Raw genomic sequence first — 144,179 nt, 5'->3', positions numbered from 1 at the left:
GGCTCGTGTTCAGTAAAGCGTTCAGTCACTGCAGCCCTTTTCCACATTGGAAGCCTGCCCAGGCGAGTGTGAAGAGTTTATAAGTATAAGGGTATATAAGTCTTAATAATCCTCGCCTCGCTGTAAAAACGTTTTCTTACATGTCGAGATGTTGAGCCTCTCTGCAGTCTGTGTGTTGCAGCAGCTCAACAACCTCTTGATCTATATTTTCCATTTCTATTCAGCCTGAGTCTTTACTCACCCTCTCCAAATATAGATTTTTACTTACATATCTTTTATGAATCAGACATGTGCTGCGGTTCTAAGGATTGTATTTTCAGTCAGTCCACCACTTTGGTCCAGACTAAAATATCTCAACAACTGTTACGGCCGCGGCCAATGCCAATGCCAAGCGACACCTCCTCCTCCCACCTGATGAGGACTGCCTAGCCAGCTCTACAGTCGGGGCTGCTGGTGTTGACAGCCATATGTATTTCTGATACAGGGTATTGAACGTAACATATTGTACATGCCATTTCGTGTTCCGTGCAAACTGCCCGTCTTGTTTAGTTGGGACAGTTTGACCGTCAGCCTGTGGGACAAACAGTTTGGAGAGATTTGTTAAAAGCAATTGCCAATTGTCCACATTATATGAATAAATACATCTTATTTAACCATAAACATCTGGTGTATGTTACTCCCTTTTCCCTCGCCGAGCCGGTGATCGATTGCCGTTAAATTTCACGCAGACGTTCATGTGTCTTCGAGACTTTAGTGATTCCTGACTTTTTGTGTAACGCCAGAACAAGGTTGACATTTGAGGTTTTGAGTGAAATATCTCGTCAACCATTGGATGAATTTGTCCCGTTTCCATGGCATTTCAGCTTCTGACACAAAAACACAGTAGGGAGGAAAGGTAACAATGGTTCAAGGCTGGATACAAACTCAAGATTGTTGCATTTTCCTTGTCAGGATTTTATCTCAGCAAGACAACGTGACGGCTCCGAAATTACCCTTCACATTTCACCACTGCCTCCCACTGAGTGTGTCCTCAGGCCTGACTCATAAACACGTTTTATCAAAGGTACGCCAGGCTACACATATAATATCACTCGTATTTTATATTTCCATATGACATCAGATGGACGTGGTATGATATCGATTTAGATATAAATGAGGAAAGAAGCAGCAGCGTGTTTTTTTTTACAGTATAAGTGATTTGTGACTCTGCTGCTGCCAAAAATCTCAATTTCTGATTTACATTGCAGCTGTATAGATATACATATACATTATTGAACTATTATGCAATAAAAAGACCAGATTGCTGCCAGTTCGCAGTAACTGAGGGTCGGCCTCAGCAGAGGTCTGTGCTCCCCCGGTGCCCTTGTAGTTACAGTATGTGGGATGATGATGGGCTGTATAACTGCTTCATTTATACTCCCTCACACACAGAGGGAGCGTGAAAGGATCATTATAGGTGTGAAGCTTGTAAAGAAGCACATTTTAATTATGCTCTATTTTTAATTTTTGTTCACTTATGTGTGCTCTATAAGTAAAATGATATATCCTGCCGACGATGTATAGAGTATGTTGCACAAGAAGAATATCATCTACAACCTTTCTCTCCCTTCAGTCCTGCTCCTTTTATTAAATAAACTTTCTGTGTTGTTCAATGCAAAACTATGAAGCTGCAGAAAGGACGGCCTGACGGTGTTCGGTGGAGACACAGCATGCAACCCCAGTGGGAACAAAGCTTTGTTATGATGCTTAAACTGAACTAAACATTTTATGACACTAATGTTCAAACGACACAGTGGAGCAGATGGTTAATGATATAATCAGGAAAGAACTTGCAGAGCTTTATCCAAACTATGAAGAATTATTATGTTTTAAAGCCACAGTCTTGTCAAAGTGAGTGTGGGGGCACATCGTCACAGTCCAGCCCACAGGTGAATTAGTTTTAATCCAAGAGGTACTGAGGCAGAAGACAGTTTCCACCCAACTTGCTTTATCCTTTAAACAACCTAAAGGATAATTTGAACTTTCCACGTTGTAGAGATTAGGGGAAACAAGGAGGGAGTAACACCAAACACCCTCCCCGACACTAACAAACACTAATATAGAGATCCCTTCAACTTCACAATCAGCTAATAAATATAAATATATTGCACCATACAAGTATTCCACCCTGACCAAAATACTATAAATCCTGGGTTTGATCCCGTCTAACTCATTTAACAGTCTATTTGCTGAAGCAACAAAAGACTTGCCAAAGCTGGCTGTTCTTATTTTACTTTGCAGGAAGCTTTGTTTGTCTGATGGCGTAGTTGGAACCTGTTGTGGAAAGGTTGAGCAGGGTCACTGAGGATGCGCTCAGAATGAGAATGACATCTTTACACAATTTAGTAGCTGACATCTGGTCACACCCAGTGACCCTCCTCGCCTGTTTCATTGGTGCAACCTGTCCTATCTTGACCCTATCCTATCTCGGAGGCTGACAGACATGCACATCAGCCCAAACGTGAGGACGATCTGCAGTGATCCACATTAAAACTGAACAATTTCCGGAGGAAGAACATTCACCCCTTTGTTGACCTTTACAGTGGCACAGTTATGGCTACAGATATACACACACACACACACACACACACACACACACACACACACACACAGAGTCTGTGTAAATATTCACCAGCATTTTCCAAGTCAACGAGGCTTTCCATGTGCTCACGGCTGATTACACAATAATCAGTAATGGAAACATTTGGCATCATTTTGTGAAATACAACTATTTTGCCAAGAGTTAGAAAAGAAGATTGATACCTCTGTCATGTCTGTCCATTTAATACTGTTTGAAGCTACAGAATACAACAGTCGGAAAGCCGATAGCTTAGTTTAGCATAAAGACGGGAAACAGGGGGGAGCAGCTAGTGACATTTGTGATTTTGGGCTTCAGTATATAAATACAATATTCAATTGATTATGTCTTTGGAATCTGAGAAAGTTGCTTTAACCACTGCAGCTCTTTTGCAATCCCTCGATTCCTGCAGCATACTATAAACTGCAAACGCAGAGATTTTTTGTCACGTTTCATATTTGGATTGGACAATTCATCTCGCTCCCTGCTGCTCTCCTGCTGCTCTCCTGCCGGAATTAGTCCTACCATATTTCATGTTCAGGGGTGTATTCTCCTGGAGGAATACAGATACACAGAAGGAGAACATAACGTTGCAGGAAAAAAACGATGATCTTGTGAATATACTTTTGTTTAAGCAAGTCATTTTCTGCATGTACACAGAGCTTTGGAGATGTCATTTACAGTTTCCTTAAACTAATTCAGAAACAAAAAAGGTTTAGGAGAACATGGAGAAGTGTAGTCGTGTGTTGACATTACTTAGATAGCGTCGTAAATGGTACAACATATTAGATTAACACAACAAACACACTAGTTGACATCATACAGCTCTTCTTGGATGCATGTTAAAAATGATCTTAATATATAAACTCTCCAGGCACCACTTAATGTTAATATTTTAGAACAATATATGCAACATGCTCAAATTGAGATTTAAGGGAAAAACAAACAATAACATAGAAAAGAGATAATGATAATTACATGTTACTGAGGCTGGACCCGAATGCAGATGCTGGGACAGGCAGGAGGGTGAAAGGTAAATCTTTTATTAGGTAGGAAACCAACCCAGCGGCCTGGTGTAGGCTGAGGGGGGGAAAAGGTTCTCCTGGAGAGTTGAGAGCGGGTATAAGTGGAAGTAAGCAGGCATGCAAAAAGGCAAACAGACTACCAGGCAACACACCAGGCAACACACCAGGCAACACACCAGGCAACACACCAGGCAACACACCAGGCAACACACCAAGCACACACCAAGCACACACCAAGCACACACCAAGCACACACCAAACACACACCAAGCACACACCAAGCACACACCAAGCACACACCAGGCAACACACCAAGCACACACCAAGCACACACCAAACACACACCAAGCACACACCAGGCAACACACCAAGCACACACCAAGCACACACCAAGCACACACCAAACACACACCAAGCACACACCAGGCAACACACCAAGCACACACCAAGCACACACCAAGCACACACCAAACACACACCAAGCACACACCAAGCACACACCAGGCAACACACCAAGCACACACCAAGCACACACCAAACACACACCAAACACACACATACTAAAAGGCATAAAAATAATATGAAGCACACTCACAGCAGGCAGGCATGTGTCAGGGAGGAGGAACCGTGACAGAATGACTTAAGTTCTGAGTTGGTGAAGCTGCTTAAGGCCCTTAAGTTTTCTGATGTTTTCTATAAATAGATCATTCCATATAAATAATACCTAAAAACAGATCTGCATGAGTGTGAGAGGGAGCGGGGAGCCTGCCAGCACATTACCAGCATTTGTAGCAGCTGTGACACCAGCTTGCAATATATTTTTCCTGGGATCGTTGTTCAGAATTAATAATTTGGGGCTAAGCGGTATGACTTTGAGAATGTTACTCATAACAGAAAACAGTAAATATTTCCTGCTATGTGCTATGCATGAAGGTCTCTCGTGAACAAAGTGTTATAAAACTCCAGTAAATCCAAATCAACTTTGTGGTATGTAATGCTGAGACCAGTCACAGCTACAGTATACAGCGCCTAAACATTACATTCACTCAACTCAGCTTTTAACAAACACAAAGAACAATATATTTAATTAGATCTATAGTTGAACATATTTGATAAGAGAATCAAAAGAGCTGAACAGTTGGGAAATAAATCCTGTGCTGGTGAACTACAAAAATGTAAATCTGACTCATTTTAATAATAATAATTTGAGCCTCTTTATTCTATTACACCCCCCCCCCCCCACCCTAATGTTGCATCCCATGAATCATACACTTGTTGGTTTCCATAGCTACTCTCGTGTCTATCTCACCATCTGCAGGGGACAACATATCAATAAACTAATGGATGTCCTATTGTCTTTGCACCTCCTCTCATTCTTCGTCTCCCAGGGTCCTCCAGTCCTCCAGTCCTCCAGTCCTCACCTGAAACCTCCGACACTAATGAGCTCCTCTTGGCAGGTTGACATGAACAAAAGGTCGAATAAAATAAAAAACTGGAGGTGCTGCGTTGGATTCGTGTCCTGCAGATGAAATTATGCAGCTGAGCTACCCCACCCCCCCCCACCCCCACCCCCCCTCTCTGAATATGGTCCGAATTAATTGTTGTCTGAAGATAGCATCAAGGATTCAAGGATCATTTACAGTCATTCTGCAACACAGGGCTGCACAACACAATGTTGAAGCCTGGTCCATCGATGCTACACATGACAACACAAAACAATAACAGGAGAAGAATCTGTCGTCAAGAATCTGTATATATATATATATATATATATATATATATATATATATATATATATATACATATATATATTGCATTTAAATAATTGCATGATGTCTCTTATTTCAATGAAAAGTTCATTCTTAGTGCATTTAAAGTTTCCACAAGTTATTGAACATTGGTTTCAAACATCCTGGTTGTACAGACTGAATGTCTCTTTGTGTTAAACTCTATGTTTTGCAGCCAAGATATATTTTTTTGTTATTGTTTATCGTCACTGCAGCCCTTGTTGTTGCTGCGTCCAAAGTTTCTGCCAGTCTTATTTTGTCTTTTCCAGGAATAAGGTTTCTTCTTTAATGGCGTAGAGAATAAATACACATGTAATACAAAAGCTCGGTGGTATTCACATCTAAATGTGACATTGTGTTTGAGTTTCTTTCACGATAATGTGTATTTGTTATTGGCACAACATCCACCTCTGACTCATCTACTTCACCACACACTCTTCCATATTCTCCTCTTTTCTCTGTTTGCTTTTTCCGTCTTGCCCTTTTCCTCAACCCTCTCGTTCCTCATCTCCTCTATCCCCACACCCCTCAGGGCAGCTTTTACAGCCTCCTTTTTTTGAAACTAACCATAGTTTCTCCTTTTCGCTCCTCAGCACAGCCAAGACACAGTTTGATGTATTAAAAATGGTCGAAATGTGAAAGCCAGGCAGAGAGCCAGAAAAGCAGTTGGTGAACAAACAACAGGTGGGAAGAGGGGACAGTTGTAAGTCTCGTCATATGGTCGAAACACCTAAACATACTGCAGAGTATTACAACATGAAAATCTCACATATACACAAGAGTCTTTCACTGGCTGACATTTATGATAAAAACACGACAAGCCATATTAAATCACGGCCCACAAATTGAAAACCGAAGCATCGAGAAGGCGTCAGTAAAGGGCTTCAAACCAAGTGTTAGTGAAAACGTCTCACATGAATGCCTTTGAGGAGAGACTGTCAAAACGTATGTATGTTGTTACGCTGTTAGACTACAACCGCGCTGCAGCCTCACAGACCTGCTGGCACGGCTGTGAACTCTTGTTGTACCTGCACCACAGAGGAGCGGGCACAGGAGTTTGCATTGAGCCCCTAAACGCTCCGCTGTGTAGTTATCAGGCTACTCGTACAATTACTACTGTATCACGTCAACTGTCACATTTACCCTGAGTAATGGTTAAACACTGAGCATACGTCAAACTAAGTGAAGAAAATAGATTGAAAGAGGAAATTGGTCAATTCTACAATGTCAGCAACTCCTCCATGCATAATTGCTTCAATTTGTGATCTGTGGAAACTAAGGGATCTGGAGTGTGATTAAAACAAATTACATTTCCAGGTAGGACTCATGATTGACTTTTCTTTACTTGAATATTCATTCTGAAACAAGCAGCGTAGAGATTACGTAAAATAATAACCTCTTTACCTTCCTGTTAGCTGTGAGGGGTCATAACTCATCCTAGACTTGCCATGAATTCATTGTTCTATCTTAAAAAGGAAATATTATAATTCAGCTTTGCAGATCTTGAACACTTTGACACGGTTACACTCCCTTTGCTGTATCGCCTCTGCTCAACTGTTACCTCAGCGCAAGTCCCCATGAATATCTTCTCCACTCTGTAATTAAAAAGCCTAATTAAAATCAGAGGGATGATCTTCCTCTGAGTCCTGTCTGCCCATGGGGGCCGAGGGAGGGAGGGGAGGTGTAGCCGGGAGAAATCTGTCATCGCAGGGCTGTCGGCAGCAAAACAGACTGTTCCACCGGGAGTCTCAGTCTTCATGGTCGATCGCTGGCAGCGCGACTGCCTTTGTATTCACTGTAACAACCTCTTTAAATCCTAACAAACTAATTAACTACTTCATGTGGGAAACATTTCCTGCAAAAGAATGAGTAAATCATGCCCAGCAGCCGGCGGCGGCCCCTCATCACAGACAGCATCCCAAAGGCCCAATCAGTCAAACCTACGTTCCCCGATCAGACCCTTCACACTCCTCACACTCCTCACACTGAGCTGCTGTGTGTGTGTCGTCCACACACTTCACAATCTGCTCAAAGAACAAGCGTCGGCCTGTCTGTGAAGGCCACAAATTAAAATGGAGTTATGTTCTTTTAACAGTAGTAGTAGGTGGATGTAGTTTCTATAGACTGTAACAGAAACCTGCAGCAGTCTGAGGAGGAGCACACACTAACACGGTGTAAACAGAGGAGGATGGGGTGTGGGGGGGGGGGGGGGGGGGGGGGCAGTGTTAACCAGCATTTCTACAGCTCACTAATTAACATGTTGTGCTTTGATTAATATGTATGGAAGCAACACTGTCATTTGGTTTTACAGGGAATAACAATGTGCAAGGTATTACAGCACAGTTTATCCATCTGACCAGCTGTGCAGCTTCTCTGCTGGTTGCCTGGCAACCTCGATGTGACGAGAAGAACAGACAGGAAATACTTTCTTTCTACTTTTCCTATTACTCATCGCCGTCTCTGGAAGAAACGGAACAAGCATACTTCCTTTGACGTTCACATTTCACACAACTGGACAAACTTTATTATTATTATTTAGAAGATTCTTTAATTATAGAAAATGAAATGTGTACCTTCTTCTTCTTCTTCTTCTTCTTCTTCTTCTTCTTCTTCTTCTTCTTCTTCTTCTTCTTCTTCTTCTTCTTCTTCTTCTTCTTCTTCTTCTTCTTGTTTTTCTTGATCTTCTTCTTCATCTTCTTCTTCTTCTTTTTCTTGATCATCTTCTTCTTCATCTTCTTCTTCTTGTTCTTCTTTTTTTCTTTGTCTTTTTCTTCGTCTTCATCTTCGTCTTCTTCTTCTTCTTCTTTTTCTTTTTCTTTTTCTTCTTTTTTTCTTTCAGCTTTACTGAGGATGACGAGGACTGTGGAGCGTCTTCATTCGCAGAGGAAGAGAACGTACTGAACATCCTCATGTAAAATATTGATGCCGGATCTTTCTGAACTGTGTTTCTTGATGTTTGTCTCCAGTAGTTCAACACAGCATGTTTTCCCATGGTGTACGTATACACACAAACAAACACAGCAGTGTATTTTCCTCTAGCTTTTTAAATGATATCGTATTGTTTCAGTTGACATTCAGATTCTCTGATAGTCTCGTCTGAATCTTTATATTGTTTTGTATCTCTATAAAGCTCAACTTGAACCCAATCATTTCCCCCTCTTGTCAACTCTACGACAACAAATCAGAGAGATAGTTTCAGGAATCCTAGACCTTAATTGAATATTCGGATCTGTTGGTTTCCCTTCAGTTTCCTGTGACTCAAGATCAGTCAAGTTTAACTGCGTTCACTGTGGGGGAAGAAACAGCGTGCATCTTGAGATGACATAACAACATAACAATGACCTCCATACATAAGGTAACAAACTAATTCAGTACTTGAGCTGAATGACTCACGTGTTGATGTTTAGTAAGTATAATGTTTACAATGTTCGCGCTCTCAGTTTAGTGTGTTAATGCTCACGTTTGCTCATCAGCACTAAACACAGGCTAACGTTATTAGTTTTACTGCCAGCTGGTCATAAAGTGAAGTATTTAACTAATTAAAAGCATGACATGACGACCAGGCCAGATGGAAGGTTAAGAGTCCTGACTCATCCTGAGGGGGACATGAATGTGTTTTACTAAATGACACGGCAAATCATGGAATAAATGACGAGACATTTTCTAAAGCACGAGGCCTGAGAGAAAATGTCAGCGGATTACATTCAACGAGTGAATATCTACACTAATTGTGATGGCAATCCATCCAATAGTTGCTGATAAAGTTAAAATTATAAAAGAAATGTTACTGGGAACTCCTCTTTTTACAGACAAATGCATTTTTAATCTCCTAAATGCAGATGAAGTACCTCTTACAATGTCACGTGAAGCAGCAGATCTAGAAGACGGGCCGAAAAGGAAATCAATGTGAGAAAATAGATTTATTGGAGCAGCACATAAAGCCAATCACAGAGAACAATACTGAGGAAATAAGGGCGTCTGCCACGACTGGCGGAGCAGATCCTCACATGAAATCTACAATTAACTGAATATTAGAATTATGAAGGTGAAGTGCGATACACTAACTGCACATTCACGCTGTAAAATTAATATTCTGTTCACGTAATCGATATCTTTGTCTTGTATAGGGGAGCTTTCATTAATATCTGGGTCCCATTGATGCAGTGAATGACAGTTGTGAAGCGTGAAATACAGGATTATTATTAATCTGATCAAAGCTGGTTCATTTGTCAGATGGATTTAGATTCAGTTGTTCTGCATTTTTTATTTGTCTCATAGAAAGTCTTTCTGAAGTTATTATTTTTAATGCAAGACAGAGATCAGAGAAGCGGCTGGAAACTCTTTAAATGTATGAAAAGCTCTCAGATAAAAGAAGAAAACTAGAAATGTCTCCTAGCAAAGGGTTATTGTTAGGTAGGTTACAGTAATCCCGCATAATCCTAACATGTACGAACCATCTCTCTGTCATACCTGACTTCTTATTTAATACAAAGCTAATTACATAAGCAGTTAAATGGGTCCCCTGGTATCTCACCTGGTAGAGAGGCGGCCCTGTGCTGCACGTCTTCTCTCTCCCCCCTTTCTTATCAAAGATCTGTCATTTATAAGAAAGTGAAAGAGCCCAGAGAATAATCTTAAAAAACAAAAGCAAAATCACTTCAAACATCTTATTTTTGTGCACAGAATCATTTACTTCACCCAACTCACATTGTATTCCTACACCTCTCTGAAAATATAACTACTGGTGCTGCAGAGATTCAATGTCACAGATCCTTTTTGATCACCTCTGATTTATTTACAAATAAAATGTTATTACCATGAAAGTTATTAAATGTAGAAAGTCTATTTGAATATTCATAAAACATTCCTGGCACAAAGCCGGTTATTACCAGGATGTCATTGTTGCCGTTTGTTTCAGGAATGAGAAAGTTGTTGCTGGAAGTGTCGTGTACAAATACGTCTGCAGGGAAAGCAATGAGAAGACGTCGACTGCACCAGTTTGGATGAGCGGGCAAAACCGCTTTGATTAAAGATCCGCAGGAGCAGAAGACACGAGCGATTATTGTTATTCGTGTGCATGTGTGTTTGTGTGTGTGTGCATACTTATCAATAAACTGAGTCAGCATCCTTTGGGGTTTATTACCCTCATTTTAGCGGCTGTGTTGGTGATTAGGAGAGTGTCTTGCTGGAACACATTTTGTGTGTGTGTGTGTGTGTGTGTGTGTGGATGCATATCTACTGTAAAAGATTGTTGTGTCCATATAGGGACGACATTGTTGTACGTGCCAGGAAAACACGATTGAAACAGTGAAACATCCTCCCACGCTTCTTGTTTTGTACAATTTACTGCACTCCTGACTTGAAGCTGATGACTTCAACTGACACAAATACCACAGTGGTGAAGAGGCTCTTCCTCTCAGCACAAACCCTGCATCACTTACAGCCAACAGATTACATCGGTGAAGGGAAAAGAAGATGACCCTTACTTTCCACTGTTTCTCTTTGTTTTATCTCTAAATTGTATTACTTTCATGACATACGTCTGTTTGTGTGTGTGTGTGTGTGTGTATCTGAGTTCAATTATCTCTCAAATGTTCCATCATCATCAATCCTCATTGACATTTTCTAAATTTTGGAAATTAAGGGAACATTCAGTTTGGCACAGATGTTCTCATAAACCTTATGAATACATGCAAATATGAGTCAGTGTGCCCTTGTTCATTTATCCTGTGTTTCCTTTTAAAAAAACGAACAAAGGGTCATTTGTAAATTGACCTTTAAGCAGGGACGTGCGGTCAGAGCCTCCCCCGTCATCATGAAAACTAAAAAAATAAATAACAATAAAATAAGTATAAATGTATATCTGTCCACTGGTTTGTGCTATAACTGCAAAATCGCTGAATTTGCGTATCCTCTGTTCAGATACAGGAAAGGTGCGAGCTGAGGCAGCGACAAGCTGAGCCTCCCCTCTGATTGCGCAATCCCTCGCAAACTAGGTTGAGCGCATGCATTTGGCGCGTGCCTGTTGCTATCTCTCTGTATATTTTATTATGCATCCTGGCTTTGCATAGTCCAGTTAATGTATGTAATAAATGTGTGTAACATATTTAGTCTTGCTGATGACATAAAACCACAGTGAAAGACACCAGGTGAGGCAGACAGTACTCTGCCGCACTGAAGAGGGCGCACGTGAGCCCACAGGTTCGTGTTGCTGCTGTTCTTCTACGCAGAGACGGTAACAGCAAGCTACTGCTAGCTAACGTCAGAGTCACGTGCATTGTAGCACCAACAAGCTACTGCTAGCTAACATCAGAGTCAGGTGCACTGTAGCACCAACAAGCTACTGCTAGCTAACATCAGAGTCAGGTGCACTGTAGCACCAACAAGCTACTGCTAGCTAACATCAGAGTCAGGTGCACTGTAGCACCAACAAGCTACTGCTAGCTAACATTAGTCAGGTGCACTGTAGCACCAACAAGCTACTGCTAGCTAACATCAGTCAGGTGCACTGTAGCACCAACATGCTACTGCTAGCTAACATCAGAGTCAGGTGCACTGTAGCACCAACAAGTTACTGCTAGCTAACATCAGTCAGGTGCACTGTAGCACCAACAAGCTACTGCTAGCTAACATCAGTCAGGTGCACTGTAGCACCAACATGCTACTGCTAGCTAACATCAGAGTCAGGTGCACTGTAGCACCAACAAGTTACTGCTAGCTAACATCAGTCAGGTGCACTGTAGCACCAACAAGCTACTGCTAGCTAACATCAGTCAGGTGCACTGTAGCACCAACATGCTACTGCTAGCTAACATCAGAGTCAGGTGCACTGTAGCACCGTTTAGTTTAGTTTCTTTCTCCGACTGACGGACAAAAATGGAAGATTTTAGTAAAGGTAAGACCACAATTATATTGAAAATGGGATCTGACTAAGAGAAAATAATCCAATATTTAATTTAAAAACAAAATTTTGACCTTTTAAATAAAATATTATTATTTTTCTTAATAGTGCAGTCTGTATTATAATTCAATCATAATCAAAGCATCAGACTAAAAACGCTATGAAGGGTGCAGAGCAAATACCTCTGAGCCGCTATAAATTTATTTTTTTGCCAAATATGTACCTTACCTGTGTGTGTGTGTGTGTGTGTGTGTGTGTGTGTGTGTGTGTGTGTGTGTGTGTGTGTGTGTGTGTGTGTGTGTGTGTGTGTGTGTGTGTGTGTGTGTGTGTGTGTGTGTGTGTGTGTGTGTGTGTGTGTGTGTGTGTATAAAGAATGCTGATATGAAATATGAAAAATAACCAGTAGTCAATGTTCATGCTGCCAAGAAAATGGATGAATAAGCTACTCAGTTGGGCTCATATATTTGTAAATCTGACTCCCCAGCCATGAACCTCACCGCAAGTCACTGCCTTTAAGACCCTACTATATAAACAATTATCAGAATACCCAAAGTAAATATGATAGTTTTTACAAAAGTAAAATGTAACTCCCAACAGTTTTATTGTTATTTTTGTTCAAAAGCTAAATCAACAAGTCAAAGCAAGTGTTTTTATAAATATACAATGTACATTTTGTGCAAAAAAAACCTTCCTGGGGGCAGGCAGTGTTGTATTCAGAGAGAATGACTGCACATATCATCCGCAGATTGAGCCTCTCTTAATGCTGTGCTAGATGTCATGCTCCCACAGTATATGTTCAGGAAGTGAAGGCACACACTGAAGAAAGAAAAAGTGATGAAATTAACATTACTACCTGGTGGAAATATAACCCGGGGTTGGTGTGTTTAAAACAAAAACAAAACAACATAAAGGTGGCCAAAAGTGACCTAATGTTAGTTTAAAAAAAGTGTGTGAGCTCGGGAGATTGCAGAGTGTTGTTTTCATGGATACACAAATATAAAACTGGGATGTTGTTAGAGCAGATGACCCGTGTTGGTACGTCTCATTATCTGGAGGGTTTCGAGTTCACAGAGCAGTAAACATTATTATCATGAGACAACACAAAGGGCTATTAAGCCACGTCATTTAGTGTTGCTTTGGTCCAGGGAATGCAGAAGTGCAATGAACAACATGTGTCTGCAGCCTTATTTACAACTTGTATTCTTCTGGATTGTTTTACTTACTTTAATCCTCTACTGTTGCTAAACTAACTATTACAAATATGTACATTAAGCAACTGACAATGGGAAAGGGGCTCGTAGTGATGAACCTACGGAGAATTATCACCTGATTCCTCGGTTCGTTTCACCACTGCCCTCCAGTCTGCGACGAATTGTATAAACACGGAAGAAATATGTACAAAATGAGTCTTTTTAGACACTTTTATTTCTTGGTTCCTGCTCTCTGCTGCAGCATTGATTTAAGCACTCATTATCTGAAAACGGTTCTTGCATAGCCAAAGGTAAAAGCACTATGTGAGTTCAATTAGTTTGAAAAGAAAAGAAGCTAAATTTGGCACAGCTGAATAGTTAATTGCCGGTGTGACCTTGTTGCTCTCAGAAAAATACATAATTATTTCCAGAGAGGGGAAACGGTTCAGTCTGCTTCCCGCTTTACTTTTCTGAAATGAATATGTAAGTGATGAGAAAGCTGAGATAAAGTATAAAAAAAAAATGCACATTTCTCGCTCATGCCATGTTTGCTGCTGCAAAAATAATTATATTATTGAAGTGTTAAGTGTTGATCTGTTGTGTATTGCTCTGTGAGAGTGTGTGTGTGGAGGACGGCTCCATCTACTGCAGTGGTTCCCAAACATTTTGTGGCCACGGCACACCAAAGACCAAGCCAAAATCTCAAGGCACACTTGTGTTCATATCTCGGCAAAATCCCCTCTATAACACATCGTATCACTGTTATCACTCTGTGAACATTTATTTAGTCCTTGTAATGAAGCTATTCTCCTTCACACTAGCAGAGAGCCTTTGATGTGTCACACTCTAATATTTCCCACCATGCGCAAATGACTAAAACGGCTTCGCTTTGACAGATTTTTTTTTTTTTAATGATTGTTTTATTTATATTTAGGCCAAAGCATATAAGAACTATTGTTTCTATATTGTGAAATAAGTATGTAGGACAACGTACCGATATAGTACAGTGTTTCCCTGCGCTGTTTCACCATTTGGGAACCACTGATCTACTGTATCCTTTACGCACCTTGCAGGACTGAGTTTGTTTTATTTACATGCAATGACCATGAGAGGGGGCTGGAATCAGCAGTCAATTAGATCCTGGTTATTTAACCAACCAACCGAGACATACTGCAGGAAACGGCAGAGAACAACCTACATTTGTGTTCTTCTCACACTTTATTCCACTTGATATATGCGTGAGACACCATCATATTGTAAGCTTTATATCTAAACAGCGTACTTCATGAAGCTTTACTCATGGTGAACATAAAATTACAAGCAAAAATATAACCTGACATTAAAACTCAGCAAAGTCTTAACACTGAAATGTATTGGTTAACCCTGTGCTGACTTACTTTTTGACTCTTTCTTCTTGTCTTTTTTATACTTTTAGCAATAGCATGTGTACAAACACAGTAAGCACTGTGGTTCATGGATATTCAATACAGTCTTTGGTTTGATGTTTAGCTGAAGCTTTTCTCTCTGGCGTATTCTAGAAGCTGTCAGGAAACAATTCTGATGCTGCCTTCACAGCCTGACATTTGTCTTTGTCTATATAATCAGGATGATTCATATGCACAACAGCACTTTACAGTTGTGGGTATAGCAAGACTGCACCAATAACAGAAATGAAATTCATTCAGGAGGCATTTTTGCAGCATAATTGGAGAGAAATACATGGTTGTGAAGTGAAGGAAAAAAGCAGATGCCTCATTACAACCTCTCTATGGGACTGCAAATTAAGTTTGAAGCACACAGGAAACAATCTGCATTAACTAAAAGAGAACCTTGTCATACTGGTTTAAATAGACATATTGCAAGAGAAATTAATGTATCCGTACCTTAATGCAAAGTCTGAAGACTGATATGTTACTCAAACTGGACTTCCTGGATCGTATTGATTGTTTCACTTGTACCTTAAACCAAAAATGTAGTTTTTATATATCCACAATGTAAACACTATATTAAAAAGCATTTAGGGGCTTTATTAGTGTGGCCTTTTCCCGGAATTAAAAAAATGAAAGAATTATGTGGTGGGTGGAGGCAATTAATATGTCTAGAAACATACAATCATTTTCTCATCACCAAATTCTTCCATTTTTCTCTATTCTATCTTATGGTCTTTATAACTTTAGTTTCATTTTTGATGTGTGTAGCTTTGCATTGTGTGTTTTGCAGTGTGTTTTTTACTCTGCACTGATGTTATTCTGCTTTCTTTGTGTTGCCTACTACAGATAAGAATAGCTTGAAGGTCTAAGTTGGTGTAGTGCATTAAATGGTGACATTTATGTTTTAAACTCTAAAGTGTCCCTTTTACATAAATGTACAGTTTAACAAAGTTTAAACCTGAGCAGCAGCAGAGGTGGTAATTTAAAGTGCAGTTAGATTTTAATGAAATGCTCACATTTTGAGGGTGATAGGAGAGTGACATTGCCAGACCTTTCTCCACATTATCTGATATGATTTTGTACGCCTTTTGTTCTCTTCCACTCAGAGTAATTCACGGTAAAGGTTACCTGTTTTCAGCTCAACAAAGCGTTGCTGTTGAATACCTGAAAGACAATATGAATATGAAATGATCAACATACGTGCACCAGAGTGGCTTCAGAGGAGACATTTAAACGCATAAAGAAAAGGATGACTGATTATCATTCTTTAACCTTGGCAAAAGAAAGGAGGAAGATGGCCTGATTCAGAAGGAAATTGAATTTGCAGATGCAGAGAGGAAGAACGTGCCAACTGAAGGACATTAAGTGACCATGAAAATTGAAAGCACGGCAATGAAAATACAAGACATAATGCAGCTAAATGTGTGTTTACTGCAAGCTATTCAATATTAAAGGACATTTTTTCATGCCGGTTTCTATAAAATGTGGTTGGAATTACTGATATGAATGAATTACTGATGCAGTATTTAATTTAATTTATTTAGAATAAACGTACATATGGCAGTGCACTCATTTGTCTGTGATGACAAGGCAAGCATACACTCTGCACACTGGTGTGCCGTGAGACACATCCCTGTGTGCCGTGGGATTTTGAAACAATTAGGCCTATACACAAGGTTTGTAATTTACTTCAGTGTTTCCCCTAGGTTTACTGCTCTTCGGGGGGCTGCCTGGGCAGGATGAGGTCTGTGCGTGGCGCAGATTGTTTAAGTTCTCTCCTTACCTTTCCTCCGCTCTGTCTCTGACTGTAGGTGTGTGCGCACGCGTGTTTGTGTGTGTGTGTGTGTGGGTTCGGAAGCAGCGCAGGGAAACACTGTACTTTATCGGTACTTTGTCCTACACACTTATTTCACTATATAGAAACAAAAGGTCTTACATTAGGGGTGGGCAATTAATTTTTACAAGGGGCCACATGAGAAACCCGAGCTGTGTTGGAGGGCCGAATCTTCTGAGCATGTCTCCTCATGTGTGGAAAGTGCTCCTCTTTCAGGGAAGAGTAAAACTCAGGCAGTGAGACTGACCTAAAGTGCTCTGACAGAAGTGTATCAGACTGCAGGTCAATGCGTTCAAGCTGAACATCACTGGGTGCATCATCCACATTGCATGTAAATGGGAGAAAAATCCTGTGCATTTCATTCTCAACTGTTTTAAAGTCTTGAAATCGTCTCCAGAACTCACCATGCAGTGCTCCTAACATGGATGAGTACCTGTGGAGGTGATCAGCTGATGGTGTGGCTTCCTTCAGTGTTGGCAAGTGGGTGAGAATGTTGTCCTCCATTTGGCTTGAGAGAAGCTGCAACTTTCTCATGAAAGCCTTCACTGCGCTGCACATTTCATGCACAAAAAGGCCCTTGCATTGCAGTTTGACATTAGTTCATTCATTAGTGCAGTCACGTCAACAGCAAAACCAGGGTCTGCCATCCAGTCTGCATCTGAAAGCTGTGGGACGTCTTTTCCTTTCTTCACACAGAAGTCTTGAATCTCAGCTCCCATACTGAGGCTGAGCTGTCTGTGATTTAATGCTCTTGCCCTGATGAAGTTAACTATTTTAGTTACAACATCAACAACATGGTTAATTTTTAGAACTGACTTACACAACACTTCCTGATGTATAATACAATGCAAAAATATCCATTTCTGTTCAGGGTTCATTTCTGTCACTTCTCTTCTAAAGTCCAACATTTGTCCCCGTCAGATTTGAACAACCATCCGTTGTCACGCCTGCCAGCTTGTCCCATTTCAGTCCCAACTTGTCCACATTTACCTCCGTGAACAAATCACTCCCTGTCGTCCCTTTCATTGACTGCATGGCTGCCAGCTCCTCCGTGATTTGGAAGTCCTTAGTTATCCCACTTAGGAAGAGGAGTAGCTGGGCAGTGTCACTCACGTACATCGCAGCTCTCATCCAAAACCAAGGGAAGCTCCAGATTTCTCAATCCTCCTCGTTACAGTGCGTCAGGGGCCATTCTCAAATGCCTCCTTTTTCTCCGGGCATACGAGTGCTGCAGAATCCACCAAACACTCCTTGATAAACTCTCCGTCAGAAAACGGTTTACTTCTTCTAGCGATTTTGTGGGATAAGACTTGACTTGTCTTGACAGCTGCATCTCTGGATGTGCAATGTTTTGTAAAAAGTCCTTGTTGGTTTTGCAGTTTAGCTAGCAAAGCACTCGACTCCTTTTCCCGCTCTTCATCAGACAAGTTCTTGAACGACGACTCAAATTGTAATCCTTGAAGGGTGGGAATATAATAATAATAATATCCTTGGTGGGAAATATTAGAGTGTGACACATCAAAGGCTCTCTGCTAGTGTGAAGGAGAATAGCTAGTTTACAAGGCTAAATAAATGTTCACAGAGTGATAACAGTGATACTATGTGTTATAGAAGGTATTCTGCCCGGATATGAATAGCCTACAGGTGTGCCTTGATAATTTGGCTCGGTCTTTGGTGTGCCTTTGCCACAGAAAGTTTGGGAACCTCGGCTCTATACAATACGTGTTAATTTGACATTTTTACATTAGGCTACACCCATATGTGAGTGTTAAACATTCCAAAATTGGCTTTGTGCACGGGGGCATTGTCCTGTTGAAACAGGAAAGATCAATCCCTAAACTGTTGCCACAAAGTTGGAAGGACATTGTGATCAAAACATCATTGTGTACTGCAGAAAATAGTCTCATGTCTAGTATAAAGCTACAGCCAGCAGCCGTTAGCTTAGCTTAGTATACAGACAGGAAAACAGTTGAAACAGCTTGCTTGGGTCAGTCCAAAGGCAGCAAAAGATGTACCTTCCCTCTACAATAGTACACAACATCTCTAAAGCTAACTAATTAAAATGCTAAATCTTGTGTGGTTCATTTGTACAAAACCGAAGCGTAAAATCAACAAGTTGTGGTTTTACTGAGGGTTATGAACCTGGCTATTCCTTGGTGTGGCAAGTGACTTCCTGGAGTCTCTGCTGATTGCCTAGCATCCTCGTAGGGATAACAAGACTTTATGTTAAGCTAAGCAAACCGGATGCTGACTGTAGCTTCATATTTAGCTGCCAAGTTAGCTTAAAACTCTCTTAATCACAATCTTATACTGTAGTTACTTTGTCCATATGCTAATAATGCTAAAAACGTTAGCATTGGCTATCAATAGATAGCGGTACAAGCATGACATTGGTTGTTCAGTTACACTTGGGGAAGCATGTCTGCCGGCTATGGACGCCTTCTGCTTAGGCTTTATTAGGAAGGATTATTTAAAAATCACCACCAGACACCTGATTGTTGTTGTGGAAAATAATCAGATTACTCTGTGTACGGAAATGGCTGCCAAGCTGCCTGCCTGCCACTCAGTCCCATTATCTTATTGGCACAGATGGATATGCCAGTTATCTATTGACAAATTGCCTCAAACAGTCCCATCAGAGGCTTTTTTTTGTCCGTGGCTTTGTCCTTTAACTGTCATGATTTATTTATTTATTTTGAAATCTGCAGAATTTCGGCAGAACATCTTTGTGAAAGCTGTTGTGGACCAGAATATTAATAAAGGAGTCAGGACTCATCTGGGATTCCAGTTCTCTAAAACTATTTTGAAAAGTATTTTTCAAATGTAAACCTGTTGGAAGCTGTGTGGTCATTGTCCACCAATGCTTGTTGACAACCTCAACATTAAGCTGATCTATATAATTAACACTAATGAAATTTTGAGTTCATAATAAATTGATATTAATTAACAGCGTCCTTCCTGCTCTGCCGACAGCGAGCGTCTGGGAGGACAACACAGAATCTCTTAAAGGTTATTAATTAAAACTCATCAAGTGGCATTAAACTGTAAACACGGATGAGATACAGGATGTGTGTGTGTGTGTGTGTGTGTGTGTGTGTGTGTGTGTGTGTGTGTGTGTGTGTGTGTGTGTGTGGAGTGAAGGAAAAGTCAGACGGGATACTAAGAACTGTCAAGTTGTAAGTGTGACAAAATGAACAAGGAAGCCAAATGTGTCAGTAACTGATGCGAAACAGAGATTTTCCATTTTAAAGAATAAAAAAAGGTGTCAATCACAGATTTGAATAACAGTGAAGTAACAATAACAGCACGTATGTATGGAGACTAATGAAACACTGGATGAAGGTCTGGATGCGTACGTGCAAAGTGTTTACATGTGAGTGTATCATCAGTTGTCGGGCAGCTGGCCTGCACTGCAAAACACATATTTCCAGGCCTGCTTGTGCAAAGTGATTGGTTGCTGTTGTATTGATTCAGTATATCCGTCGAATAACACGGCAATTTATTAAGTCCTTCCGTGTGTTATCACTACGCTACTGGATTATTAGACCATAAAAGTGCCGTGTTATTTAACGCCTTCCAATGAGATCACGTTCGTTCTGGACACGGTGGTTACAGCACTGGGCTGAGAAGGTCACAGTTGAATTTCAGGTCATCAATATACATTTTTGTTGAGCTTCACAATCAGAAAGTTACGAAAAAAACCACAAGTTGCATTCAACAGAATTAAAAATATTCAAAGATCCAAACTATTATTTTCAATTTTGAGAATGAAGTTGAAATCATTTGAGTAAAAGTTGTACTAATATTAGGAGAGCTGTGTGTTGTTTCAATTCTATTCTGAGGTTCTGTGGACATTTTAGACATTTTAGTAATAGAAGCAGGGACTTCCTTCAAACTATTATTAGTTTTCAGAGAAGTTTATGATGCTTTCAAATGTGTCCCATTGAGGGAAGCACAATGCATTGTGGTCATCCAGTGAGAGGGTTAATTTTTATCTCCTCAAAGCGCCATCTAGTGAGTGGTAGAGGTACTGACGAATAGTTGGAATAAATAAATGAAAAGGTTTATTTACAAAGCTAGTTATTTCCACATTAAAATGTGCTCAAGAAAGAACATAAGTTAAAAAAAAAGTCAAATAAAAATGAATAATTCCATAATCAGTTACGTTTGAATATCACTACGCTGATCACGACAAACGTGCTTTGCTGTTAGCCAGCCCTCGGATAAAGTGACACAAAATGGATAATTATTTATTATGAAAAAGGGATGCGGGAGACAACCCTCCGCCAGTAAAAGCTTCAAAGTGTTTGGTGAGGAAATATGACCCTGAATACATCACATTTGGATTCATAATGGCAGGCAGTGATGAGTACAATATTTATTTTGGTCATTACCGCTGACAGTAGCAGAACATATATTCACAGCTTCACAGGTTGTTTCCCTCCTTTTCTGTCATGTTGTTGTTGTTGTTCTGGAACTTTTGTTTTTACCAATCAGGAGTGGGCCTTAAGTTACAAAAGGTTGAAAAGCTCTGCTCTAACAGGGAGTGATGTCTCCTCGCATTTGACCTTTTGCCTCGATCTTTTACCTACAATATTAATGGGATTATTACTCATCCTTCCTTTTCTTTTTTATCCTTGTGGCTCCATGGAGTGTCTGGACATAAAACAACGAGAGGTACTCCTCAACGTAGAGATAGCATGAATACAGAGGACGATCGACGTATCTTACAACGCAGTTTTGTTGTGTGGGAACATCGTTTCTTTAGGCTGGGGAGAGACATCGGCAGGTTTGTGACCGGACAGGATGATGTAAAAGAGAGAATAGCAGATGATGTGGTGATGTGGAGATGGATGGATGAAGGCACAGATGGTGTAATACTGCGCAAAAGTGTCTCGCTTGTTCCTCTCTAATTGGCAGTTCTCCAACGCTACTGCCCTCTATCTCTCTCTGTCTTTCTTTGCATTTGATATATTGATTTTGATCTTGATATATTCAGTCTGGATACAAGTGAAACAGTCAATCAACCTGAACATATTCAGCTTCTAACGTTGAGAACACACCACACCAGTGTCAGCTTCAATGCAAGTCCATCAAATTAAAATACGTCACACAGCCCTCGTCCAGGACACCATGCTTCATTCAACTTCTTTTTTTTTTTGACCTTGATCAATTGTATCACCATATATACCAAGCAGCCTATACAAAACAACATTTTCATCACGCAAAATATCGTATTAACTCTTAGTGCATTCGTTTATTTTCAAGAAAATATAAATAATAAAAAAAGCTGACTCAAATCTTTCCCATCTCTTAATTTTCATAACTATTTTCAAAGTAAATATGAGGCTGACCTTAACACACACAAAATGTCCAATTGTTCTCAAACAAATCCAGAATGTTCTCTAAGAACAAAAACAATCCAGTAGATTCTACATATGTTCCACATATAATACATTAGTTGATGTAAATAATCTTTATATATCTGCGCTCCAAAAATGTGTCTATAAAATATTCCAAAGTACTACTGTCAATCCTCATATTCCTAACACACAATGTGCACGCTAAACCAAGACATAGCGGGTTGTGGTGTGTACTGGGATGATTTATTTGCCTCTTATCTGTGGACACAGGGGAGGATTTCCTGTTGGAAAAGAGCTGAACCAAGAAATGATTGCTTGGTTGTTACACAGAGGAGGATAAATTGGACGGAGGGACAGATGTGGGACACCAGCCAACAGCAGAGCTGGTGATGCTCGTCCAGTGCTTAAAACTCTTTAAAGGGTTGAAGCACCTCAAATATTTAAAATTGAACAATCCCCTGCAGCAACTGTTGAAATCCTCACCTGTTATTGAGAAAGACTCCCTCTGTCGTATGTGAAGCTTCAAAACCACCCTGATAATTCTGAAAAAAATGAAACACAACACAAGGTCACAAGGTTCCTGCACTCACAACGCCATAGGGACTCACAAGATGAGTCATTCTGATCTTGTCACCCAGTTGTCTACCCTTCAGGCCACTGTGCAGCCGACTTGCTGGTGAAAATGATTTGGATAGATTCTCTTGCAACAAAGGACACATCTGTGGAATAAAACAGTGTGCACATTCTTTCTGATCTAGTGTTTCACACCCCAGCCTCCTCCATGTGTCTCAATCTCGCACGAAGAATAACACAGAAACAGCCGTTGATTAATTTCCTTTATTTGAGTGCAAAAGGTAATCATAGTGTCCTTACGACTGTGTTTGATTGCTTCATTGTTGGTCTAATTTAGGTTACCACTGGCATCTTCCTTCTTTATGTGCTGCCTACTGGCTCGAAGTGTAATCAAACACATTTTCCCAATCTGAGTTCACATAAAATGTTTGTTTTACTGCTTGTGTTTGATCTCCATGACGCATGTTGATACAGACTTATATTGTGTTTTCTGGTTCTCGGGAGGAAGCAGTAGTAAGATATGCTGCTCTGGCTTCTTTTACTGCTTTGTTTTTCTCATTTTTGTTGCAAATACAAACTAAAAAACTGAAGGTTGTGGCAGTTTCACACACTGAAATTCAATACATTTATCAAGGGCCCCATTACTTCAGAGAGGGAGAGCTGCAGCACAATGACCCCTACAGTATGTGCGGTTTGATGAGAAACTGAACCATACGTCACAACAAGGTGACCACTTGTCCCTGGAGTATTGTTTTTGTAGAGAGTAATTTAGAGAAGCTCTAAATCACATTCTTGTGTCAAAACACATTTCTGCGCTTCGTAATCTCTGTGTTACGTTCATGCGTCTTCATTTGTTTTGAGACGGGAAGAATCCAGTGGGATCTGATGCAAAAATATGCAACGTAAAACATGGAGAGTGAATAGTATCATTAGATTACAATACATTCATTTTGACAGACACCTTTTTATCACCGCCATGAGATTATGCAATTAGTGTGTGTGCGTGCGTATGTGTGCATTTCTGTGTTTGTCCGCGGCTAAAACTCGCATACTACAGGACCAATCAGCCTAATATTTGTTGTGCTCATTTGTGACTATGTTCAAGAAACTCTCACGGTTGTGGTGATGCAAGTTTTGAAAAACAGTATTTTATTGACAGTGTTGTACCGTCATTGACTGACCGACTCCTCAGTGCTCTTAATCGGCCGGTAGGTCCGGCTGAAAGTTGTTTTCTTGGCCGATTTTTGCCTTTAACTGTGGTAAACTGAACTATAACATAATATAATTGTATTAAAGTGAATAGAGTCTTATTGACTTGAGTTGAACTGTATTAAATGAATATTATGAGGGAGGAATAAAGAAGTGAAGAATGCTTCATTTTACTGGAAGCGCTGCACTGATGGAAAGAGGAGGAAGAGCAACATGTGGCCCCTTCGGCAATCCTCGCTTTGTTTGACAATATTTACACCACGGAAAGACAAAGACTGTATATGGGCTGATGTAGGCGGCTTCCTCTGGGTAAGAAGTAAGTAGCTGCGAGTGACTTGTTTACACTTGCTGGAAGCCTTGCAGAGGTACTATTCCCACATGAGACATAATCCATGACCACAGGAAATGCAGGAGCATCACTTTATGTTTACACGTGGTACGGGGAACTGTCCGAGGCTGTTCTTGGGAGTGGTTGGGGTACATACTGGAGGTATTGAGTTAAATCGAACATATTACAATTTGTTACTACTTAGCAATGCTGGCAGCATAGCTTCAGGGATGGCAAAGTCAATCTGTTGGTCCACTTTGGTTGAGTCTGAAAAGCCAAAACAACTGTTGGATGAGTTGCCATGAAACTTTGTACAGAGGTTCACGGTGCCGATAGGACGAATCCTAATGACTGCAGTGATACCCTGACTTTCCCTCTTGTGCCACTAGCTGGTCAAAGTTTTCACTAATCCAGTGAAATGTCTCAACATCAAGTTCCCAAAGGATTAAATATAACGTTTGATGATCTCTAGGTTTATGACAAAATACCTGCAAAACTAATCAGCCTTAGATGTTCATGTTAGCGCTGTTATTGTGAGCACGTTAGCATGTTGACATTAGCATTTAGCACAAAGCACCACTGTGCCTAATATAGCTGCTAGCATGACTGTAGTCTCCTTTAAAAAAAAAAAGTTTTTAATTTAATAACTATTTCATTTTAAGTGTTGTTTCTACAGAACTAACTGCCTAGTTTGATCTTTTTTTATTTAAAGCTTTAAGCAATATACTGTAGATTGCACATTGGAAAATACATTTTACAGCCAAAGTACTGCATTTCATACAATTCTTTATTTCTAGAAGCCATTTAGATGAAATATAATATCCTTTTAATTTATTACATACCTTTAGAATTCAACATTACTTCTAACATTTACATTGTTTAATTAAAGCCTTGCTCATAATCTGCTCGTCACATATTTTATCATTAATTCACTTCGCGTCACTTTGAAGAGTGTAAAATATCCCATCAAAGTGATGATCCATAAATCTGTTGAAGCAGAAGAAGCAAGAGTTGCCTGAAGCAAAGAGGCAGACAGACTTTCAAAGCGACTTGGAAACAATACTACAATACTGCACTACAGTACTAACTGTTATGACTTTGAACAAAGAAATACACGTGACAATAAATAGACAATTTGCAGCTCAGGGGAAATAACAAAATCATGAAACCACTAAAATCCTTCATCTCTTGCTCTCATCTGACGACGTGGCCAATGCATTACTAACTATAGTTATAAAGAACATGAAACATGTTCTTTTAAAGGTTGCTGCTTCAATTATAGCGGTGATTTAAAACCAGTAAAAACACTGAATAAAGCATTTCCCCATTAAAGATCAGTGTTTCCCCGGTGGACACGATGTTGGTTGCCACCAATGTTGTGCCAGGTGAGTGGACAACAGAGCTGGGATCAGCTGCCCCCGAGGGCCCGTAAGTAATATTAGCTGGCTTGCTATGACTTGTGTTGCTGCACTTAATTAGCAAGTCTTAAACCCTAAAGCAACCCTGAAGAGGGAAAATGCACCGAGCTGCTCTCAATTTTATAAAAATTTTTGTTTCATTAGGCTGTGTTACATATTCAAATGTATAAGATTGTGCTTACAGTTTTGCAAAAATGTGATTTAGAATTTCTATTAAATGAGTAATAGCATGCATGCTCATGTTTTAATGAGTAAAAACAATGTGATTGTGCTTAGAGTTTAGCAGTGTGGAGTCTTGATGTCGAGACGTGAGCTTCAAGTTTTCAGGCGCTGATAAAAATGCAAATACTCTGGATTGCCTTCAGTTTTTACTCTGCACTCACAGCAATAATGTTCATGAGCAGCAGTAAGTGCTTTGCGACTTTTATATCCTGGGTTTTGCATACAAGTTGACTCTGACTGGGGGAGATTGTACGCAGCCTGAGGGGGATGTCTGCAGACACTACTCCGGTTTAAAAAATGGCAACCATTACCTCTGCCAGCCCAGTTGACCATATTGTATCTGCTATTAACATGATTTCACTAATGGTCCTGTCACACAGTTCAATAAGGCAGAAACGTATGCTGGCGTTTACGAAATATCGACAATACGCTGGTGTACGTTGATATTAGTTAGGGGTAAGTTGGGCATAAGTAGTATTCGTTAAGAGCCCGCTGTGTTACGGTGGGGTACGTTGTTGAACGCTGAGGCCGTAAATTTCTTTTGAGCATGTTCAAAATGTTCGGACTGACCCAACGTGTGCTTCATAGGTTATGCATACACTACACATGAGTTCAGGTACGTTAGACATACGGTGAACACTACCGCCAACTTATTGATAACGAGTGGATAACCTATTCGTAACCTATGCTTACTGTCTGACGTATATGCAACGAGTCTTGACTTAGTCAGACGTATTAAACTCTAGCGTTCAGCTAGCGTTTTGGGAGCTTATTGGGGTTTGAATATAGTATATAGGGTCCCTGTGAGTAGCTCATCCTCACTTCTTCACAGCACGTCTTGATGAATACATGAACCCAGCATCAGAGAGCATGGAGGAATGCGGAGAGGCTGCGACAAGTGAACATTCTAGCCGTTCTCCAGCATCAGCATGACGTGAACCAAATGGCACTTTTCCAGCTCCGTGCCAATAGGAGAAGGAGGAGAAGAGGGCAACAGAGGAGGATCTGGACCAGAGCATGGATCGGTAGGCGACGGCAGTTTGGCTTATACGACCAGCTTTTTTGGTGGAACTCCGGATCGAGGACAACGCCTCCTTCATCAATTTCATGCGGATGCCCCCCGAGATGTTCGACGAGTTGCTAGCCAGAGTTAGTCCCAGGATAACAAAGCAACATACTGATGATGATGTTTCTGTGAGATCGGCTTCGTATTTATAGGCATAAGTCACGTGACACAGACAATACACCGAACACGCCAGACATACGCTAGGAATACGTTATGCATCCGTCGAATACGTTGGCCATACACTCTGATACGTTTTGTATAAGTGAGCGATACGCTATCAATAGGTTAGACATACGCTCTGTACACGTTCAATTCGTTATGTAGACGTCAGCTACAACACCGAGGTGGACTTTTACGATCCGATCCGATGAAAAGTATTTGGACATACGCTCCGCAAAACGTTTCTGCCATACAGAACTGTGTGACGGCCGTAACCAAGCACAGATACATCGGTGTAAAATAAGGCAGTGAAGACAGTCGCTCGTTGTAGTAACGATATAAATGCAACATATCAGTTGTGTCAGATGACATTAACAATACAGCAGTTGAAGCAGCATCTCATCATTCTGTTAGAGACTTCAGGTAGATTTATAAATGAACCACAGAGGAATTCACATATCAGTTTGTTCCCTTCTGGTTGATTCATTCCTGGTATTTGGGTTGACTTGCGTCGAATGTCCCTTTGTATCAGTGATGGTTGTCTGGGTTTGTTAGAGCAATAATGATTTTTGACTGTTTCTATTGACCTTTTAAATAAATCAGCAGTTTTGTGTCTATTACACCCACAGTTTGGCCACAGATAAGGGCTCCGTTGGCTTCAGATATCAAGTGCTTTGCTGATTTCCAGGCTTTTATATTATAGCTGTCACAAGCTGCCAAATGGCATTTGGAGCTGCAGTTAAGTGTTTCTGTATTGTTTTGCTTTGTCTTCTGCACCTAAAATGCGTGCATCCCGCTGTTTCATATCCTGTTCCTGAGATAGAAGAAAGTTTACTACGGTCTAAATATCAATTGTGATGCTTTTACTCGCTTACAACCAACACGCTTCAATTTGAGTCTTTGTTCTGAATACAAAAACTTGAAAATATTACAATAACCATGCAGTCTGCAGATTCACATGCCTAATGCATTAGACAGTTGCATAAACTTCCCCAGATGAAACATACTTAATTAAATTCAATGCTACAAATACGTGTAGCCAACTAGAAGATATTTCCTCTATAAATAAATATGAATATGAGTATTGCAACCAGCTCGCTGACGAGGCAGCGAGAGGCTGCTGGGAGAAAGATGCTGGCAAACCTTCGATGGATGTTTGGTAACAGACACCAGTGACAGGAAGACCGTGTCTTGCTGAATATTTTTCCAGTACTGTTGCCAGTTTTAGTTGTTTGTTGCTTGATTCTGTAAAGCGTCACAATTTAGACTACAATTCAAGAGTTTCCCAGCACTTATCCTTGAGTCACACACACCTGTAAATGTGAGGCGAAACAGCACAAGTAGTTCCTAATAAATGAACATCATGCTCAGACTTTGAGCGATTGAGATCATAAACTCATCAGGAACATGTTACTGAGGAAATACATGAAGTGAGAAGCTGTGTCATTTTCTCATTGTCTTCTATACAAGATGACTTCCCTGCTGGATGTTAGAAATAATGGCACTAATGCAAAAGCTTCACTTTACAGACCCTGAGGAAGCCGCTTTAGTTTACACTGAAACTCTAAAATCTTTATTTACACAAACAGCACTGACAGCCCAGAGGTTTGCTCTAGTAAGCTGACACCAGTTTACTGCATGTGTGTGTGTGTGTGTGTGTGTGTATATTGTTTTTCCTTGGATGATTTCAAACCCCACACCCTTTACTTTACAGAACAGAGATGACAGACGAGAGACATGTCATGTCGTGCGCCAAAAGTCATAATGGCCAGATGTGATTCGCGGTCGTCACCCCGTCTCTGTACCTTCTTGAAGAGCGGAATCTGACACCTCGGGGACATTTTGTGAATGTTCAGTTCAAAAAGGTGTTAAACTTGTGAGGGGGAAACATCCAATAGAGTTCTGCAGGATGTGAATCCAAAAACACAACTAACTAATGAGACCACTAAATGTCATTCTGGTCGAACGCTGTTACGCCTTCAGCTTAGTGGTGGCGACGTGAGTTATGTGACCGTGGTATGGTAAGCTTAGAGCCTTCTGGCACTTACGCTTCTGCTTTATAAAACTGGATTATCTTGCTGAACAAAACGTGTGAATATGATAAACATGTGTTATGTCTTGTTATTCTGCTATAATCCAAATTCCAATGTAAAAATTGGAACCAGTGTTGTGCAAACTTCTGGGCATGGCACACAAAAACGTATAATCCCTGCAGCACAGATACACACACAAACATGCTCTCACAGCTCACCTATAGAGCCTGTGAAGGGGCTGCTTCTGGGAAATGTAATGTCTCACCATGGCAACAGGACAAAGCCCCTGTACCTCCAAATGCTTCACATGAAATACAAGAATGTGGTGGCAGAGCTTCAGAGGGATAACAATGATATTTACTTTAAAGCATCAACAGCTTCTCTCTTCAACTTGCTCCGTCAAGTATCTCTGTAGGAATTACTGATTGTGTAAAAGCTGTTTTTTCATAAGACTTTGCAGCATAGAAGGAATTCATTTCTGTAAAGTGTGCCCCTTATTTTAGAAAATGTGTACTCACATTCCCATATGAACATTAACAGACTTGTTGGTTGCTGTAATCATTCCTCCTCTTGTGCTCGTGCTGTGATTATTTGTGATTTTTCATATTAAGCTGTTAAATTACTTTCTGCAAGTTTTGTTTTAATGCAACAGCTCCTCTAAAATAAGAAAATAAATATGCAATGCAAATTGTATCTTTCATATAATTGTTTTCTTTTATTGTCATTGTTATTATAATATCCTTTTAGACCATTTCACTTCACAAATATAAGTATGTGACAAATACATCTTTAAAAAAGTCCCACTGTTTGTGTTTTCATCTAATTAGTACTCGATTACATATTTTTCTTCCAAGATCCTTCAGATATTAGTGATTTGTAAGTGTTCCCATTCATTTACCAACATGATGAAGGTCTAAATTCTGTTTCAAGGCCCTCTCCACACTGCCAGGGATTACATTTGAGTGGAGAAATAATGAGTCTTTTTGCAAATTTCCCCTGTAGGATGTAAACTCCCCCAGGTTGCTAAAACCCCACAAACATTACTGAAGAGCAGCCCTGCTATTAGTGTGCTGATACGAGCCCTGAGCAGACACAGTCAGACAAATGAAGTGTTTTCCAAAGTGTTCTTGGTATGAAATTCCCCATTGTATTAAGAAAAACTTGAAAATGTTGATCCTATCCTTGAAATTTAACGACCATCTGTGCCCTGTTCGTCTGAATAGGGATTGTAGCGCCTCTTGCATCTCACAGAAATGAATCATATACCTCTCAGCACAAAGCACAGTGCAGAAAGTTGACCTTTTTCAAAAGCGTGCTCAGGCATAGGCCACACAAGTAAATCTACTCAAGCTTTGAGCCTTAAAGATGATATTTCTTTATGTGAAAACAGTGGGGCAGCAGTGGCAAAGTAATGTCACATGCAAACTGATATAAACTCTGGTTTTGTGTATTTGAAAACATCTCTTTGCATCTGAAGTGATACGATTCTTTCTCCTTAAAGCTCCCTTAAACTCTGCTGCTCCTCAGGTTTTATCTGCTAACTCACTAACACAATCAGCAAACAAGGTTTTTGTGTGTGTGGAATTTGTTGATTAAAGTGACTGTAAAAACAAATGTATAATAACGGCTTTGAGTACTAGTTATGTTGAACAGTTTTACTCCAAACAGGCCTCCAGCACGTTTAGAAAATGATCTTTGCCCATTCCGTGCCTCTCTAAAACGATAATGAGACAAGCAGGGACATTATCTTGATTAAAATCAATCCCTATTGGATTACACTGTGCTACATTCCCTCGCTTAGCTTCGCTGATTAGAATACAGCACAGGAAACCAAAATCAGGAGTGAGGAGACTCCTCAAATCGCTACATGCACGGATAAGTTGACAGATAATCCCTCGACTCCTTGTCACCGTCCATTACTGTCCTTATTCCGGGTACTTGCAGCTGTCATTATGTTTTATTATCCAACATGGTTTATGTTCTCTTGTACTCTTACTGTATTGTTGGTTGTTTCGCTGAATAGAATCGGTAGTTATTGGTACAGTGTTCCTCAAATACGTCACTTAATTGAGAAGCTGATGCTACGATTTATCTGATGTTCAAATGCATTTTTTCCGCATTTAAAAAGGTTTTGGGTAAAGATGGTGTGTGTGTGTGTGTGTGTGTGTGTGTGTGTGTGTGTGTGTGTGTGTGTGTGTGTGTGTGTGTGTGTGTGTGACAAGTGTTGTTAATGCAAAGCACTTTGTAAAACTGTCAATGCAACAAACACACAAAAACACAACAATCAACACCTAAGAATCATGAATGCAAGGAAGTAAGGAAAGGAATAAGGAAGGATGGATGAAGGAAAAGAATGAGAAAAGGAAGGAAACAAAGATGGGATGACCGAAGTGACGGATGGAAGTGTAGATTAGAAGGCAGACGGGAGGAAAAGAAGGAAAGGAACAAGAAAGAAATGAATGAGATGGAAGGAAGGAAGGAGAAAAAGGAGTGAACAAAGATAAGTGATTGGAAGAAACAAGGGAGGAAGGAAGGAAGGGATGAATATTATATCTATATTATAGATGAGATAAAGGGGGTAGAAGGAATGAAGGTAAACAAATGGAAGATTGGGAGCAAGGAAGGGAAGAGAATAGGAAGGAGGAAGAAAAGGAACAAGGAAGGGGAAGAGAAAAGGAATGAAGGGATGAACAAAGATGAGCAAAAGGGGGTAGGCCTATAGGAAAGAAGGAATATAAGGAGAGTAAAAAGGAAGGAAGAAAGGAGTGATGGAATGGATGATGGTAGGAAGGGGAAGAGAAAAGGGAAGGAAATAAGAAAGGAAGGAACCGAGGGAGGAACGAAGAAAGGGAGCGAACTAACTAATTTTCACGTTGTCGCTTCTGCTCCGTGTGCGTCTGAGGCTGCTGCGCCGCGCGAGGGTGGTTAGTAAACAGAGTCTCGCTCAGGCTGGTGTTCACCCTCATCACACGCGACCACATTCTTCAACACGGTGAGATTTAACGTTACCGGGCAGTCCGTCCCGCGCCAGAAACGCAGCGCTTTCCCCCAAACAAACAACAGACAAGCACCCAGCGGGGCATCACAGGCACCGAGACCGCCGAAGGTGGAGGCGAAAGACGCGTGCAGCACCTACCGTACATACCAAACGAGGACCATGGAGAGCGCAAGCAACAGCTCGGACGCGATTCACCGGAGCCAGATCCCCATGCTTTACAACAGCAGCTTCTGTGGGAACTTGACTGGCGACAACAACACCGGGACCTTCGCGGAGGCGCGATGCGACGGGGACCGCAGCCAGGGCGACGACACCAACCCGGTTATCATTGCGATTGTTATCACCGCTCTCTACTCCATAGTGTGCGTGGTGGGGCTAGTTGGAAACGTGCTGGTCATGTATATCATCGTCAGGTAAGACAGTAAAGTTCTTACAAAAACACTGATGTGCGTGGATGTGTTTTCTCAGCTGTGTTGCGCATAATCAGGCCTTTTTTCATATTTTAAAACAGATCGTTCACCAACATGACTGTAAGTGAGAAAGGACTCTACGGCAACCTGTTGCTGTATTAACCATATTGTAAATAAAGGTGTAAGCGTGTGTGTGTGATTGTGTTAATGAGGCCATGTGAGACCATGTGAATGCGCTGTCGACATTGCTGCCAGCTCAACTGCCGTTAGTGCGTAAAATATCTCCAACCTCACAGCAAGTTTCCCCAGCGCGCAAAAAGCGAGCGGGATGGATGGGTAAGACTTTTACACACACACAAAAAAAACAATATATCATAACAACAGAGGAATTATACATGTTGTATGTACAGACACAGCACACACTTGCTCTCTCTTTCATCCACAATACCAAAATAAAGAAATCGCTCTGATGTGACAAGCTCCTGCATATCATGGAGCACTAAACACAAACATTATGCATGCAGCATACGTCCAGTCAGATGCTGCTGTCTTCATATGCACTGTGGCAGTGTCCTCTGTTTCCTTGTACATGGCTGAGCTTAAACTTGCATGTAAATTAGATGAGAGGCCTTAAAACAAGCAGCACAACTGGTGTGCTGAAAGTCAGCCCAACGTGTGGCTTTAGACCCAACTCCAGCATTACTGGTTTTAAACAACGAGTATATTGGTGAGTATAACTTGGTCTCTTACACTTATCATTACAACTTAGACTACATGTTCCAAATTGTCTCCGCCTGCTTCCACTTCTTAAATCTAGGCCACTGTAATGCTGAATGTCTTCGCTCAGTGTCGACATCTCATTAACTGATATTTAAAACATCTTTCAAACAAATGTCATACTAATGAGATGTTGAGCTTTTATCCTCTTTAATAACCTGTCACAAGAAGTAAGAGATAATATTACATGGTGAGTGATGCACACTGGCCACTTGGTCTTTTCTTTCTTCTGGCCTCACTACATTAACTTCTCTTTATTACTTAGAGAAACCAGTTGGCTAAGGACCCTTGCAGGGAGAAAACAACTCAGTATTAGTACGGTCTATAAATTTAAATGTCAATTAACAGTTGAAGAACTAACTTGGAATATAAATACACTTTTGTGTTAACTTAAGTCAGATCGAAAACTGTAGCTTCACAGGTAGCGCCTTTAATTACACATGAAGGTTTGACATTTATGTTGGTTAAATGCTCCCCAGCTGATGCTTCTGTCCGGTAATAAAAGTCAGTACATAGTTGAAGCAGTTGGAGGAGGAGAATTGGAATCAAACAGGTGAGAGATAAACTGGACAGTGGAAGGAAGCTTGTGCGGAGAAAGATAGATGGTGAGCAATCAGAAAGCTGAGGAGGATGGGGGATAAAGGTGAGAGTGATCTACCTTTGTTCGTCGGTCTGATAGAATCACTGAGGAGTGACCGAGTGGAATATTGCTCAGCTGAACTTGTCAGCTGCTTAAATGGCTTTGAAATTGAAACAACACCACTTCATTAGACACATTAGAGTATTAAAAGAAGAGGAGACGTCTTTACTTTTGATTGAATTCTCTATCACTGCTGTAATATATTATCATTACCTTGTTAAGCATATATTTCTTCTCACTCCTCCAGTATGTCGAGGGCAGATGCAGCATCAAGTTAATGCTCATTTGCCAGAGTGCACACATCATCCCTTTCAGTCTGAGAGCTTCTCCAAATAGTTTTGCTAAAATATGCACACGCACACATCTATACCGGATGTTTTTCTACCCCAAATTACTTGCGCCAGAGCTGCTTAATGGGCCACGGATGGAAAGAGAACTAGAAGTAAAAGCCCTGTCATTTTAAAGAAATTTCACATCAAGTAAAAGGTATATTGCTTGTGTTAAAATGTATTCAGATAAAAGTAAAAAGTAGGTCTTTTGAAATCCAGAGCAAACTTTACTGTGTTAGATTTGTATAAGACAGGGTATATGATGATGTTATATGATAGGACATAAATTAAACGCTTTTAGGCTACAAAATGAAGTGTGTTAACGTGTCAAAGTATACAAACTACTGGGACAACATCACGCAGCACCACAGAGCCCTAATGTCCAAATCTGCAATACATTCTTTCTCTGTAGACGGACATTTGCAGCCTGTGCATACACCTGATTATAAATATACAACCACCGTCCTCTGTGTAGCCTCACTGGAATGAACCAGAAGTGACGACAAAGTTCAAAAAGATTTTAATTAAACAAAAAGAACCCACAATAAATAGAAAAGGACACCACAATGTTGTTTTTTGGAACACGAGAGAAGTACAACTGAACAAATAAGAAATGTTAGTTAACTTTCATAAACTAAAAACACACAGTGAAGTGTAAGTTGACAACATCGGGTGGAAGCCCGCAACGCCTTTAAGCATACCCTGATTTATTGTGTATTTTACTCTAAATGAGACCATAATTTACTAAATCAACATCATGCTGCATTGAAGAAGACTTGAAACTAGTGATTAAGAACATAAACTCATTAGGAACATGTTTACTGACATGAGAAAATCAAGTGAGAAGCATGGTCATTTTCTCATTGACTTCTATACAATCGGACTAGTGGAGTCGCCCCCCGCTGGTCATTACAAAGAATGCAGGTGTAAGGCAAACTACCTCTTTTCGGACCCGGTGGTTGGAGCCTTAGTTATGCACCAGCCTCATTTTAAGGACAGGATCTATGTCTGCGGCTGTCTGGGTGGTTACGAGAGTGTTTATGATGTACGAGTTGGTGTACAAGCTGGCATTATGTATTCCAAAGTAGTTTATCTACAAAGCTGATGATAGATGTGAAGGCCATTACTTGAGCTTTAGCTCTCTCATCCTTGACTGTTTTGTGGGAACAGATTTAGGACAGAATGCCCTGCCTTTCCTCGACGGTAATCAAATAGTACTGACTCAACCGGCAGTGTGTGTGTGTGTGTGTGTGTGTGTGTGTCTGTGTGTGTGTGCTCAATCGTGAGTGTGTTTGTGAATGAGAAAAGTTTTGTGGATTTCAATTGAATGAGACTTTAATGGAATTAGGAGGAAGGTAAATGATGTGCTTCATTCCTCTGAAAACCACAATCCATCACAACTATTAACATTCATCAACCTTCGTCTTGCTCTCTTGTTTTCTGTCTGTCTTTGAGTTCTTTTCTTTTTTATCTTTGTCGGCAGATCAAGAGTGAACAACCATTTAGCTAATGACACACAACAGATATTTACTGTTAAATGGAAATGTAGTCCACAACTCTTCTCCACTTTACAGTGATGGCCTTGAATGCGTTTTCTTTGCTAGATTACACAGAGACAGCGGTGGATGAGAGACGTTTTCCCTCTCACTGTCTGAGCACTGATAACCTTAAAGCCATAAAACATTTCTCCCTCTCTCTTTATCTCGCTGTCCCTTCGCTGTCTGTCTATCGCACGTCTGTTCGCTCCACACCTACATCCGCAAACTTCTTGTGAGCAAACAAACACGACCAGAGATCTGCACGCTCAAACGGAAAAATCAATTGGGGTTGAGCAGCAAACCGCTGAGTTCCTCGAGGAATATGCTGCCAGCGCAGAGTGCTTCCTGTTACCATGGAAACACAGGGAGGCGTTTTGAGCATGATGAGTGCAAAATGACTCCACCACCTCTCCAAACCCCTGCCTCCGTCCAACATCAAGCTGCATGAGTACGCACGCAACATCTCTATAAGATTGGAACATCTGCCCCACTGACCAGAATGCAGTAAACGTCTGTAGCAGCACAACAAACGTGACCGTGTATAACTCTATTACTTCTTCAAAAATGTCCTCACGACTCTCCTCAGATTCATTTCTAAACATCTGTGTCCCTGCTCTTCATGAGAGTTTGAGAACCAGTCACATGACAGATGATGTTATGATGAAAGTAAACACAATCTGCTTCACAAAGACACGTAGATGCTCGCTAATGTTTCTCTGTAGTGGGAGACAAATAGTCTCATGCTGAGTTTCAAACAACTAACCTGCAGTCTTTTGATTATGCTCGGCAAGACATCTTAAAACCTCTTTTATGCATTGAAAGGGTTTTGGTTGCTGTAAGTGTTTCTCCCGTTCATACCAGCCACTTCCTAAAGCAATTCCAATGCAAATAATGGGGAGACTACATCATTTTGTGCATAAATTACTTCTAAAGTGCAGCTGAAGTTAACAGTCGGAGTTAGAAAATCAGTCTTTCTTTGCTGTATCAATTTCCTTTCAGCCACTTCTCAGTCCAGAGAAGCACAAAGAGGGAAACGCACAGTGAAGACACTGTAACTTTGGAAGATAGCCACTTGATTTCTCCAACTCAGTCTGCAGAAGCCTCTTACTAACTTCAGCTGAACTTCACGATGCATTTTTACACAGAACAGACAGCAGATTTAGTTGCTTTAGTTTTTCTTTAGAGGTACTTTCCACACTAATTATCAACTGCAATAACAGTAAGTGTGGGATTAAAGAGAATGGCTTCCTCTTCATTAACACACATTAGTCACTGGGTATTTCTTTTACAAAGACAAAGGGAAAGAATTCAACCCTTTGGGGTCACTGACTTCATTTTAAAGGCACTCTTTGATGACACAGGCTTGTCACAGATCCTGGTTGCTTGATGTGTGGATTCATGAAGATCATCATGCATGATAATGAGTTCTGCTCATGCGACTCATCCAGTTTATGGATGTCTTTCAGGTATACACAGAAGAGCTGTGACGGCAGAACCTCCTTCCAACGTCTGTCTTTCATAGTCGAATTCCTTTGTGTGCGTTTGTGCGTAGTGCACAGTACTTGGCACCTCCTTCCATAACCTCTTCACAAGCTGTAAACATCTGAGTCTGCTGTACACTGCTGAACATACGATGTCCAATGATAAGTGGACAGCTTGATAATTGCCGCTCGTCTGTGGATTCATGCTGCAATTACTTTGTCTGCTTTAGAGTCCTGACGAAGAAGAAGAAGAAATGTATTCAGGGTTTAACCTCTGCCACCGGCAACAATACAACTATCAGCTGCTACTGAAGATACAAGTGCGTTTACCAAAAAGCTGCCTGAATTTCAATGATCTTTATTATTATCAGTGCGGAAGAGTTTGACAGCACTTAGTGAGACTCGGAGAGAAGGGAATTCTGCATGCTGAGTCAAACTTCTTGTTAGGAAGACATTTATGAGTAGACAGTGCAGAGAGGTAATTAGGCTGTCCCTTCCTGTGTGTGTGTTTGTGTGAGTAATGAGCTTCTTAACACCACTGGACGCTGCTGGAGAATTAGAGCGCTGTCGGTCGGGACTCTACAGGAGGTGTTCCGTTGAACTCGGGAAAAGGACAATAAGAGCGAAAGACAAGGAAAGAGAAGATCGCTCGTTCGCGACCAGGTACACAATGTTGTAAAACATTCATAATTAGACATACCTTTACTGTGACGCAAGACTGAAGAGATCTAAATAAAAAAGTTATTTATTCTATGAATGTAGTCCGTGTTCTGCAGGGAGGAAGAGAGACAGAATAAAGGAACAATGAGGAACTGAAGAGGAGGGAACAAAAGACAGATTCTTTGATGGGAGCTCTCGGCTCTTTTGTCCGTCTTTCAATTACAAAGTGACTCACTCATTTACCCCAAATCTGCTCTTTATACTCTCTGACGTGTGCGATTAAACATGTCTTTATTCATCAAGGCTGGCATTTCAAAGCACCGCAGGGTATTGTAGATCTGTTCTAAGAAATCAATTTGACTATGTTGTTACACCCACCCTACTTGTAACTTCCTGAAGACTGGCGTACCATTGCAAAGTGCCATAGATGAGCAAACTAAACAAAGCAAAGAGGTCAACAGATGACCTCACCTGATGGAAAAGTTGTGGAATATGGATTTAAGACCAGGGACAAGTGCACAGAGAGACCCTTTGTAGAAGATCTCCAGTACATTAACAATAGTGTTCCTAAGCAACGAGCTGATAAACTCATCTTGCGGTCTCCGATTCCATTACCAGCATCACAGAGGGGTTTGGTCTAAATTGTTTCTCTAGTTTTTTTAAAATCATATTTCCAGTGATGGAAAACCATTACAGGAGTGAAACAGCATGCAAAGAAGGGGGTAGCGATGTGAACCCCCCCCCCCCCCCTGAGAGGAACACAATGCCACAGTCGTTGAATACATGTGGGTTGTTTCTTTTATGTCTTGTTTGTGAAATATATTATGCATCAGTACTGGAAACCAAAGAAGCTGAAGGTTTATTAGACTCTTGTATTGAAGGAGAACAGATGATAAAACACCGTCACATTTATCCTAAACATCTAAATGCCTATCTAAAGATGGATCCCCTCGATGGCTCCTCTAATCCCAGTCCACACATTCTTAGTAAGTCAGTCAGAGATAGCATCGATAGTAGGATTTAGAGCAAAGGCCTCTGTCTTCACCTCCTGCCTACTCTCAGGAGCCAGACCTGTCAACGTAACCTTGTCTCCTTTGCAACACTTGACCAGCCTCCTTCTTATCCTGCAGCTGTGCCTTGTCAGGTCCGGGGAGATAACTAGGATGAGTTATAGATTGTTGTGCAACAACAACCTGCCCTGAGAATGGCTTAGAAGAGCTTTGCATTTGACCTAAAGACTATTTGGATATCTTCAGCCATAAGAAATAATGTATGACAACCTTTAATATAGCCTTCTTTGGGTCAGATATCGGAAATATATATATATATGAAATCGCGAGCAGCTTCTTTTCACTGGTGCGGAGGCTCATTCTCCAACCTCCCCCTCCACTCAGGCATCCTCACCAACCTGTAGCCTCCCACTGCATGTACTGACAAGTGTGGTTAATGTAGCCAAGCCAGAAACACCATATAGAGTCATTGGTACACACTTACTGCGTGCTGAAAGATGAACCTTTTGGTACATAGATGCTTTACTTCTGCAGTGGATGAAAGGAATACAAGTGGAATAATAATAATAATAATAATGAAATGTAGTAAATAAATCTGTGTTAGTTCTTGTTTGTGTGTGTGCATGCAGTTTGACTATATAGATTACATGCATATATGTATGAGTCTGTGTGTAACTCTTGACAACAATGTGTATTGATGTCTTTATGAATGCATCACTTTGATCCTCTGAGTCCGTTCGTCTCCGTCTGACAGCCTGAAACTCGCTCAGCCAAGCTGTTCGTCTCTCTCTTTGACGTACAGCTACATTTACTATTTATTTGGAGGCTTGTGTGTGTTCACACGTCTGCTTCTTGGTGTGCATGCGAGTCACAGTTGAGGAAATGTGCTGCGTTGACCAGGCACCTTCAGTTTATTCCAGCAGATATACTGACACTGATACACACAGTTGTCACACACATGGATGCACACAGTTATGCAAAACACACTCCTCTGTTCTTTTTGTCCGTCTGTAAAATAGCAGCAGTGCTCAGTTACGCTGAGCTCACACACACACACACACACACACACACACACACACACACACACACACACACACACATACGTGCTTGTCTTTGTGATACAGTGCTCAATCATTAAATACTGTCTTTTTCCCTTCCTGACACCCTAAAAAACACTTTTCAAACCGAAGGATTGAGGGTAATAACGTTTTTATCACCCATTGAGAGTTTCAATGACAACACACAGTTTGTGTAATGAAGAAAATGTGACAGTGTTTAATGAGGAGGCCGGCTCAGACGTGGAAGTGCTGCTTGATGACTGAAAAGCCATTAATCTCTCTATGTTTGTGTTGAATCATTTCCCTAAAAACGGGATTCCAGACTGATGAGAAGCCATTACCAGTCACTCAACATGCTGCCGCAGATATCCCAGTTCTATTCCACCCCAATGCTTCATGGTGTGCTTTTATTCTTTGCTTTCTTTATTTATCTTCATTCCTTTTATCAGCATAACTTTTAATAAGAAAAATCCATGTCTAAGAGCCTTTTATAAAAGTGCTATATCTCAATAGGACCACTAACAATGTGTGTGTAGGGACATTTACCAACATTAACGCTGCATTGGGATCTGTAGCCACTTCATCATATTCCCAGCAGCACCTGTCTAATGACTTCAATTTAGGATTTTCAAGAGAGTTAAAAACAATAATTCAGCTTTACCCATAAGGGAAATCTGGTTTGCAGACATTAACACTAATAAAGCAATGTATCCACCTTCATGTAGACAGAAGATAGAAGTCATTCATTGTCTCTAATGGCGAACGCCTGGTAATCCTGGTTTTACTGCTCTTTGGTGGCCCAAGGCCGGGGACATAGTCCTGAAAATAAATACAGATTTGGATTTTCACAGCTACATCAATCTGAGGATCTTCTCTACACCCAAGGCTGCATTCACACCACATCGGGCCATGCAGCAAAACCGCCAGTCCTCCCAATCATCTGAATGAGCGTAGTGCATTTAGCCTGCGGCGGTGGGAACCCTGTCATAAGGAAGTACACAGACGTTAAACGTTGTGCGTTGTGACACTCACTGCCTCGCAGCCTCATCGCCGCAACACACGATTTATTATGAATGCAGCCTAATGCATCAAAAAACTTAATAAACGTAATGTCTGACCTGAACGTCTTCACGTTCTGTGTGGCTCTGAAGCTCCTTCTACAATAAGTGTTTAACTGTCAAGAGAAGTATTTTATTACATCAAGTGTCAAATAAAACATAAAGTACTTTAGTTTAAATGATGTGCCCTGTACGTCATGTACCTTTTTACACACATTAAATTAAACTTGAATGATTCTCTTGAGAGCCATATTTAAAGGAATACTAATTGAAAACTAATGGTGCATGTTTCTAACCTCGTCTGTCTGTCTGTCTGTCTGTCTGTCTGTCGTCTGTCTGTCTGTCTGTCTGTCTGTCTGTCTGAGTATTACAGCCTCACAGACTCACTTGTGTGGCATAGACTCTTAACTCTTGTTAAAAAAAGATATATGACAGTTGCTACTACTGCTACCCCTCATGTATGTATTATAATTACACATAATTATACATTAGGGGGGAGCGATATGACAATATAAACATTGAGACAATATAAACTTGCCAACCGTCTTGACATTTTGCCCTACTGTTTATATCTCGGGGACTATCCCTTTAATATCTCTGGGAGGACATGACAATCAATGGGATGAAGTACCTTTTCAATTAAAATCAGGATCATTATCCTGATATTATCTTGATATGTAATTCCCCATATCATGATTAAGAATTGTATTCATATCGCACACTCCTCACATAAATACTACATACATGCAGTAAACGCAAATCTGAGAAACACATGCCCAGCAGTCAGACATGCAGACAGCCCGTGCTCCCTAATCCATTACGCTCCCCACAGCGTGCATGGACAGTGTTATTGGTCGGGGCCAGAGGCGTACAGATGTCTGTTCACATGAGCAGCTCTGTTTCTGCAACCAGGCCTTAATGGTTTATCTGCACCCAGCAGCAGCCCATGAATTATACAGGGCTACGGATACACCACAGCCAACATTGCAGAGTAATGATAAATTATGTTTATCTTGCTGTGTAACAAAAGCCATGAAAATTAATCAGCTTCTGCTCCAAACTGTTGACCACAAGTGTGTGGGTTTCATTTTGACATTTGTTGAAATATGGTGACAAGACTGTTGATCCACTCCAGGCTTGTTCCAAATATAGAAACACAAAGCTCCCACTGGTGTTTATCGGCTCGCTTTAAATGTCCAGGCAAGTTATTAATCTCTTATTATCTGTTGGCGTTCATAAATCATCAATTTGACACGTTAAACACGGCGCCTTGCAACAAAACCCAGAGGAAATGTTTATTTAAAACCAAATAACAATGAGCAGGTCACGAGCTAGAAGCTGTGTTTTCTATCTCACTTGACGCACATTAATCGCCTCAGCTCGTATTTTTCCTAATCTTTTGTTTAATTAGTCCTTAACTAAAGCAAACTGAGTCTCTAAAGATCCTATTTAAGGGCTGTGGCACCTGAATTATAGAAGAGTAGAGGTAATACTCAGACAGAATCAAGCTGGTGCGAGTAAAGAAACTTCTGAGCTGAGACAAAACATCCAAATGTTGGAGCAAACCCACAACACACACATGCCACGTGTATGTTCTTGCTGCTGCCTAATGAAATGAGCTTTTTTATTTTTTTAAATGTTCTATTGCTGTTATTTTAATCACGTCTCCACTTCTGCCTGGTCACTGTTGTTGCCATGGTGAAGCACGAGTTATGAACCTATTACCATTGGCACAACAGGCTCAATGCGGCGTCCCACGTGTGTCCGCGTCAGTCAGTGCTTCTGTGATCGGACTCGAGGCTCGGACATTATTACCGCTCGAGCAGCGCTGAAATATCTCAGCAACTATTTTTGTACAGACATTCAGACAGACAATACTTTTAAATAACTGTTGTGTGGATTGCTCTAATTCCCTTAAATCTAATTGCCATTGAAATTTACATTCTGATAAACATCACGAGGGCCGAAAACCGGAAATAAATTCTCATTCACGAGAATAATGAGCCACTAAACAGCTGCTTCTGGGGCTCATAAGAATGCCAGGCTAGAGGTTTCTGTTATTTTACTTTCAATAACGTGTCTAACAGCGTACGTGAGAATATTTGGGGCCTTTACTCAGAGTAAAGTATTTTATCTTAATTATAATTTAGCCAAAATGGCCACATTATGCTCTGTTGGTGGACATTAAAACAAGCAATGATGAACTCCCCTACTCTGTATGTAAAAGTATTCAAATGAGGACGTTCACAAGGTTTTAATGATACAACTGTGTATCTGTTAATGTGTCAGATCATTTGGATATTTGAATAATGCATCAGCCTGTGAGATCACGCTGAAGTGTCTCTCTCTTTTCACGTGGAGCACTTGTGACTTTGTAAAATCAGAATCGCCTCAGGGATAATTTACCGTCAGTTTTTTTCCTCATTTAAGGAGAAATAAAGGCGTCTCAATCCTCCAGGTGGGAACCACAGCCAGTGGCTTGATTGAAGATGGAAGATATAAATAAAACATGATTTTTCTGAAAGGACTTGCTTCGGGTGATTTTAAGGTCCATTACGTCACATTTATCTGCCGCCTCTGGGGTTCAGTGGTCCAGGAAAACACCGAGTCAAGCTAGATTAGAGGCAGATTGAGCAATTTCTGTTGTCAAGTGTTGTTTCCACACGGAAGCAGCGTAATGAAGATTTACTCTTTGCAGATGGTTACTTCTGTCTGGTCTCTCTGTCACGTGACAGGCTGAATATTGGCTGTAAACATTTTTTAATTGTGGTCCGTTTACTGAAATATAATAAGTATGTTCTTATCTTCTGTTTATGTGGAACGAACAGTTTCATTTTCTTCTTGAAACCCTCCGTGGGAGATATGCATCCTCTTTATGAATGATGCTTATCAAATGATTGCGGCTGGCATGGAAACATAGAAGTAGTATCGTCTTACATTTCCTCAGTTCGATGTTGCCAATTTTGATGAAATACCTGCTGGTAGGTAACTTCCTTCCCTTCACCTGGCCCTTAGAAACGATAATGAGCAACAACAAATATGATTGAAATGTCACCTGACATAATGATAATGATAATGAGGAAACATTTTTAATAAACGTATCTACCAACATTGTTTTCCATGTTTCGTTGTTTATGTTTAGACTCTCACAGCTCTTATTTAAAAAAGATAGTTTGAAGTGAGGATGTACGAGGTTCTTATCCATAGTCAGTGTATTACCCACAATAGATGACGGTCGGCATGACCGAAGTTAGAAACAATTTGTGTATTGCTGGAAAAATCAGCTGTATTAAAATACTACTATTTAATGCTATTTTTAATGCTATTTTTAATGCTATTTACTATTTCTATTCTGCTATTATACTATTTAATGCTATTACTATTTATTCTGCTATTTAATACTATTTTTATTCTGCTATTTAATACTATTTTTAATGCTATTTTTAATGCTATTTACTATTTTTATTCTGCTATTTAATGCTATTTTTATTCTGCTATTTAATACTATTTTTAATGCTATTTTTAATGCTATTTACTATTTTTATTCTGCTATTTACTATTTTTATTCTGCTATTTTTAATGCTATTTCACGTTTACATAAACATTGTGATTATTGTGCTGTAAATGCTCTGTATAATTCTGTACTCATTTTTATGTTTTTTTATTATTGTACATTTAGAAATACATCAGGTTTGAGAAATCTAAATGATAAAGACGCCAAAGAAAATGTGTCATATTAAATAATTAGAGCATGCTGACAATAAATGGGTGATCAGTGTGACAAAACCTCAAGGGTGAAGAATGTATTAAAGCTGAAAACTCATTAATAAAACATCTCATTCAGTTCATTTAGACGAGATGAGGCGATTCAAATATGGACGTGCATAAACCTCAGACACACAACACACAGGAGAAACACAAACCGTAATCTGCAGCCATGTTAACAACACTCTCAAAGTCAATAAGGGGATGTTGGAAATGAGCACCGGCTCCAGCTCTGCTCGGCGTAGTGTAGCAGCTCTTACTGTACCTCCAGGCGTCTCGTCGGTCCCCGCTCAAATAAAGCCTGAAGCTGTCAGTGTTAAAGTTAATCATAATGTAATGAACTAACTGTCATCTCTGGTTGTTAAGAGGATTTGGGATTATTGAGGAGAGTGCTGCAACAAAACAGAAGTAAATTACCTCACAGGTGTAAAGCACAGCTGGGGTTTAATAAAGCGAAGGCGACGGAGTGTAATGTATCATTGTCACTTTATTAATTCAATAAAATGATGGCTGGGCTGTGTATAAGAAGTGTTTACAAGGCATAGTGCAGCAACAATACAATCACTGTTGTGCCTTGGAAATTAAATTAAAGGAATAGTTAGACATTTTGGGCGTGCACACAGTCTACAGTTTAGTGCCGTCGCTCTCTGTGGAGCTCTTTAATAGCTTGAGGGCATTTTGACCTCATTGGAGGATCCACCAGTGGAAATCCTTCTCGCGTTTTAACCTTATGAAAAACAAAAGCAGCTTGAGTTAAATGTCGTACTTCACTCGGACGTGTCAAACATTCAGGTGTGGTGTCGAACTGCAGGCTTTTCACTCCGTTTCAACCCAACAATACAGATTTACTACATTTCTCTGGATTATGGTTCCTGTTTGTTACATTTCTGATTTGGTCTACAGGCTGTGGCGTACAAGATAAGATCCTTTTAGATCTTTTTGACGAGATCCAGCTTCACCCTTGCAGCGCTGCAAAGTGGACCGCAAAACACTAAACATACATTTCTTTGCTGACAAGAGTTGTAAACAGTCGAGCCATTTCCATCCTTCCTCCTGCTTCCTATAAACACCGCACCATCCTCTGCACTCTTTGAACTACGTCTCTTCTTTGCACAATGTTCCACCGTAATGATTGAAAGGAGGTTTTTGTGATATATATAAAAAGGGACCGTCTCTGAAACCCTTTAATCGCCTTTCATTAAGACTGTAACTAAGAGCAACTGCAGACCGAGCAGCAGGTTAAGTAGAGGTTGGACATGTTTGTCCTTTCAGTCGATATTGTGAAAACTGGATTCAACCCTTTATTCCCGTTTATTTAAACTTATAAAACTTCAAGGAGTCTGGGGATTTACTCATGTTGACAGCTTCTTTTTAGGGTCATTATAACTGATTAAAATGGAAGTTTGCTATTATAAGATGAGCTGGTAGGTAGTGCGAGGGGCCGGAGTTATAAACAAAACATCCCGAGATGCTCTGCCCGGCTCATAATGGACCTTCTGCTGATATACCTCGAGTATTGTTATTCCTGTTCAAATCGCTCCATGGAAGAGTGCCTGAATACTTGTCAGACATGCTCTGACTGTAGATCTCTCCTGACACTGGGCTGATTATTCCCAGGGTGAGAACTAAGACATACGCGGAGGCTGCATTTAGCGTCTATGGTCCTCGCCTCTGGAATTGCCTGGCAGAAGAGCTGACGGCAGCACAATCTGTTAACAAATCTTTTTACCTCCTAACCCTAACCCTTTCACTATGCTATGTTCATTGTATTGTTGTATTTTGTATTGTGTTGTTTAATGGGGAAAGAATTTCGGCTGTGAATTCAAATTCTGCAAATGCTCTAAAGGCTCAATGATTGAGGCTCTCTGTGCACAAACAAACACATTTAAATAATTTCTTGGCACTCTACTCGTGTCCTTGTTGTGCCGTCTTCTTTATGCATGTCTCCAAAGGTTACATCTTTATAATGGATCATTGCCACAAATGTTGTAAGTGCTGTTCCATTAAGTAACGCTGTACTTGTGTTTACAAATAAGATGATTTATTAGTATTTGCAGAGCTGTGCGTATTATTGGCGGTGTGTTGGAGGTTAAGTCGGAGAGGCGGCCTTCACCTACAACACCGTGGTCGTAATGAACATTTTAAAAAGACTTGTTTTGACTCTGTGCCATAACACATACGTACATAACTTAATAGTAACACTATATATGCAATGTAATTGTACTTTTCACAATGCATTTATTCAGTGTTCCTTACATCCACTGAAAGATTGACAGCAACAATATCAAAATCCCATTTAATGAGCCGCACAGAACAACTGCACATGATGCAGTCACACGTCTGTCTGAGCAGGAGGGGATGTTTTACGTGTCTGTGCAGAGGGGCCCGTTGTCTCATAATCAATCCATGGTTTGTGTGCAGATACACTAAAATGAAAACCGCCACCAACATCTACATCTTCAACCTCGCTCTGGCCGACGCCTTGGTCACCAGCACGCTACCATTCCAGAGCGTCAACTACCTGATGGGGACCTGGCCGTTTGGAGACATTCTGTGCAAGATAGTGATGTCCATCGACTACTACAACATGTTCACTTCTATCTTCACGCTCACCACCATGAGCATTGACCGCTACGTCGCTGTGTGCCACCCAGTCAAAGCGCTAGACTTCAGGACACCGCGTAACGCCAAGATTGTCAACGTCTGCAACTGGATCCTGTCCTCGGCCATCGGGCTGCCTGTAATGTTCTTGGCCTCCACTGCCGTCACTAGTAAGCACGTGCACACACACGAGCACCATTGTTCTCTACACTGCGGGAGGAATTGTGTTTATGCATTAAAGACCTCTAAACATCCAGTATGTGATGCATGAGTAGACATACTGTATATCCGTTATGACACCCACAAGAAATAGATGAAATTAGCTCTCGTTGAAATTTCCCAAAAGCTAATCACAACATATTTATGGCACAATTTATGACATCGCTGGTTTCTTTCTTAGTCCTTGGTAGACGATTAGTTCAACAAGGTCTTGCAAAGAAATACAAGCAGACAACAGGAAGAAAACACTTTCAACTCAGTTCTGCATTTCAGCTTTAAAGAGCAATTATGAAGGCCTACTGCAGCAGGCTCTATAAATACAAGGACACAACTCCTCGCTATGCCTGCCTGGGGATTCATACATTTCTGCATAGTTATGAGGCTACCTGCAAAGTCAGGCCTCTCTGACGGTGTCTCTGTGTAATTGCAGAGGTAATGGAGAAGAAAATTGCCTCTGAACTAGATGAAGTGTGTTTGGATGAAAGAGGCTAATGAGAGATTTATTGACTTTGCACCGTGCTTAAATATGTTGTTACTTAAGCACCACAAAACATAGTTTTCAGACATGACATGGCTATTTTTATGCCTTTTTTGGACAGTAGAGAGATGTTTTGCTTCATGGTCAAAGCATTAACCTCCAGGGTAACCAGGGGACAATACTCAGTTGTAATTGAAATGACCAGAAAAAGAAAGATATATATATATATATATATATATATATATATATATATATATATACACACATGTGTGTCTCCTTACCCTGCACAGCCTCCAGCGATGTTGACTGCAAGATGATATTCCCCCATCCCTCGTGGTATTGGGACACTCTGCTGAAGATCTGCGTGTTCATCTTTGCCTTCATCATGCCCGTCCTCATCATCACCGTCTGCTACGGCCTCATGATCCTCCGGCTGAAGAGTGTGCGCATGCTGTCGGGCTCCAAGGTTAAGAACAATCTGTTTTTCTTTTACATCATGAGCCAAAATTTGTGCATTTAGTGAGCAGTTTGTACATTTCGTGCCGAAGGCTTTTAATTAGATGCAAATGGGAGTTTTAGAGCTTGGGTCCATCTACTACATTTACCCGATAACTAATTGATTTTATCTTACAGAAGAATGAAGCCTAGAACAAGTCTGCACAGAGCTTGCATGCAAATACGATGCACTCTCAAGAGAAAGTAATTAGAGAAAACAACTTAAGCCTGAGGTTGTGGCTCACTTTTAATTCATTGCAGTAGAAGACAGATGAAATTACACAACAACAGCAATTTTGAGAAAAGGTTCCAAACGCTGGCTGCAAAACATCTGTACAGTCTAATGATGATGTATTCACAGTAGAAGCAAATGGGAAATCAAAGTGGTAGATATGATTTGTTCCTACTCTAAACTCTTCAACCACCGGTGCACTTTTCAAAACCACTTTTATTCATTCATTCCTTTGTGCTTTTTCTTTTTCCTCTCTCTTTTTGATCCTCTCCCCTTCACCACTCTTCTCATTCATCCCCTACTTTCCTCTGTCCTTCCTCCATCATTATCTCTACTACCTGGTCTTTTCTCCTGCTTTCACTTTGTGTCCTTCTTCCTCTTTTTTTTCTCCATCACTCCTCTTGTACTCCCACTTATCCCCTCAACACAAAACCACACACACACACACACACACACACACACACACACACACACACACACACACACACACACACAGGAGAAGGACAGGAACCTGCGTCGGATTACCCGCATGGTCCTGGTGGTGGTCGCTGTCTTCATTGTATGCTGGACGCCTATCCACATCTTCATCATCATCACAGCTCTGATCAATATCCCCAACTCCACGCTGCAGAGTATCACCTGGCACTTCTGCATCGCCCTGGGCTACACCAACAGGTACGCACCTCGCATTAGCCTTAGACAAATATTGTAACCATTAGTCATAGAAATGCAGGCAAGTGGAGATAAATCATTAAAGCCTGGTAGAGAACAGGATGCTCATTATAAGCTAAATACGTGTTTTATAGATATGAGCAAACAGCATTGACCGTTTAATATTGAACCTTTGTTGGTACTACATGGTTTTATACAATGACGATGAATTCCCCCCCCCCCCCCCTGTGTCAGACTGCATACAATGATGTTGGTGAGTTTTCTAGTGTTGAACTGTGTTTTTGTCCCCTGCAGTAGTCTGAACCCAGTTCTTTACGGCTACCTGGATGAGAACTTCAAGCGTTGTTTCCGTGAGTTCTGCACCCCAAGTCCCTCGGTGTTGGAGATGCAGAACTCGTCCCGGACTGGATTAACTAGCCGCAAGCTCCCACAGCGCGAACACAACAGTGCCAACACTGGAGAAAGGTCCAATCAACAGGTAGACAATGTCTGTGTGTATACATACCAGCGCATGTATCTGGGAATGAATAGTGCAACACTTTGGGAATTACGCTTATTTGTTTTTGTGAGAAGATCGATACTACTCTTGTGTCTCTCCTAGCTTAGCATAAGACTTGTTGTCACCATGAAGCTGCCAGGTAACCAGCAGGGACTGCACAGAAGTTACTTACTTACTTAGTCTGGCACATAAAACCACAAACTGTTTTTTTGTGAGCTGGCAGGCAGACTTCTTTTACATTCGGACAGAGCAAAGCTAGTTGTTTCCCCGTCAGCTCAGTCTATATGCTATATGCAAAATGGCCGTACAAACATGTGAGTGGTATCTTCAATTGAGACTTCTGGCTGTGAACAGACATTGATGTCAGGGTACATAAATATACTGTATACAACATACATACATACTTTCTCTTCTTTGAACTCCTCTCTGCAGGTATGACTAGCCTTGGAGGGGTCGTCGGTGGACTCTCACTGTTGTGGCGGCGTTGCCAACGACGATCTCAACTCAGAGGTCACGCAGGTCACCACAGGGCTCTGACCACACAAACACATATGACACGTACATACAAACAAGGACATGACAGAGACTCGATAGCACGGACCCTTTTCGGCGATGCGTTCTAAGCTTCACTGCAGCGCTGCATCAGGTCAGACCATTTACCTGCCGAGCAGCCTAACTCTTACTGCATGGCTGTGCAAGGCTATTTCTCTGTTATCATTACAGTACTCCCCCTTACTCACGAAGCTGTTGCACTAAATCATGCATCAACGCTATTGCAACCTTTAATTCTCATTATTATTATTATTACTGACAGCGTAAACAAAGACCAGATCTATAAAAGTCACTCCCACGAGAAGCGTGTGGGATGTTCTTTTGTTCTGTATGGTCCAGACAAAGCTGCCTCATTGATCTAATTCATCTAGGTTGTAAAAAAAAGAATCAACTAATTATCTTGTTTGCGGAATCGCAAATGACTTCCCTCCAATCTCTCACGTTGTTTTCTCTTTGAATTGTTTGCACGTGTGAGAGGACAGGGTGAGATGTCAGGAAATGTGGATTCATGGAGGTCACTGGACGGTAAAAGATCTTATCTGATTTTGGACTTGTGCTACCGAATGCTCTGTGGCTCTCTCGCCACATGAACACGTCACCAGACAGGAGGTGTTGTGGGAAATGGACTGCATTTATATAGCGCTTTTCCAATCTTTGGGACCAGAGTCAGAGGCTACCATACAAGGTGCCACCTGCTCCTCTGTAGTGATAAACATTCACACACACCATTGGCCGTGTCATCGGGCAGTAATTTGGGGTTCAGTGTTATGCCCAAAGACACTTGTTGGCCCGCAGGGGCCGGGGATCGAACCGCCGTCCGACTGGTGGACGACCGCTCTACTTCCTGAGCCACAGCCGCCACGTTATTCAACTGTGCTTTTCATCCATTCTGTATGGATTCCACCCACCTAACCCTTTGCTGTAGTTAATGCCCAGTCTTATATTGCCTGACTTATCATTAGGTAGACATACAGTACAGCTCTCTCTGCTGAACTAGACACACTTCTGAATGTACAGAAGGAAACGCTGCTGTCTTCTGGATCCTTGTGCTGAACTGTGGATGCTCTAAGCCAGCAAAGACGATGCATCTGCCTGTTTGCACAGCCCACGGAGCGTGCATATAGTTCGAACATATGGTACTGCCAGTGTATGATTAACTACAGCCATTACACCAGGTATGGGTTGTAATGGAGTCACCTCTCATCTGAACAAGTAAACTAGTGAGCCAAGCAGGATTGTACATCTGTTGTAATCTTTAGCATTGCTTGTGCTTACGTGTTGTGCTGTATGCTATACTTGCCTGTTGCCTGGACAGTAGCTTTACTCGTTTTTCTGTGTACCAGTATTTTTTAACGATCTGTAAAGATGAACATGATTGTATTAAAGTAATCTCCCATGTAAAAAAAAAAACTAAGTATTCTGTAGCTTTTTTATAAATATGATATCATGAGATTATGAGAGTTATTGTGCTTCTAAATATAACTTTTGTCATATTGAATCTGCCTTGTTAACTGAAGAGATGTATGTCCATCAGAAAAACAATGTGTGTAAAACTTGTTAAATTTGAAAATGTATGAAGAGTTTTACTTTATAGACGGTATACAAGAGGACGTCTCGCTGTACATACAGGTAGTTATATTTGGTATCGCTGCTTTCAGTGAATTTCGAAGAATTTCGTAGACTGTTATTATTTTTAGTCTCTCAGGCCACCAGCTGTCACGACAGAAAACATGTGGTCAAATTGTTAAAGATTGACATTTTTTACAAAAACAGCAGCTGAGTTTGGGCCGTCGAGTGTCTCCTGCTGTATTTCCAGAGTTTGTTGTGCGACAAAATGTAAAAAAAAAGATTTTTCTTTTATTTCATGGATCAGTGAGCATGCAGCAGACACATTAAACAAGTGAAGAGAGAGTGTTTTCATCTCACAGAGCTAACATTAGCATAATTAGCTAGCTAACTACAGCAGATAAGTGAAATGTAAAAACAACATTACGCCTACATCTGTTTGAAATCGAGCACGAGCTTGACAGGTGTAGCAACAGTAACTAATCATGAGCAAATTGCTATTTATTCATCATGAGATGAAGAAAATGAACATACGTGTTCTGGAACAAAAACACATTTGGCATTAAGACACATTTTGCAACACAGAATAAACTCTTAAAAGGTCCATTTAAATCAAATGTATCTGATGCTGTCCATGATCTGTACACACTCCACCATTAAACTCTTTTCTTTAATCATTTGCTTGACTTGTATTCTAGTCTTGAAATGCCATTTCTTGTAATCTAATGTACAGATGATAATATCTTCATGGACATGTAAAACAATACATATGATTTTACTGTTGATCAGTGCATTGTCTATGGAATAAATGTAATTCTGAATCTCACTGAATGCCTTTTTTCTTGCATCTGAATAAAGTATCATCTGCATTGTTGTGCGTTCTTTCTTCATCTACAAGTACAAGTGCATCTTCCAGCTTTTCTTCTCTGCACACTCAGAGATGAGAAGTAAAAATAACAAACAATAAAAATGAATGATGAGGATATCATCCCACAATATACACCGTAGGGTAGAAATACAGCAGGTCCGTTTGAGGCTGGAGCTTATTCCCCCATCAATCACTTGTTACCTCCTAGAAGTAGAATTTACCCTCAAATGATGGTTGTAATGTTAAGAATCAGTGTGTGTGTGTGTGTGTGTGTGTGTGTGTGTGTGTGTGTGTGTGTGTGTGTGTGTGACGTTGACTTGCCTTTGCAGTAAAAGCGCAGGTGTAACCAATTACATACCGGCTCAACTTCAGTTTAACTGTCGCAGTATGGAATAACCAAAGAAAACTCAAGTGGAATTCTGTAAGATTCAATTGTGTAAATTCAAAAAGGAATATTTATAATCATTCATATTTCTTTCTGCACAATGCTTGGTGGAATAGGAGGTAATATACTGTATAATAATGAGCAATTCTGCATTTCATTCTAGAAACTGTTATGCCGTTTAATGTTTCAACACTTGTATATGAAAGTGAGTCTGCCATATCTTATTCCTCTCTGCTCTAAGTATTAAAACAAGTATTGTAATTATTATTTATTATTATTAGGCCCAGCAGCGTGTCATTGTCCGCTGCTCCTCTCTGCCCCCTCACTCTGCAAGTGGCCACTCCCTTGACATATGGTGCGACGCATTACCCGGTGTCGAGGGGAAAAGAGAGAGCGCATGAAACAGACTAAAAATGTTATCAACCCAGACTACCTGCGCGGTCACCGTGGATGTGTGCATGAGATGCTTCCACTGTGTGTGTGTGTGTGTGTGTGTATGTGTGTGTGTGTGTGAGAGAGAGACAAAACGTCACGAGAAGAGCGTGAGGGCGTTATCGGCAGAATGTCTGCGTCATGCCTTTCACTCTGCTCTGTTGTGTGTGCGGCTGTTGGGAAACCAGGCATTATGTTATTGGAGTTGGCACCATGATTATTCCTGTCAAAGCGATTAGTATCAAGTGGCTTTGAATGCACCCTCTTCCTGCAGAGACGGTGCTCTCATTCAGACGTGATGTTGTGAGCGTGCCCTTTGTCTGAAAGGAAAGCCAATCAGCCAAACATAAATTGAATAACCTCATGTTTCGAAGCATTTGTAATTAGCAGAAGATAAAATAACATTTTATATATTTGAAATAATCCTACAGAAATGCGATACTGCGGTTCATTTCTTTCTACTGTATGGAACTATAGCATGCCGTTTGAGGAACGGCTGACAATCTATGCAAATGTCCCCATTCTGTTAATATTTTCTTTACATCAGACACATTTGATGGGGTTAATCATCTCATTACGATGCATGTAAACACAGTTATTCTGCACATGTTTACTACCTATATATATATTTATAATGTGATATATATAAATGTGATTCCTCTTCAATTGAGAAAGTCCCGCAGTGCTCCGTACCTTGTGGCTCAACAAGGTTCATACTGTACATTTCTGTTTCGCTCTGAAGGCAAAGGCCAGAGTCTGGTTTTATCTTTGCCACTGCTTGTGGATGATTTGCACAGGCTGATCGAAGCATGTGACCAATGGAAGAAATAATGAGTTTTTAACAGCAAATAGACCTAAAGCCTTTATGAAACAGATGAATTACTAACTGGCTGCCACCATCTGAAAGAGAGGAACATTGCTTTTTGCTGGTGTGCTTCACGGCACGTCGAGAGGATGAGAAGTTGGCGCTGTAGAGACCATCTCAGGTGTGGTGGGGAAATTAAAGTCACGGATTGTCCAGAGAAAAATAGACAGGAAGTAAGCCAGAAAAATAAACCATGCAAGTTGGTTGTGTTGATGTACCAGTAAGATAATGACCACCGAGTCCTGTGAAGCTGCCATCCACCTCATTACTTTGTCCGCCAATGAACCAGCCACTCAGCAAACACTGACAGCTGACCAATGAGCCGCCTCGGTTTGTCCGTCGACTAACCAGCCGTCGCTGTAACAAGCCTACAGGGTGTCGTTTGTTTTAACTTCTTCTCCCTGACACCTGGTGCTTGAGAATGGGACTCCATCTTAGGCAGTTGGTTTAAATCACTGGAAGTATCGCTGACTCCATTTTTTTTTACTAGGCTATCACTCAGCAGGACCTGTGGGGCACAGGAGCCATCCAGTCAGGCAATACTCCAATCCATCCACCTGATTTCATTACCCTTTCCTCCTGCTAGTGCTTTGCAGTTCCTCGTTCTGCAGAAAGCTATCGGCTATCAACATTTTATTATTATGCCCCTGTGACTATTATTTTAACATAGATGTAGCTCCCCCAAAATGAAATAAAACTACATATCTGGCAGAGTGTAAAAACAAAAGAGTAAAGGAAAAGAAATGACATCTATACTCGTCTGTCTCACACATACATGCACATAGAGGACACACACACACAAGCGATCCTTCAACGTACTACATAAGGGCCAGAGCATCTTCAGACTTTGGAGCAGTTGCACGCTTGAGTACCTTTCTAAAGAGCTCTTAATAAAGTGCATTATAAAGAGAAGCTATGATATAATACCATCTACCAAGACCACACTCTTCAGCACTCTTCCAGTGTTGTGCTTCACGGTTCTGTATAGTGGAGCTGAACTGATATCCAAAAGAGATTTTGGTCGACTCCCCGCCTGACTTTCTGTTGCTGCCGTTGCACAGGTTGGACCCAGCGGACCGTACAGCCCCCAGTGCCACAGTAAACACACAGAAACCTGAGCTCCACGTGAGGATTATAAGACAGCAGTGATATTAAAACCGGCTCTCAGAGTTTCTGCAGTCTGGTGTAATGAACTGACTGACTTACACAGGAGTAAAGAAATACACAGTAAATATATGAACACTATAAGAGAGAGATATAGCTGTAGAATTCAATACACAATATAAATAATACATTAGAACTCTCTAAAACAATTAATATGACAAACTACTACAACTAAAATGCAAACAGGTAATAAATCATTGTTGTTTTAATGATGGTTTTGATGAATGTGTTACCCAGTAGAAGAGGTGAAGAGATGCTTTTTTATCTGTTTCATGTTAAGCTGATTTGCGGTGCACTGACTAACCCTTCCTACTTATTTAGGCTTCCAGGAAATGGAACCCAGAACATGTTTCTGTAATGTTTGAATAAAATCCACTTAAAACACTATATGGTTTTGTTCAGCAATGTCTCCACAGTGTCCACTAGTGCTCCGAGGCAATGTGAAATATTGAGGTACGGACTGCTACAGACTGAAGTGAAATCTGCTAATGATGATCACGACCAAACACACACACATGGAGTTGATGGCAAAGGAGTAACATAATGTAACAGGATGTATTAAGAGCACATCCCATTCTTGCCCCCTTATACCTCAGGCCTCTTCCTTCAAGTAGATGTCAGAGGTCTAATGACATATAATGTTATCTTTATTCTCATTCTGATGCAAATCCAACATCCATTCCCACCACAGTGTCCATGTCTTTGACCTCACTCCCAGCGGCTTCTGCCAGAATTGTAATCTCCATCCCTTCAGATGTTTATGGTGCGGCAGTGTGATGAATGGAGCTTCCTCTCTTATTACTGTTATCCTTCATATCAAGATATTCTCCTCAGGTATTTTTCTAAAGAGCAGGTGAGATAGAGTGTATCAATAGTCATACGCAGCAGTCCTCATGGGACTTAATTGAAAAGGTATGCTGTCTAGTTTAACCATATATGAAGGTGAACCATGGATGCTTTTTCTATATACCTAGACTTCTCACAACGTCTTGAACGTGTAGCTTTCAGCATGTCAGGGCAAATTAGGCTGGACACATAAAAAACAGTAACTGTATCATCCACATCTATGCGCGATCAACCCCTTTCCCACATGTACAATAACTAGTAAATGCTCAGGCAATTTCCTCTTTGTCTGTCTTGAGGGAACAGAAGCCGAAGTCAATTTTCCATGAACACAATGCCACAATAACACGAAAAATAGCAGTAAAGCTTTCACCGTGGCTCATGTGGGAGCAAACGCAGTTACATTCCTGGATAAAAGGTGGCAAAAAGTTACAACGTTCTTATGTATGAGGTTTATGTACCATATCTGTGTTGTTAAGTTAGTCGGACCCAGTGGATGTTATCTGCTGAAGACAGCACTACCGCTTTCTATTCCTAGGACTATTGTATAATACTTCCTCCTACTCTCTCTCCACTGCTGTTTCTAATAAGAAAAGGGAGTGGACACAGCACAACAAGCAACATACTAATAATGAAAAAACTTAAAAATAAAAGAACCTGGTCAACAGTCAGGTAAATAATTATCCAAAGTACAAAATGTTCCCATCATGAGAAAATAAATAAATAATAAGATCTCACTGATGAAAAATTACAGAGCTTTGGGGATGGATGGACTCTATGAGTTAGATGAACAACAACTATACCAAAACACCGATAGAAACATTATAATAATGTACAAATTCACTTAATAATTAAAAGAAGAAGAACAAAAAGCAGTTTATGCTATTAGATCAAATGAGGAAACAGCTTGTCTTTGGTATTTTTCAGCGGAAATGTTGTTGTGCCCAAACATTTAATCATTCCAGTCAGCCAGTAAACATACAGTATGTGAGATCAACATGTCACCTTTGCAGCTGCTTGACAGCAGGAGGTAAGACATCATGTTTACGGTTTGAGCCATACTATCCGTGCGGCTCTAGGGATGGTAATGTTGATCCGTCAGTCCTCCACTTTGTTCCAGACTGAAATATTCCCGATATGTTATCATTGCTAATTTGGAAACATTAGCATGCCAACAAGTTATAGATTAATAGCTTGTAGCTATTAATGGTAGCTTAGTCAGCATTAAACTTATTGCCAAAAATGTAGCATCTCAATTACAAACAACAGTTGCACAATAGCCACAATAAATGGAGTACCTGAAGATAATGGTCCAAGGGCATCAGATACAAGCAGTTTGCAGCCTGTATACATATAGAAGACTCCTTCTTCTTTAAATAAGTTTGTTACCAAAATAACTTAATTACCAATAATTTGACACACTAACAGGCCAAAACAAAATGCTGTACTTACATGTGGGGGGAAACGAATATTGCCATAAAAACAACATGTCAGCCTTAGCCGAAAAACTGATGAAAGTTTCATCATGAAACTGTAGGCAACATGAGCTCCTTCAAAATATTGTATTTTTAGGTTGGCTTTTTTCTTCTATGGCTCACACGATGACCATTTCTCTACCTCTTATATTGTATTAATTGTTAAACTTTGTAACACCTGCATGGTTCATCATGGTCATGCCAATACAGCACATTTGAATCTGAATTTTGAAAGAGGAACAAAAAGTTACCGCCTTTGTTTCTCCCCGGTTCATTTTACAGGGAAAACCTACCGGAAGCCATCTTTCCATTGCTACGAAGTGCGGACGGATCAAAACATTATTTGTATCTTTTGCCTTCGTTCTCAAACTCTTTACATTTATATCGAGTAAGTATATTTTGCATTTTAAAGTCATATGATAACCAAGAAATATATATTTGTATAAAAGAGCAGTTTAAGATACGGTTCGAAGAGACTTTTATTGGGCTAACATCAGCTAGCTAACTTACTCGCGTTACTGTTAGCTAGAAAGCTATTGAAAGCAACGTTAGCATGCTAACTGCTTCTTTGTAAAAGCAAATGAAAGCTATTCGAAGCAAAAACGATTTTATTTCGTACGCTTATATTGAACACGAAACTGGCTTAAGCACAGATAAAGTAATTGATTTTACATTGACTGAACCCAGCAAGCTGTTTTTAGTAGATAGTGTTATAATTGCTTATATGGCTGAAAGCAAAGAAGCTATTTACTTAACTTTTTCAGTAGTATTGAGCACGTAACGTAAAGAGGTTGGGGCAAGACGATGAAAACTTAGAAGTTCTTTTAATAAATGTTTTAGAGAATAAGCATATTTCTCAAAATGTTGATCTATTACATTTTCTACAGTAGTTAAACATTTTTCAACATGTGAGTGATCAACATCACTGGGTTAATTTTACAATGAGCCAGATATGTAAATGCTTATTTTAACTACAGTAAAAAGTACAGTAAAAGTCTTATGTGCAGAAAAATCTGTATGAACACATGCTTATATTACATTCTGACTTTTGTCTAGAGCCTCTGGGACTCTCATCTCAGCAAGAATGACAGACCGATACAACATCCACAGTCAACTGGAGCATCTTCAGTCTAAGTACATCGGCACAGGACACGCCGACACCAGCAAGTGGGAATGGCTGGTCAACCAGCACAGAGACTCTTACTGCTCCTACATGGGACATTTTGACCTGCTCAACTACTTCTCTGTTGCTGAAAACGAGAGCAAAGCGCGTGTCCGCTTCAACCTGATGGAGAAGATGCTTCAACCATGTGGACCTCCAGTAGATAAACCTGATGATGCCTAGATTACACTGGAGTGAGCTGTGAATGTTTTTTTTACACATTTTTTAGCGGGGTGGACATGCAACTTTAATTTTCTGCTAAACATATTTAAAGTTGTGCTCTTCTGAAATTTCTGACCATAAAATAAACCTTGTATGGCCTTGCCAACACTGAATGGATTGTCCATTTACACAACTGCAGATAACTGGACACAGATCTTTACATTGTTTACATCTGGACTACCCCATACAGCTCTGCAGCTGTCAGGGAAATTAGCTACAAAGGTGAAAGAAATAGAAAGGGCTTGAAGATCTAGACATTGTTTAAAGAAGATAACAAAAAGTGGTGTTCTATCGAGTGTTTGTATTACCTGATGCAAAGTTCTGTTTTGATTTAATAAAAATTGATGTTATCATTTAAAATCTGGTAATTTCTTATCACAAAGTCACTACCCAGACTACATACTGATGGGGGACAAAGTATCATGTCTCATCTGTGTGTAAATGTCATCAGTGCCATTTAAGAGAAAATAATTGGCAAATTCTCTGGCATGTTTACGATATATTGGATTGGTTTTATTTTATCGCTTCAGTTTTAATTTTCAAATATAGAGGAGTGCCACCTTCAACCCAAACATTAACACAAAAAACATTAACTGAACAATGGAGAAAAGAAAACGATATATCAAATATATACATGAATAAGAAACATTTACAGTAGTTCAGCTGTAATGTGCAGAGTAATCAAAGTAAATTCAGAATAAGGCTTAAAAGTCTCAGTCTTTCTTATTTTAAGCTAAAGAGCTAACCCTAACAAGTTATTGGGCTTGTTAACACATCAACTAACAGTTAGACAGTGGTAATATATGTTTTAACTGGCCTATAATGGGAACAGCGTTGCACTCAGTGGGAGCAGTGATGCTTTGGACTGAAGGATGCTGCAGGTCAGGAGTAAGTTTGGTGGTTGAGATACGAAGGACATCACAGAGATGCTGTCGCTCATTTTGGTTCTCAACCTGCTTTTGTTCAGAGTTAACAAATGTTTGCTCACATGTTGACCCGAACAGACTCATCATTCTTTGTGCGTGGCGTCTCATCAGAGGAAACTTTTCCAAGCTCCGGTAGAAGTCGGGGAGGGAGAGAAGCTGATGTTGATTCTTCAGGGAATTATCGTATTTAATTATTATTATATAAGTTCTAGTTGCAGACTCTCTTAAACTTATTCTGCATTAATCAGCTCGATTTCTTTCTCAATGATAGAAAACTCTTGGAAGTGCTGACTGAATTCTGTGATGAGACGTGACATGAGATGAGAGACGTGATCACAGACACATATTTCCCCTTGTTCTCAGAAAGCTTGGCCTTTGGAAAAGCACATTGGATTTCGGACAGCGTGGGGAAGTGCGCAACATTGAAGTTGCGTAGTTGTGTCTCAAAGAGTCGGAGCTTCACACAGAATGCTTTCATGTGCGCAGTCGGCTCTTGTTCAGCGTTGAGATGACCAGTAAGATCAACTAAACAGGTCTGCCAAACATGGAGGGTCACTGAGCTCATGAAGAGGTCGCTCCTTCTCTTTCAAAAACAGATCGATGTCTGATCTCAGGGAATAAACCCGCTGCAGCACGAAGCCAGTGACTCAGCCAGCGCACATCAGAACTGTGGAGCACGTCCCCGTATTCAGCATCGACATCAGACAGGGAAGCTTTAAATTCTCTGGGGTAAAGTCCTCGTGCTCGACTTATGTTGTTCCCTTTAGACTCCTTAGACCAAGCAGCTCTAACACAAAAGTTATCATCAACTCCCCGCAAAAACAATGAACAGCTGTGCGGTGTCCGTCGCATCTGTGCTCTCATCACACGCAATCAGTAAAAGTCTAAAGCACAAGCTTTATCTGACACGTGATGTTTTAAGTTAGATGACAAGTCAAAACTGTGTTTCTGTGTTAGAACTAAGACGTACAAAACATTCAAGCGCAAGTTTCTATCTGGGACATATTCCATTAGACTCTTAGAAATTGCTGCGGGCCAATTAAAAATGGACCAAGGGCCGTAGTTTGGACAACCCTGGTCTACAGATTCAACAAACTGTTGTCCACCTACACAGTCTCTCACACATGCACCACATTCAGGCACACATGCACACACACATTTTCTGTACCCAATCCTCCACCCACACAGATCAGCTGTGCATGACTTAAACACACATCCTGACATGCTGCGTCTCTTCATGTCTGATTGTAAATGATTACGTTACGTACTTTATATTTTTCTAGAGAACTGTATGTCACTAAATTCAAAGGACATTCTTATATATATATTCATATATATGATGTGAATGGTTGCTAGAGCTACACAATGCCTGTTCTCAGACTCTGCATTTCCATATCTGAAAAGCAATTAGATTCAAAAGTGCAAATTAATTTCTTGAGCAGTGGCACCGGTTTAGAAACTTCCATGAAGCACGGCTCGCGGCAGACACAAGAAAATTGTTCTAGTGTTGAATTAACATCAGTGGCTTTGATCAGGAGTGTCACTTTAATATGCTACCAGCCATGAGAAAAGGCTTTTCTTTAAAGCAAAATTGCCTCAGGGTTGTCGAAGTAGAATAGATGTTTGATGTGGGATGTGTGACTAGAAAAGAGCAGCGGACGCTGAGGGTAGTCTTGCTGACTCCAGGTGATTTATCAAAGCATACTGCCGGCCAAATTCACACACACATACAGACACTTGGTGGGAGAGGATGCAATGCATGACTCATTTTTGGATTGAGAGACAAGCCGGTGGGTGCCAAGGAAGTTCTTGTGTTGTGTATCACGTCTGTGTGTGTGCGTGTGTGTGTGTGTGTGTGTTGGAGGGTTACTTAGAGGGGTAAGTCCTTGCCATCTGTCCACACTGAGAGTCGTGAAGATGACGCTGCCAAGTCAGGCAGGAAAGCAGCGAGAGGTCTGTGTGTGCCGTCACACTCCCACATGAAACACTCACATCAACTGACACAAGCACATACAGAGTCGCCTGCTCCTCAGCTTCCAGCGACATTAGCGGAGATGGACTCTCTTTATTTTTTTTATGGGAATAATGCTTGCAAGTGGGTGTACTTTGATTATGGGCTCTTAAATGCAGCCCTAACAACCACTTTGTAGGTGAAGCACTTCTGTGTTAGTCTTCACATTGTGTTCATCTACTGAGAGAATCACCAGCAGCAGAGAGAAATGATTGAATAGTCTGATCAGAATAATAATAATAATATTAATAACTTCTCACACCTGCAATTGTCACCTTGAGAAATAACTCACAATGTTGTTAATTTACAGTGGTGAGAAGTATGTGAAATGTGTCTTTACGGTACCAATAGCTGTATAACAGGTTGCATAAAGTGTTTTCATACCGCAAAGGGAAAGAGACAGTTTGTTCAGTTTTGTTTATTCCTCCTGGAGAACTTACAATGACTATAAATACTGTGTGCTGCCTGCCACTTTAAAGACTGCAGTGCGGGGACATAAATAAAAAGGACAAGAGTTGTGTACACTCATAACACGCGTCCTATATTTGAAGTAAAGCTGTTTTGTAAGTTCTGGAACTCAATGATCACATATAAAGTGAGCTGAATAAAGACAGATGGCAGATGGACCATCATATTTCTGGAATAAAAGGTATTTTGTTTTCTCTCAGTGTGTACTTGAAATATGTTATACCTCCATTTCATACCACTCTGGTTTTAAAGGTGTTGATCTAAATCCACAAAATAAAAAAGTATCGCAAACCTGTGAACAAATCTGGAACCAACAGAAATATAATTGGGCTTAACACACAAAAACAAACATTCTCATCCTTGTATGTTTTCAATGTTTGATAATGAATCTGCATGTACACAGCCCATGACCCTGTGTTACAAGCTGCTATAGAGGGTCACACTGTCTTGGTACATACATTACATCTGCAATTAATAATCATCTTGCATATGCAGACCTTCACTCAAGCTGAAACCTAAAGAGAAAGACGAGATCCACATCTATTCTCACATGGCAGTTCATTAACACCTATTGGACCCACTCAGGACCCTGCCGTGTCTTGATAGTCCAAGCAATTATTTAAATTAATTCACATGACCTTTTAAAAGCTATAGTTAGACTGGAAACTTCATTGGCATCGGTGCGTGTTTGCATTTGCATGTGGTCTCTGACACGGTGAATGGCGTCTTCTAATAACCACTTGGCCTTTCTGTGTTCATGCTGATTAAACAGGACCTCAGGTGAAGAAGTCCATCAAGTAAATTCACCCTCATCAAATATGAACGCTGCCACAATCCAATTATCTTTGCCCTTCTCTGCTCCCCACCTGTGTTATCCATCTATCTGCCTTAACCTTCCTCCTCTATTGTTCTCCTCTGAACTCTCATCTTCTTCACTGCTTGCACCCTCTCCTGCGAACCTCATCACTTCCCTCCTTTTCTCCCACTTTCTGTTTCTTGCTCCATCTCTGCTGCTCAGATAGGCAGTGAGTGGAAACCTCCAAGATAACACACACAAGTAATGACTCTTCAGCTGGGGGGGGGGGAGGGGAACAACATGATTATTTCTTTGTGGAGAATGCAGGATCATTTCCTCTGACCAAATGCAAAAAGAAATGTAATAATGGCACGCAGAGGAGGAAAGCAAAGTAATGCTGGATCTTACGATGAAACGTACAGCGTCTCGTCTGAGCAGTTTTGTGCAGTGACAAATCCGCTTTAACTGGATTTAAATTAAATTGCGTGTCTTTTTGAAGCAAAGGTTATCATCCTCACTGCTCGCAGAACAATTACTTCTCCACGACATTTCCGAGCAGCCAAAATTAAAAGCTGACTTGGTTTTAAATTTCTTTTTCTGCATTGTTAATCTTTTAGAACCTTTCACACAAGAGTGCAAGTCATTTGAGAAGTGTATTGAGTGTAATATGAGCAGTAAGAGTGGGTGGAATAAAGCGTTTTAATAATCACACTTTTTGTAACCTTGTGCGATATTAGACTGATGAATCATATCCTCCCTCCTCCAGTCGAGTGGCCGACCTGCAATACAGCCGAGACCAGCGGGCAGTGTGCCAGGGACAAAACTGCCTTCCCATCCTGCCTGAGAAACTTCATTAACGTTGTGGAGAGAGTGTGTGAGTGTGTGTGTGTGTGTGTGTGTGTGTGTGTATGTGTGTTTTACAGCATCTGACTCTGGGTGCTAAAAAGTGGAAACTTTCTGGTTGTTTTACCCTTTGAGCTCAGGTAAGATTTAAGGTCTGGGGAAAATACGACAGGTGTGAATTTTAGCGTAAGTTAAGATAAAGGCGAGGATTTAAGGGCTCAGTGTGATCAGGTGACACCTTTACCTGTCACTGACGTCAAGCTGTAGCACTACTTTCTGTAAATTCAATTCCAAAGCCAGCAGGTTACCAGAAGGCCTTTGAATGTCTCTCATTTACTACCATCTCTGAGTCTGCAATGTTTTTACAGATCTCCTCTTGTCCCCTTCGAGCTCTAGCTTTCATTTCCTTCTTCAGAATCAACTCTATGACGATCGCATCCTCTTTAAATGCTGGCAGTCTCAAACTCATTCTCTGGACGAGAATAAATAGATATGCCTGGCACTTTGCTATTTCAGTGGTCATTCACATAGAGATCCTCCCATATGAACCACAATAGGTTTGGAGATGCATTAAAATGCCATGCACGGCAACATCTATTTGGTAAAATGTAGTTTTAATGGCACGGCAGAGTGGAGTGGTTCAAACCTCAGTCCTGCTGAGGATGCATTTGAATAAATGACTCTGTTTGGAAAGCAGCTTTTAGTTTCTGGAATTGTCTTATTTTGCATTTGTGAAATTAATGTGATGTGATGTACAGCATGCGGAACTATTTGATTAATTACATTTATTAGAGCTCCTTGCTTTGTATTTGTAGCAACTGAGCCACACGTGGGAACGATGAGCAGACTACTTCTGTATACAGTGTACCATTCACAGCAATCCATCTAATAGTTGTTGAAACATTTTACTCAGAACCACAGGTGTAGATTTCGTGATGGCACTGGAAGAGAGTTCAGAAGATCACCAACGTCATTCGGATTCATCTTCTGGGCACAATGAACGTCGATACAGAATGTCAATCCATTTTCTTTTCACCAAAGGAGGAGGTAGACCGGAGGACAGACCGTATTCCCTTGTGCCACACTGATATCATGGCTAATTATACATACACGTGTCACCTCACTTTGAGCAGAATCATCTGACCTTTTGTAACCCCAGCAGAAACTCAGTGAGAGCCAGAAGGCAGAGCAAGGTTGAGGGCAGAGTACTTACGCGGTCATCTTCAACATGTATTAAAATGACAGTACATGAAGGTGATGAGAAGAGCTTTCGTTAAAGGAATAATCTAATATCCTAGAAAGGCTTAATTGACACTAATTGCTTCACTTTTGAGTTTCCAGACTTGTGAAATCAGTGGAAATAAAAAATACTGGCAGCTTTTAATTATTTCATGAAATCTGCAAGGAAGGATGTAAAGTATTTTAAAAAGTACTCATGCTGCACTTCTGCTTTATGCATTCTTCTAAACTCATATTTGTAAATCTAATATACAGTGAGTAAAGCAATACTGATTTCATGACAAGAAAAACCAGGGAGACAAAATAGTTTTTCCATGATTCTTTATATACAAAAACAATATACATAGTGTGGACGCAGCAGGAGCTGTTTTGGGAATATATGACATTATCCTATGACTTCACAGATCAATAAAAAAGAAAAAGAAATCAATGTCTTTAAAGTTGAGAGGGTTTATATTGTGACTGACACTCGTGAATCTCCAACAAATCACGATTACTGTGGATTTCACAGGATCAAGAAAAGATGACACGTTGAAGATTAAAGGCTTCGGGTCGACAGCGGCAGCAGTTTCATCACGGCTCCGATTTGATGTTGTGGAAGTGACAAAGGAAGCCGCAAGCACCGTTACAAGAGCAGACATCCTCAAATGTAAACATTTTACTTTAGTAAATCTGCAATCTAACAGCAGCTGCCGGGAAAAGCAAGTGTCAAAATGCTAAAACTGGAAACTTTGTTTAATCTAATGGCAGGAATTGTTTGTTAGCTTGTTTTCACATATTCAACACCATCGACGGCGTAAAGAAATGTGGGCTGTGTTGCAGCTTTTCTTTGCGTCTCAGAAGATTTATTGTGTTTTATTTGTACAGTTCCAAACAAGATGAGATGAAACAGACTGCAGCCATAAAAAGATTCTCCAGGACTCGCTCCTTGTGATTAATACTGACTGGTTATGACTTAACAGTAAACACCATCTGTCAAAACTCTTCCACAAACTCGACTGCTCTGACGAGACGAAACACGTGTTGCAGAGAAACACTTAAATAAAGAAGTGGTGACAGTCCACACCTTTATTATAAAGTCACCTGAGTATTAAAACAGATACCACAAAGCTTCCTAAAGGTTTAACCTCTCTATGTAGCATTTATAAGCAGTATTCAAACACTTTATAAATGCTTTTTAAAACACACTATTACGTAGTTGTAAGAAAATATAAAGACGTTTACGAATATATTATATTTTATAAAGTATTTTCCTGATTATTTAACAGTTGTGGATGCTTAATGATAAGGACTTAAAGTTTACATATATACATTATAAAACACTAAAACCTGCAATAACTCCTAAATAATGAGCAGAAACTCGCTATAAAGCTGATATTTTTATGTAGGTTCATCATTGCGAGCGACCTCCATCACACCGTCACGTGATCGTTATACAAATGTGGTGATAAAAAGTCTTCATATCTGCTTACAGCTACATAACCATCCACTCATCATCACTATATACTGCTTATAAATGCTAACTAGGCTTAAGATCAAATAAATAAATGATTAACTTTCCTACGGCGATGCAAGCAGCACATTCATTTTACTCCACCATGACGGCATCGAAGCTGTTCCACCAAGTAAGACTTTTCATTTGTGCATTTAAAATGTTTAAGTGTGCATTGCATTATATTCAGCTTTATACAAGCTATCTTTTGGCTGTTTTTTTATGCCTTTATTATATAGTATAGCTGAAGAGAGACAGGAAAGGCGGACCACATGCAGCAAAGATCTGCAGGTCGGATTCGACCCTGGGCCGCCGCTGTAAGGACTTAGTACATGGGGAAATATGGAATTCACACTATGTGCACCCGATCACTCGTATAAAACGCAACTGATTTATATACTGTGCTTTAACCAATGTAGTTAGAATTTCAAGTTACATCCTGTTTGCTTCTTCCTACTTTGTGCAAGGTGACCTATGGTTATCTGAAGAAATAAATCAAAAGTGAAGCCCAGAACGGATTATAAATGGCTTTTAAACTGAGTCTTCATCCATCAAATACTTACTGCATTGCACCTGCTGACTTCAGTTACAGTGAAGGCTGCAACAGAATATGAAATAAGCAGCGAGAGATTCACCATGATCTTTGTAATGGCTTGTCCATGATCTATTTAAGGAAACAGGTTCTCAATGTGCTGCGCAGAAACAGCACGGTCGTTATTATTATCGGGGGGGGGGGGGGGGGGGGGGGTAATAACAAAATAAGACGACTAAAATCGGAGCTTTAAAACATTTACATGTTCAATTGTATCGTATTGGTCGTAAAATGGATTTCAATGTATGCACATGCTCGATATACATTATGTACAAAAGAATCAATATATATATAACGACAGACATCGACATGAATACTGTTGTTTTTCCATCGCTGTACATGATTTCATGTTGCAACATTCAGAAGCACAAAGAATAATTGTGTCCTTTTCAGTTACTATTTGTGAGAATGACGAAGGATGTCGAGGTTGGCGCTCCATTATGAGAACACGAGCCTTTGGACGTCAGCGAGCTCGATCACTTTCCTTTCTGTGTTTCTCCTTTGACTTTTGGGAGCTTTCTTTCACATTCACACAAAAACTAATCACTACAGACGGATCACCTTTGCATTTTGCATTAACATACATCTCTTGGAGCAGGAAATCTATAAATGCACCAAAGATGAGCAGTGATCCAACGTTATTAACAAAGCATAAATCTAAACACTACATTTCTGTGTGTCTGCACATTTAGACAATGAGTGGAGTTACTCTGTCATCTGTATTTAATCTCCTTACATTACAAATCAATCCAGACGTATGGAAGTCTTTCCACGAGAGCACTGGGATATAAAATGGGCCAGGAAATAAATTGTGATGTCACCGGCTGAAATTATAAATCGATTATGAAAATAGTTCCCGTTTAAGTTTTGTAAAATCGAGTGTATTTCCCAGAAAGTTAAACAATACCTTTAAATTCTCAGCTTTAAAAGAGAATTCTGTTCATATAACTGTCCATCACATCTCTGGATTCAAGGTGCATGTTAGGGCAAGGTGTAAAAAGGACCACTCGTCAGCAAATCTCTCCTCGCGTATCCATCATGGGCAGACAGATTAAACGTTGGGAGGAAATGGAAAATAAAGTACTTTGACTTCTTCGAAGAAACTCTCAGTGCCTGTTCTCTTTTCATGAAACCGTCGAAGGAAGCCAAACAACATCTGAACTTTCAAATAAGAAGGCTAACGTACAATCAGACTCACGCTTTCTCTTTGCTACCGAGGCACTCGGAGTGAGAGCTCCAGCCAGAAACTGAAGGCAAAGCTTGGAAAGTCGATCTAATATCAAGTCCGGCACTTTGTGTTCGGAGGTTTGCACTGAATAACTCAACACAAGATATATGACGGTACATGATCATCATGTATCATCAGGAGGAGCGCTGAGGGATTACAGCTGGCTGGAATTGGAGCGATTTCCATCGCACCTCGCTGTCAGGGCCTCCGGTGCCCAGCGACCCTTCAGCTTCAGCAGTTATAAATATAACACCTACATCTACATCTACATACACATCTTCTCCCTCACAGTATATAACTCTGATGATGTAATGCCCTCTAGTGGCACTATACTTTAAATATGTCTAAAAATGAACTGCAGTATTTCAGATTGAGCTCCGAGAGGCACATCAGAGCAAACTGCCTCCCCTCTGATCTATGACATAGGCTCTGACATCAGCACACAACCGTCCAATCACTGCCCTTTCCTGTACTAGAGGGACGCTCGTATGTGGCCATTTGGCTGTTTATGACAAAGCATACCTTGGCAAGTACACGCTTTAGTACAATTAAGTAACTGCTAAGAGGTTCTCCCTGTAACCTGCCACGACAAGGCCTGAAGTGAACCAAAGACAACAAACAAAGCACATCATAAACCAGCAGGTTCTGGGCATCTACAATAAATAATCTAATGAGAGCGCTATACACACACACACACACAACTGTTCTGACTAGAGATATGTGCAAATGTTTCACTGGTGTCCATGGATGGCCAGGGACCTTAAGACACACCTGTAGCTGTCACTATAGAGAGAAATACATATCATCAGGCGCAGGAGGATCCCAAAGCAAATTGGACTGAGCTGTGTACTGAGGCTGCTGGGAGCTGTGGACCGGAGAGCTTGTGCTGCTGACGTCCAGCTGGCAGTGAGAGCACTTACGGCCGATGGAATCTGAAAGAGAAACAAACACAGTCTTAGTTATGAAAATACAACACACACACACACACACATCATTTAACAGAAAATCCCATGTGTTGCTCTTCTGTAGTCGCTGTCACTGCAGAGCAAACAGCATGGTGTAGGGTTGCATCAAATTTGTTTTCATAAATGAAGAGTTCGTTGAATTTCGCGCCAACCTTTTTAGTTTTTGACGGACCTAAACCACATCCAGAGAGCGACCTTTTAGCAGGTGCTTAATAGAGCAAATTATATTCAGAGCTAAATTAGATTTAGCACACTGTTTTTTCATGCTGTAATACATTCAATTATCTACTGCTGCTACGATTTGATCCGATATGAATCTTCACCAGGCACAAACACACTCCTGGAACATCTGCCTTTCAAAAAATGAATTTAGAGTCACCTTAAACTGCAGTTAATCGCTTTAGAGAATGGAAATGGTTTCATGTAACGATGCTTTTGGAGTGTTTTTGTGCTGAAGATGATTGATCTAAATGCTGCAGGAACAAATAAAAGGTAATATTGTTTTCACAAGTTATTATGGAATACAGAAGATAGAGGTAAGATTAAACTTTATTAATCCCGGGGGGAAGTTTCTGTGCAGCAGTTGCAATACAACGTGGGAAGAGTGCAACGTGAAAGTTCTTATTAATATATTTTCATTAAAAGGTGCATTAGTTAGGACTTAATTCCTCTGTCCAGCAATACAATATAAAACCATGCCACACAGATCTAATGACATATGAGAGCGTTAACTTCAACTTTATTGGCAATCAATGCCTGAGGCTAATGAGCTGGAGTCGACCCAGGTGTGTATATCATCATGATTTTAATGTTAGTGGAAATGTCTTGGGAGGATCAGAGTAATATAAATATTGATCAATGTGAGCTAATAAAAAAAACTGGATTTACGGTGATTAATTACTAATAAAGCGCAAGTTATCGTCACGCTTGGCTGAATGGCGGAGGTCATCGACCGCCTGCGTACCTGGTGAACTGTTTGCTGTCTTCATGAACGGCCATCTCTCGGCTCTTAAACTCATTCAGCTCCTTACGGATAGCAGCCTGCGGGGCAGAACACACACACACACACACACACACACACACACACGTTGATAAAAATGCACCTAGCAGGACAAGGCCACCTGTTTTCACACACACACACACACACACACACACACACACACACACACACACACACACACACACACACACACACACACACACACACACACACACACACACACACACACACACACACACACACACACATGCACGCGCACGCAGCTGTGTTTTCTAATCTAATCACATCTAGCCTGTGGCGTCTCATTTGGACTTTTTAAACTTTCCATAAAACTGTGCAGCTGCAGTCTTCCCTTCAGGGAACTACCCACAATGCATAGTGTTATGTTGTAACATTGACCGTTTTAAATAAGTAGAACAATGCACACATGAACATAAACACAGAACATGTGCATTGTTCCTTATTCTCTCAGGATTATGTTGATAATATGTAGGATTATTGTAAACTCATTAAACTCTATATGGAACATTAGTCTTGCATTCGACTGGCCACAGAAACCCCTCAGGTCACGTGAACACTGCCTCTCTCCTCATGCAACATGTGTGCCACCTCTTGCACGTGTCACTTGTACTGGTTATGCAAATTAAAGTCTGTGAGGGTTCAGAGTTCAGGAGGTGTATGGTCTGTGATTTCTGTATGTTGTGTAGTTCTAAACATCAACAGCAGAGGGCAGGCTTGACGTATAAACTGCCTGCCGACTCCCCCTGAGGGCCCTTCTCCTCCTATGATCAAAAGTATATAGTGTGTACTTTTCCTCTTGGGTATTTCATGTTAATCTTACACATGTTTAGAGTATGCAACACAGAATAGTATCAGGTCTAACATTATAAAAAGAAACAAGTAGACAACCTATAAAATAATATTTTTTCTTTTTTTAAAATCAAGTTATTAAAAATGCACCTTGTCAGCGGGAGTAAGCCGTGTCCAGGGTTTGTCGGCGCGACGATCATAATCCTTGGCGTCCGTTACCTCCACATACTCGTTAAAACACAGGATCCTGCGAGCGACAAGCTCTGCCACTGTAGGCCTCACGCTCAGCTGCACGCACAAACACACGCGTCACAATTCAGGAAGGATTTCTTTTTTAGTTGTAAGTTATATTAAAGTCTAATATCTGTATATGCGTATGTTTCATTGTGTTATTGTAGCCTGTACTGATCATTCTAAAGGTTTCGTGGAGGAAAGTGTTGAGAGAGAGAGCGAGAGACATGTTTCAGTTCCATATGTGTCCACTAGATGGGCTGATCTCTCTGCACAAAGCATCTTTTCTGCAAAACATATTAGCAGCTAAATATAGACCCTGTCTGTCCCATCTGTCCTCTCTTTTATTTATTTATTTATTTATTTATTTATTTATTTATTTATTTATTTATTTATTTATTTATATATATATATATATATATATATATATATATATATATATATATATATATATATATATATATATATATATATATATATATATATATATATATATATATATATATATATATATATATATATATATATATGTGTGTATATGTGTATATGTGTGTATATGTGTGTGTGTGTGGTGTTTACAGTACCTTTCTGGAGAGTCTCCTTTTAATCTCTTGCTTGGCTTCTTGCTCCTCGGCTTCATTCTTTTCTGCATGCAGAGAATCAACAGAGTCACTTCACACCTCCATTACTGAGTCTGCTGCAAGCTTCTGCTCCTATTTATAACAGCAAGATGCGCTTTGCCATTTAAAAGCATTTCCATCCATGGCTGCAAAGCGTTGTGATTGCTTTTACGTAAACAACAGCTAAAGGGATATTTATGTCCTTTGATTTCTTCTAGAGACAGAATAAATCATGTGAATTGAATCTATAATGCATTCTCTCTCGTGGCTTTTTCATGGATATATAATATACACTGTACACTCACATTCGCTCGCTTAATGCAGATTCAGCCATGAAGACATGGCTGAATCTGCTAAAGTTCAAACCAAGCATCGGAATGGGGGAGAAAGATGATTCGAAAATGTGGACATGGCACGGTTGTTGGTGGCAGACTGGGCGGTTTGTGTATTTCAGAAACTGCTGATCTACTGGGATTCTCACGCACAACCATCTCTAAAGGTTTACAGAGAATAATGTCTAGTTAGCGGCAGCTCTGTGGGTTAAAATGAGGTCAGAGGAGCAGGTCAGACTGGTTTGAGCTGATAGAAAGACAACAGTACCTCAAATCACAATCTCGTTTCAACCGAGGTCTGCAGAAGAGCCTTGTATCATCCGGCCTTGTATCAAGGGTTCAGGCTGCTGGATCGTGGTGGTGTTGGGGTTATTTTCTGGGCACACTTTGTACCAGCTGAGCGTTGTTAAAACAGTCACAGCCGACCTGAGTATTGTCGCTGACCATGTCCATCCCTTTATAAGCAGTGTACCCATCTTCTGATGGCTACTTCCTGCAGGATGAGACGTCATGAATCTCAAATCATCTCAAACTGCTGTCTTGACCACGAGAATGAGTTGGCTGTACTCTAATGGCTTCCAGCGCTCAATCCAGCGGAGCACCTTTGGGATGTGGTGGAACGGGAGATCGTGGATGTGCAGCTGGCAGATGTGCAGCAGGTGCCATCATGTGGACCAAAATCTATGAGGAAGCACCTTTTTGAATGTATGCAACGAAGCATTAACGCAGTTCTGAAGGCAAAAGGGTACCTGCAACGTGAACCTAAATCAATCTTTTATTAATGTGGTGTACGAGTCTATAAACTGTAAAATAATATCAGGAGTTCAGGAGACACACGGCTTCTGATAGACAGTAACTTATAATTTAGACAGACAGAAGATGGTATCTGCCGATCTGTTGCTACCACACAACACCTGCTTTAATCTGGATCTATTGTCTTTCTTTAGTTTCTGCACAGTCTATTGCAGGATGTCGCTCGCTTTCAAGCGTGAGAGATCAGACACAGGCCACATGTTGTGTCAGTGCTTAATATCTCTACCTTTGTTTAAAGTTGAAGTTTCTAAACATCATGATAATCAGTTTGAAAGTGTTTTTCAGAAACTCACGCCTGAGGATGTTTCTCTGCTCCAGCTCCTCTGTGCTGGGTCTTTGGCTCAGGCGCCTACAAGGAGCGGATAAGAAATCATTTAAACATTACACTGACTTCAGACAAACAACATGAATTATCACAGTAAGACTTGTTTTACACCCCTTTCTTGTTCCTCAGGCTGTTTGCCACCAGTCCTTTCTGCCTCATCTGGTAGAAAAAGCCAAACTAAACTTCAGCACAGATTTGTACTGTGCATCATTTGTACCAGCCGCCTACAACTACAACATAAAACAATTAACAGTTTCTGTTATTACCCAAAAGCTCTGCCAAATCTACGATTACGTTCACACCTATTTTCACAGCATGCTGAGCGTGGGAGTGTGTACCTGACCAGATTGGAGCCTATCTTCTGGCGGAGCTCATGTCTCTCAATTATGGAGCTCCGCGGCAGAATGTTTTTCTCCTCCAGGTCCGCCATGCTGGGTCTGTTCCCCAGCTTGATGTTCAGGGTGTCTCGTCGGCGGATCTTAATAGCCAGAGCGCCTGGAACAGAAACGCAACATGGAGAAATAGTCACATGCTTCTTAGGGCCTTGAAACAACCTGCGTGGACAATTGACATGCCACCGCAGTTATAGCGTTTACAAAATAAATATTCTTAATGAAATGCCTCCGACAACCTGCACATCATCACGTCACAGGTGATGTGCAGTCACGAGGAGCTTCTCTAAAGTGTTTGCACAAGTTCTGCAGGCGTTGTCCTATTTTATGATGCGTTACAAAAATAATGCCGTACTGGTTGTGTACTCGTCTTCCTCCTCGTCTTCCTCCTCATCGCGGTACAGGATTGGTCCGTCGGAGTCAGAGTCGCTAGTTTGGCTGTATCTCGGCCTATCAGGGATCACCGTCACCTCGGCGTGCTCCGTGTTCACACTGAGGCCCTGTGGCCTCTCAGCGGGGCCCTCTGCAGACCTGCAGGACACACACACACACACACACACACACACACACACACACACACACACACACACACACACACACACACACACACACACACACACACACACACACACACACACACACACACACACACACACACACACACACACACACACAGAAGTATAAGAAACGGCTTACAAAGTCGACGAACACGAGGCATGTCACACCATCTCTCGTGTCTCGCTACATTTTTACCTCGGGCTGTTCTCCACAGCAGACTCTTTTTCTCCGTTCTTCTTTTCTTCTTCTCTTCCCTCCCCTCCCGTTCCCGTGTCTCCCTCTGTAAAGGAAGTGTCCTCTGTAGTATTGTTGATGTGGAGAGACTGGACAGTGGGTTCAGGAGCCATACCCTTGTGGGTCCCACCAGCAGTCGAGGCATTGGAAGCAGATTTGTGCTCTAGAGCAGCTTGAGAAGCCGGAGTGTCCTCTGTGGTATTGCCTGAGACTTTAGATGAGGCAGGCTTCGTGTCTGAGGAAAGGGGTGAGCATTTTAACTCCGCAGGCTGTCTACGAGTCTCTGCGGGGGGCTTTTGAGGTACGGAGGAAGAGGTGGGAGTGTTTGGTTTCTGGTTGGTCCTTGCATTGGTCCCTTCATTCTGCTTTGCATCGTCCTTAGACGCACGAGAACGAGAGGTGGAGGCGGGGGCGGGGGCGGTTTTTGTTGTGAATCCCGTCTTCTTTGGCTGGGAGCATTTGGCTAAGGGGAGCAAGAGAAAGAGACTTGTTTGAAAAACTTGCACTGTAGCAAACAAGTCATGGGAGAAAATATAAAAGGAAGTGATTCACAGAAAAATATGCATGCTGTAGCTTTCATTCAGTATGTACGGTACGGCTGCAACTAATGATGCTTTTATTATTAGAATATGCGTTTCTAATCTAATCTGCAACAAATATAGATTACCTATAATAACAATGTCAGTGTGAAGCAGCCTTCATTTAAACTCGTTATTAAAACACTGAAGAAACAACATTCGTCCCACTTCCCCAATAACTAAACACAGAAGTCTTCAGAAAAAGACTGCATGAACATCACATGTAATATTCTGGTTCTGTGCTGCTTAGATCCACCAAGCTGCAAGTTACACACACACACACACACACACACACACACACACACACACACACACACACACACACACACACACACACACACACACACACACACACACACACACACACACACACACACACACACACACACACACACACACACACACACACACACACACACACACACACACACACGATGATCATGCCCTAGCATCAATCAAAATCACAGGAGCTTGACGGAGTTTATGTTATGAGGTGCAATGCTACACTGACCTCAGTCTCTCAGTCACACACACACACACACACACACACACACACAGTTTCACTTCTTCTTTCTCAGAAACAGATCACTTCTACAGTTTACTCACTTGAGTGGACACCACCAAGAGGGAGAGACGGCGGAATACTATTTTGCATTTGATCAACAATTCATCAAATACATGAGGGAGTTTATGGGACGCCAGGGTTTACAGCTGCAGACGTATTCATTCCCTTCAAACTGTGATACAAGCACATTGTCCATGCAGGGAGGCACGCAGGCAAGAACATTGACAAGCAAACGGGCTTCAGTCCCAACTAGCTGAACTTACCAATCACGCGACTAGTGTTGTTAGTGCTCCGCGGGTTAGCTTTAGCTTGAGTGGATGAGCCTGTCTTGCCTGTGGTTTTAGCAGTCTTTTTAGTCCCTGAAGCACCTTCTCTGTGCTTGGCTGTGGCTGCAGCGCCACCCGCAGGTTTAGAAGAGGCGGGCAGAGTGGCACTTTGCTGTTTTTGTTTTTGAACGTCTCGAGGTCGCACCTGCTTTGCCCGGGTGAGGGGTTTAGTAACGCACCTCTCTGAGCAGATCAGTGGAAGCAGGAAGGTGTTTAGAGGTTAAAATAGGGATTAAAGGCAAGACAAAAGATGCACAAATTGACATTCAAAGAAAGAGATGATGAAAGATTGGAGGCGAGTTGGACAGAGCTGATGATGAGAGACTATTTGATGGCTTGGGCAGGCAGCTTGTATTTACAATTGTATTGAAATGAATAATGAATAATGTATAAGGCTTAGGATATTGCAGATAAGCTGTACACATTAACCTTCCCCATCCTCCACTATGAAGGCATGTGTGTTCTCTTACTGTATTAGCGCTGTTTGTTGCCTTTGCCTTTCTGATTATTGACGAATGAACAAACAAATGGCTCCGAGTTCAATGCTAACAGGGTTGAGATGAGAGCAGCACAACACTTAAGCAGCATCAGGCACAAGAACAGTGGCCTGTCTCCCGAGAGGCAGGGAGGCATTAGGAGATGGCTACTGCTCTGTTTAGACTGTGAATGCCTGCTGCAGGCTGATATAATGGGAATATCTATTTGAACACATTAGACCCTGCAAGAGATCCCACAGAGGATTCAATGTCAGCTGGAAAACTGCTGCCGGCCGGTACAAATGCTTTCCACAAGAGAGTCGAAGACTTCAAAGCAACCAAAAAAACTGCAACAGTTAGTTCAAGCATATAAATCATTATCTTTGTTATCTACTGGACCACTGATATAACTGTTTATACAGAATATCAATGTTCTATAAAACATCTATAAAATTGGAGCATTTTTAGCTTGAGGCGTAAAATATGTTCATGACCTTTTAAACTGGAGAGAAAGAGTCTCTTTGTAACTCTTTTCTCGTCTTTTTATATTTTTATATTACCCTCCGACTATCTTTGTCCTTCTCTGTGTAGGTTTATTCAACAAACATCAATATCTCTGTGGTGGCTTTCACATTGTGTCATTTATGCTTAATCCAAAGTGTTGTTAGCCAACCAAGAACAAGCTCAACATCTAAACAGTATGAAAGGTGAGAAACTGTCATCCAAAGCCTCGATCCAAACGTTAGGGACTCCAATTAGCCCTAGATGACAGGCCACAGAATAACAAAAGCTCATGTTGGACACAGTTACTCCAGAAGTCACCTGTTTTGTCCTCGGTGCTGACGGGTCCGCTGGCCTGTTCCTCCAGCGCCGTTTCTGGAGACTCAATGTCAACTTTGACCTCTTCCGATGTCACACTAGAGGTGGCGTGGCCATTCTGATTTTCACTTCTGATTGTTTCCTCTAGAAGAGATTAAAAGAAACAGTTTGCAGCGTCACTGAAATTTGTTTCTCAGAGATGTTTAGTTCCTTGAATGCCGTTGAACTCAGAGGTCAAACTTTTGAGTTCTGCTTTTACTGGCAACAAGCGAATGTAATCAGATTGGAGAAAGCAGAACTTTAAAGTTCAGAGGACAGTGCAACAGTTGTATAATGACAATAAAGCTGAACATTGAACCTTGGATAAGTGCCAAGAAATAAATGTGAAGCATGTGAAGCATGTGCATGAATGAACAAACCTTGGTCAGCGATGAGAACTCCTTTTTTGATGAGCTCCTCCCGCGTTTGTCTGGTGGAGATTTTTCTCTCTAGAACTGGAAGAACAACGAGATCGAAGGCCTTTAATGTCGTCTTTTAGCTCCAGCAATACATTTACACATAATTCTACAAAAGCATTGCACAACAGCTACTTTCCTCTTCTTATTGCTAAATCGTTTCCGCGCGTGACAGCAACACATATCGAGTCATAGATGAGGAACTAAGCCAATTCTGTCATCCTGCTGCAAACCAACTGTTGTTTTACTCACAAACAGCTTGGAAAGGAATCAATCTGCATGTTCACAGAGACATAAAATAATTAATCCTTCTTCAAGCAAATAATCTGCAACTAATAAGATAATCGTTTCCTGATTTTAACTTCTCAAATGTGATAATTTGGTGCTTTTCTTCGTCATACTTGACAGTACACTGAATATCTTTGTGTTTTGGACAGATGGTTAGATTAAAAATAGGAAACTGAAGAGCTGTGGGAAATAGAAGTGGGCATTTTTAACTATTTTCTGACATTTGCTAGATTGTCAGAAAAGAGTCATTAGATGCAGCCCTACATACTAAACTAAGATTGGTTTCGTAGACTCCATTAAATCATGGACTGAACAACGGCCAGACGATGTCAAACGCTCCAAAACAATGTCCCTTTAAATTCCCCAGCCAACACTTCAGGATGAAACCTTTCACTCTTTTGCTTTTAAAGCTCCTCTGAGAGCAACACCGATCCTGTTCACACTTAATGATCAGAATAAATCCAAAAATGCAAGCCATAATGTTGTATAGACACTTAATTGGGGAGAGCAAATCATCACCTGTTTGTACAATGCCATTAAAATACACACACAAATGCAAACACATACACACACACACGACGTCCTACCTTTGGAAAGATCCTGGAACTTGTCGCTGGTCTTCTTCTTCCTCCACTTCCAGGGTTTGAACAGTTTACCTATAGATGAGAGCTTGCCTCTCTGCTGCCGTGACGCAGGTGCATTCTGGGTATTGGTGGCGCTGTTCACCACAACGTCACAGCTGGCCAGTGATGATGATTTCTCCAACCCATCAACTGCAAGATACATATGCAGGAATACAAAAATATATCAGAACAGCATCATGGTGCAAACACATGCATGGACTACAGTTCTCTCGATGCACCAGATGTCTTGTGGAGATAAATACACATCACATAAATAAAACAACATGATGTATTCTGTTAACAGCTAGTGCTGGACTTAAATGTGTTCGGGAACACTAGGTCCAGATTCTTATCAAGCAAACAAAGCCTTCTTTTTACTAGTTCATACTGCTACACACTGGCTACACACTGGCTACACACTGGCTACACACTGGCTACACACTGGCTACACGCCATTATTGGATGAAACGTGGGCGAAATCACAGGGTAACTCATGATACACTGGTATCAGGATATCCTGCCCACATTGCTATTAAAAGGTACCAATGAGTCTTTTATGTACTACAAGAATAAAAGAAAGATATAATACAATAAGAAGAAACATATTTCTGCAAAACAAATCTGGACTTTTTTCCAATAATTGTTCAACTGAAACTGAGAATTAACCTCTTTGGTTAAACTGCTCAATGATTATAGACATTCAATATGCGCCGTTTCATCGTGTCATGGACCATTTCGCCATACATTGCTGCATTAATCACTTGTTTCACTCAGATTTCAACAGCTAAGCATGAATATTATTTCTAACTTTGTCTCTGTGCCGTATTTGCAGTGTGTGTCTGCTTGTGTGTCTTGGCTAGATCCCTGTCCTTCCACAACTCCTCCTCTTCCTGTTGAAAGATTAGAAGTCCTGTGAACCCTCTGGAAGACTGCAGATGGTGTGTGTGTGTGTGTGTGTGTGTGTGTGTGTGTGTGTGTGTGTGTGTGTGTGTGTGTGTGTGTGTGTGTGTGTGGAAAGAGGAAACAGAGGTGGTGTGCGATTCCTCAGATTCAAGTAGAGAAAGCTTTTTGTTTTTTCAGCTACATATTAGCCACTGCTGAAACGCTCAAGCCTCCTGACTGAAGGGAGCCCAGCAGGGATCAAAAGTTTAGAATCTCTTTGTACAAAAACTTTATGTCATTTTCCCCTGAATCTCGTAGTTTGTGCCCTTGAATTACTAAAAGTGAATTCCCTTTAAAGATGGTCAAGTTATTGTAGCAGCGAGAAAGTGAAGTTTGAGTCTGTGGCTGGCTCCTGAAGTCTGCTGTATTTGTGTGTGTGTGTGTGTGTGTGTGTGTGTACGGTAATGTTCCAAGATTTGATTTGGCAGATATAACAAATATTGTACATTTAATTAAAATACCGAAGGAAAATAAAATTCAATTGTTGCGCCTGTTAGAATAAGAACTACAACACTGTCAATGGTGTGTGTGTGTGTGTGTGTGTATAAATATCTTATGTATATGTTGGCTACCTCTTAGACATGCTGATACTCTCTTCAACAAACACACACATTTTTATAATCCATGAAAATATCAGAGCGAGATGGTAGAAGGGGTTTAATTCACGCTTGCTTCACGAGCCAGTCAGATGTTTGCTGTGGCAGCTGACGATGTTTAAAGACGTAAAGACCAACTGATCTCCGCACATGTCCGTCTTAATATCTACTGACAGAAACATAATAAAGGCTAGGTTGAAAAGGCAACAGTGCTGTGTTTTATCAATTCCATTTAAGAGGCTTATGCAGCAACAAAGTCAGCAGAAGAACAGCTGAAAACACACTCAGCAAAGTTCGGCCGGATGATCCAGATGTTTAGCACATTTATGAGGAATTATTAGTCAGTTGAACTCCAGGAAATGAAAAACATAATGTTAAATCTGTCATTTTATCTGCTCAATTGAAAACAATCAATATCCTTTTGATTGGTTGGCTCTCACCAGCTGACATGTTGATGCCAAGACGAGATTTTGTCGACCATCTGGAGCTCATTATACTTCACTGATGGACATGAGCTGAAAGTGTATGAGCATAAACTGCCTCAGACTGCTGATGGCAGATCAATGTGTTGTTTCAGTAAGCGCATCCTGTATTATATCAAATATAAAAGTTAAAGTTTAATGCATTTGGTGGTCTGCAGGAGAGCTATGTTTTCAAGAAACAGATGTCTCATCAGACAAAATTGTAAAGTGGGGCTCAAATAATGAAAAGCAGTACTAGGGCTGTCCGGGACTAAAGACATTTTTAGTTGACTCATACAATTTTGTGGACTAATCTAGTTGTGCCTAGTTGATTTAATGGAGTTTTTTTTAAAGAATCATGCTGAATCATCACTATAACTCTTGTGTTTACCATGTGCTCATATGTTTCTTGGAAAAAGCATAAAAAATGACTTATCGACTAAGACTGAACCAAAGAAGAGGCAGCCCTAAGTCATACTAACAGCAGCATGTTCACTTTGTTAAAGTATTTATCTCAACATAACAACACTATCCAGGTACGATTGCTCTCCACAGGATTTGCTCACTTTATGACAGACTGCTGAGGGATGTCGCAAAACAGCATCTACATACACAACAGGGCAATTTAAAAGCACACAAACCAAGAGAGAAGACATGGAAACGTGCAGTGCAGAGCCCAGTACATGCTCTCCCCAGACACCAATGTAATTCTCTCTCTCTCGCGCACACGCGCACACGCACACACACACACACACACACAGAGTCATTTCCTGTTCCTGTGTTGATATCAAATGGCAACAATAGGTGCATTTCAGCAGCTGCTTTGTGCAGCTAATGATGGGAAAAATCAGTAACAGAGATTATCATCACCATTAGCCAAACTATAAAACCTCTAGTGGGAACCACATAGGGACAATGGATGGACTCATTACTTGCAGAGCAGAGAAGGGAGAAAGAAGAGATAGGAAAGAGAAACATGGAGAGGATCCAAAGAAAGATTATTGTTGACTTTAATAGGAAAAGAGAAAGAAAGAGATGGTAAAAGTGAACTGACAGTCTGCTGGAGATGATGGGTGGTTAGCAGAAACAGAGATCTGCTTCGTCTCTTTCTGAACCCGTCATCATATTGGTAATTATCACTATTTAAACCGGACAATGTTTAGCTCCTTTGCTATTTCTTTTAGGTATTCTATAAGAATAAATAAGTACTTTAAGAATAAGGGAAGATTTTACACCGATACATGTCATGTAATACAGGAAATAGATATTTTCCTAAGCCTACCTTCCTATGACACACGCATGCAGTGCAGGAAACAATCTCACAGAAGAGCAACTTAACGCTTAATCATCACATTACTTTGCTTTTATGTTCAGACATATCAAAATGGAAGCAATAAGAATCAGAATCACCGTACGTACATTCAACAATTACAACTGCCGTGTCAGTCAAGTGATGCCATTGGGCCCAAAAATAAATTGTCCCATTGACTTACATTTGTAGAGCAGCTGAAAATCAGAGGAACTTAAAAAAAAAAAAGCCGGCGTCCAACACTGTATCCAGTTCTCTTTATACATCCGCCGTTAGATGGATTGGTCAAAAAGGAAAAGGTTGGGAATATCAACATTTGTACGAAGAAAAACTCTATACAATTACAATATATTAGGGTAACACACTGAAATATGGACTTCCAGGGCCGCTGCCATTTCTGACAACTTTAGCAAACACATCAAAACATGTGAAGTCTGAGCTTTCAGAACATTTCCATTTACGAGGCTGCGAACGCCACATCAGGGAAGCATTCATGTGGACATTTTCCTTGTCAACACGGTAAACACATCCCAATATGAAGACACAACAAAAGGAAGTGACAGCTAAAGAAAGAACACAATATAGCTCAAGCCTGAGAAACACAAGCGTGTACTCTACAGTGTGTAGTACGACAGTAAGACAGATCCGTCCAAGAAAAGCAAAAGAATACCGACTACAGCTTTTTTTAATCACAGCAACGTGGCTCTAAACCACGTCAGATTAACTCGGGGATGTTATAACACATTACTGCTGCTGACTCGACTCCACGATTCCACACAGCATTTCACACCGAGACGTTTTATTTTCAGATGACTCGCGATGTCATGCTAGAAGGGCGAGTCAGGAATTGGATATATAGCAGCTGTGGAACCGAGTGGGATAATCAGAAACACAACTTGAGGCACGACAGACATCTCCACGTAATCATCGCACGTGATTTATGTGAAGCTTTTGTGCGAGCTTCACAAATGTAAGAAATAGATGTAATGTTAGGGTTAAACTGTCGATGTATTGTGACAAAGCCAGCATGGGGTTTTTTTTTTTGACGTTATAGCAGGAACATGTGTTGAGGGGAAAGGGAGAGGCTTCCTTCCTTCACTGCAAGTCACCGGGGAGGGAAGAACCAGACGTCACGAACAGAGGAAGAGGGATGGAGGGGGAGAGAAAGAGGCAAAGAGAGACATTCAGACGGAGAAAGAAGGGGAGAGGTGGAAATGTTGGAAAGAAGAGCGCAGAAACAGGGAAAGAAAGGAGAAAATAAGGCGAAAAGAGGTGTTGGATGAGAGCGGAGGGAGGGGTGAAACTGGGCTTTAGCTGATATTTTAACACTTGGGTCATTTCTTCCAAATCTTTCTCTAATGTAGGCCAGAGAAGCAAAGTACTGTTTAACTCATGATACTCACAGGACCTACTGTAGCAGCTTGGATTAGGCTACGTCAAGAGTAACAGACCCATAAAGAAAGCAAACAGGAAACTGCAGCTTTACTGTGTTTTAACGCACCGTCATAACTCATTAATGCTCAGAGGTTATCCGTTATGGTAATGATCTTTCGGTACGACTGACAGAATCACTTCACCTCTCCTGCTATTAGTACTGTAGATTCAGCATTTAAAGCACAACACAGCAGCATAATGTAACCCATAATGCAGCCATGCAGAGCATATAGATCATTATTACAGCCTCAGGTTCCTATGCATGTCGGCTTAAGTGTGCTACAAAACAGTCTGGGTTTTACTTTAAATGCTGACAGCGTCATAAAAAAAGTCCAGTTTTGTTTTCATCCGGAGTCCTTCCTGTGCCTCACTGCCTTAAAGCGTTCCCATAAAAAATGTTAACAAATGTGAAATGTTTACTTTTATAGCTCATGGACAGACAAGGGACTACAGAAAGGCAAAAAAAACAACACAAATTGTTAGTGTGGAGGTTCTCTCACACACACACACACACACACACACGCACACGCACGCTATTGTCGTCTCATGTTTGATCTTTTAAGGCTTTACACAATTGTTCCGCAGCAGCTGGAGTCATGGTTATGACAGTTGGGAAACTTCATTTGCTGAGGAAGACCATGTAATACGATCAAAAGCTCTAGAACGGATACAGAGCAGGCCATGTCGTTTTTTATCAGCTAGTAAAATTATGATTTTAAAAATTGGGAGATATCGCTTTAGACAGCGCTCACAAACCTTTCTTTTCCTTTCAAATCTTTAGGAAGAATAGTGTTCAACCTGGAAAATCTACACCAAGGAGGATTTGGAAGACACCGCGTGTTGTTTTTGTCTTTAAATATTCAACAGTTGTTAAACTTAGAGATGGGTTGAAGGTCGTGCTTCACAATCACGTGGTGCATATTGAATTGCTGTTGTTCTTTCACATCAGTCGGCTAATTGCAGTTAATTGCCTTGACTTTTTACTGCAGGTGTGAAAACACCCTCGACAGTGTCAAACCTACACGACAATTACAGGAACTGAGATTGAGATTAAGAATATAAATATATATATATATATATATATATATATATATATATATATATATATATATATATATATATATATATATATATATATAATATATATATATAATATATTATATATATATATATATATATAATATATATATATAATATATATATATAATATATTATATATATATATATATAATATATATATATATATATATATATATATATATATATATATAATATATATAATATAATATATATATAATATATTATATAATATATATATATATATAATATATAATATATATATATATATATAGAATACCAAATTAGAGTGTAATACAACTGTGACAACTAGACCTGAAACAATAATTACATTTATCAATTATTAAATTAACCAAATAAGTGTTAGACATTTGCTTTTCTTTCTCTCATGTGAAAGATGAAGATCATTAGGTTTTGACTTTTGGTCGGACAAAACAAGATATTTGAATAAATCATCTTGCGTTTGCCGAAATTTTGCCAAACATGTAAGCAATTAATCAATAAGGAGCATATAAATCGAGCCAATAAATATTTTCTGTAATTTCCATTTGCTGCCTTTCTTTATATCAGTGTAAACTAAATATTCTGGGATTTTGAAGTGTTGGTTGGACACAAAAAGGGATTACATCTTCACAGCATCTTCTGAGGGAAATGAGCAATTAGCTGCAGCCCTGGGGAGAGCTTCAGCACCTCTACACCTGGACACAATCCAAATGTTTAAACTATAATTAATGACATTTACAATGATAAGTAGGCCCTCTAGTTGACTTTGACATGATGTTGTCTTGACTGTGACTGAAATGTAAATCTGCACACAGCTAGACAGGCTTTAGGTAGCTCTCTGGCCAATCTCTGGTCTCTTGTAGGAAAACAAACTAAGCTGTTCATCTGGACTCATGTCAAACTGGTTGCTAAATACATAAACTCTCTAAACTAAACACTGCACTTCATTATCCAGCAGCAAAAATGCAACTATGTGGTTACACAACGCACTGTACCCTGCTTTAACAGGGACTATTTCACCAGTTTTACAGCAGTTGGGTAACACAAGCAGGGATACACTTAGAGCGAGACGTGATGCACGAGCGTTTGAACTCATTTAACACACTAAGTTAGCTCACTTCCTATTAGCATGAAACCATCTCGCGCTTTGTTTGTGTGGAGCTGGGGAGAAGTTACGATGAATTATCCGACACAAATGTTAAAAGATAGAAAGCATACATCCTGGATAAAGATAGCGGAATGTGTGTGTGTGTGAGAGAGACAACAGGGAGGCACGTACACACACACGTATGTACACGCGCACACACACTCACCGCTCGCAGACTGAGACACGGCAGACACAGCAGTCTGACCCATATTCAGCTTCTCCGGGCCGGACCGAGCCCCCCCGCCGAAATAAAACACCCTAGATCACGGCGTCCTATCGCTGCTTAAATCCTCTCCGCAGCCGCCGAGCGAGTTCATTTCATAAAAAAGTTTCAGACCGTGATGGCTGAGTCGCTGGAAACTTAGTTGTCGCTACTACGTCGTAACTTCCCCTCCCACCTCCTCCTCCTCCTGCGAGCAGCTGAAGAATGCCTCTCATTCCTCGGTGCAGATTAGAGGCGCTGCTGGGGTCAAAGGGTGAAGAGGTCTGACACCTCCAGCCACTACTTTACACACTGACCAAGACACAGTGATGGAGAAAAGAATCAGGATCTTTTACTTTAGTTAAACTACCAATAGTGCAATGTAAAGGTAGACTACTCCACTATAAGTAAAAGTCATGCATTCAAAATCAGTGGTGGAAAGTACCGAACTAGCCAACCACATGAACTCAGGTGTTGCCCACACTTGTAGAGGTATTTTTACTCCATTGCATTTTGAGTCCTGGTGTCTTAGTGTTTGGACATCTCGCCAAACACTGGCACATTTACAGAAAGGTTGAATAATATGTCCTTTTGAAAAAAAAATGTAATGTTGATTGCACAATGTAATGATTAATAATGACACCATCAGCGTTTAGATTGGTTCCCTAAACCTCACTTTTCACTATGCAATTAAAATTAAGGCTTGATTCACGAGACAACGCAAGTGTGTCAACCAAAACAGAAAGAGGTATAGCTATCCCAAAAGCGGAAATGGCGCAGTTACTGTAGAAAACAAAATGCAGTGAGTCCTGTGTTTTTGGTTGTTGCTCGTCTCTGAGGAAAACAGCGGCGCCAACAATAATACCAGTTGGAAACGCTATGGGGGAAGTTGAAAGGTTATCCGTTTCACATCTCAGATGGTTTTATTTAAATAACTGTTTGAGGCCCAAAGAGGTCAAATTATCCAATAATTAATAACAACAACAACTGTTGTAGCAGAACTTTTCTACGTTCCTTCTCCCATTAATGAGCTCACGACCCCTCAAATGTATCTCGTGACCTTTAGGAGGAGACTGACCCCTGGGTTGGAAACCACTGGACTAACTTACTTACAGTGAGTGTGCCGATTATCTATATTAGACTTTACTCCTTATCTCTTGAAACAGACGTAAGAGCTCTCACCACTTCTCACTGACAACTGTGGCAAACCAAGAGAAACACTCCTGCCCCAGATGGGAGTCGACTAGAGTGTAGAGAGAGAGAGAGAGAGAGAGAGAGATAGAGAGAGAGAGAGAGAGATAGAGAGAGAGAGAGAGACAGAGAGAGACAGAGAGAGACAGAGAGAGAGAGAGAGAGATAGAGAGAGAGAGATAGAGAGAGACAGAGAGACAGAGAGAGATAGAGAGACAGAGAGAGAGAGAGACAGGGAGAGATAGAGAGATAGAGACAGGGAGAGATAGAGAGAGAGACAGGGAGAGATAGAGAAGAGAGAGAGAGAGAGAGAGAGAGAGAGAGAGAGAGAGAGAGAGAGAGAGAGAGAGACAGAGAGAGAGAGAGAGACAGGGAGAGAGATAGAGAGAGATAGAGAGATAGAGAGAGATAGAGAGAGATAGAGAGAGATAGAGAGACAGGGAGAGAGAGAGAGTTTCATCTGTCACCATAGTGTCAGTTGAGGCCTTTCAGACAGCAGTGCACGACACACACACACACACACACACACACACACACACACACACACACACACACACACACACATCACCAAATTTGCCTGATCTGGGAGTGAAATTATTTTCCATTAAGGACAAGACTGCCATCTAGTGTTATCAACACCACTCAAACAACTAAACAATTTGCCTTTGAATAACTCTTTTTTATTCGTATTGTAAAGAATGTCACTATAATCCTCCTTTTCTCCCCTTAAAGCATGAAAAACAAATAACAGCCTAAGAAGCCACACACAGAGTTAGCGTGTGTATAATAACATAACAGCACATTCTTCCTCAGGATTGCTGTAATAGGAAAAAATAAAGCAACCAGTGAGTTAAAAAAAAAAAAAAAAAGTTGGCAAGTGTGGTGATTAAAACGAACAACATTTGTCTCCTGCAGCAGTGTGTGCAGACCGGAGCGGTTATATTTGTTTGCACAGCTTCACTCACCACCTCTCAATACAGTCACCTGACTCGTCTGCAATACATCATACGATTGGCTGCTTTGCTTTTTACATGATGCACTTAGAGTGTGGCCGACATTGACACATAAATACTCACCGTACTTGATCGCACAATATTTGACAGCCGGTTAAGAGCCTTTGCAAAGACACCAAAAAAACAACTTTTGTTGGTGGTATAAATTAATACAAGCCTTACACATTCACTCCTGGGAGCTGCCATGACGACGCAAGGAAGTCAGTAAAGAGGTGGAAGGATAACGTTTTATGTTCAGTGTGCGTTTCACCTGGCGTCAGGACACATTCCCCCCTTGGGGGGTTGGGGGTTGCACATTACAGTTCACACTCCATCTGCCTCAAAAACACTTTTATTGATGTGATCCATTCGATTATTGCACATAATGACACACAGACCCTAGAACCATAGCAAAGCTACAGAACCCTATTTATGGGTATTAATGTGCAGAAATGGAATATAAAGTTCAGAACTATTTTATTACAGGTCACCTTAGGTTCTCCGACGCATTTGGAAAGGGAGGGCTGAGCGGAGATGTATTGAGTTGCAATCTGTAACCTCACCGCTAGATGCCACTGAATCCTACAACCGGCTCCTTTAAAAAGGTAACTTTTAAACAACAAAATAATAATAGATGTTCCTTGGTGACCTGGTGACCAGAAGTCCATGTGGGAAAGAGACGGACCGACAGAGAGAGGTCGAGAAAGTCAAAGCTTTTTGATAGAAAACCCAAAGATAGAGATAATAGGTTGATCGTGAACATATTTCTGTTGATCCTCTTCAAACTCTGTATTCCTCTGCGTCACTTACTGATCAAACAGTCGCAGGGAAAAGCTCCCTCTGGATTGAGTTTAGATCAATCCAGAGGCTTTTACTGTAAATCTGTGCACGAATACAATATCCAACACGGCGATCTTTGGAGTTAAACTCAATGTCAAGAGGCTTTGAGTACGGGAGTTTGTATGTCAAGTGACACTTTTCAGGAATGGAGTCCTGTTTGTCCTGACACTAAATAACAGAGATCAACGGAGGGAGGCTGACCTTTTCATTGGCCGGAACAGAAAAAGTAAAGACAGGAGAGAAAGAGGAGGAGGAGGAGGAGGAGGAGGAGGAGGAGGAGGAGGAGGAGGAGGGCCAGAAGAAAGGAAAGGAGTCATCAAATATTAAGTAGTAGCCTCAGCGGAACAAGAGGGTAATAATTGTTTAAGTGCTACTTTTCAGAGCCTTTCTCCCCTCCCCTTGATTTATTTATTAAACTCAGCTACTGCCAGAGGACAGTGTCATAATATTGTCATAGCCAAAGGAGAGGGAATGTGTGTGTGTGTGTGTGTGTGTGTGTGTGTGTGTGTGTGTCATTAGTTTCCTGAAGAGCACTTTGATTACAAGTTGCCTATTATACACTTCCCTTACATACCTAGATCCAAACCTGTTTAAGTGTGTGATGTTCCACCAGCGGCTCTGTTATGGAGCAGCTGACCTTTATTAAGAGTTAGGGACCGGACATCTCTCCACTATACCAGTCTGTATCAAACTGTCATAACAGCCACATGTGAGTCAGCAATGACCAGGCTCACTTATACAAGCAAAGCAAGCTGAGCTGAGAGGTACTACTTCTTAGTTTATATTCTCAATCAGCTTCTTACCGTAGTTTCCATCCAAAATCTGCAACAGAATATTATTAAAATGTGTGTATGCTCATTTCGATACATCACAAATATTAAGAGTTCCATTGAGATAAACAGTCGGGTGTCATTAAACCATTGCAGAAGAAGAAGGTGCAACAAGATAACGTAAATAAAAGACGTGTTGCTTATTTAGTCATGAATATTTAATGTTTTCAGAGGCTTTAACGTGAAATTTCCTCCCAAAACAACCTCTGCTCTCGATAGTTCTGACTTTCTTTGATGTGTTTACACTGTGGACACCAAATATAAATCACTGACTGACATTTATCGCTCAGTTATCGTTGTTTGCAGAAATAAAACCACTTGTGGCTGCTAATAACAATCTAAAATTGTAACTTAATATTGCACGATGTAGTTTCTGCCACACGATCTGAAAGGAAGTCTGTATACAGCAACTAAAACTAACCAATATTCAATCATTCCTCCTTTCAAACACTCTCTCCACCTTCATTACCCTGCATATTCCTATTCAAAGGGCATTTACCTTTCATTGCAACGATGCAGTAGCGGTTACTGTCATTTTGCTTCCTCTTCACATTTGCCAGCCAGCTTGTCTGAAACCTAATCTCCTGTTTGTTGTATTCTATTTGGCACAACCCATAAGCCGCCATCACTGCTAAAATGTTGCCTGTATAAATCAATAGTTGACATCCTGCCAGACAGGCAGCCAGAGAGCTCGAGATAAAGCAAGCTCCGTAGGGACAGAGAAAGAGACAGAGACAGGGACAGAAAGAGCTGAGGAGTCTTAAATAATAATCACAGAATAAAGGCCACTCCAGAGGGAAACATTGAATATCAACATTAGTTTATGACTATTTCATAAAGAAAACACAAGGCAATGTCTGTGCTTTAGAAGTGTGTGACGTGAGGCCTTCGGAGGACAGTGACTGTGGAAACCAAGAGCAGCCTGCATTTATTCTCTACGCCTTCATATTAACTGTGTGAGGCCATGTCCGTACAGATTTACTGGAGTCAATTGCAAAACAATCAGACATGTTTGCTCAGTTGTGACATTATTACTCTATCAAGGCTCAACGTGGTTGATGATGCTTACCTTGGCCGACGTCCAGCTAGCTTTTACTGACGGAGGTTTGTTACCAGAGAGTGCCTCAAGAGGTCTGGGGCAGCACCGCAAGCTAACCTTTTTTTAGTTTTGGCAAATTCAAGCCATGTTTACAGCAACTGGTCGCAAGAACCACCAATGAAAGAGACACTCTTACTAATGTAATCCGTGAAAACGATACATAATTGAGCTATAAAGCCTCGCTGTAAGTTTTTACATTAACATTGAACGAACCTACCTGTCAAACAAGTAGATCCATCTGCTGAGCTGGTATGTTGTTTTGACAGGGGAAGTCTCACATCAAACGAAATGAGCGTGAGAGAGATGATCTGACATACCTTACAAAAAGCTGACAACGCATTTGTCCCTTCAACTGAAGTTAGGACTAATCTTCTTTTTCTCAAAGAGGGTAACTTCAGTCATGAGCTTCTATTAGACTGTGTACTCATTTACACGTGTAAAGTGTCTCCAGTTAGTGCAGACTGCCACATGCAAATGTAACTTACTTTAGTTAAGCCACATGCAAATGCGCACATTGAGCCTCAAGGAGAAATATTTTTTAATTTCTCTTATATTTTCTGTGAAGAGAAACAATAAGAGAAGTTAACTTCAGATGCATCAAAAGTTCTTAACTATCAGCATGATGAACACCACCTGATCATACACTGGAGGTGTGTGGCCGATTGTCTATTATTAGCAAAGGTAACTCCCCCTAAACAGTATATAAGGGTGCTGTGTCATGTGCAAATATTCTGATACATGCCCAAAACTTCATCAGTGGTTACATTAAGGCACTGTTAAATAAACTTAAACAAAGTAAACATGCGAGTGCTGTTACAGGGAAATCAAAAAGCATGTAAGGCATTCAGAATTTGAACGCACACATCATCCTCCGAGAGTTTTTGTAGTCTTATTTGAACCCACACATTAAATCCAATCATTATAACTACTCTTAAACATATAATGATCGAAATTTCATTTTCTGATATTCATTGTTTTATGATCCTCAAATTAAAAACGTATATTGTTGTACAATTGGCATCTTGGCACGAGCGCGTTCGACCACTCGTAAAATGTTCTCCTACCGAAGAGAAGAGCAAAAATAAGAAAACATTGGTGAATCCCAGAAGTCGATGGATGATAACAAAATAAGACCATATCTTGGATACAAACAGAAACTTAAGAGGACATTTGTTGGTATATTGCTTCCTGCATGAGGCCCGTTGTGTCGTCTCACCTTACGTTGTCTCCTGAATGCACATCTGTGCTCACAGCAGACGCCCACACACATGCATCACAGAACATGCATATGCAAGTGTGCACACTCACAGACGCAGCTTTGCATTGCAAAATGCCGTTTCACAAATTCACAACAACGGTAATTTGCCGTGTACCCATCCTGTACCAGGGCCACACCCCCATCAACACAGACAAAAGCGTACTCACAAAGGAACACAGATTAAAGTGGATCGATTGCTGTAAGCCTACCTGGGACAACAATAGAGAGAAACAAACGACTGGAGTCAAAGCATCATCTCGGCCCTAAATGTCCAGCTTTCTTTAGTACTACATAGCAACAGGGGCTTTTTGCCTATTAAACTCTGTGATATGTTATGACAACCCCTGCAAACAGTAATTAAACTATATTAGATAACAAAGTCCCGATATAGCCCGCCTGCCGTCCTTCAGATGAGTGTGACGCCAACCGATGCACCGAGGTGTCATTGTCATTTATTCTAATACGGCCAAGACGAGCCCACCTGGAGTTATAGGCCTTTATTTCCCTTGTAGAAATATTGAGAATAAAGTTACTGCCATACTATAATGCTATAATGCAACTGTGGGCAGACTTACTAAACCAGTAATTGCATTTTAAAGGTACGTCAACAATCATCATTGCCTCATAAGCATTGCCAAAGTGTCATCAGCAGAACTGGCCCTCACAGCAGAAGCCTGGTTAAGTGAAGATATAGGAAACCCTAATGTTATTAAGTGATCTACTTGCAGCATTAGCATCTTATTAATATTGCACAGTTCTGTTGCTTGTGTCTTTAAAGTAGTGTTCCTGTGCATAATGCGTGACTGTGTGTTGTTGTCATTGGTATATGGAGCATATCTAGTTAGATTTATGTAACAAGATAAAGAAGTATTAGACAAAGCCGCTCTGTTTCTCAGACACAGTGACAACAAAATGATCAATGGTCAGATGCTCATACAAATAAGCTCGTGTTACAAAACAGCCAAAGCTACTAATACTGGCTCATGTGAAAATGCACTATGAACCCTTTTAAAATGTGTTTGACTGAGTGGTTATCACACAGCTAACTTATGACTGAACATAGTAAGCAGGCTCGTTCATCGCTCACGTAATATAGGCTGAGGATTCGCAGCCTGTGTGTACACCTAACTCGTAAAGTAATAACATGTGACAGATAAATAAGGACCGTATGTGAAGAGAAGAAGAACAAGTGGTGGAAACAATCTCTCTCTGTGCCCACCATGCTTGTGGTACATTAACACAGACGCATAAAGTCAACGGACAACACAATCACAGAGGAAGAGAAAGATAAAGCTGATTATATAAGATGAGAACTCACCGTCATGTTCCATGACTTGACCCAGGGAATATTCACAGCAATGTGAATTGATCCTAGCCTCTTCCCGACACACCACCTCTCTGCCTCCCTCCCTCCCCTTACTGACTCCCCCTCCTCCCTGCCTCCCTTCTTCTCCCTCCCCTCCCTTTCTCTCCCTGTCTGTCTACTTCCTCTCTCCACTGTCTGCTCCTCACTCGCCCCTCCTCCCTCCATCCCTCCCTGCTGCCTCCCAAAGAGCATTAAAAGTTAATGTTTGTTTCCATCTCAGATCCTCATTCTCCCTCCCAATCTGTGCCTCCTCCTGCATTTATCTCCATCTCCCTGCTTGTCAAGTTGTTCCTCCTTCCTCTGGCTGCTGTGTGGCTCCACTCTCACCTCCCGTGTTGAGGTCCCAAAGTGACGGAATAAGGAGAAGATGCATCAAATAAGCAGGTAGCGTGCTGTACGTTTAGTGAGTTTACTTTTACTTTTCACTTTTCTTCATTTCTTCACTTTATTGCAGTCAGTTATCTTCAGCAGATATGAACAGACTTCACATTATCAATATGATAGTAAAGTGGTAAACAGAAGACATGATTATTTTATGTAATTCTGTCAATCCAGTGACATGTGACACGTCCACCTTCTGTGATGATATGGATGTTATAACGTCCTCGTCCTTTTTTACAATTGTTTATTTTACAGAAATGTCACAAAAATGCCTTTCACACGTTCCCAGAGCTCAAGATGAATTCTTTAAAATGTATGTTTAGTGAAATCAAAAGGTCAAAATGTAAAAAACTTTTTTACAAAGATATAAAACTGCAAAAAGTAATTAATGTCTATTTGAAATGATGGAATCAGAAAGAAAAAAAACATTTGTGAATAATTGATTCAACCTTAACTTATAAGGAATTCATACTGGAATACAAATATATATATATATATATATATATATATATATATATATATATATATATATATATATATATATATATATATATATATACACACACATATATATATATATATATACACACATATATACATATATTTACACTAATGCATCCTTTTTTTTTTTGCCTTGATTGTTTCTTAGTAACACAATATTCAATATTAAATAAGATTTGAAGCCACATTTTTAGGGTCTTCACAAACAAACTGCTGATTGGAGAGCACACCTGACCTCCATGGCGCCGCAGTGACGGCGCCATGAAAAAACAATGTAGATATTAAACCCATGGATCATAAAACACAGCATCAGTATTAATCACGACGCTAAATAAATCAATACACATCAACGCTGAGATAGACAGGAGAGATAGAAAGAACGAGGACGAAGAGGCATTCTGTTTTTTTCACACACACACACACACACACACACACACACACACACACACACACACACACACACACACACACACACACACACACACACACACTTGTGGTGCCTCAAGTGTTGTAAAGAGCCACTCAACACGTCACTAAATATGTCATCTGCATGCGAGTGACTGTGTGATGCTGGAGCTCACTCTGTAGCACCCGACTGCCATGTGTGTCTGTTTGTGCATCAAGCTGAAGCTCATTTTTAATTTCCTGTTCTTTATTAAATATATCTCTTCTGATACTAAAAGTTCCACCTGTGAAAAGAATAAGTGGAGCAGGACATTATAAAACACACTGATGGACTGAAGAGATGCAAATCTGTGTGTGACTGTGTATGTAAGCCAATGCAAACACAAGTGAACTGGACTGAGAGCAGACATGATGTCCACACAGCCATTATGTTATTGACTACATACGAGCTGCTACCATCATGCCCTGTGGTACAGCGCTCCTTTCCTCTCAGCAATCTATACACATTCTGGTTTTCCTCTTCTATTCCTTTTTCTCCATTTGTATCTTCTCCCTTATTCAGCTTAAATCTTATAATTCTTGTTTTTTTCCCATAATAATCTGTTTAATTGGCTTTTTTAATGAACCCAGCAATTGTAAAGTGTACATTTCCATCACGCACATACACTTATTGTGTGTACACAGCATTGTTCGAGGCCGTGCAGCGTAATATTAACATCCTGTCCGAGGCGTTTGAACAAATATTAATAGAGTTAAAGGCTTAGTGAGTAACCACACTGAGTTACTGATAGACAGGTGGGGGGGGGAGAGAAACAGAAAAGTGAGACTTTAACTTTAGTTGAATTCTCATGAAACGGTTTACAACAAGCGAGAAGAAAAACAACTGGCTCATCGACTCCAACAACACCCCCACACACACACACACACACACACACACACACACACACACACACACACACACACACACACACACACACACACACACACACACACACACACACACACACACACCAAAGTAGATGGAAAACATGCAGGTGTCAGTACCTCACGAGGTCAACTGGTATTTAAAAAGACCTCTTTTCTCACCGTTAAATGTGAGAACAACACATAGAGAACATCCAAAAACAGTGAGATTAGAAGAGAATGTGTTAAAATATACTTGTGTTCGGGAAGACTGAAGGGAGCCTAGGCAACACAAATTAGGACGCAGCTGTGTGTCATCAAGCAATCACCTTGATTATTGGATTACAGTCACCTGTGTAGGGTAGTACGCTTTATTAAAGAAGGGATTCAAGATGTAGGACATGAGAAAGCAGTTTACTTTTACATTTAGGATAAACAAAGACAATGCAACATAAACAAAACAGAAAGCCATATGTACCCTGAACACGTCCTTCTGCTCAGTGCGTAGTATATGACAATACAGGTTGCACACAACACATAGAACTAATACAGGCATTTTCTGATCTGACGCCCCCATCGGCACGATGACATCAGTTCCTCTGTTACACATCACTGTTAAAAACTAAATACGGTTTATGATCCGACGCCACTGTGGTTAAGGTCAGGTTCAGGCACAAACACGACTCGGTTAGAGTTAGGAAAACATTGTGGTTTGTGTTGAAATGACTTCATTAAAGTTAGGGGACCTTCGTTATTATGGTTACAATAATAGCCATGTGGTTAAAGTCAGGGAACGAGTACAATCGTGATTGAAAGAAACCGATGTTTACTGTGGTCGTGTCTAGATGTTAAACATCGCTTCGACCCGACCATCTAGACACGACCGTCAACGGTCAGTTGGAGAAAGGAAACGAAAGTCTCACGTGTTAAAGTCTGATGCGAGTCCGCTAGAAGGCTTTGTGACCTAAGCGTAAACATGTGTCGTGTTTTGGTCGCTGTTGGTCTTTGGGGGAGGACTGTCTCCCAGCAGGGTCATTAATGATGTCAAACCTTGAAATGAGTTTATTTTAGCGACCCTAACGACGAGGCTCTAGGGAAGGCAAGTCAGCTCCAGACTGAAGTATCTACTACATGGATTGGCACAAAAGCTTGCACAGAGATTCATAGTCTCCAAAGGATGAAGCCTTCCCATCAACTACTGAATGGATTGCCATGACATTGGTCAAACGTGTACATGTGCCACTCAGGATGATACCTCTAGTGATCCCTTAACTTTCCATCCAACACGTTATCATGCCAACACGTTAAACTAAGATGGTGTACATTATACTTGCTAAACATCAGCGCATCAGCGTTGTCATTATGAGCAAATGATCATGATGACATTAGCTTTAGTGCAAAGCAACACTTAAATACTGAAAGAAAACCTTAAGTAGAACTTTTTGGGTATGTCGGCGCTACAGTGGCTGAGGATGGACTGTGTGTGGGCAGTGAAGGAGGAAGGGCTGCTCCTGCTTCACAGTACATTTTAACAAGTAGTTATTGCAGACTAAAAGGGTCTAATCAATGTTATTTCGAGGAGAGTACCCACAAAGAGCAGAGTGTAGCATGCTGACACTCCTCTGTTGTCCTCTTCTTGTCTTCAGCCTTTCTTCTGTACTCTCCTCCTCCTTAATAATCCTGTCCATGCATCCCTTTTAGCCTCCTCTCCTCTCATCATTTCCCCATTGTTCCCATCAAACTGTCTCCTTTAATTTCAGCTCGTTTACTCTCTCCCCTCTCCTCTTTTTTGTACCCCTTATTGTTCTTAATACAACACTTCTTGGCCTCCCTATCCATTTTTCTCCTCTCTTTTTCATCCCTTGCTTCTGGTCTCTGCCTGTGTAATTACAAGAGCGATACAGCGCCCTTCCGGAAGACAACATGCTATTTACATCAGATTGCACAGAGCATCCTAGCCTACGCATTTCTGTCAAATAGATTTTTTCACAAACACACATGCACATGTGGGAGTGCAAATGTGTGTGCATTCTTATGCCTAATACACCTTATATTGGTGATAGAAAATAGAAATAAAATATATACCATCACTAGCTTATCACCCATTTCAGTAGCTGTTCTGGAGCTTTCGATCATATCACACGATCTTCCTCAGAAGATGATGCAATTGTAGTGAGATTGATTGAGATGAGATTCAGATCATGTAGAAAGTTAACCCAGCATGCTCTCCCTCGGTCCCCCGTGGCTGCTTTTGAAGCTTCACCCTGTCGGATGGATGTGAATAAAGTTGTATCGCCATATGTGTGAGGTGCCATTTTAATGCACATGGTTTTTCAGGATCTCTGTAAAAAAGGTGAATTAGCTCCCCCTGTTGCTTGAGTTACAAACAGTTCATGTTACTGAACATCACAACACAGTGTGTAGAGAAAAGTGATTTTGTGTGTGAACATGTCCAATTGTGAAATCTAAAACTAATTACAATACAAACATACTAAGAGGACTGTATATGAAGTATCTAAGAGTGTTTAACCTCAGGCTCTTACACAGTTCGAACTATGAAGCTCAAAATCCAAACAAAAAGACATAAACAACTTAGGACATCTAATTTCCTTTCTGCTCTACTCGATGATCATTTCCTGTCATTTCAACTTAACCATAAACACAGAACACTTCCTGTGGCAGCTGAAGATGAGCAAGATAACAGCAACATCTAATTTAGGTATTGCTGTAATGTTATAATAAATTCATCAGACTGCATAGCAAGACAGCCCCAATGGAAAAGCAGCAGCTTCTATCAATACTCTTCATGCCGGCAGTATAGAAGGTGTAGGTGTGTCAATTGTGGAAGCGCACGGCTGCAGGCTGAGTTCGAGGTTAAAAACTGAAGACAGGCCGATAGGAAGTGGTTCTAACCACAGAAGCAGTCGAAGCCTCAGGCTCAACAGCTAAAGGCTTCAGGCAGCAAAACTGTGACACTGACATTTAAGTAAGACGCTGAGAACGCAGAGTTGGTTACAAAGCCTGACAAAATATATATTTTCTTTTTACGCAACACTTTGACAGCCACACCTACAGAAAAAACACCAATGTCAAAGCTGTAACTTATTCATACACATTGTACAAATATAAGACATTGCATTATTGACCACACACTCTCTACTGCTTAAAGTGTATTAAAGCAGCTTTTGGCAGCATTTTCAACTTTTCAATATATAGTCAATTTGTTTATAATGTTGTACTTGTTTTAGTTTAACAAACAAGTAAACACATATGCAATATGTATAATAATGAATGAATAAATTATGAAACAAAGGACAACACCTTAAAGACATTGTAAATATAGGAAGGATAGAAGAAGAAAAACAAGTTTTGTGTGTCTTATTTGTGGCATCCAGCACAAAACGTAAATGTAAGAGAGGGGGGAAAGTTTCTCTGTGGAGGAGAGCATGAAGCAATACTGCTGCTGCATTAGTCATATAGAGATTAAGCTATCCAGGAGAAACTAGTATAACTTGCTACATCAAAAGAAATAAGCGCCATTTTATATTGATGATGAAAGACAGCGGTAGTTTAGTTCTAATGTCTCAGGTGAATAGGAATGTCATTTTAAAGAATATACAGCATCATATGGTTAAATTTGGTTAAAGTTATAGGTTGGCCTTGTAGTTTAGTTTTTGTGGTTTATCCTACCTGAGCGGGCTCCCCGGAGCCTGAACAGCATCCTGGAGCGAAATCCAGAGGTGTCACTATGAGAGCGGAACCTGGGGAGAGGCCATGGCAGAGAAAAATGCTTCATCTCCGGGTGTGTGTCCCCCTCCTCTTCCATGGTCGCCTCCTCTGTCAGACTCACAGTGTCAAGAAAAACCTCACATGAGCCTAGTTAACACCAGCAGGAGGCTGCGAACCACTCCTCCTCCTCCTCCTCCTCCTCCTCCTCCACTCACTCAAACTTTCTGCAGCTGACAAACTCTCTCTCTGTGTGTGTGTGTGTGTGTGTGTGTGTGTGTGTGTGTGTGTGTGTGTGTGTGTGTGTGTGTGTGTGTGTGTGCGTATGTGTGTGTGTATGCCCATTACCTCTGTATGACAGGTTTGAAGTTTGATCTGACTACAAAGTAAAAGGTAATAGTGGCTATGTGCCCATTATCTGACTGTTTATACGTTTGAGTGAAGGCTAAAATGTCACATTGGGCAATGCACTGCAGGATAGATGCATTAAAAAATATATAGCAATGGAAGGTTAACCTCACCTGTATGCATGAATTTGCATCACATTGCCAATTGCTGTCATTTTTGCTTTGCTTGCATGACACATCTATTTGTTTAATACATCCAGTAACTTTGACGTGTGTTAATTAATGTCAAGGCGTTATCTTCAGGAAGTGAGGTTCAGCTGTTCCCCAACAAAAAAATAAAATGTATTGAAGCATCTGCATGCAGGGCCTATAATCTCTGTAGGAATCTTTGAAATGCAACAGATACAGAGGAACAGCAGCAATAACAGGATGACGTTGTTATTATATAGATAGACAAAATATAAATGTGTGTTTGCATAGTGGATTTCCCAATAAATGTTACGCAATGACAAAATGTCAATGTAAGCTAACATTGAAGAAAAAAAAGCAGACCTACATGGCTGCAGCTTTTAAACGTTGGATGTCGCTAAATCACCACTCTGGTCAGAGGTTCTGCTCTCCTTATGTTGACACCAGTCTTTGGTTGACACCCAATGCTTGTCTCATACTTTACGCCTAGAAGTAATGAAAAGAAATGAGCTCCCACTCTGATCTCCTTTTCAGGGTACCAGAACTTTTTTAACTTTTGATGTTTGAATGTAGAAAATTGCAATCAATATTAGGCAGATGATTTCATCCAGGGCATATTTTAGGGTTCAAACCCCAAAGTGATAAAATGCTATTGCCTTTGTGCCGGTATGTTATTATTATTTGTTGTTGTGTGCCCCGGATCAAATCGGATGCCAGGAATGAGCTAGAAGCTTGAAACTTGACCCAATAACGCAGGAAATATGACTCCAATCTGCTACATGGTGGCGCTGTAATTAACACCCAAATAATGCCATTTTGGAAAGGTCACGCCTCTCATACAATAAATACGATTGACTTAAAATTGTGCACACAAATAAAGCCCCCTGGACAATAGGAGTCCCCAATGGTGAATGTTTTGCTTTGTGCGTATTGTGAAAAACAGTAGGCTAATATGAAAGTACTTTTAGATTTTGACTCTATCAGCACCACATATGGTATACAGCATGGCAGGACTGAGTTACACATTTCTAATATAAAGATTGGTCAAAAAGCGTGGCCGGCATCAATCAAAAAACTTTGCAGAGGGCGGGGCTTAGCTGGAAATTGGTCATAACTCAGGAACGATTTGTACAATAACCTCTGGACAACATTACAGACATACTCTGTGGGCAAGTATTAATCAAGAGGGTGCTTGTGGGTGTGGCCTATTTAGGATTATGTGCTATATTACGCATATTCTCAATTTGCTGTGAGCTGGATTGAGTTAGAGAAATTAAGCATGTCACCATAACTGGAAATTATGTCCTAATGTATCCCATAAAACACAAATGGCCTGATGGTGGCGCTATATTTATACTGTTGTTGGTTTGTACCCCTTATAGCAATAGCAGTTGTACTTTTTGTTCGCCTGAAAGGTTTGGACTCCCTATTGGCATGAATTCAAGCTGGCGTTCCCTGTGAGGTGGTAAACTACCAACAGGGTGTAACTATCATTGAGAACACTATAATTTATAAATATAAAATAACAGTTTTTACTCAAGTATTTTTTAAATGTACATATTTAGATCGGACTACTTTTAAGTAAATCAGAAAAAAAGTAAATTAAGATTGATCTGCTTTCTTAGTGATCTCAATAACTTTGGTATTCTAATCTTATATTTAAAAAAAAGTTTATGGTGGATTTAAAGGAATGTTTATTAACATACAATGTCGCTGTTAAACAAAGCAATACATAGATAAGATACATAGATATCAGAATTTATTACCTTACATAGTGGAGAGGACTTTGGAACTCAATCTAAAAACGTTTTAGCTGCAAATGTGAACATTTCATTCAAATAATTAACTAAGAATTACAACATTACTTTATATCCTGTGAGGGATGAGATTATGGGAGAGGGGGTACAGCCAGGACTACCACAGAGTGATCATCTTCGTTATATACCATCTCTGCTCCACACTCACTAGTCGCAGCAGCGCTGTCTGTCCTGGATCAGTGGAGATGGGCTGAGGCAGAGAGGACACGCGCAACAACATCGAGACCAACGGCCGTTAACTGTCGCCGTTACAGCAGGGAACACTCGGGTAAGATAACCCGTAACGTTTAACTAAAACAGTTTTAACTAATTACCGTAGCTTTGTTGTTTCGTACAGCTAAAGTTACCAGTTATATTGTACGGGACTAGCTAAAACGAGTCGCCAACGTTAGCTAGATTAGGTTATCGTGTATGACAAAACTTCTTGGCCATAACGTCAGATAACGTTAGCTAACAGTAAAGCGCTCTTGTTGTTAGCATGTTTAGCTACACATGAGTGCCAGTTCTTAGGTGGTAAATTATTGTAATGTTAGATAAGTCGTTTTACAAGTTTGTGGCGTGAAGAAACGTTAGCTAACCTGAGCTCCCAGTTAACTTCAGGCCAGAGTCGCTGATGCTGCTAACACAAATGTTGACGTTTTGTGGTAATCTGACGTGCCTAATGTTAGCTAGCTATAACGTTAGCTGTCTGTGATTGTAACGTTACATGTTATGTTAACGTTATCCTGCGTGGATATTTGAAGCTCGTTGTTTTTAAGTCTTAACCTGGTGGTAAGTCACAGTCAGTGTTACTAGTTACCTAGTGAGCATTTACATTTTGTTCCGCTCCGGAAATGCACACGAGCATATTGCTGTTGTAAACAGGACCCTGCATGACCGAGTAATTGTGAAGGCCAAAGCCTGTGCAACCTGCTGGCCTTATGTGCTGCTTTCAGAGCAAGCTTTACCAGAAATGACTCTTTCCACCTGAACTGGAATGACCTGTCCCACCTTTGACCTGTAGAGTGCCAATTAGTTAATCCCTAGATTGCTGCTTGCATTTATACCCGAGTGCTTTTTCTCATAGAAGATTTATTTTATTGGTCTTTCTAAAAACTAAATGCATAGTACTTCTGTAGTGCATAATGACATTTGATCTCCTCAACATCTAGATTTGTTAGTTCGGCATTAAAACACTTTCACTTTCTGCTCCACATTTTGTTTTACAGCTGTTGTGTTGGCTTTTGATGACACAGCAGGAGTATAACATCATGAAAAGAACATTTTGACCCTTCACTGGGATATCCAGCTGGTCCTTACTGTTGTTTTATGACGTGTTCTGTGTGACTAGTTGGCAGCCATGTGATGTGGACAAAGCCTTGCAGCAAATGTAAAGACTCATACTGAGTTTACTGTGGGAATGTTTGACCTAGAAAGAAGTCAACTAAAATCACACCGCCTTTTGTCCTTCTTTGAAGTTAGCCCTTAAATCTGGCTTATCTTTGCTGTTTTATGGTTCTAACTTAGCATATTTTCATTTATTTTGTTAGTCTGTCCCTTTCTCTTGTTCACTGTTACTCAGTCTTTTAACAGTATTACTTTCATCACGCAGGAAGCCCTGCTCCATAACCTCCCACTTGTGAAAAGACAGATGGAGTGCACATTTGTACACGAGTATCCTAGCAATGATTTGTTTTTTAGTTATCCTGGTGTTTGATTATTCAAACATCATATCCTGGCTTCAGAAACCCAGATGTAAAACCTAGACTACTCAAATAGAAACTGGGATACTGTGTGTATTTGTCCTCAACACAATGGATGGATAACACAAGTAATTAGTGTGGAAAAAATACCATCATAAAATCTAATAGTAATCTATACTCAACAATACATGTAAAAGTCTTACACTGTTATGCACTTAAATATTATTGTCAAACAAGATTGCATAAATTGTATTGTCAATCTCTTATTGAATTACTGTTGATACGATGAAGCCACATCCAGCACAGTGGTGAGCTTCATGCGGTCACGTCTATCAACCAGAAACCAAACTGGCTTCATTCCTTACCTGCCATTACTGTAATGGTGAGGAGTCAAAGACTTGCCTTGTCAATGATTGACGATCTGAAAACATGCATAATGTTATAATGTTGTATATATTCTTACTCATCATATTGTCATGGGTTGTTACTGTAGCAGGAATGAGTTGAGTTTAAAACATACAGGTTGTGTGAATTGGGGTAGCATTATAAAGTAGATATATCGGCCCGACCATGTTTTATTCCGGCGGATATAAGATGATTACAGATGGGCCTAAATTACTGTGTGTACATTTGACGACCACTAAGTAACCAAAAAATAGTTGTACAGAAATGCCAAAGATGATTTAGAAACTGTGTCTGAATGTTTGCCCAAGAAAATAATAGCAAAGCGACTGTTGAATGTTGGCCTAATATATATCCATCATAGTTTTAAAACTCTTAAATATCAGTAATATCAACCTCAACAATCCAGTATTGGTTTTTACTATAGTTAGCATACACATTTTCCCACAAGAACTTTGAAACTAGCCCACTGATTTACTTCTCATTGTTTTGTATTCTCTCCAACATCTATTCTGCATCACTGAAATGCATGAGCATGCATGCATAATAACTTGTGCACATCACCTCATTTATAGGATCACTAAACTCTCCACATAGACGTCTCTCATGCCCGCATCACAATCACTATTTGTCTAGGGTTGAGATAGTCGCCTCCTTTCTCGTGCCTGTGATGACTCGGGTAGATGTAGGGGCTAACTGACATGCTCTCAGCTCAGAGTCCATGCATAACAACCAGGCCTTTTGTCCCGGCTTTGCCCCCATCCACCCACACAGTCCCCATAATGTCCTGGAGAAAGAGCGTCTTTATCTTTGCTTTCCAAAGACTCATCTCAATCACATATTTTAGGCTCAGTCCAAAAGGACAGCAGCTTAAACAGGCTAATGTGACAATATGCCCACAGTAATGCTGCACCCACCCACACAAGGTTTGATATGAGTGCATTCACACTCGTAGGACTAAACAGATGTACTCTAATTATTTACTTTTTGGCTTATTTTCAAAGAGCTGTAGGTTTCAGGGGATGTGTCAGGTTCAATATTGCACATTCTCTCCTACGCAGTTCCTGAGGGTGTTTGTGTTGTTTCTTTGTGTCGAACATGGCTGAGCTCAGTGGCGTTTTAAAGAAAAGAAAATGCTTTTCCCCCTGCTCAATTGGGTGCTCAGCTGTGGAGGGAGGGCGGGGATAGAAGGGGCTGGCCAGAGGCTTGCCAAATCAGATGAGAGAGCAGTTGGGAGGAGATAGGCTGGAAAGTGAGAGAGGAGAGGACTGCAAAAGAAGAGGGAGAAAGAGAGCACGCCAGGCTGGGTGGAGAAGAGAGAGCGACAGTGTGTAGTGACTGTTTCAAGAGAAAAAAAGAGGGACACGGAGAGAGATTGGGTGAGGCTGATATAAGAGGATAAAGGCGGGGTTGTGGTTTGTGTCACATGATCCTCTGGCAGGCTGTAGCCTAGTGATCTCCAGGTGGCAGAGATACAGTAGAAACGGAGAGGGAGAGGGTTACGCTAGCAAGGCTCTCCACAAAGACGACTGAAGTTCTTCATTTACCCCTTTCCTCTTCACTTCTTCTCTGTCCTTCAGGAATTCTTCCCACTCCCGCTTCCCCCCCCCCCCCCCCACCCCTTTCCACTCCTGGCCTCAGCAGGCCAGGGAATGTCCCGGCAGCGAGATGCCTTACACGGACCGACAGAACCGCACTTGTGGCTTCCTGGACATAGAGGAGAGCGAGAGCAGTGGCAAGTTCCTGCGTCGTTACTTCATACTGGACACGCAGCAGGGAAGCTTGGTGTGGTTCATGGACAACCCGCAGGTAATTACACAGGGCTGTGTTAGCTTAGCTCTTAGCTTTATTTTTCATTAACAATTCCCCCAGGTGACTGCACAGGCTAATGTTTAATCATTTGTTGATGGAAAATTGACCAAATGTTCAGGCAACTGCATGCCAGCTAACGTTAGTTGGTGAACTGGGTGGATGATCAGCTCTCATGCAACTGCAGGGTTACTGCAGGCCACTTCTAGCTAAACTGTCGTCATTCATTATCAACACAAAACTAGATGCAGGCTAAATGTTTCCATCCATCGTCAGACAGCCAGACAAGGATGGGAGGGCTTGTACATTTATGTAATTCTAGCTGACGGCAATTTGGCCCATATTACAGGCCCAGGAGTAGGTCAGGGCTAATGGTGTGTTTGTGTTTTAGCTACCGGCAGACATTTGTGTAAATCGGTTCATCATAGGTAAAGTCTAAACCTGGGATGAGTTGTGTGGCTTCCACATGAGTCCATGTAGTGACCACTCATATTTACATTGACCACAGTTGTCATGAGGTTCTGCTCTACGACACTCGGTCTCACAGTTATTAAAGTGTCACTGTTCTCTTGGTTTGCTGTATTTTTCTAAGTGCACTGTTATATGAAGTATTCATAAATCATGTGGCGCAGGAGAAATGTTAAATAATTCAGCAAGTCCCTTTCTTTTTATAGATTGAAAAAGCTTAAATTTTAATGATGTTGAATCTGGATCCCGTAGTTTCAGAAGCACAGCAAGAAACTGAAATAAACGATCATGGAGTGCATTCAAAGTATACTGTACTTACTCTGTAATATTGACTTCCCCTCAGAACTTGACTTCACTCGCCCACCACTTCATATTCTGTTGTAAATCCCCAGCGAGGGCTCCTGCTAAATGGTTACTTTTGTTGTTGTTTTTCTCCCACAGAACCTGCCTGTTGGTACAGACTGTGTTGGCTCCCTCAAACTCACCTACATCTCTAAGGTAAGAATACATTACACCACTGAAGCTAATCTTACACCAACACGATACGATTATGCATAAATATAATTCATTTACAGTATTTGGTTGAACGGAGAAGCTAAACTGTGTGAGCTTTGTCCTCCTTTAGGTCAGCGATGCCACTAAGCTGAGGCCTAAGGCAGAATTCTGCTTCGGTAAGAAAACACAGATCGTCACCATCTCGCCATCTGTTTTTGCTCTCAGCATTAGGAATACTGATTTGACGGTTTACTGTAGGAGTAGAAAAATATAGACCTATTTAGAAAGAGTTCACTGTTATTTCCTAAGCTTTTTGAAGTGTAAACGGTGACCCAACAAGTCAAATAAATGTACATGTTGTTAAAGTAAAGAACTTGCCTGCAGTGCTTTGCTATCGTCAGCAGTGATGCTGGGATTAATCACATGTTGACTAAGATGAGTACACTTAATACAACCTAAGGGAGGAATGTTTGCTGTCCTGCTCTGCCCTCTCAACCTGGTTCAAGCACCGCTCTCCACATACCGTCTCCACCATTGACCACGCAGCCTCCTTCCACATTGTCTGTTTAGCCAACACACAAAGATGAAGGAGGCCACAGCAGTTGGTGATCTGAGTTTGTGGTGATCAGGTTGAACTATTTTAGTCTCGTTTGTGCCTCATTTTTTATTTGATTTCAGAACTATAATCAACCTGATGCATTTTTCTTGGATTATGTTTTTAAATCTGATGCTCAGCAATTAGACATTCCTCCTTGTCGTCTCGTCTGTTGTACTGGTACATCACATTACCGCCAACTAATGTTAATACATGCTCTGCAACATATTTAACCATAGGGTTAGCTCGAAAATAAGTAGTTTGTAAATGTTTGTTGTCCAACTAGTGAATCTTTTGCAACAAAGATATGTTTTTCATCTTGACTTTTGTCCTGGTCTTCTCACCCTGTGTCGTCAAGACAGGAATACTAAATGTTGCGTAAATATGAGCCATCATCTGGTCATTTAGCAGTCAACCTCTATTCCCTGTTATTGTTTACTAGCCCCTCTCCTCGTCTTCCATCTGCTTCAATACCAGGAAATAGTGCGTTGATTGCCGTGAGTGTGTCTGGCTGTGTGTGCGCACCAGTTGCCTTGTTGAGGTTTCGACAGGATGCCGGCATCCTAATCAGAACCTGATTCAGAGGCATATGAAGCTATTTTTAAACTGCCGTTTGTATGCCACATGTTTTGCTAATATCTTCCAGCAACTAGAAACGTACGGTGATGAAGTATTTAGAAAAGTTAGGAATTGCACTTACAGATGTGTTTACTGTAACAAAGTTTATGCTTGATTGCAGTCTGTGACTGATGATGGAAATGTGTCTGTTCTTTGTGTGTGGGGAGAGACACCCAGAGTGATGTGAACTTTGGTGCTCGGCTACATTTCTCAGCAGGACACAATGTTTCTTGTAACTATGAGTCACATCTGATGCCTCTCCTCCCAGATTTGTCTTCCCAGTGCCAAAGAGACTACTACAGTTTCACCACTACCAAGCAGTTTTACCTCCCCCAAACATACAGTGGACACATTTGAAGGTTGAATGAGACCAGACAGACACATTTATTTACAGAGAAATAAAAAAAAAAAAGAGAGCGAAGTCTTGCATGTGTCTAAAAGCTGGACCAAAGACGCAGAACAAGGAAGAATGATCCTCATTGTGCCACAGAGTTTGAGCTCCCAATGTCTTTTACAGCTCGCCCCCGCCAGATTTACCAGTCCAGCTTTAATGTAATTCATTCCCATGGTGTCGAAGGGAAATTGAGGAAACACAAGGATGGTTTGAGCTGCAGATTTCTGGCAGTGCGAGAAAGAATGAGAGACTTTGAGTTCTTTCAGCTCCTATATCCTGATCCATAGCTAATCAGCATTGGACCCAAACATTTCTTTGTGATTTTGAAAATGGGGTTTTCTCATGTTCACATGGGTGTGAAAATGTGAGAGAATATTTGGTGGGTTAGTCGGTAGCAATGGGCTTTTTTCCCCCCTTTGTCATGGTTAGAAGTGGGTAGGTGGTGGCAGACAGAGGCAGCTGGGTCATCATCGGCAGGGAGAGGGAATGCTGCTGTTACTGTGTGGGAGAGTCCCTTGGTCCAGTTGCTTTTCACTTCCAGAGAAATCCGTGGCTGCTGGCACTCATACTTTTTATACAAGAAAGGCCAAAAGTGCAATTAGTCAACACCCACTCCATAGTACTTCTTTGTACTGGCAGTGTGTGTTTCCATGTGATTCATATTAAACACAGAATGAATCGGATGATGTAGTGTAGAGAATGGAGTCTGACTTTGTCTGAATATACTTTCACTATTTTTATTGTTCCCACTGCTCTTTTTTTTATGATCTATTAGTCATCAATGCTGGGATGAGGAAGTTCTTCCTGCAGGCCAACGATCAGCAGGACCTCTGTGGACTGGGTCGACGCTCTCAATAAAGCCACCAAGATTACTGTAAGACACACGCCCACACACACACACACACACACACACACCACACACACACACACACACACAGATGAACAAAGTCCATACCTGAGTCATCTGTTCTGTTTGGCTCATGTTCTATCACTCTGAGATTTTGTTTCCCTCATGTAGAATTGAGTTAATGGACTTTCAAGAAACTAGATATGATTGAGTCAGAGCATGACTAACAGGATGCTGTATTGTTGAATAGAGTGCCGGGATAAAGGACCTTTCCCATTGTATTTCATGAGGCCTTAACCATTCAGAAAGGAAATGGATATTAAATGTGTTAAAGGCTTGTCAACGTCTGCATACATAGAAGTCTCGTACTGTATTTTAGCCATGGAGAAAGGAGCATTTTACACCCTGCAGCTGAAATACTCTAAATGTTTATTTTTCTGTTGAATGTGTTTTTAATAAATAGTTGTGTGTGTGTGTGTGTGTGTGTGTGGTGTGTGTGTGTGTGTGTGTTCCTAAGGTGCCAAAGTTGCCTGATGGGCAGCAGAATGCAGAGAACCAGAAGGCTTTGCCGGATGTATTAGGACCCAAGAAACAAGTCTCCTATAGGACAGAGATCTACGGAGGAGTCCCCATCGTCACCCAGACGCAGGTAAACATGACGCGCACATGTGCTTCACCACATGCTGTAATTACATGCAGAATGTATTCCAGTCAAAGATTGTGGACGCCTAGAGGGATTCATCTTTACATTTTCATCATCATTCATCACCAAGTCAATTTTAGAATCTGCTGCTTTTCTCAGTGTTATATCATTTGAAACTGATTATTAGTTTTGGACCAAAACAAGCATTTTGAAAACGTCACATTGGTCCCTGACAAAATACAATATCTCCGGTGTCCTTTACCTTTAAGCATGACAGTGGTGACGGTGCAGACAGAGCGGAGCGTGAGGCCATGCATCGCTCCCACAGCCAGCTGCCATACTTTCTGGGCAGGCCGACTCAGGAGCACACCGTCATCAAGTCAGGCTACTGCGTCAAGCAGGGAGCTGTGGTGAGTGTCTGCCGCGACTCATCACTTCATCAGTGCAACGACACACTTTCTGAAATGCACTGCGTTTAGCCTCCACGTGGACATGCGACGCAATTTACGATTAATGTCATCGTTACAATTAAAGTGTCATCCACAAACGATACACAGCGACTTCATGTGGGAGGGAATGTACAGTCTTGTGACTTGTGGAATGTCAGATGATTTCTGCTTGATTGTGATAAAGAGTTGCCAAAGGAAACATCTTTTCCCTTTTCCCCCAGATGAGGAACTGGAAAAGGCGATATTTCCTACTGGAAGAAAACTCGATGAGTTACTTCAAGTCAGATTTGGTAATTGACTTTGATTTAAGTGATGTTTTTAAGGAATGTGTTTATTGATGATGCATGTGGATTGGATTCAACCACGCAGTCTGAGGTAGAGTAACAGCAAACACACGGTCCCCGAGTTCTAACACGTCTTATCTGCAGTCTGTGGAATTTAATGCTTTCACTTCACTTGTCCTATCATGCCTTCTTACCTCCTGGCCCTTCTTACACACACATACACACAAACACAGAGACATACTGTCCTCATCCCATACCCTGTCCTTGTCCGGGTCTGCCCTTATTTGACAGCTCTATCCGTCTATTTGGCGATCAACAAGCCAAGGACACAGACTCTCTGTCTGCTGTATCAAAAAGGGAAAAGTTACAACCATCAGGGTTTTTAGTTTGGAGTCTGCTACTTCTAGATAAATGTTCACTGTCTTCTGTCCCTATGAAACAAATGATAATATTTGGCTTCTTTAAGTTTTATGAGCTGTTATTTTCTTGCCTTTAGGAGAAAGAACCTCTGAGAATGATCCCGCTGAAGGAAGTTCACAAAGTCCAGGAGTGCAAACAGAGGTATTTAACATGTCCCAACATTTTCCCATTGTACAAAAAAATGTCTTTTGTCCAGGAGGATGGTGTTTACCTTTCCTGATTTTAGATAAAGATATAGGCTTGTTTTTTTCCACTTTTGTTGCAGTGACATTATGATGAGAGATAATCTGTTTGAAGTCGTCACCACATCAAGGACGTTTTACATCCAGGTAGGATGTTTTCTGTGGTAAAAGGAATGTACGGCCGTTTCTCGTACATGTTCACAAACACTGTGATTGCCCTCTTGCTCGCCTCCACAGACCAAACTGCCTCACGCTCTCTGTCACTCACTGCTCTTTTGTCTCCACTAGGCGGACAGCCCAGAGGACATGCACAGCTGGATCAAGGCTGTCTCAGGGGCCATTGTGGCCCAGCGGGGGCCTGGGAGGTCTGCTGCCACAGTATGTATTTCACACTACACTACAACAGTGTCACCATAGTATCAAGGCATTACAGGTAGACTTAAATCTGACTTGAGTCACACATTTAGAGACCTCAAATGTACCCGTGGGAAAAGGGAAAAGACTTCGGACTTGACTTGCATGTGCAGAACTTGACATCAGGTGGTATGAGGAGTCAGGACTGTTCACTAGACTTGTTTGTGTTGTTATACTCATGTCATTTATAGCTCTCACGTGATCTCATACAGCAGCAAGCTACAGAGATGCTGAGAAACTACTTTGTGTCTCAAACAGATGCAGAGTAGCAGACGTTTTATGTTTATAGATGAGTTTGCCCTATGTTGTATAATTATTACTGTATAGTTCGAAAACAAGATTGATGAAGCTGTATTCTGCTCACGGTCTTGGAGAGCCGCAAGGAAATGATTATTGATTATTTTATACCTTTTTTTTATAGACTATTTTGCAGTGTTTAACTTGAACTTCGCACATCCTGTTTGATATTTTCCTCATCCCTTCTCGTCACCACCCAGCAGCAAAAAACAGATTTCTTTGTTTCTTTTTTTGGCCATGTTTATTAGACAATCAACAGATGACAGGAAATGAGGAGAGAGAGAGAGAGAGAGAGAGAGAGAGAAATGTCCCCAGATGGACGCAAACTGAGCATGTTTGGCGCCATAACCCCTGAGCCAGCAGGCACCCCTATGCTGATTTTTAACTGAAGTATGTAATCTGTACGTAAGATACGTAACTCGTCTGTCATCACCACCTACATGATGGACTGATGTAATCGCAGACCACAGATTCTGTGCAATAACATTGGCTGAGTTTTAAAACCACTTAATGAGTTTAATCAGCAGCCTACATGCATAGAGACAGGCAGCCAGACTGCAGCTGGAGAGAAGAGAGAAGGAAACCCGTTCCATAGTCCTGACTGCAGAGGAGAGCGTGTCCTCTGACGCAGTCGGTCCCTTCTGGTTCCCCTCTGCGCTGTCTGTTCCCTCTTTCTTCCCTCCTGTGTCTTTCTTTCTTTCTTGCTTGTTTTCCTCTCACCCCCCCCCCCCCCCTCTCTCCTGTGCCTCTTCTCTCTTTATTTTCTTTCTTTGTCACATTCTCTCCACCTCCTCCTCTCCCTGTGGGCAGACAGCCCATCTGCTCTAATACTGCTTTGCACTGTGTTGTTGCAGATGCGGCAGGCCAGACGGCTGTCGAACCCCTGTATACAGAGGTATACGTCTCGAATCGGGGAGTGCAGCAGCACGTATGTCAGCTCGTCTAAATCCCCCCCCTTTAAACTATAAGTTGACCTTTTTTTGAATACTGTTTTCCACTCACTGGCTGGCCCCTCTGTGGTTGTAGACATTATGAGAGCAGATCAGATCTGACGCTCCGTTTTTTCTAAGAAAAAACCACATCCTAAGTATGGCTGCGATAACCCAACAAGCGCTCCTCCCTTCACGCCCTCGTCCTCGCTGCTTCTCTCATACACCTCTCCTCCTCCTTTTGCTTTCCTTTTTTGCTGAGCTGAGCTCAAAGTCTGAGCCCATTTCATTCAGCGCTCAGACAGTTCCCAATTTAATCAAATCTTGTTTCAGGAATTTTAGGACTTGAGGTGTGCTTGATTTAGCTTCCCTCGCATGTGATGACAAAACTCTAGCAAACCTCAAGTCACTGAAAGGCTAATAAGTCATATTTTATACGGAATGACTCTAAACAGCTGGAATATGTCCATCTAACCTCCAAAAGACCTGCTGTCACTGCTTTCCTGCCTCCCGTATAGCTTTACTTGCTCAGCTTTCACCTGTCCTCACCATTCTCGATGATGCTTCAGTGTAAAATAAAAGAATAATACATGAATTCATGTACAATCCATGCACAAACAGACTCGCTGCATGACCTACCTGACCAACTTAGCTTATGTATTCCTTAAGCCTGGTTCTTTCTGTCTTTATTACTGGGTACATGTGTCTTTCACACCTTGTGTTTCTCTTCCCTTCATGCCCTGTTATCTCTGCAGTCTGCTGCAGCTGTGTACCTGTCTTAGATGTGTGACATCCTGCTTGTCTCTCCTCCTCCCTCCTGTTCGCTGCCTGTATGTTTTTTTCTCTTTCTGATACACACGATAATAAGATAGTTGTTTCCATGTTGGCTTCCTATACCTTCTGTGTGCTAAATGTTTTTAACAGCCTTGACATTAGGACTCACCCATGCTGAATCCACACTTCCAGAGAAACTGTTTTCATCGTGGTGTGTTGATTTACATGTGAATATTTGGGTTTGTTAAAGCTTTTAAAGTGTACAAGGGGCTACTTGGATGTCTTCAGTGTGGTATATTATCTCACCTTCTGTCCAACAGCCCCTAAAATTCAGCATGAGCTTGATTTTTGGACCTTTGGATTCAGCATAAAGCATCTGTTAATATGTTTGTGGTTGTCCCTCGTCCCTGTTAGGAAATGGATTCTTAAATCTTGCGATGCACAAGTGAAACTTTGTGGATTTACTGATCAGAATTTCCGCAAAGCCTGTAAAGTCACAGGGTATCACTGCTGCTGTGAGAGAAACGACGTGTCGAAATCCAGGATCTTAAAGTTGACAGATATTTGTATTGGAGTCTTGATGTTTCTCTAACCAACATTTCCCCCACTGCTCAGTGGCTACTGCTTTCTGCTTTCACTACCTCTGCTGTGTTTCTTCTTTGTTCCCACACTTCTGTTCTGTGTTTCAGAGATTGAAATCTGACAATGAAAAGCTGTGAAATAATGAACAACAACCAACCACTGCTTCCTAAAGCACTCTGCTCCTCCACTTCATCTTGTTGAGACCACCAAAACTAAAACCTGCTGACACTACTACCACTATTCCCGCTACCTCTACTACTTCTACTACTGCTACTAGTACCACTACTACCATCTCCACTCTCTAGCAATGCTACATTCTTCAGCACCTACAACCTTCCGTACCAACTCTGCTTAAGCTGCATCAGGCTCCACATGCTGGTGCTAATTCCAAGTCTGTAACTCACTTTCGGTCTCCTCCAATAAACCACACACATCAGGATTTCACGTTGTTCACTAACCACCACTGTCTTTGTTCTCGCTTTCTCTGTGTCCTCCTGCTGTTTCTGCTGCAGGAGCACGGCCGTTCCACTTTCTACCGCAGCCCCGCGGGTCCCCCCGTCCCTCGCTCGCCCATATCTGCCATGCCACCATGCTACCCAGAGTGGGGGGCTGCTGTCACGTGCGGCACACGCTCGCAGCCTGGCATGGGACAGCGAGCACTTCATGAGTCTGCTGCCACGGCCCAGTCACAGCCGCACGCCAGCACGCCTGTCCCTGCAGGAGACGCGCCTGGCAAAGTGACCTGCGAACCACCTGCGACCACCATTATTAACTCTGAAGAGTCACCATGGCGACGGCGGAGCAGCTTTGAGCCCCACATGCCTGAACCGCCGCTGGACCTGGATGACGCTGACCTGCCAGTGAGCGAGGTCTAAGCCTTTGAACTGGACACTAAAACTTGCTTTTCTGGTTGGATGACAGCGATTCAAAAAGGAAACTGTGCAACACGTAGTAAAAAAAAAAGAAGAGGAGGAAAAAGGGCAGGCGTTGGTTGGCGGACATAAACTCACCTTTTGAGCTCCTCCGTCAGTGTGCTAAATAAAAGAAGTTGGGTCACCACTGAACTGCACTCGCGTGCCAAAGATGACCCAGTTTCCCCCCCCCCCCCCCCCCCCTCTGCCTGCCTGCTGTCGCATTTACAACGATGTATTTATTTACTAAGAGTTGATGTTGTCAAACAAAACTACACATTTTAGTTAACTTGTGGTGATTAGAATTCAATGACGGAGCTTTAATTAAACCTGTAAAGGCTCAATGATGTGACGGAGGACTTTTTGTAAACCACTTTGTGCCAAGAGAATAAGGGAGATGTCAAGGTTGCAAACTGTTTCCTCTCTAGAAGAGAAGGAGATGAAGAGTGTTCAAACTGAGGAATGGCCTGTCATCACTTCTCTTATCTACTAATCAAAACTGTGTGTTCCATTCATGCACTCACTATTGTAACTCTGGATTTGTCTATTTGCATCGTCTGAGATCAAATCCTCACTCCAATGCAAAGTGTAAATCAAAGATTCTGGACTGGCTTTGGAGAAGATGCAAAGATGCAAAAAGTTCAAGTGTGTGTGTGTGTGTGTGTGTGTGTGTGTGTGTGTGTGTGAGAGAGAGAGATAATGCAAGACCAAATGTATTGTGGCCACATTCAGTCAGACTGTAATTAAGAAGCTAATGTAGTTTTCATGTAACTCTACAGTGACTGTGAAGAAGCGCAACAGACAAACAGTTGATGCATCACTTCAGCCTGAATCGGCCTCTTTTGCAAACTACATTTCAGCAAAGCAGACTTTGTCGACTCACATTTGTGAAACTATAGGATGTGGGGAAATGAACAAGGAGTACGCTTGTATGCATTTTGTAATTCGTAGTAATAAAAGCTTCAACAATAGGGCTCTGTCAGATAACGATAAGCTTTCTGACAGACGGGGAACTAACTGGCTCACATGAGTTCACTAAACCTGCAGTCGTTTGTTTGAAGATGAGTATACTGTATAAACACCATGCAAACATTTTGGATTATAGTTTAACAGAAAACAAAAACATTCAAGTTCAGACACTTCCGTTTGCATGTTAACTTTTTAATGATTCCTCAGATTGTTAATGTTTTTAGTTTTTATCGACGGCTTGTTGTGTTTGCAGAATAGAGCTGTGTGCAGCAGATTTATTTTTTATATGCTTTTAGATGTTTCCTGATCTTAGTCTGTGTACCTGTGTGGCCAACCCAGCAGCAGGAAGCTGCCTCATAGTTTTATTTAAAGAATGTCTCACTGTAGTCCTACTAAATAACACACTAATCCTTTTCTTTCTTTTAAGTGCCTGCTTAATTTCAACCCAACCAAGTCGAGCTGTTTCACCCCTCTTCAGTCTGGTGTAATTGGTTTGAATTGTCTCTATTTATTATGTGGATGACTTGAAATAAATAAACACTGAAAATGCGCTCAGGTTTCTTGGAGAAACATTCAGTATCGTGATTTATATATCTGCAAACTGCACAATTACTCTGAGGGTAAAGGGAGTTTAAGGGAAAGATCGTCCACTCGTCAAGGCTCGCTCTGCCCTCTTGTGGTGAAGGAAAAGTCTTCACTCTGGTTCACTTCCATTAACTGCTGAAGTCATTAAAATAGAAATAAAACCTAGAAAACACTGTACAAGAATGAAAAATAATAATAATTTACAAGAATTAGATTGTCTGTAAACATGCAAACAGGTTAGTGAATGTTGGACACACCAAGCTTCAAAAACCAAAGACAAATAGACTCTTTTATTTCTCTTTTATCGTCCACATGTTCCACAACAACACATTCTTTGGAATCTAAGTAAACTAATCCACAAATATTTAAACATAAGTACATAAATTGTATTAGCAAAATGTACTTAAAGTATAAAAAGTATTCCTAATGGCCCCCTGGATTATTATTGCTGGGTCCATGTGTTAAACTGTTAAAATCTTAATTTGCGCTAACGCTAAGTAACAATAAGTGCAATATTTCCATTTGCAGTGTAGTGGAGTAGAAATATACATTATAAGTTAGGTACACTACTCGAGTAAATGTACTTAGTTACATTCCACATACAGTTTGCATTTCCTCCTCGACACTGATGAATGAATCCTGTATGTCTGGACATCTTTCATCAGCTGTTAATGAGGTATGCAGCCTCTGGCTTTAGAGCTTCAGTATGTGTAGATGGATTTACAGGGTGACATCATGCAGCAACACTGAATATGTAAAGCCTCTTTAATCAGTCAGATAACCAGCGCTGACATATTCTAGGCTTCGGTCTTTGTGTGTGCAGCATATTGAGGATACTGCTTTTGAAGGGCACCAGGGAGTTGATAAGGATGATGTGAAGTGGTTCACAGAAAGAGGAGGAAACGACACGACGAGCTGGCTGGTGTCTGTCGTTAGGAAGTATACCTCAAGTTGTCTTTACTCCTTCTTCACATCTCAGCTCCTCATTGGAGGCTGCAATACTTTGGTGTGGCTTCAGACGTGGAAGTAAAGTAAAGTAAATTTGGACTCTCAAGGGCTTCACTCACAGCCAGAGACATCATTGCAGAAGTGGAGTGGAGAGATCACACAGACCTCAATGGAGGTTACACTCTCTGGCCTTGGTTAGAGAATGGGTGTTCCTTAAGGATGAGGTTGTTTTCATCTGCGGATATTCCCACCATTTCTCGCCTACGTCCCTGTGCTCAACAAGAATTGCCACATAATGGGTCTGGCGATGCTGTAAGGTCTGCATGAGCTTCATTCATTTTTAGATCAGTCAACAATGTGTGTCAATCATGCATCGAAATGACACGGTGCTCATTTAACTGAAAACAATTGGTCTACGTTAAATTCTGGGTTACAAGTCTAAATTGTACACTCACTGTTTCCTGTTCTGCACAAGGCAGTCCAGTCTTGGAGAGCTACGACTGCCCTCCATATCTTTATGCCCCTCTCTAATTGCCTTTTGGAGACAGAGGCTTGTGTTACCCCAACCTCCGTCGCACCGCAGGGATCCCGGTCCCTGAAGTCTCTCCATTCCCCAAGCAGCGGCTCTGAGAGGTGCTCCCCTGCATCCAGCCACACCATTTAAACCAGGAGCCATTAATACAACCCTCCGCCCCTAATCAATCACATTATATTGAGGCGTTTTATGACACTGATTCACTGCCTCTGTGTTTTACAGCTCACCACAGACATATAAACCTAACAGAGATTTGCTGTTTGCTAACACTAAAGTTTTCTCCCTAAATACTTGAAATGCCTGTTATTTCAACAAACAGTCCCTTTAAAGGTTATTTAATGGAATCTCCAGAGAAGTGCAGTTTTCCATTGAGTGTGTAGCTCAGATGGTTATTGAAAGAAATGTTTGGATTACTTTTTAAATGATTTACACTTGATGCACGTATAATTGATATTTGGATGTCCCGATTAGATGTTGTTTATTTCCCTGCTAGCTGGGTGTGTGTAACCCATAGAGCTGGGATAAGATCATAAATAAATGTTCTCTTGCAATTTTCCAATTAGAACAAATGTAGCTGTTTATACGGGCTGTTTATAAAGTGCTGCATTAACTCCCCAAATCCCACAGTCCGTCCACCTTTTTCACTGATTCTCCTAATAAGCCATAAGGCTTGTGTGGATGCCAGGAATGACTAATTCATAAAGGGAGTAGTAAAAGAAAACAAGCAGAAAATAGGCCTGCAGGATGTGTGGAGGGCTGTGCAGCATATAAAACATCTGGGCTCCTTCCACTACTAGGTTTTTAATTTTAATTTTTTGTAAATAACCAGAGCAATAGCCAATATCAGCAAACAGTGTCTGGGCTGAAATGTCCTTGAGCTTTTTTCTGAGAGGCTACAAGAGAAGCTGTTTGATGACCTTGACCTTGTCAATCCCCCTTGGAGGGAATAAAGAGCAAGGAGAATTTACACACACCTTGGTTACTTTTTTTGCAATGCTATTACTTGAAAATATAATTGTTATTGTCGCAGCTCTTAGATAAACACAGTAGGCTTATGTTCTGGTCTTCCCTCTGTTTTTTTTATTTTATCCTCACGCTTTTTCCACGTCTGGAACGCACCTATCACCAGACTTGTTGTGATTATCTTGAAAGTGAGTTGCGTCTGAAGCTGTGCCAGCAAGTCGCGTAATTGGTTGCGCAGTGGAGTTTCAGTTAAATGCCTCTCCAGCTGAAGTGACTCCCCCCCTCATTACTACTGAGCTCTCTCATCCCTTTACACTGCAAGCAGAGAGCGAGCTTTTGGAACTCTTTAAAACTTTCTATTTAACTTTTAAAACAGATTTTAGTTTAGTTTTAGAATCATGTTTTGGTCACTTTTGTGCGTAAGCTTAGCTTTTGCGTCAGTGCCGGCAGATGCGCAAATCTCCAGCCGGTATGTTATCGGATGTCCTGCTCGGTGTGACAAGTCGATGTGTCCCAGGCTACCAGCGGACTGCCCGGCCGGACAAAGCCTCGACGCCTGCCACTGCTGCTTGGTGTGTGCGTCCAGCGAGGGCGAAGGCTGCGGCGGCTTAGGGAAGCTCGGGGACCCGGTGTGCGGAGAGGGGCTGGAGTGCTCGGTCTCCGCCGGGTTGGCCTACACTACCACGGTGAGAAGGAGAAGCAAGAGTGGGACTTGCGTGTGCAAAGCCACCGACCCGGTTTGTGGTAGCGATGGGGTGTCCTACCGGAATATCTGCGAGCTGAAGAGGGTCAGCCGCCGGGCGCAGAAGCTGCAGCAGCCACCTGTTATTTTCATTCAGCGGGGAGCCTGCGGGAAAGGTAACGCTCAGGTTGTTCTGATCACAACAGAGATCACAACACTCACTAAGATTTTGATAAGATTTGGTAGAAAGTTAGATCGTTATAAACAGTAATTAGGCTCCTCTGTGTTTGAACGACTTTCTGCTAAATTAAACTATTGTGAAACAAATCTTTCACTTTAAGATCAACTGGACTGTTTCTCCTTTTGAACATACATCTGCATGTCAGTCACAGGATGTCCAGATTGGCTCAAGTAAATCTGTAAATGTCCTTAATGGTGTGATGTTCGCGCTTTAAGCTGCATTCAGTGGCACACAATCCCCATGTGTCTAGGACAACAAGAGCAACCATTCAACTGTGTTTCCCTCTTGTTCCTGCATTACAATTAGACTCGATCAGAGAACTGTTTTTACTTTTGCCCGGTTGAATGAAGTCATGATCTCTCCCCTGATGTAAAGCTTCACGGGGGCAGTCACATGGGTATAATCCGTTTGATTGTTTCATACAACACAGTTCATGCCAGTGCAGTCTGCATGAGCCGAACAGAAAGGAATTTTCAAGGCCTGATAAGTAGGATATTCTGCAGGCTGTTATTAGACAGTATTGTAACGATACATTTGTAATAACTGGTATATGCCAGTGTTTCAGACCTGCTGAGTGTCATGTGAAAAGCATTTCGCCCTAACCAGTGGAGCTGAATAATAAACTTTCATTCTTCCCTTATGCTGCTCTGTGAAACAAACCAAGTGAGAATGCACATTGCAATTTAATCAGTTGACTCGTTCATCATCATCAATGCTGAACAGTGAAGACACATGCGATGTGTGTGATATGTCTTAAAACACTTACACACATATTTGGCTACAGGTGGTAAAGACATTGTATCAGTTTTTGGTGTGTGTGTGTGTGTGTGTGTGTGTGTGTGTGTGTGTGTGTGTGTGCGTGCGTGTGTTTTACATACGTCCATCTGAAGTGTGCACCACATCTGCAGTTAAAAACCTCTGAATGAAGAGCTTCAACACCTGTTGCCTCAAAGACCTATAACTTACCTCAAAGCTTGGAAACTTACCTCGTCACCCTCCAGTAACCCCCCAATCTCCTTCCTCTCTCTTCTTCCTCTCTCTTCTTTCTCTCTCTCTCTCTCAGTGTCTCTCTCCCTCTCCCTCCCTCTCCCTCTCCCTCTCTCCCTCTCCCTCTCTGTGTTTCTGTTTCTGTCACCCATAAATCACACTTAACAGTCACATGAAGGAATGCCTGGCGCTGATTCAAAGCCATAATTTCTCCTCGGTTGAAGACAGTATAAAACCGGCAGGAGACACAGAGGAAAACACCAAATTAGCAACCTATATTTTAGGGAAAGGTTTACATGTACATCAGAAACGTGTGGGCGCGGTGGCAGCACAGACTGTATCGCTACAGTCGTGTAAACAACTAAAATGGTTAAGTCATGCTCGGGCAGCTAACCATGTCTGAAACAGAGCAAGAATGTGGTGGGCGCTATTGATTTTCCAATGCACCCAGGGAAAATTTCCATAGCTGCAATAAAACATTTCACAGTCACATATCATTTGATAAATGTGCAAACTGTTGGTGAATAATGCTGACTGTAGTAGCATCTCTCCTGATTTGAATAAACTTCAGCACAAGATGTGATCAAGGCTGTAGAAAGAAACTCAGTTCCCCCTCTGAGCGCCTTTGCCCACCCTGCAACTTGGCCCCATGTTAAGAAAACACATGCAAGTACACTTTGCATGATGTCATTTCGGGCCTGGACGGTTTGCTTGATTACGCAAGTTGTTCGTTTTGGCAAAGGAAATTAGGTCAAATATTTCTATGACCTTGGGGTCGTATTTGTTTAAAATGACCCTATTTTTATTTTATTGATAGTAAAAATGTTGAGGAATAGAGAGGGACGACATGAAATGTACATGGTGACTACAAGGACGCCCAAATTACCCATTCCTGACAAGAAATTGGGGCCACTGAAACAACTTTAAAGTTTGTTGAAAGGTTAATCTGGATGGATACAGATGTGAGCATGTAGATGATTCTTACAGGACTTTAAATCTGCACATATTTTAATCCAATTGTAAACTCCGATTTGTAGCTGCGGCGTGCAGACAGCACTCTGTGTTTCCGGCATGTGAGATGTGCTGAATATGCACATTCTTCCCCCATTTGTATCAGCCAATCATAATATAAAAAAAGATCATCTTTGTGCATGTGTCTTTTCCGTTTTCCCGTTGTTCTAACAGTATGTCGCTGCTCCTGTTTCTGCATGTCTCTGTCTGTTTTCCTCATCTATCTTCCTTCCTGCTCATGACGCCTGTTATTTCTCTTTGCGCTCGACCGTCTTTGCTGCGGCCTCTTTCATAGACAACCTTTACTCTTATGCTCCTATGTATGTTTGTATGTTGTTTTTCCCCAAAGCACACTGATAAAACAAATAACCTGATGGGACTTCTGAAGCCCAAACCTCCCGTCTGCTCTGTCACTGTTGGAACATGATGGATCTGACTAAATGTTGCATTGAGCTTTACATAGACACTTTAATCCTTGAGCTTCAGATTCTTTGTATCAAAATATAAACAGTTTAATAGTATATAGTCTGACAGTAGTTCTGTGTAACGCTTTGATCCTCAAACATCATTTTATAACAACAAAATGGGAAATAGAATCAGAAATCCTTTATTTATCCCACAGCAGGTTGCAACAGCAAAGAGACAGCGCAGATGAAAGGTTACACAGCCCAGACTGTGTGTGTGTGTGTGTGTGTGTGTGTGTGTGTGTTTCTGGTTATATTTTGCGCCGCTACCTTTGGATGAAGTCCCTAATGGAAAAATAAAGTTATTTGAGTTGAATTGAATTGAAGTGCGACAAATTGAAACAACATTATAAATGGAAAAATGTGGTTAGTAGGAGTTACTCACACAGTTTCACAGTGTGTCACAAAATGTTGCCAATGTGTCAGAGTGATATTATAAACAGCAGCAAAGCTCATCTGTATATCTTCCTCTCTGCAGAAAAGCAGATCCTCTTTAAAACTAAATGAGTCGCGACCTTACATCTGTTGAGTCATTAAAGATGTGTATTGAGACTGAATCAATGATTTTGTATAATACTATACTCATAACTAAGTGACTGTGCTTGCCATGATTCTCAAAACGTTACTTTGGTTTTAACACAAGAAAGATTCGCTTCCATTTCACACATTCAGCAAAAAAAAGCCTGGTTTGCTCAACAGTAGAGAGAGTGTGTGTGTGTGTGTGTGTGTGTGTGTGTGTGTGTGTGTGTGTGTGTGTGTGTGTGTGTGTGTCGGTGCATGAGCCAGAGGAGCTGACCTTACTGTATTCACATCTACTTTTTCTAGTCCAGGGAATAAGAACAAACAGCTTCCGCCTGCAGGCGCCAATAAGTAACAGTGGGTACTATGTATGGGAAAATTGAAAGAAAGAAAGAAGCTGAGCTCTTGAGTGAGGACCCGTGTGGTGAAGGTCAATGTGTAGACAGGGGATGAGGGTGTGTGTGTGTGTGTGTGTGAGATAGAGAAAGAATGAGAGAGAAATGGCGAGAAAAAGAGCGCCTTTTATATGAAATTAGTGTTCTTCAAAGTCGTTGAATGCTTGATTTGACTTTAATACATCTGAACGTTGTTAACTGCTGCTTGACTTTATTAGGATATCTTATTAAATCCTAATAAAGTTAGGATCTAAGCTCAATATGTCTTCCATATGGGAGACATGTTTGACTAAAACGGACTTAAATTACTGCGGAGTAGGAATTTGATCATCTTTGGCATAAGACTATAATCATTTTTCCTCTTTCCCCTTCATCCCCTCTGTGCCATGGTCTCCTTAATAATGTAGTCACCATCACACACCATCAGTCAATACCTGCTGTAGTGCCTCCTCGTCGAGCGGGTCGTCCACATGGTTGGTGATTCAATCTCCCATAAATACCATTGTATCACATCTACAACTGGGTTTTGTGCCACTTCCCCTTCATATGAAGTGATATTTCTAGAACTTAGTGGTTACTTCTGATCTTCTAATTAATAAGTTGAGGCAAAACAGCTGGTAAAGGTTTGTATATAAGCTATCTAGTGATGTCTAACAACAAGTTGAGCCACACTACAGCTACAATTACAGCTCGTCGTACATTGTAGTAGTGACTGGAAGGAGTTTCTCGTGTCATGATGAGCTACAACTGAAAGCAACTAATTTTCGCTTTTAATTAAAGCATTGACAATATGGAAACCTGACCTTCTAAAGTGCAACCACACATTGGAGTTGACTGGAACCACTTTGTTACAGCGACCTACGGCTATTTCTTGCCCTACAATATCCACATTTAAATATATAACTTTTGCACACAATGGAAAGCCTGCAACTACAGACCTTCTAGAGAGAAATGTTACAAAAGCCTTATCTGGATTAGAAGCAAATCAGAAAGCTTTACCTTCTCTTCACACATCAGCGACATTCAGGACTTCAAATGTATGGATGAATTAGTATTTGTTTGGCATTTAAGGAGAGAACTTCTCGTAAATCAACTTAATTCTACAACAGTAAAGCTTCTCTAAGCCTCAGCAGTGAAGAAATCTCCCATGGTGTATAAAAACGGCAACAATGGCTTGGCTGCACTTTAATGTAACTGCACTGAACATTTGATTTGCGATTTCCCATCAACTCCTCACCACTGGGCCTATAAGTCTACTATCATCACATGGCAGTGTAGTTGTAGCAGTTTCTCTCTGGAAGTAAATGTTCCCCTGTGTGTGAGGAGGCAGCACTCATGGTAACAGTGCAGTGGAAGAGACTAAGAGTCTGGACGCTCCAGAAACAACACAGGTTCTGGACACTGGCCCTGCTCTATGACTATAATCCTAAAAGAGCTGACCACCAACCCCCCCCCGGGTGTGAAGCTCGCATGGGGAAAATGACTTTAATTTCACCATTACTTCTCTTTCTTACTGTGGTGAGAAACTTTATGTGACATTTATCTGATTTAATGTTTGACTTATAGCTTTAAACACTTTTTTCAATAGGGAATATACATGTGGAGGTTTGGAGAAAAGTGGTTCCATTTGTTTATGACCGTCTTCGTTTTTGCGAGGGGCATGACTCTAGGGAAGTCGGTCAGCGGGGTCCGCCACTTCTGCCAAAACCAAAATATCTCAACCTCTATTAAATGGATTGTAATGGATTTTCGTACAGACATTTATACTCCCCTGATGATGAAACCTATTGACTTTGGCGATCCCTTAACTTGCTCAAGCGCCACCATGTGGTTGACATTTTTAGCTTTTGTTAAGAAAAGAAAATGACTTTGGTTATCCCTGACCTTTTCTCTAGCCCCTCCAGCAGGTCAACGTATTTAGTTATCCTGTGAAATATCTCAACATTTACAAGATGGATTGGCATTTTTTAACGACGTTCATGGTGCGCAGAGGATGTATCCCACTGTGGTGATCCTCTTAGTGCCACCATGAGGTTCACATTTATGTCTCAACAACTATAGATTGTATTGTCATGATATCTGGTAGCCTACAGAGATTAATGTCCCTCTCAGGTTGAATTGTAAACACTTTAATGATACCCTAACGTTTCCTAAACAGCCATAATCAGGTGTACTTTGCGTTTAATGCTAACAAGCAAATGTTAGCATGCTAACACACTAAACTAATTGGTGAACATGGTAAACGTCAACACATTTTATCAGCGTTATAAACATTGGAGTAGTTAGCCTGCATTTATCTCAAAGCATGCACAGGCTAACACATAGCATGGCGGTCAGACTCTTGAGGATGGATGGATGGATTTTATCTGACAGTTGAGTTGATCATTCAATGTGTTCGTTAGCTTAAATGCACCTCAAGCGGAAAGTCTCTTTCTTTTTCCTTAACACTTCACTGCATTCAATGATACCGCAGGGCTTATGGATGCCTTTGGCTTTCGCAAATGCTGCTCTCTAGTAGAATGTAATGACTGAATAGTGTCTTTGTGAGACTAAATAGTTTGAGATACGTGGCAAAAATAAGGGTTTATTCATGGACGGATGAAAAGCTGAGAGGGAAAGGTCTGGTGAGTCTTGATTCATAGCTTTGGTTAAACTGTCTTCGGTGTAGACCTTAATTACCTGGTAAATCAGTCAACATTTCCTGACTTGCCCAACGCTGTGAAGATGGTGAGATGGGTGATTCAGTGAATTTGGCGTTCCTCATACATACAGTGTCAGACTGTATGTGAGTAATATTATACTTGTGAGGACCAGTTTGGTCTTGACAAAAGATCTCTTGATGGTTTAAGAACTCAGAGTCTGCGTTTACGATCGACTATGGGGTAAGATAAGGGTAAAGATCAAGGTTACGTATTTATTTAGGGTTTGTTTAGAGGTTTATAGTCAGGGTTACGGTTAAATGAGTGTGCATGTTGTCAGACCTGACCTAGACAGGCTCAACCGCAAATGAACGGTCATTTTATATTTTCCCCTCTGTGTTATGATAAAGGGCAGTTTTATTTGTTGGTTTTCTATTCTCACACAGCTCTTACATCATGCAGTATTCCAGAGCATCTTTTCGTTTGTTTTCTCTCATCTGACATCCTACGTGTGTGTGTGTGTGTGTGTGTGTGTGTGTGTGTGTGTGTGTGTGTGTGTGTGTGTGTGTGTGTGTGTTGTATTTCCAGCAGCTCAGGACAACCCAGACAGCCCAAGACACAAATACAACTTCATTGCTGACGTGGTGGAGAAAATTGCTCCGTCTGTGGTTCACATTGAACTTTACCGCAAGTAAGAACCGTGCACCTGTGTGTGTGTGTGTGTGTGTGTGTGTGTGTGTGTGTGTGTGTGTGTGTGTGTGTGTGTGTGTGGGACAGACTGAAACACACTAGAATTTACAGCCCACCTGTGTACTTAACCAGACCACACCGGTTGGTAGAGCACCGTACTTACGCTCCACTTCAGCCTTTCAACGTCTTTTCTTTTTATCGTCTCACTAGCTTTTATGCTCTTTTATCTTTTATCCCTCGTTCTCGTCCTTCTTTGACATCTCCATTCTTCATCTGCGTCGTCTCCGCCGTGTCTGTCACTGTGGCTTGTAAAGTGGTTCTTTGAACGTCTGCATCTCTCTGATTTCCAGGTTTCCATCTTTCCCTCGCTCTCATCTGTCTCTTTTCTTTAATGTTGCCTTTTCTTCCCTCCTCCGCTGTCGCTGTCTCAGGAAGACTTGAAAGACATTTTTCACTGAGGTTGTGCTGTATATAAATGTTGCAGTGTGTGTTTGTTTCCTTCTCCTACTGTTTTTATGTATACTTAATCTCTCCGACTCACCTTTGAATACTTACCTGCCTCCTGTTTGTATATTCACCTCATGTGCAGACACTCAAATGCTTTAAACTTTGTTTGCCTTGAGCTGTCGAGTGTTACACTGTTGTTACATCATGCATTGATTTTACTTTTCAGTTGTTGTTTTTTGAAGAAGAGACCTGTTGAAAGAGTGAAGTGAATAGAAATGCTCTTATTCCCTCCACCCTTCCACCATCCTCTCCTTCCCCCCAACAGGATGACCTATTCCAAGCGGGAGGTGGCGGTGTCCAGCGGCTCTGGCTTTATTGTAGCAGAAGATGGCCAGATTGTGACCAATGCCCACGTCGTGGCCAATAAGCACCGTGTGAAAGTGGAGCTGAAGAGCGGCGGGACCTATGATGCCAAAATCAAAGACGTGGACGAGAAATCGGACATTGCCCTCATCAAGATCGAAGCACCGGTAAGTCAAAGTGAAATGTTAATGAAACTAAGTACTTGAACACGTTTTCTGCAAGGTCTCGCTTAAAAGAGTAGTTTGACAATTCTAAAAATATGCTTAATCACTTTTTTACCTCGGGTTAGCATGAAGGCTAACTCAAACGGGGCAGGGCTAGCCGTTTCCCTCTGCTTCCAGTCTTTATGCTAAGCTAAGCTAATTGCCTCCTGGCTCGAGCTACATAGTTAGCATAGAGGCATTTCACAAAATGTTACCCTATTCTTTTAAGAAATATATATTTTGTCTGACATGTGATTAGTTTAATTAAGGTCAGAGAAACAGGCTTACTCTCCCACTAAATGTTCTCTTCCTTTCATTTCTATCTCTATTAGGTTCCAGTTTTGCAGCAGTAGTTTCTTATATATTAGTATTGAAGAAATAACGTTGTTCGTCAGCTTCTCTTTAAGCTAAAGAACCTCCAAGAGCACTTTAGGTGATATGCAAAGATTTCCGAGTCAGTAGGAATGTCATAATTTTCTGCCAACCAAAACATTAACTCACAGTTTTGCAATTAAACTGTTGGGAAATCAGTTTGACATGAAAGCCTTCTAAATCTGGAAGATTATTCAGAGTGCAAGTGAAGTAAAGTGAGAATGCAGGTGCAGCCAAATGGGTCTTTAAAAGACAGCTGGCTGGCAGTCGGTCCAGATCCTGTTGGTGTTCAGATACGACAGGCTGCAAAAACAACTGACAGATATCACAAAACTCTTCTCTCAAGCAACTTGCAGAAACAATCACACACCTGTGGCCCAGTTTAACACATGTTTGCTATATGTTCTCTCGTTTCCTCTCCACGTCCCTATCTGTCTGTGCTTATTTCTCTGTCTACTGGACTAGAGGGACCCACATTACATTTGATCACAGTCAACAGTCATGTGAAGGAATGCGTGGCAGCGATCCAGGGCCTATTGACTGGGAGTCATAGCAGAGCAGAGCGCATTATGGAGCTTACTCTCATGGCTGGGTGACACAGCTGAATAGATGTTAATGACAGCAACATAAGGTGTATTACAAAGACGTCCAATTCTGAAAGAGGTTGAAACACTCAGGTGTTTGTTTGGCTGACAATGTGAGCGAAGAGTGCGGAAAAGAGCCGTGACAGGCGCTTTGTTTCTGTTCATCCTATAATAAAAGCTGTTCCGCCTGTTAATGACAGGCTGCTCGTCATTTGGGGGATTTGTTTGCATCACATGCTCGGTGTGCACAGCCTTTGCAAATTGATGCAGATTCAGGAATGATGTTGTAGAAGCGTGAACAATAACTTATCGTGCTGTTCAACAATAAGGTGTGCTCCATCATTGCAGAAGTCTTTGTTGCTGCAAATGTATTTGCAACATCCTCTGCACGACACCATGATTCAAGTGTTTGGTAAACAACAGGTGATTGTAATGAAGCAGCTTAATTGTAATAAAAGCCAGATGCATCCTGTGTGTGTGTGTGTGTGTGTGTGTGTGTGTGTGTGTGTGTGTGTGTGTGTGTGTGTGTGTATGTGTGTCAATCGCTGTAAATCGCTGTAAATCGGACAAACATAAGATGAGCATATGAAGAATAGGACAGTACAAGACAAGATACAAAATTACAGTCTGTGTCTGTGTGTGTGCGTCTGTGTGTGCATCTAGCGAGAGTTAATACATTGCAAAATTAGAGGATGAGTGAGTTATAATGACAGGATAGTAGGGTGAGCAAACTTGTCATTTTGGATTACATTTAAAAGGGAAAGTATAGTCATCCAAACATATAGCTACTGGGTATTTAATTGCATATACCTAAAGAGTAATAATAACTGTACACAGTTCACTGAAGGTAGTTAGCTGAGCGCTGTCAAAGCAAGCCTGAAATCAGATCTGGAGTCTTTGAGGGCAAGTCTAAGTCGAGTTACAAGTCAGTTGTCTTCAGGTCTCTGAATACTGATCATTAAAATGACGCAGCATTTTCCTTTTAAAAGCTATGTTTACAGTTGAAGAAATTTCCACTCAAGGTGCACTGACTTGATTGACGGTGCCTTTAAGATTGTTTCGTCAGCTGTAGCGTTACATAACTGACATTGTCTTTACATTACAGTAAATTGTGGTCAGACAAAACAAGACATTTGTTGACTTATGATTAATGTATGAAATATATGGAGGGTAATTAAACAAGTTTTTGCTTTTTAAGACGCAGTTCAAGTCAGTCCAAGCCTTTAGGAAGCCAAGTCTCACAACGGTCAAGTCTCAAGTCTCCTGAAGTCACCTCAAATGCAACGGAGCAAAATGACAAAGAAGTCCCTAATTGCTTCCTGTACACTAGATCCATAGAGACAGAAAGAGAACTGGAAGAATGGAAAATGGAATATGATCCTCAAGTGTAAACAAACATTAAATGAGCCCACACATTTATCTTGCCGTCTTTATTTTAAGAAGGTTTTCAGAAATTTCCATGCCCTCAAGCATGAATTGGGCTCTTTTGTAGCAAAATTACCATGTGTGAGTTTATGAATTCATATCCCGACGGGCGCTCACTATATCTCTTCCATCCTTCCCTCCCTCTTTCCTGCCTGCCTTCTGCGCTCTGCTCCTTACTCTTTTCCTCATAGCGTTCTCTCTGTTTAATTAAAGCTGAAAGCTGTCAAAGTCAGCACTCCAGCAGCAGCCACAGATAATCAATCAACAATTGTACCAGTTTATGAGTGAGAACCTTTAAAGTTAGGTTTTCCCTGAGTATAATGACTCGCTTCTGTCTTCCTCCTCTTCCCTTTTCTTTGTGAAATTGGAGTTTATTGGTGGCAAGACCCAGTCCGTTCTCGGGGCTGTGGTCTACCCCTCAACTCTGGGGAATACATTAGTCTGTCTACAGCAGCTGGAACTTCAGAGGGGAAGGGAAGGGGGGAAAGAGCTGTACTCAATTGTTCCTGTGTAGAGAGTAAGGGGGGGAAGAGAAAGCAAGAGGGACAGAGACAGAGTGAGCGATGTGGTCAAGGCCTAGAAAATGGATCCATATGTCTGGAGGACTATGTGAGCTAATAGGCAAATGAGTGCATTGTGTGATGTGGCAACGGCACAATAATGCCAGAACTCATTGTGCTTCAGCTTTTAAAAGGCCTTTCATTAACCTCATTCTCTCACTCAGAACTTGGACGCGGTCACGATCACTTGGAAGTGCTCGCAATGAATTGGACGCGTTCACATTTACCTGTTTTCACTCTGACTTGAAAGCTTGCTGACTTGGAAGGACATTTATTTAATCATATTGACCCCCACGGACTTGGAAGCAATGCTGTCTTGGAATGACTTCAAACACTCAGACGTGCCGTGTAGAGAACTTTCCATATCATTCCAGATCATTTTACTGCATGACCTGTGCAGTCATTAACCTTGAGTTTGAGTGCTCTGTACTGCAAATGCATCTGAATGCAGTGAACACATTGATCCTTGGCTTTGTCCACACTGCAGCTCAAACATTATGGTATATAGGCTCATATAAAGGCCCGTCAAGCTTGTGGATATTCTGATAACACTAAAAACCTAAGCGTTATCATCGTGAACTACAATGGAAAGCAGATTCCTATTTCCAACACGAGAGGCAGTGTAATGATAAGTTGCCTCAAAAATAATTACATTCCACTAAAAACTTTTGTATCTAAAAATATATTAGTCATTAACTTAACGTCATGCTAAAGTCTTCTTTACAAGACGTTGCAGTGTGGCAGGGAAAACTGGCCTCAAGTTTCCCATATGGCCTCCGAAACAATGGTACTGTTTGTCTCTGTATTATCCATCACCTACTATTAAGAGTCTCAAACCGTTCTCTCTGGGAAATTTGCCTAGTGCTGGTTTTGACTGAGCTATTATTGGAATATGTATGTATGTATGTGTGTGTGTGTGTGTGTGTGTGTGTGTGTGTGTGTGTGTGTGTGTGTGTGTGTGTGAGAGTGTGTGTGTGTGTGTGTGTTTATGTGCAGAGGGGAAAGAGAAGGAATGTGCCTCTGTAAAGCTGTGTGTTCCTGTATTTATCTGTTTATCAGCAACTTTGGTTAAATGTTTCCCCAGGAAGTAAGATGTCTATATTTCCCTTGATGAACAGTACTGACAGCTTATTATTCAAATCACTGTGTGTGTGTGTGTGTGTGTGTGTGTGTGTGTGTGTATCTGTGTGTGTGTCTGTGTGTGTCTGTGCACATGGATGGGTTTAAGATGGCTTGCTGCAGGGACATGGAGGACAGTGGAAAGACACTGCATGTTGTCCTTCAGAGACGGGCGGAGGGGAAATGAATCACATCCTCCTGACCCAACCTTTCTCCTTCATCTCTTGTCCACATGCTTAAGGATGCTGTTGGAGGGGGAAAGAGCCAGAGCTGAGTCTTGATGAACTTTCTTTCCTTACTTTTGGCTGCGTAATTGTTTTCCAAGCCTGCAGGACAGGCAGCAGCCTTACCCAAAGCTGTTTCGGGTTACTACTCAATGGCGTCACTGTAGATGAGGCATGATAGAAAAGGTTCAAATCAACCACGGCTATAGTCAGATGGTTGATAACCAACAGTTTATTCGAGACTAAATAGAGACAATGCCATGATATATTCTGTCCCTACGCTTATTTCAAAGGAGATTAGGGGTATAAATTAGCCACTTGTTCCTTTCATTATATAGTAACTCATTTATTACATACTCCACAACTTGGGTGTAGGCTTCTGGAAAGTGCAACACATACAGGCAGGGCTATGACCGTCTGGCTTTTAAACTGTGATTCAGGGACACTCTTGAGTTGCTTGAGAAGATACCAGGGTCCTTCCCCCAGCCATATAAAGAATAGTCTAGACTCTAGGCTACAATATAACTGCTCTAGACATATTAAACTTATAGGAATCAGAATTAGGCTACCATCAATCTTGCTACTATCATCTTGATGATATCTCCGCATGCACAATGTCAGCAGTTAAACGTTCCATTTTCTTAACCCTGCTCTACCGTTAAAGGTCAGGACAGGAACATATCCAGGCAAGATGCCGAGTAAATGCTGAAAAGGTCGCCTGTTATCCCAGAGCACAGTGAAACATTTCAAAACGCTCTAAATAAAAGTATGACTTAATGCTTTTAGGTGAAAAAAAAGAAAAGGTTTTAAGTCAGTCTTCCTGAAGCAAATGAAGACCTCATCTCATAATTGTGATTTGTACAGTTCAAAGATTTTGTGGTGTCTAGCCGGAGCCGTGACGCCCTCAAGTCTTTGGAGCTGAAGTGGAACATACACATGGAACTCACAGACATATGTTTGCTCTTATATAGACTACTTATATAGACTAAAACAACATATGGAGACCATAGCAGTTTCCGTACTGGTGTCAGCAAGGACATGGTTTAGCCAGTGTGATTACATGTTGACGTTACCTACAGTGCCAAGGATTGCTCAATGGAGCAAAGACCTAGCACACACACACACACACACACACACACACACACACACACAGTGTCCCCTCTCTCCAACCCCTCGGCCTGATCTTCTAACTTCATGTTATGTATGAGCGTGCTGAATCCTGCCCCATTTTTTTTATCTGCATTAGCACAACCCCGAGGGCACACGTTCAGACGACAGCAGTAAAAGCCTATAACTTATAAAGAGTACTTATAAAAGTATGCTCCCTGCTTTGAAGTAACCTGTATGCAAAGAACAGGAGAGCTTATGTGACTGCAGTTGAGTTTCTATACAGTTAGGGTCATGCACTGACCCAAACGAAGCAGCTTCCTATTCTCAATGTGTGTATTTGGAAGTGGTCTGTATATCTAAGCAGTGCCAGGTGTGCGTGAGAGTTCATGCTCTGGCAAGCTCCTCCCTCTCTTTGTGTGTTGGTATGTGTGTGTGTATGGTGGTATATGAGTACACGTGGGCCTCAGAAACTATTACGCTACAATCCACCCTGACTTGACTGGAGTTAAAAGTTAGCACCTGGTCCTCTAGTCATAAAACGGTAGTTAGTGTAATGGCTTTTAAATGAGCCTCCAAACGAGCAAGGCTGTAACATTAAACAATGACACATCTCTGTAGCAACTCCGCTGTTATTTTCAAAGCGATCTGTTTGCTTTGTCTGACAGCTTTATCCGTCTTACTGCCAGGAGTCCCCGATATCCTAAATATGACAAAACCTGGAGGGTGAATCAAAACTCAGCTCGGCGCCAGAAGATGGAAAAAAAAAAGTCTGGAATCTTTCACTCCACGTTCCCCCTGCAACTACCTCTTCAGTCAAAGCTGTTTAGTCCTCCCTCCTTTGGTCGGATGCCCCACTTCTCTCTCTCTCTTATCTAAACACTCACAAACTTGGAAAACACGGTTTCCTTTTGTGAGTATATTTTCCTGATATATTCTCAAACTGCTGCTCTTCTGGGTTTTTAAACCCAAAACATTTTTTGGGTCATAAACTAGTTCCTGCATACGCGTGCTGCACGCATCACATAATATCAAACAAAACTGCGTTTGACTCATCCGTCTCACATTCTCAGACATTCTTCCCGTGGTTTGTGGTGTTTGTTGTTCCCCTCTTTCACCTTGCTTCTTTCCTTTAAGTGTGGGTGAGGTACAAGTGCAATGGTAAGCCTCTTCTGAAATAGCAGGCTGATTCACTCTTGTGGTTAGGAGAGGCGGACTCGCAACGATTTTCCACAACTCATTCCAGATCGCTGACTACTCATGATTAGTAGGTGATATGTAAACTAGGGGTCTCTCTAGGGGTGTTTGTTCTGCGGTCTCACCTAGCCATCGCTCCCGTTTATTCAACTCTCTCAGAACACATTATAGGATTAACTGCCATCCTTATCAAAGATATTTTGGAGATGCAATTGGGTTTGGAGCTGATAGCAACAGTCACCATGGCACCACCCGTATCACTAACTGTTATCATACAGTAATCATGGTGACTGCAGGCAGTGGCCGAGTCCTGAATGTCTTGGCAGTGACTCACATCCACCTGACGGCCTCTCTCTCTCAGTTGTGTGGTTTTTTCTCCATCTGGTTATACTCTTATCTCACATGGAGTGTGAAGGGAGAGGGGCAGCGGGGGTGATTATACAGACTGCTACTCCTGTGTCAGGTGTCTGTGTGTGTGTGTGTGTGTGTGTCTGTGTGTCTGTGTGTCTGTGTGTGTGTGTGTTGGCACGTGGCAAATGCATGTTTCTTGGTTTATGTACACAGGAATCAGCAACACTGCTTTGGACATGTATGTGTTTTGTATTATTATATTTGTGTGTGTGTGTGTGTGTGTGTGTGTGTGTGTGTGTGTGTGTGTGTGTGTGTGTGTGTGTGTGTTAGGGTGGAAAGTAGGGGTTGAAAGGTTCTCTTCCTCAGTTACCAGCTATCACTATCTTTGTCATCTTCTAATAATAACTTCACCTTAAGGGTCGAGATCGTTTACAGCAAAATAACACGCCAGCGACTGAATCAAAAGTCTTAAATGTTTCCCCACAATCCAATTTCCTGATTTAATTTTCGCTATGCTTATGAATCAGGTGTCTCTCAGTTTATTTCGTCTTTATCTGCAGGCATCAAAATGTGATCATGCGAGGTGTCAAGTGTTATGACATTTTGAAATGATTTGTGATTTGCCTGCTTTGTCTGAGCGTTAGACTGGGTGTGTGTATTTCACATACTGTGTCGATCCTTTTGTCTGTGTGTGCCAATTTGTGTTGCTGTCTGAGTTACCTTGCAGCCTCCTTTGGCTCCTATTTATAACCCTGAGAAACCAAAATGGATACATAGGAGAAGCACTCGGGACAGGTCCTTTAGTCTAACATAGTGCTCGTCTGCGGTCTCTGCACAGACTCCACGAGATGTGGAGATTCGACTGCAGGCTTGCCCAGCAGAGATGATTTCATTCAGAAAAGGAAACTGTCACTGCGGATGGATAAATATATCCTGTCTGTCGGTAGAGGCCCTCTAAGTATCCTGCTTTCCACTTCCCAGTGTAACAGGGCGAAGCTTGAGGGACTCATTATTTACCGTATATCAGTCCATTTCCAGCATCTGTTGGCACACACTCGCTATTAGGAACGATTAGTCAGCTGGGCTACACTTTTAGTTAAACAAAGAAGCTTTTGATCTTAATTATTAGCATTTTAAGTTGAATTGAATGTCACGTCTTACTGCGGTGGAAAGGGAGTAATTGTCTTTGTGTGGGAGCATCGAGTGGGCTGTGTTTAGAAAACTGTTAGTGGTTTTGCTGTAATTATTTTCCTGCCGTCCACTCGTAAAGCACACGATCGCGAGGAGTCCTTACAGCTCAGCAGGGGCCTGGCAGTTAAAGCAACACTGGGTTTGTGATTTTCTGTCAGAGCTGTACTAGAAAGGTTGAAGAGGTGTTGCATTACATTGTCTTTTGTAATGACAGTACTTATAATGAATGTCACAAAACCTTTAGATCTCTTATGTAGAAACAGCTGAGGGCAATAATGAAACCTTTTCTGTCCATATACCGATGTCATTTTATGTTTTTGTTCATACCTGCAGGTCTACATCCTGCAACACCTCATGAATCCTTCTTTTTTCTCAGTGACTTTGACCTCCAGATATGTGAGCCTCCCTCTTTGCTTCTCTCGTGCAGACCTTGCTTCCTGTACTGTCGCTGGGCCGTTCGTCAGACCTGAGACCGGGAGAGTTTGTGGTCGCTATCGGCAGCCCGTTTTCCCTCCAGAACACAGTTACTACGGGAATCGTCAGCACCACTCAGCGGGGGGGCAAAGAGCTGGGCCTCCCCAACTCCGACATGGAGTACATTCAGACCGATGCCATCATAAATGTACGTGAATGAAGATGCATGCATACGCTTTGTTTTCCTCTCAAACAACAAATAATAAGTCACGTATCTTTTTGCGTCACAGTACGGCAACTCCGGAGGGCCTTTGGTAAATCTGGTAGGCTATTTATTGTTTTTATGAATACATTTCCATGACATGTTGAATAATCCATTTAATGATTTGCGGGTTGTTTGTTACCAGACACTAAATTGAGATTTGCTGTTTTAGGATGGCGAGGTGATCGGGATCAACACGTTGAAAGTGACAGCTGGCATCTCCTTTGCCATACCCTCGGACAAGATTCGAGAGTTCCTGGCAGAGGCCCATGACAGGCTGTCCAGAGGTATGAGCTGTTACTGACGCTACTTATTATGTTTTTCATTTTATTGCTTTTATTCCATCACCAAGACAGACTGTAGGAGGCACATTTTTAAATTGGCTGCCAAGAGTTGGACCGAGATGCGTATACGGCAAAGGAGCGTATAATTCACCATGTCATTTCTTTGGTTATTTTTCATCTCCGTGTGCTCTCTTGAAATATATTGACTCAATTTCTAGCTTTATGAATCCACGCCAAGTATTACCCAACTGGATTATGACATTGCAAATAAACTACTAAGAAGAAAATGCCAGTAGGTTGTTCTTTTACCTCGCGTAGTGTTTGGGAACAGCGCAAACATTAATATTATATGTGACGTGCCAACGTGGCTTTCTTGACTTTATTTGTCTATATATAATGAAATAACTAATAAAAACAAGATGATGAAACACATGGAAGATGGAGTATGTAGATGTGCGCACTGCTCTGCGAGACACATACAAGATAAGTGAGTTGATCTTTGACCCAGTGCTTGATCTAAAGTAATATTTTTGTACCACTCACACACAGAAAGAAATACCCTGGAGGATTTCTTTTCAGAACAAACACCGTCATAAAACTTAGCCCAGACTGTTGCAGGAGAGAGAGAGACAGGATAATTGATTGTGTTGTTGTCCATCTCTAGGAAGAGCCGCTGCTAAGAAGAAGTATATTGGCGTGAGGATGATGACTCTCACTCCATCGTGAGTCGCATACTTTCCTGTACATCACCAGTCAAATAGCACCAACCTTCATAATGCTTAGATCTCTTGCTAGATAAAAATGATGATTTATTACTAAACTCTCTGTCCCCTTTTTCTACCTCTAGGCTGGCCAAAGAGCTGAAGACTCGACACCGTGACTTTCCTGACATCACCTCTGGAGCTTACGTCATGGAGGTCATCGCAAAGACACCAGCTGCAACGTAAGGACGATCATTTGCACATATGGCTCCATAAGAGTGCGCTCAGTTCAAACTTTGCACGTTTTTTTCAGACTCTTTCTTAGCTATAGGATATTGTCTTTGGCACTTTATGCTACACACATGCTCTTAATTCCCTCTCATCACTCTTCATGCAGCTCCTGCTCCCCTCTCGCAATGCTAATAGGCAGTATATTTCATTTCCTTCCTTTATTTTATTTCTCTCCTCTCACTGTCAAGGGTGCAAATACACACACGTGGGAAAACACACAAAGCTTCCTACACAACTGTCTCAGTCGAACGTAAATTCATGTCTCACTCTAGCGTGCCTGGAGTGCCTGGCCCTCTAAAATATCCCCCTCCTCCTACAATCTCAGCCCACTCCAATCAGCCACCACCACAGCTCCAGCAGAGTGGGGCTCGGCAGACGCTGAGGTCAGCTATTTCCTGCAAACCTCATGCAGGGAGGTTATGAGCTGCGCTGTGGTTTTCCTGCGCCGGTTCACCCAGCCCATTACAGAGTGCTCTACAGGGGCCTCGTCAGACTTTACTCAATGCCTAAATTACCCTGCTTTTTGCATAATAACATTTCTGTGGTTCCTTTTTATAATCTGTATTATTTTCTATCCTGCACTTTCATGCTTTTGATCTCACTCTGTTTTGCGTTGGTGTGTGGCCTTTGGAAATCTTGACCTTGTTGTAAAGAGCCGTCCATGTTGGAGGTGTTCGAGCAGCTGAGTGCAATGAGGCGAGCACTGAGCGGCAGTTGTGTTTCATGGATGCTGTTGCAAGTGAAGGTGCGATGGTTTGTGTTTACACGTGGCTGTGATTAAGCAGCTGTGTTTACAGTCAGCGTTTGATATCCCTGCCTTGGTCTGCGTGTGATTTTAGGTTAACTGGTTTGTTTTTTCCCTTTTTGGGTGTATGTTTGTCCAACGTGTTTTTTTAATTGCTTGCCATTCTTACCTCGCTGTGCTATCGTTCCTTTCAAGATCGCTCCATCGTTAACAGATGTTACGTTGATTCGGATTGTGCTCACGGACCTGTAAACAAACCCGACCAAAAATACAAGTTAGATTATGTTTGTATAAAAACACGAGGATAACATGATTTTATTGTGCGACTGATGTGTAGATCGTGATACCTTACATCTGGAGGCCATTAAAGCTGCTGTTTTAATTCTTTGTACTAAAATCTAAAGAGGAAATTATAGCAACACGTTATGCAAGCAGAGGGAAGAAACGGTCTTAAAACCAACACTTTTAATCATTAAAGAATAAAGCTGGTGATATCATATGTTTTTATTATTGTCAACAAATCCCATGAACAGACCAAAACCAATAATGTGTTAGTCTTTCTCACGCTCAGTTGCAAACCCATTGGGTTTTGCTCTTTTCATGGGATTTGTTGACGATAGGAAAATAAAGTTTTTTGCCAGAGTTAAACTTTAAGCTCTTACACACTGATATATATTTAGACTTGTGACGTTGTGATGACATGGTCAGCATCGTAAACCAACAGTGTAACCCTTCCAGTCCCGTTCACCTCCTTAGTGGCTAAAACTGTGCCAGAACATCATATCTCTCTCTATTAAGATAGATGGATGGATGGATGGATGGATGGATGGATGGATGGATGGATGGATGGATGGATGGATGGATGGATGGATGGATAGATGGATGGATGGATGGATGGATGGGATGGATGGATGGATAGATGGATGATGGATGGATAGATGGATAGATGGATGGATGGATGATAGATGGATAGATGGATAGATAGATGGATAGATAGATAGACAGACAGATAGATAAGCCAAAATAACAAAAATGGCGTATTGTTTTTGGTGTTATCCACACAGCATGTACTTGCCTTATCAATCATCGCTTCTTCTTCTTCTTCTACTTCATCTTCTTCTTCTTTTTCTTCTTCTCCAGTGCTGGAATCAAGGAGCACGACGTCATCATCTCGATCAACGGCCAGAGGATCTCATCAGCGACTGACGTTAGCGCCACCATCAAGAGGGAAGACACCTTGAGAGTAGTTGTGCGGCGTGGAAACGAGGATGCTATCCTCACGGTTGTTCCCATGGAGATCGACCCTTGACCCTCCACAAATCACAGCACAGGAGCTGGAGCTAGGTTTTACTTATCACCAGTGGACCTTATATTGGAGAGGGGCTTCTACTGGCACACCCCCTCCCCCCCCCCCCTGTGGCCAAAGGCTGGTGGCGCCACACGTCCAGGAATATTCTGGCTTTGCCTTGAAAGGACTGTACAGATCTAAACGCAGTGCTGTACTTATGTGTGTTTTCACTTTTAGTCTTTAATGCTTGGATTAATGCAGGTGAAGTTGATTAGTGGCATATTTTTTTTATGTGCTTTCTTTTTTTTTGTGTCTTTTTTATGGACTTCTGCTCAGTCAGGCCTTCCACTGCATTTTTAAACAATTTAGAGACTCACTGGGCAAATCTGATTTGTATAATAATTATTGTCTAAATCCCCTTTTTAAAGTACTGTACTGAACGTTTTTGTTGATTATGTGATATATACTGAGAAGAGAATAAAGAGTTTACCTTCTTTAGTTTTGACTCTCACTATGCTGCCTTTCTCATTGTCCTTCCATCTCTCTTTCTCTCAGTTTCACACTCATAAACAGACACACACACACACACACACACACGTTATGAGATGGACTGCACTCGGGCTGACATTACAATATTTAATTTGTGTTTGTGCAAAGTTTGCTTAACCATTGCCACACACAAAGGGGACATAAAATCGGGATCTGGTTTAAATTGTATTTTATTGCCTTCACATGGACTTGATAGCTGTGTGGTGTGATTGTTGGGCCAGGGGCTCTGCAGGCTGACCTCAGAGACAGGAGTGCGAGCCAAGCAGAGGATCCGACCCCTCGATGCAGTGGCCACAGATTTTGGGCCTCGCATGAATACACTTAATGTTTTGGTGGAGATTTTAGTTTACCGCATACAAAGATGATAAAGTAGATGTCATAACTACAGAAACCAGCACACAATAAGGTCTCAGACTAAAAAACTATTTCACTAAATATGAAATATGTATCTTTTATAACCCACCGTAACTGAAATGAAAGCTCTGCCATGCTCGACTGTCTACAGCAAGATTAAACTTCAGCAGCTTTACAAGTATGTTTAAAAGACACAGAGGAAGATATTTTGCCATTCAGCAATGTTTTTACATTTGAATTTAAGACCATGCCTCTAATAACAAGTAGATGTTTATCCTTCACACCCCATTTTCCATTTCCACACACCACATCGGAGCTATATTACAGATGCCTTCCCATGATGTCAAGCTTCCCTCAGGCACATCATCTTCGGGAACTAAAGGTGCAATTTTGAAAAACAAAACAAAAAAAAGCACTGAAACAGAAGCGCGACACCAAGTGTTGCTGCCATCTCATGGTTCTGTATCAGTGTTGCAGACTCTCTTCTTAATTTACCAATCTCACTATGTTGCAAATATTTCAGACAGATGTTACACACACAATTGTTGGATGTTGTTTTATTTCACTTGGCAATGGCACCGATTCCTGACTCATTTATTCCAAGACTGCAAAGCATTCAGAGAGATTACCGCATACATAGCTTTGGACTCAGCGGTAGAGTTTGCCTGTTGAATTAAGAAATAACTGCCAAACTGCCAAAACCTGAGTTCAAAAGCATCAGTCATCTAGGGCAAGGCCTTATTACCTCACCACCTCTGAGCCTTGATGTGGAGCGACAGTCTTCCACATGCAGATGCCAAAATAAATCTGTATCTCTAACACTGACTGAATATGGTTTGTGTTTTTCATACTCTTATCTTTTTCCAAATGTTAATGATAATGAAACATTTGGTCATTTGTTGTATTGTGATCTAACACAGAACTCTTCCGCATCTGAGTAACATTAACGATAAGTATGTTCATGATTTGCCTCTTTACCGTTGATATCATGGGATTACAGTAACATAGGGAACAACCGTGAATCCTGTGACATGACTAAAGATATAGGGCTAGGAGTTATTTTCCTAGCCTCCCAAGAGAAATTAGTATCCATAGTATCCAGCCATTTCTACAGAGCTGACCGCATGCAGCATCTTTATAAGGACTTCCACGCTTCTATATGCTTTCTGTTTCCAGCATGCTGCAGATGTTTGAACATTCAGTCCAGTGAGCACACAATGATCAAACTTGGCTGTATAAAAAAAATAAAATGTTGTATTGTGTTTTTGATAACAAGCTAGTAATAATGTGGTAAACAGAATGAGGGGATTAAATGTTAAAAGTAACTTGAAGTTGTAAAACAAGATTTACTTTCTCCAATTCAGCCACCAAATGCTACTTGTGCACCTTATGGCTTTAAAGGATTGGTTCACTCAAACAAACACATGTGTTTTTCACTCATGTCTAGTGGTATCTAGCCATGCACAGTTCCAATTTGGTTTGAGACGGCAGTATCAGCCACCATTCCCAATACAATGGAGGTGAATGGAAATGCGTTTGTGGAGCCCATGACATTAAAATCATTATATAAAAAACTAAATCAACAGCAACTTGCATTTCTGGAAAACATAACCTGGTTATGTGAACAGTTTCCATTGGAACAACATTTTCCCAAACAAATAGTCCTGATGAAAACTGTCAATTTGTTCTAAGATTACTGAGTAAATAAATTAACTATATTTTTAATATATAGGTTTATTATATTATTTATTATTTACTATATAGGTCCCTAATATTTTAAGCTGTATATCTTATAGTATAAAGAATAATAAAAGCATTTTAAACCAAAGGATTTTTGTTGAGTTATCTGAAAGTTGCTTAATTAAGTTCAGCTGAGCTTGTTAGTTTTTAATATTGCCTAAACACATTGAATACAGAAGACACATAAGTGATATAAATCAATAACAATAAAATAAAACAGAATACCAGGGGATATACAAAGCCAGAGTACATTATTCATGCATACAAATACATTATACACATTCATTGTCTTGATAGCATTCTTGTTTTTAGATGAGAAAAAAGTTTTCATGCATTGCTTGGTTACATTTTTTAATATAATAGTTTGAAATGAGGGTCTAGAGTCATTTGGATTTCTGGATAGATTTTGCTTCGAGAATGATTAGGCATAATATTCTTTGATTTTATTGCAATTACATTTATTGAAACCAAACCAAACAATATCTAGGGCTAGGCACAAAGTCAATATTATCAATAATGAATCTACTCAAGTCCTTCCATTGCCTTTTAGTCTGGGTACAGAGCCAACATAAATGTTTCTGAGACTGCATCACAGAATTATCAATTTACATCAATATCGTTTTTACAACTTACTAGATAATGATTAGCTGGGTAGTATCTGTGTATAATTTTAAAGGAGATTTCCCTTATTTTATAAGTCAATAAATACTTATAGAGTAGCCTAAATTCCGTTTCCAATGAATGTATTTTGTAAAGCTGTTCCAGTAGGTAACAACATAAGCGAACAGAGACAACATCACTCTGAAATAAAGCTACGTATCAAACACAGATTGTGAGATAAATGCTAGAACATACGACACCATCTGTACCATTTGTATTTGGCACGTCTTCAAGTTTAAATCAACAAACATGGACTTCCAGCTCCCCCTATCGTTTGTTATGGTTTCACTTTTTA

General features: G+C 41.1%; 5 protein-coding genes across 8 annotated transcripts; 4 read left to right on the top strand and 1 right to left on the bottom strand.

The window, feature by feature from the left end:
• The first annotated feature begins 31,886 nt into the window (after nucleotides 1-31,886).
• Nucleotides 31,887-53,062, top strand: oprm1 (opioid receptor, mu 1). Its single transcript, XM_029450345.1, has 6 exons — nucleotides 31,887-32,566; nucleotides 47,301-47,650; nucleotides 48,468-48,643; nucleotides 49,401-49,579; nucleotides 49,871-50,054; nucleotides 50,508-53,062. The coding sequence occupies exons 1-6, from the start codon at nucleotides 32,313-32,315 to the stop codon at nucleotides 50,511-50,513; spliced, it is 1,149 nt and encodes a 382-aa protein (XP_029306205.1). The 5' UTR covers nucleotides 31,887-32,312; the 3' UTR covers nucleotides 50,514-53,062.
• A 5,409-nt stretch (nucleotides 53,063-58,471) lies between these two features.
• sf3b5 (splicing factor 3b, subunit 5) lies at nucleotides 58,472-59,969 on the top strand. The gene is made up of 2 exons (XM_029450347.1): nucleotides 58,472-58,613; nucleotides 59,282-59,969. Exon 2 carries the CDS (start codon nucleotides 59,310-59,312, stop codon nucleotides 59,568-59,570), a length of 261 nt encoding a protein of 86 aa, XP_029306207.1. The 5' UTR covers nucleotides 58,472-58,613; nucleotides 59,282-59,309; the 3' UTR covers nucleotides 59,571-59,969.
• A 6,227-nt stretch (nucleotides 59,970-66,196) lies between these two features.
• Nucleotides 66,197-101,236, bottom strand: phactr2 (phosphatase and actin regulator 2). 2 transcript variants are annotated; one of them, XM_029450343.1, is made up of 13 exons: nucleotides 101,181-101,236; nucleotides 100,242-100,396; nucleotides 79,579-79,764; nucleotides 78,668-78,742; nucleotides 78,252-78,392; nucleotides 75,446-75,947; nucleotides 75,048-75,223; nucleotides 74,639-74,795; nucleotides 74,269-74,324; nucleotides 72,795-72,856; nucleotides 72,130-72,267; nucleotides 71,134-71,210; nucleotides 66,197-70,136 (listed from the first exon to the last, which is right to left on the bottom strand). In XM_029450343.1, the coding sequence occupies exons 2-13, from the start codon at nucleotides 100,375-100,377 to the stop codon at nucleotides 70,121-70,123; spliced, it is 1,722 nt and encodes a 573-aa protein (XP_029306203.1). In that variant the 5' UTR covers nucleotides 100,378-100,396; nucleotides 101,181-101,236; the 3' UTR covers nucleotides 66,197-70,120. The 2 variants fall into 2 exon arrangements, with proteins under 2 accessions (XP_029306203.1, XP_029306204.1); XM_029450344.1 differs by lacking the exons at nucleotides 100,242-100,396; nucleotides 101,181-101,236 and adding an exon at nucleotides 86,750-87,010.
• Nucleotides 101,237-102,760: 1,524 nt separating this feature from the next.
• Nucleotides 102,761-117,345, top strand: LOC115019779 (pleckstrin homology domain-containing family A member 1-like). Its single transcript, XM_029449366.1, is given in 15 exon segments — nucleotides 102,761-102,898; nucleotides 106,295-106,523; nucleotides 107,433-107,489; nucleotides 107,617-107,662; nucleotides 109,869-109,924; nucleotides 109,926-109,967; nucleotides 110,458-110,589; nucleotides 110,853-110,993; nucleotides 111,254-111,322; nucleotides 111,813-111,877; nucleotides 112,002-112,065; nucleotides 112,207-112,296; nucleotides 113,484-113,557; nucleotides 114,314-114,388; nucleotides 115,427-117,345. Coding segments are annotated over 14 exon segments (1,281 nt in total). The 5' UTR covers nucleotides 102,761-102,898; nucleotides 106,295-106,382; the 3' UTR covers nucleotides 115,656-117,345.
• Nucleotides 117,346-120,129: 2,784 nt separating this feature from the next.
• On the top strand, nucleotides 120,130-141,092 carry LOC115019778 (serine protease HTRA1A-like). Of its 3 annotated transcripts, none has more exons than XM_029449364.1 (9): nucleotides 120,130-120,683; nucleotides 127,355-127,454; nucleotides 128,226-128,430; nucleotides 137,024-137,218; nucleotides 137,301-137,333; nucleotides 137,445-137,559; nucleotides 138,221-138,278; nucleotides 138,404-138,499; nucleotides 140,434-141,092. In XM_029449364.1, the coding sequence occupies exons 1-9, from the start codon at nucleotides 120,224-120,226 to the stop codon at nucleotides 140,600-140,602; spliced, it is 1,431 nt and encodes a 476-aa protein (XP_029305224.1). In that variant the 5' UTR covers nucleotides 120,130-120,223; the 3' UTR covers nucleotides 140,603-141,092. The 3 variants fall into 3 exon arrangements, with proteins under 3 accessions (XP_029305224.1, XP_029305223.1, XP_029305225.1); XM_029449363.1 differs by having other exon boundaries at nucleotides 127,352-127,454; XM_029449365.1 differs by lacking the exon at nucleotides 127,355-127,454 and having other exon boundaries at nucleotides 120,665-120,683.
• Nucleotides 141,093-144,179: the final 3,087 nt, after the last annotated feature.

The sequence above is a fragment of the Cottoperca gobio genome, chromosome 15, assembly GCF_900634415.1.
Source record: "Cottoperca gobio chromosome 15, fCotGob3.1, whole genome shotgun sequence".
NCBI lineage: Eukaryota > Metazoa > Chordata > Actinopteri > Perciformes > Bovichtidae > Cottoperca > Cottoperca gobio.
The sequence above is the reverse complement of the archived record's forward strand: the minus strand, read 5'-3'. Positions and strand labels throughout refer to the sequence as shown.

Bases quoted from the DNA above. Each gene is read 5' to 3' on its own strand.
- oprm1 (XM_029450345.1), top strand. From the start codon at position 32,313: ATGGAGAGCGCAAGCAACAGCTCGGACGCGATTCACCGGAGCCAGATC. The intron at 47,651-48,467 runs GTAAGCACGTGC...TACCCTGCACAG, and splicing joins GGCCTCCACTGCCGTCACTA to CCTCCAGCGATGTTGACTGC. The intron at 49,580-49,870 runs GTACGCACCTCG...TGTCCCCTGCAG, and splicing joins GCCCTGGGCTACACCAACAG to TAGTCTGAACCCAGTTCTTT.
- sf3b5 (XM_029450347.1), top strand. From the start codon at position 59,310: ATGACAGACCGATACAACATCCACAGTCAACTGGAGCATCTTCAGTCT.
- phactr2 (XM_029450343.1), bottom strand. From the start codon at position 100,377: ATGGAAGAGGAGGGGGACACACACCCGGAGATGAAGCATTTTTCTCTG. The intron at 75,224-75,445 runs GTAAAAATGTAG...TGTGTCCTGCAG, and splicing joins GCTGTGGAGAACAGCCCGAG to GTCTGCAGAGGGCCCCGCTG. The intron at 72,857-74,268 runs GTGAGTTTCTGA...CTCTGCATGCAG, and splicing joins GCAGAGAAACATCCTCAGGC to AAAAGAATGAAGCCGAGGAG.
- LOC115019778 (XM_029449363.1), top strand. From the start codon at position 120,224: ATGTTTTGGTCACTTTTGTGCGTAAGCTTAGCTTTTGCGTCAGTGCCG. The intron at 127,455-128,225 runs GTAAGAACCGTG...TCCCCCCAACAG, and splicing joins CACATTGAACTTTACCGCAA to GATGACCTATTCCAAGCGGG. The intron at 137,560-138,220 runs GTATGAGCTGTT...GTCCATCTCTAG, and splicing joins CCATGACAGGCTGTCCAGAG to GAAGAGCCGCTGCTAAGAAG.